Source organism: Notechis scutatus, chromosome Z, assembly GCF_049901735.1.
Source record: "Notechis scutatus isolate UNSWTSFEM ecotype Mainland chromosome Z, rNotScu1.2, whole genome shotgun sequence".
NCBI lineage: Eukaryota > Metazoa > Chordata > Lepidosauria > Squamata > Elapidae > Notechis > Notechis scutatus.
This window is the reverse complement of record NC_142025.1, coordinates 18,886,561-18,996,049: the sequence shown is the minus strand read 5'-3', so window position 1 is coordinate 18,996,049 and position 109,489 is coordinate 18,886,561. Positions and strand designations below refer to the sequence as shown.

The 109,489-nt window shown below is 38.8% G+C and overlaps 1 long non-coding RNA gene across 5 annotated transcripts; it reads right to left on the bottom strand.

Moving 5' to 3' along the window:
- Window positions 1–8,530: 8,530 nt before the first annotated feature.
- LOC148128774 (uncharacterized) lies at window positions 8,531–106,832 on the bottom strand. 5 transcript variants are annotated; one of them, XR_015746013.1, is made up of 5 exons: window positions 106,151–106,832; window positions 83,079–83,185; window positions 75,694–75,838; window positions 40,720–40,806; window positions 8,531–12,123 (listed from the first exon to the last, which is right to left on the bottom strand). It is a non-coding gene; the product is annotated as an uncharacterized LOC148128774 (long non-coding RNA). The 5 variants fall into 5 exon arrangements; XR_015746017.1 differs by having other exon boundaries at window positions 106,608–106,831; XR_015746016.1 differs by lacking the exon at window positions 106,151–106,832 and adding an exon at window positions 88,007–90,193.
- Window positions 106,833–109,489: the final 2,657 nt, after the last annotated feature.

Genomic DNA, 109,489 nt, shown 5'->3' with positions numbered 1-109,489 from the left:
CAACGAATTAAATCCAAATCCCAACAAGATATTTCAGATCAAAATCCTCCAAACTGTGCTCTTCAGTTCTTCTTGCAAATAGACACTTTGTTCCAGACAAAGTGCAAAGTCATATCTCTCCCTTTATAGAGTAACTAATTAGTCTAATTGCTGGTCTGCTCTCCTACTGTATCCTCGTTGGTTCCTCCTTGTCAGGAGGCGTCTTGTCCTGACATCTACCCAGCAATCATCCAAATTATCATCTTCTTCACCTGAAGATATCATTGGTTCCTCATTATCACCCGTTCCCGGCTGACCACCTAATTGAAGGGTGGAGGAGTTTGAAGGTTCAAGCCGATCTTGCAAATCAAATGCATTCATCTCCTCCTCATCGTTAGAACTTGCTGATTCATATAAGCCCTCCTCGCTGGAGCTGTCATTCAAAAAACCTGTAGCAGATGCCGGAATCACAACAATGACATATCACAACTTTTTTTTGCCTTTGCAGAGCTGGGGTGGATGTGGCCTGTGCATGATGCATCCAGCCCGCGGGCTGCCAGTTTTACACCCCTGAACTAGTTAGCAATAGCAATAGCACTCAGACTTATATACTGCTTCACGGTGCTTTACAGCCCTCTCTAAGCATTTTACGGAGTAAGCATGTTGCGTCCAACAATCTAGATCCTCATTTTACCTACCTCGGAAGGATGGAAGGCTGAGTCAGTCTTGAGCCTGGTGAGATTTGATCTGCCAAACTGCTAGCAGCTGGTGATCAGCAGAAATAGCCTGCAGTACTGCATTCTAACCACTGTGCCACTGTTGATGGCAAAGAGCAGCAAATTAACTCTTTCTGTTTCCCTCTAGTGTTCATATTGATTTTTTCAGGCCAGTTACGATAGCTCTCATAATGATATCATACCACTTAGAATTTAAGACACATTCTTCAGGCGCTAAGTATTGTTTATATGTATGTTTAAAGTGCTGCCATCATTCTTTCCCCATCTCTCTCCCTTGCTAAAAGTTCTCCAGCTTGGTTTTCCAGCTTTACTTTTGGAATGTCATACGAGATGAAATTGCACAGGAGATATGGATAGTGATGATAGGCAAAGGAGGTTGGAAGAGAAATTTATAACCTGATGAACAGTTAAAAAGTTAAAACTTAGGGGGAAATGTTTGGGACTTTGGGAAGTATTAGATTACTTCTTAGTGTATTAGAAACTTGTACAAACTCAAATTCCTTACCCAGAGGATCCCATGTTTTGGGTTTTTTTGTTATAACATACAATCAGAAGAGCCAGTTTGGCTAAAAATACTAGGCATGAAATCAGGAAATTAGGAGTTCTAGTCCTATCTTAAGCATAAAGCCAACTGGGTGATGTTGGACCAGTTCTTCTCTCTCAGCCGTAGGAAGGAGGCAACGGTAAATCACCCTAAAAATGTAATCTGCAGGGACTTATCATGGCAGTTATCAGGAGTTAGGATAACTCCTACACAAACACACACATATATACATACAAATAAAATAAAATAAAATAATCAAAGAAGTACAAGAAACAAAAGCAGGAGATGGGAAATAGTAGTTCTTATTTTAATGAAACTTAAGATTTAACTTGAGATCAGAGTTTGTGCTATAAACATCTTACAAAGATACCATCAAAAAGTTTTAATTTAGTGGGTTGTGCAAATTCAATCTCTGTGGTTTCACAACCTTGTTTTCTAACATGGATGGCCAACTCTGAGTGGCCAGGGGTTCTACCAAACATTTGGGTAGGGCTGTATAGGTAGTCCTGGAGTCATAACCATAATTGTGCCCAAAATTTCTGTTGCTAAGTAATAGTTGCTAAGTGAGTTTCACCCTATTTTATGACCTTTCTTGTCAAAATAGTTAAGTGACTCAAGGCAGATGTTAAGTTAGGTGTAAGGTGAATCTGGCTTCCCCATTGACTTCCCTTGTTAGACGACCCCGGGGAAAACGCAACCCTCATAAAGAAGAACTAGTTGCCAAGCATCCAAATTTTGACCACTTGTCCATGGGATGCTGCAATGACCATGAGGACGTAAGGATGAAAAGCAATCATAAGTCACTTTTTCCAGTGCTGTTGTAAGCTGAAATGGTCACTAAATGAAAGGTTGTAAGTTGAAAACTACCTGCACTGAATTCCAGTGCCCTACTGAAAGACAATCAACAATTCCTTAATAATCAGCTTAACTCTGTATATCCAAAATGCAAATATGAACAAACAGATGTTCAGTGCTGTCTGGAAGAGAGGTAAATTTGGAGCAATGTATACCTCAAATGGATCCCAGGTCCCATGAGATGAGACTGAATAGGTGGAGCTTGAAGCATGCTAACTTGGTTTGGATCTTTGCCACCATTTATGTGGTCATATGCTTTTATGCTTTTATGAGAAGCCAGGTGTCAGATCTTTCCTGTCACCCAACCCAAATGGCAATGGAAAGAAGTTGACACCTCTGACAATGTCAGAAATGCATGAAGCTTGCAGGGGAATATCCAGGATAAAAATGGTGCTGAGTAAAAGATGAAAACCAAAACTGGAACAGCTGAAGATTACATTCAGGCTCAGGATTAAACAAGGGCCGTGCCATGAGAGCATGGCACAAATAATAATGATAATAATAATAATAATAATAATAATAATAATAATAATAATAATAATAATAATAATAATAATAATAATAATAACAACAACAATAATTAATAATTAATAATTAATAATAATAATAATAATAATAATAATAATAATAATAATAATAATAATAATAATAATAATAATAATAATAATAATAATAATAATAATAATAATAATAATAATAATAATAATAATAATAATAATAAAAAATCACACAGTCAGCCAGATCTTCAGACTGGGTTTGGCATTTTTGTCTACCTATCGAGTCCTTACTAAGGACCTGGGACAGGCAAATCTGGATGTTTGATGGTGTTACAGATATCGCCGCAGGATGGAAGCTGTTCCAAGTAAAGCCACCTTCTGCAATTGGCTGATGGCAAATTAGTCAATGCCTATGTTGTTCAAGTGGTGCTCCAGTTGTTTTGGGACCACACCCAAGGCGCCTATTACTATTGGTATTATCCTTGCTTGCCTTTGCCATAATCTTTGTTGTTGTTGTTGTTGTTGTTGTTGTTATTTCCTGGCAATCTTTTGCCACAGTTTTCAGAAAGAAGGGCAAGGCCTGATAATGACATAAAGAGGATATTTTTTTTCAGAAAGGTGCACAACAGGTTCTATAGCAACATTTTTGTGACTTCAGGTTGATGTCGATTCCTGGAGAGTACTTGGAGTGGACACTGCCGTTGCCTTGACCAGATTTTTTGGAAGTGACTTGCCTTCACCTTCCTAGGTCCAAGGGAGAAGGCCATCCTGAGGGCTTTGGGCCTAAGATGGGCCTAAGATTGACTATGTCTAGCTTAGTGCCTTCACCACTACACCAAACTGGCTTTCTCGTCCTGTAGCAAAGAAAGTGCCAATTAACAGGTTCCGTACTGATATCCATTATATCGATTGGAGACATAAGTTTCCTTACCGCATATGGCCAATAACTGTATCACGAATGGCCGTTGTTTATTAAAATCAAGGTGATTTTTTTGTGTCTTCTATAGTTCATGTTTCCCAAATGAGGAGACTATGGTAAAAGCTAACTATCTCTCCCAGTAGAGTTTAACACACAGGGACACAATCATGTTATTTTCTGGGCCACAGTTGGGAAATGGCAGTTCCTACAGCTGCTCCTTTAAGGGGCTTCTTTTAGATTCTCAGACTAGTCAATCATTCAGGGATGTGTTGATACTCTCCCAACCAAGGACTATCTGATTCCAACTTTATTTAGTCTTTTTTTTAGATTAATCAGATCCATTGAGTATTATGACAAGCATGTATGCGCACGCGTGCACACACACACACACACACACACCAATCAAAACTACAATTTCACAGCTACTCGAAAAAGTAGACAATGTTGCCATTTCAGTGAAAATTTATTCTGGAATTATAGTAGCTTTTAAGACACCAGAAGTTGGTCTTTTGCTTAGTTACTGTACAAATAGTCCTTATAAATCCTTAACTTGCAATTATTTGTTTAGTGTGACCACCTGAAGTTACAACAGCACTGGAAAAAAAGCAGCTTACAACTGGTCCTCACACTTTATGGCTGTCATAAAGTCACCACGACAGATACGTGATTAAAATTTGGGCGCTTGGCAACTGGCGTGTATCTGCAATTAGAGTGCCATATGTGACTTTTCCAGCAGGCTTCTTAGTCAATGTGGAAAGACGGATTTGCTTAACAAATGCCATGATTTGCTTGATAACCACAGGCAAGGAAGATCATAAAAATCAGGCACATCTCAATTAAAAACCTCTTTGTTTTATAATGGAAATTCTTATGACCTGTTATGGTCATAAGTTGAGGACTGCCTATACTAGAGGTCTCCAAACTTGGCAACTTTAAGACTTGTGGACTTCAACTCCCGGAATTCTCCAGCCAGCATAGCAGTTGAAGTTCACAAGTCTTAAAGTTGCCAAGTTTGGAGACCTCTGGCCTATCTATACACAGTATTGTGCTTCTCTGTAGCCTGGGGGGAAAAAATTTAAAGTGGCCCTGAAATTCTCTCAAACTACCACTAGATGGCGGTTCAGTCCAGTTGAGGAGCTAGGTTAGTTTTTGGCATGAGACAGCTGTCCTTTTTTTTTTTTTTTTTTTAAATTGGGCTGTATTTGCTGTCACATCAGCAAGTCAGAGACTGATTTCCCACAATAGTTCATGTTTCCATGTCAGGAAAAAAAAATGTGCAACTGATTGGAGTGCTGCAAATAAAGTCCACGGCTCATTTAACACCCTGAAACGCAAGCTATTGAAAAGTGAACAACGTGGAATATGACTCGGCAGAGGACAAGGGCCGAGTTCCAGCCATTAGCATTTCCCCATAAGAAAGTATGGAACTCCCAGCATTGCAGGCTTATGATTCAACAGTCATGGGTGTGTTTCTCTCTCTCTCTCTCTCTCTCTCTCCCCCCCTCTCTCCCCCCCCTCCATGAGCACACATAGACACATATGCAATTAATTGTATAGGATCCATTTCTCTCCTTACTTGGCAGTAGAAGAACTACAAATGTTCTGTACTGTTTAAGTTGTGTGTTTGATCATGCACATTTTGTTGGACAGACAGCCCAGCTTTTTTTTTTTTTTAAAAGCCCTGGTTTCTAGGCTTAGTCCTTGCTTACTGACTATATTTGGGTGCGGCAACTCTGTTGCTAAGTAATGCAGTTGCAAGGTAGGAGGTGTCAAATGAGACCTCACCAGGCTACAACGGCAGTTTCCACAGCCCCAATTGCTGTCACTAAGCAACTCCCGCCCAATCTCAATATCCCTATCATCACATGACCACAATTTAAAACTGTCTGCTTCCTGTTGACTTTGCTTGCTGGGACCTGGCAGTGAAGGTCATGAAAGATGCTGTGACATTGTAATTGTGAGCCAGTTTCCTAGTGCCTGAATTGCGATAATATAGCCCTACACAATGGCCATAAACAGAAGGATCTATCATAAGTTAGATCATTTAGCACTGTCACAACTGAGCAATCCTTGAACGAGTGGATTTTAAATGAGGAATACTGGAATCTCTCTCTTCATTTCTGAACCCATTCACCCGCTCATCACCTGTTTCTGAGAAGTCACAAACGCTGAGGTAACAACGTCAAATCCGGTCTGAAGATGGCTGTTTCCCGCTATTTTCTAATAAGAAAGTAGAAATTTAAAAATACTCTCTTTTCAGCCATTTTGCAAGTAAAGATGGCACCCTTTTCAATTGTGCTAGCAAAGCACCAATGGGGAAATGTGCCTTAAATAGGGCCATATGAATGGATCCTAACCTCAACAATGGCTTTGTGGAAGCTGCAATTGCCTTCCTCCCAGTTGATGCTCTCAAAATCCATTGGGTTTGAATTCTCAGACAGTCCATCCTTGAGAGAGAACCCTAAGGACACAGATAAACCTCCAAGTGCTTCAAGAACCCTCTAAAAGGATGCAGATTACCAGCTGTCTGCAAGGAATATAAATCTTTCCGTTCCCCACCATTCTGTCAGAGCTGAAGAAGCTTCTTGGATAAGAAGCAAAACATCTTCAAAAGAAAAAACAAGAAAGTCCGGTTGCCTTCTGCAAAAGCACCTTTGGGACAACCATGACCTGGATGACCGAGAATCTCTACAGACTTGAGAGAGGAGTTAATCAGGTTCCTCAACCTCCAAAGTGTTTTATCCTAAGTCAGAGTTTTCCAATCTTGAGACCTGTGGACTCAACTTCCAGAATTCTCCAGCCAGCCATGGGGAATTCTGGAAGTTGAAGTCCACAGGTCTTAAAGTTGCCAAGGTTGAACACCCTTATCCTAATTATTTCAAAATTCGTACCTTTTCAGACTCCATCCTAATTATACTAATTATGCTCAGGGAGGTCTGCGGGAGTCTCAAAAATACCAAGATGGAAGCTGCAATTGTGCCAGCAAAGCCCCACCCTCTTTTGGTAATGAATATTTTTAATATTCTCCAGTTCAAAGAAATTAAAGGAGTAACAGAAATGGCTCCAGGAACATTCATGGACCTTAAAAGTGTTTGGTTTGGAAGCATGACCCCCTAGAAAAAAAAAATATTTTTCGTACTTAATTCCAAGCATTTCACTTCTGTTTCCTTACAGGAATGTAGCAAGATAAGTCTTTCTTTTGCCATCAGTCTACTCCAGATTGTGGACTAAGGCTGAGAATGGCTTGTTTCAGGCCCATACAAGGTACGTTCAAGGTGAACTCCATTTTCAGACTGAAAATCCCCCACTCACTCTTTCAGTTGACCTCATGAGATTGGAAGCTATATTCCATTTGCAGGAACTGGCTGGAACATAAAGAGGACAGATTTCTTGACAGCAAATTAAAGCAACAGCAGCTTAGTCGGGAGATAACTTTATGTGTGTTTTTTTTTCTGTGCCGCAAAATAACGAGCAGGAAATTATGTGGGACTGGGGACTTTTGCTATTCTCAGAAAGATGTTTTTATCACCCAGCTTACTGGTGAGCATACTGAGCTATTGAGGCGTTCATTAACATGCTTAGAGATAACTTAAGAAAGCAAGGCTAGAGCCAGTAGCATTTGGTCAGAGTTTCCTTTCCTTTTCATGACGCAGCATGACACAATTGGACAGGAACTAGGTGGAGGGGGGAATATTTCCCTTCGCTGAGGCCCAGCAGGGCAACAAGTCTTAAATAGTTCCTGACACCTCATCAGAGCTGGCAGATACAGGGCCCTGTAGGAGATTTTCCTGGAGAGGCACAAGAAATGTATCCCATAAAGCTTTAAGCACTTGTCCATTTGCAAGAACAGCAATTCTTAAAGTCTCGTCTGGGGACCTCTGGACCACAAAGTCAAATCAATTAATCCTTTAAAATCTGATTTCTAACAGTCAATATTGACAGATCTAACCCTGAAAATAAAAGCTCTGTGAGGTACTGAGACCAAAATGTTTGAGTTCATAAAACTGTGCCTTGAATGCAGAAGGCTATTGCTCTGGGTTTAATGAACAGCATCTTGTAGGGGTGAGAAAAACAGAAGTCTACAATTCCTGGAGTGACCCAGGGCCAGTCTGAGTGATATACAAGGCAGGGTTAAAACAGCTTCATGTGTTGCTAAGCTTGTTGTTATGTGGGTTCCTGTTCCTTTCACAGCAATGGAGTAAAAAGAAAAAAAAATCAACCCATAAAACATTTTTTGCTTAAATCTATCACAGGCTGGCTAAAGCAGGCAGTAGGCAACTTTACCAAAGAAAAAGCCAAAACATTTGGAAAGTCCCAAATTTATACACCTGAGCTAAAATCTACCAGACAGCCCATCTGGGAGTCCCACCATCTTGAAAGATGTTCCTAGGGAATTATAGCCAAATTTTTTCTGGAATTCCTTGATGGCATGTTAAGGATTCAAGGAGACATAGGAAAGACCGAAAGATTCATGTAAGGCTATTAACTAAATCTGTTTTGCATAGAAGTTCAGAACTTTAAAGAAAAATCATATTAAATTTAAAAGAAACAAAGACATGAGAATAATACATATTATTTCACCTTAAATGGAAAACCATAAATTGATGGATTGGATCCAGATTCTACTACATTCAGAGTACATTCACAGAAATTAATGGGGATTTCCATTGACCATTTCCATTCTAAATGGGTCTATTTTATGTGTCATCGAATTTGGCTTCAGCTCAGAAAGATATTCTTCCAAGAAAAAATATATATATTTAGGCATTTAGGTTATGATTCAGAAGGGAAGTGAGAACGTGGTGCTTAAAAAACTCAGGACAAGAAGGAAGACTGAGAGGAAGAAAACAGCTGGACTAAGACAGAAAGACAGCTCATATCAATATATATTACTGTTTTTGAATGTGTGTGATTGGGTGTGAGAGTGTATGTGTGTGTTTGTGTGTGCATTATGTACACACACACTTTTGCTCAGAAACCTTTCACCAAATTACTTGGAGCTCCATCTGTAAAAATGGCAATTCTCATCTGGAATGTATCATCCCAGAGTTCTGGCTCCCATCATAGTTGTGGAGGGAATGGCTACATATTTTAAAGTCTTTGGATGCCCTGAGACAGGTTTCCATCTGCCCATATCTGACACTAAATATAACAACCATCGCTGCATTCTTGCCAAATTCTCAGCCCTGCTCCTGTTCTCAGTCACCAGTGTAGACTTCAGTTTCCACTCAGCTAGGGGATATTTTCAGCCACAGAGGAACTGAAAGGAGGGGGTAGGAATAAAGAGAATTATTATTATTACCATGTTGGCTTCTAAAGAGGGAAGCACCTGTGTATCAAGCACCATCTGCCTCATTTACTCCCAGTTTTGCAGATGGATATGTAGGTGAAAATCCCCCGGCTAGTGCAAGGGGGCATCAGGTCCCTTTTTCTTCTAGTAATTTTGTTTCATTAAGACATCCTTCCTAGAATTTACATGGTGTCAAAAATCAGGTGGCTGGTTAAACAGAGCCTTCTCTGTGGCAGCACCACATTTTCCTCAAACATTATCTTAACTATAGAGTTCATGGCTTGTTATGATTGGCTTTATTTTATGAGTGAGCAGAAAAATACAAAGGCAGCAGGAAACATCCAAAATAGAGTGGGATTTCATACTGAGCAGAGGCCAAGCAGGAAGAACAGCTGTAGAAAAAATAAATATGTTGAACACAGGGGTGGTATACTTTACACATACATACCAATCCATAGAGCTATACTGGAAAACAGGATGAGTTTGAATCTAGGAACTCTTGTCATGACCAACTAAAACGATTACTCTTCTTTTGTTGATAATAATGGCCATATGACTAGAAGAACAGGAGTAGCAGTTGAACAAATCTGCAAGCCCAAGTTCAAAAGAGTCATGTAGCACCTTTTCCAATTAATAAATGTTATTAAAAGGTATATGTGTTAGTCAGAAAAGGTGCTGCAAGACTCTTTCTGATTTTTTTGACTATTATAGATAAACATAGGTCTCCTCCTACAGATTATCAAGTTAGTGAAAGTAGAAGAAACAAAGAATCATTTGAGTACAATTGTGGTCAAGTAGCCAAGCTAAATAAGTTTATCTATGCCTTTCTTTGGAGAAAATCCAAAATATGGAACATGGAAATCTTAACCGAACTTTCACTGCCTTTGGCCATAAATATGGAGAAATAAGAGATAAAGATATCAGGTTTGGATAGGCTTTGATTTTGGGTCCAACAGACCTGGCATGAAAAATTGGCTATATTTTTGGGTAGAAAGAAATGTTGAAATAAAAATGCAGAATTTGCATCATTTCTCCTTTACAGATGTTATTAGACAAAAGGAGTATTCAACTGTATAATCAGCAATGCTTATACTTACAAGAATGTATATGAGCCCAACCCTGTAGTTAATTAAACTCAAGGGGGAAAAGTCTTTCTGCCCCTCCCATCATATCTGGATGGAAAAGCAAAAAACAAAACATATTTTCCAATACACACCTGATATGCTTTCTTTTGTTCCCTAGGTTATTGCCTATGTTTTAGGGGTTGACATTCAAATCCTATTTCCAAGAAAAATGTTCTTGCCTAGATTTAGCCAAGGTTTTGATTTCAATTATTCACACAATTCTTTTACAGATTATTTTCCTTTGCAAGTGTCATCAATGAAAATCTAGAGATGTGTGAGGAGTATCAGCTCTCCCCAAATGGGTTATGCCTTTAAAAGTTTCCACAACATTTTTACATAAGGAAAAGTCACACTGAAACTGGCTTTTTGGTATATCCCAGGTTATTCAGGGAAAGAAAGTTTGGAAGAAGCAAGGGGAGCATTTGTGGGAAAATAGCAAGGAATAGTTTTCATTTTGACTGTACTCATATCATCAGTACATGAAATGAGTACTTCTCAGTAGAGTAATGTTTTAACGAAGACAGAAACAAAATCGGACACAAATTTTCTATGGGGATAAGTTTAGGACCTTCACCAAAATGAACTACTGTACACTTCGGTTTCCAGCTAGATATGGAATGCAAAGTCTGCTAAGAATCAGTACCCAAAATCCATTTGTATTTGGAACTGTTGTCTGGGGGGAAAAAAACCCACACACATTCCAGCAAGGGCAAGCCCAACCAGGTCATTATTTCAAGTTTGATGGTGTCCTGCATCTATTCAAAGTTTGAGTGCACTTCTTCGGAGAGCCTCCTGATGTCATTTAAAGAGATATCTATGCCTTCGTAGAAAACACTTTCACTGAGTTAGCCACCAAGTGAAAGTGTTCATCAAGCAGCTTGTGCAATTGAAGACAACGTGGGAAAGTCTTTCAGAGGATGGAGCTCTGACATAGGTCAGAAGGTTCAAAGGAAGTCTCTGCAAAGTGGCCTCTTCCCACAACCTTAGCAGTAAGGTTCTATGGAAATGAATTATTTTAAAAGCCTATATCAGGAAAGTTTACATCAGAAAGAATGACATCAGAGATGTTTGCATTAGAACACTACCTAAAAATGTACATCACAACTATATGCACTATGGGAAATTCCATACAAAAGTTTTGTATATGAGAGAAAGTTATGAATAAAACAGGTGTAGATTTTTTTAATCTACTAAAAACTAACATGGATTAGACTTAAATGAATCAACATCATAGCCCTTGCTTGAAAGTTTGCCAAAGGCTTCCTATAGAAATTTTTGTTTCTTGTTTGGTTCCAGAATATAGAGTTGTAAGTCTCTTGTGAGAAATTCTATAGCAGATCTATGTAATGACAAATATATTTATTATTTGCTTTGGTTTGATATGATTCATTCTGAAGTCTTATCTTCATTGCTTAGATGAAGATAAACAATTTGCTTTGAATTAACGGTTAGAAAATGTTTCTCATTAGACTTGAAATCCAACATCATAACGCTAAAAGCAAAAACAAAACTGGATATCAGAATTTATTTCCATTTCCATTTCTTCTTGCTTCTTTGCTTGTTTTTAATTTTGGTCTGTAAATGTTTCTTCTAAGATTTATGGGAGCTGTTTTCAGGTTCATTTCCAAGGGTCTCAGCCTCTGGTCACAAGTATCTGCCAGCAAGTCCTTGCTGGAACAGGAAAAATGGTTGGTTGAGATCCAAGATTTACATTTCCGGTCTATCTTTTGATCTGAGCTATTGGATCAACAAATATGATAGATGAACAGAAGTGTAGGGAGATCTTTCATAAGACTTATTGGTAGTGCAGAGGGATTATTCCCATGGAGTTGATTTCAGGGTTGGTGTCAGCAGTGATTGTATTTAAGCACTGTTTCTATCCCCACCCCCTTATACTGTAGTTCTGTGTCCATTTCTGGCTGAACAACAGCTGCTCAATGCAAGAAAGTCCACTCTAGTTTTGGATTTTTACCAAAACAGGCCCATAAGGCAATCCAACAAATAACAAACAAAAAAGTCAGCTTTGCATTCAGCTTGCAGCTGCCCCAGAAACCAGCTGCAGTCCAACCATCCTTGCAAGCTCTCCATGAAAACTCAAATGATCTACATTAGGTAGTACAAACAGGAAGGAGAGTTGTGTTTTTCTGATAGTAGTATCTGTCTCTGTTTTCTTTTTTCCTGGAAAAGAACACACAGCATTATGCATCTTTCTCTGAAAATTATTTTCTTTAATTAAAAAGAGAAAGTAATTGATATAAATTTTCCATAGACGTTGGCTTCTGGTGACTAAGGTAAAGGTAGAAGTTTTCCCTATACAATGGAATCCAACTCTAGAGAGATGTACTCATCTCTATTTCTTAATTAAGGGAGCCAGTGTTCTCCGAAGATGCTTCCGTGATCACATGGCCAGTGTGACTAGATGCATGGAACACTACTACCTTCCCACCGAAGGGATATCTATTAATCTATTCACATTTGCATGCTTTCAGACTGCTAGGTGGATAGGAGCTGTGGGAAATCATGGGAGCTCATCCCATCATGTGGCACTCGGGGCTCAAATCTGGGCTGGACTTGACAAGCTCAGCGTCTTTAACTGCTGAGCCATCGTGCCACTTTCCAATGACTCTTTAGTCATGCAGATTTGGAGGAACAATACAGAAATAGCTTATTATAGTCTTCTTCTTATTAGGTCATGTATACATGTATAAATCAGGAGAGGCGAAGGACACCAGATTTTCTTTAACAGATGACCAGCAATGAATCATATGGCAGTGAATAATGAAAGGTATTGTGCAACATATCTGGTTTAAATAACGTATGTTTGTGTAGGAAAACCAGCTTGGTGTAGTGGTTAAGGTGCTAGCCCACAAATCAGAATACGGGTAATTTGTAGTCCCATCTTATGCATGAAAGCAAGCTGTGTGACTCAGGGCCAGTCACTCTCTATCAGCCCAACCCACCTCGTGTTATAGGAAAAGGAGGAGAAGAAAAGAGTATTATGCATGTTTGTTATCTTGAGTTACTTGCAAAATAATGAAACTGGAATAAAAATCTAACAAACAAACAAAATATGAAAATCAATAACAGATACATTACTCAATGAGAAAAAAATCTTCCATCTTCTTTCAAAGGGTATCCTTATATAGATCAATTTAAATGGTACAAAAATACCATTTTTGGAAATTCTGAAATTCACCGGAATTCTCAGGAGAACGTTAAAGTTCAAAGTGGAAGGTTTGCAGGTTAAATTCTATGTCAAGATGTAGATTGTAAACAGACTGCATTAAATATTGGTAGCTGTTGCTTAACTATACATAGCACTCAAGCAAATAATTCCCTATTCTCCAGAATATACCTTCAGTTCCCTTTTAGAACTGAAACCTTCGTTTGCCGAAGAGTCTGGAAAGGTGTTGACACTGTGGTATTGGTCTGAATTTGCCCATTTGATGTATTCCTAGGAATCAGACCATCAAATTTCTTTGGTCCAGAAGTATCTATTCTGATACTTCTTTGATGAGCACAGATTTTTGCTTTGAAGAATTGAAGTTTTGTGAAATGTGTAAGTGTGTGAGAAAGACAGAAAGAAAAGAAGAGAGGGAGACACACAGATCAAACAGAGAATTCCTATCCTTGAACTATCATTTTCTATGATTATTTAAAGAAACAAAAATTGCATAACTCATAGAAGAATTTGAAACTGTAAGCACACATCTGCAGAATAAATAATTCTGAATGTAGATTTTATGAATGTAGATTTTATGGAAATGCTCTTCCACTATAAGACCAACCTTCCTCTCTCAAAACCCTTTCCCTTTATCATTTCCCTTTATTTATTTATTTTCTTTATCAGCCCCAGAAGTTAATTAAGCAATTATGTCATTTTCTGGAAAATCCTGATACGATATCACCTGCATCACATAGCCTGCACTACTGGGAAATTACTGGCTAATGGGAAACCCCTTTACCTTCCATCACATTAACCAAATCCTACAAACATTTGTGAAGCTACACAATCAAACAGGCTTTACCTGGAGCAAGAAATGGAAAATGTATGATGGTTTAACAGTTGATATGTGCTCATGTAGGAAAGCCCTATGCCAAGAAAAAGAAAGGTCCCAGTTTTGAGCTTCAGCCAATTGCAATTACAGGTCGCTCTCCCCTTGTCTCATTTCATAGATATTTTGTTTCTCAGTGAAGGCATTCCTGATGGCTATCAGTCCAAGCAACATTGGCGACATAGATCAACTGCAAATGAATAGATAAATCTTCTCTGGATAACAGTGGAAATTATTACATTGGCTGTTCAGTATAATTCTTGGGTCTATAAGAAGATTGAGATTTTTATTCCAGCTGTAGAAATAAACCAATAATTAATACCAAGGTTGCAGAGGTGGGTATTTAGCAGGTTCTGGCCAGTTCTGGAGAACCGATACTGGAAATTTTAAGCAGTTCGGAGATCTGGCAAATACCACCTCTTTGTCAGGTTTCCAAGTGATGAAATCCATTTTAAAAAGAAAAGCACAAAGTCCATCTTCCAAGACAATTTCCTTTATTTAGGAAAGCATCAAATTGGCAAAGTCCATGGTAATTTCACAACCCAGAATTACCCCACATATTAGAAACAACCCCCCAAAAGTCACATTCTCCAATAGAAGTAATTCAACATTGCTTGATGTCATAAATCTCCACCTCCAGTGCCAAGGCCCGGACATTCTTCCTCGGGTTCCCATGGAAAGAATGATCACCTAGCCTGAACAACTCTTTCTATCTCCACTCCTCCCCCGCTTAGGAATGTGACAAGCCTGAAACCCTTCCGCCATGACTGCCAAAGAGAAAGTAAGAAAAAATATATATTAAGCCTAACTAAAATGGCTACACATATGTCAATATCGGGCTTGACACTCTAACTGGCCCCACCCCCTCTATTCTCTGCCTCCCGAGTCCCAGCTGATTGGCTGGGTCTTCTTATGTTGCCCTGCACAGGAGAACGGAGCTGGAAAGCAGGTTATTGGGATGGGGAGGGAATGGGATTTTGCAGTATCCTTCCCCTTCCACACCCACCAAGCCACACCCACCAAGCCATGACATGCCCACAAGCCATGCCCACAGAACCAGTAGTAAAAAAAATTGAATCCCACCACTGCAAAGTTGGGACGTCTATTCTGTTAAAATCTTTTCTCTGATGTCTAAGAAAATGAAGGATGACCACATGGACTTCAAAAGATAATTACTTCCCAATTCAATGGCTTAAAACCATCAAAGTAAAATGACTGAGTCTCTATCCAAACATGGAAGATATACAGTAGGAAGGATACATTTCTCTCCCCCCCCACACACACACCTTTTTAGTAAGTTTTTAAGGCAGACAGTATGATTGTCATCCATTTGTAACATTTACTACAGTTAAAAAGTTATATTACAACCTTTTTTACAAGCTTAATGGAAGTTACAACAATTTAAATAAATCAAACAACTAGACTCTAAGAGAATTTTCCTCCCATACCACTCTGCTAAACACATAATTTCCAGAGCACTGTCTATGCCTAAGGATATCTATCCATATAGCAGGACTGTATTACTATTATCCTTTTTCATCTTTCCTATAATCTACTTATGAGTATCACTTTGTTGGTTATGATTTATGATTGTATCTTATGATTTATGATTTAATCACTTTGTTGTTTGTGTGTACACTGAGAGCTTATGCACTGGAAACAAATTGTGTGTCCAATCATACTTGGCCTATAAAAATATTCTATTCTGCTCTGCTCTGCTCTGCTCTGTTCTACTCTACTCTACTCTACTCTACTCTACTCTACTCTACTCTACTCTACTCTACTCTACTCTACTCCATTCCATTGCATTCTAGTCTAGTCTAATCTAGTCTAGTCCAGTCTAGTCGTCTAATTTGTTACATTCTGTTCTGTTTTGTAGTAATCACAAGGTAGACTGTATCAGCAAAAATAGAAAGCTTCTAAATCAAGTTTGCCAATCACTGATGCCTTCTGAAAATCTGATTTTCACATCTAGGGAAATGCAATATTGATGTAGACCAAAGCCTCTGAAGGTGGGCATTTCAAAGCACTACTATCCCTGGTATCTTCCCTCCAACATCAGTGATGAATAATATCTTACATCAGGTCCAAAAATCACTAAAGGTAACATTTAAGTAGGAAAAAATAATGTAGAACTCCTAAGGCTCTTGAATAAACTTGGAATCCAATGGCCACTACTAGCAGATTTAGCAGGTTTCTGGATGAAGAACATGTTCTACCATGCAGGCAATTGTATAGAATTGGTTTAGCTGATACTTACTGGCCACCCAAAGGGGAAAAAAATCTTCCTAGCTTTGATTGAGATTGGAGATTGACTCTTCTGCCTGCAGTCATTAGAAGCAGTCCACTGGAGACAATGACCTTCTATTACTAGAATTGGGGAATAATTATTTTTATGTATCTGAAGATTAGACATAATCTAAAAACAGCAGTTAATAGGACCATCACTCCATATTGGGAAATATGGTAAGCAGAACATCAAGTAGGTTACATGGGGTTTTCAAATAATTAACCAAGGATTTGGACTTCTTCTTTTCCCCCCCTATTTTATCCCTTAAACAGTTGATAAATCCCTGATAAAGAAACCTGGAGAAAGCCAACTCACCCTGCTGTGTTATTTTAGTTGATCCTAATACAAAAAATTACCTTGCTACGAATACATAGACCATCACTGTACTTGCTGCACAAGTGCCTCAATCCACACAATGTGCATGTATGATTGAATCATTATGCAACAAGAGCAAAGGATGAGTCAGCACAGACTTGTTGACATCTGGAACTGCACTGTCAATGACTCAGCTTGTGGATGAATCTAGAAACTGCTGTCCTGACACAGCTGGATGCCAAGATATTCTAAGCTAAGCCCATCAAGCAAATGTGAAAGCCACCCTTTGTTTTCTTGTCAATTCAGATATTACTTCTCAATTACAAAGCTAATGTTATATTTTCCTAGATTTATTTCATACCCTGTATCGAATCTGTGATGACACAATTCTTTGGATCTGTTTTCTAAAGCAATTTATGAAATCAACGCCATACAAAAATTCTATAACTTCATACTTCTTCCATGTACAATTTCCAGTTAGATTACGTCTTAATTAACACAACACGACTGACCGCATCAAAATATTGTTATTTTTATGTCATACCTATCTCATAAAATTGCCTTTAAATTGGTACCTAATGGCTGCCAGTAAATGTCAAAAATTGGTTTACTGATGGGCAATTGCAAGATATTGCAAGACATTGGAAGTTAAATACTTTGTTAAAATGTTGCAATTATCTTTTAAACAAAACTTCACAAAAGAGATTTACTGGCTGCTTTATTTAAGTCATTTTCAACATCACAGATGCTGCCAAATACATTGATTTAACTTTGATTTTTCTCTTGGTGAGTACCATTCTTCATAGGTAAATCTGATAGACTCTGTACTGTATGTCAGAAGTTAGATATTGTTTTGTTCTAATGAGATTAAAAATAGGAAACATTCAAAGGGTAGAGGAATGTTTCTCTAAAAGAAAGCAATAAAATCAGTACTTATTTAACTTTAATTTTTATTTAATTTTAATCAGACAAAAGGCGGTAAACTGGAAAAATACAGTACAGGAAGTTTTATAGATCAAGATCAAGAAAGTTTCTTTACTGGAACCCATTACTTCATAAATTAGCCAGGAGGGCTGCATGTCTTGGACCACTGTATTGATACTAAATAAATGCATAAATTGGTACATATGAGTAAGTGTACATATTTGTTTAAAGGATCCCGTTCATAAATAACTAGCTATCAACCCAGATTAAAAGACAAGTGAAATTTCCAGGTTCTTCCTTGTTGCAGTCATGTACTCTGCTACCTTTAAGAACCACATTTGGACAAATAAATGAAGCATAAACCCAAAGAGTAAAGAATGTCCAGGCTAAATGGTGGAAAAATTGTGGAATTTAAATTTTGTAGGACTTTGGCTTTCACTGATCCCAGTTATTATACAGCCAGTTTGATGTCGTGGATAAGGTGCTAGCTAGAAACCAGGGGAGTGTGAGTTCTGGTCTTCCCTTAGGCATGAAAGAAAGCTCATGGCATTCTGGGTTTGAGGAAAATAGGGTTACTAGTAATAGGAAGTATTAAGTATGTGGGTCACCTTGAGTTGGCAAAAAATAAAGGGATAAAAAATGCCACAAATAAATACATAAAATTATTCTGAAATGTCAAACATGAAGAATAGTTGAAGTATGCTGCTCTGGTCCACATAAGCCAGGTTTCTCTGTGCAATCATTTGAGTTTTCTTCCTCAATTCTTTAGGATCTTCTGTCCAAAAGGCATTTCCTAGCCCAGACACTAAAAAACCTGGGGACCCTTGAAGTCTAGTAGAAAACTGATAGAAGGGATTTATCTGATCAAGCTAAATTCATTGTAAGTTGACAACAGGCAAGCAGAGATAAATCAGCTGAAGAAATCCTCAGTAATATGGTTGAGGTGGATAATCTGACTAAAAAAACTATTCAAACTATTTGGTAGGAAGGTAACAGCATTCCATGGTGCCTCAGCTGACATGACCACAGAAATGTCTTTGGACAACACTGCTCTCTTTGGTCAAGAAACGGAGATGAGTGCTGCCCCCTATAGTTGAAATGATGGATAGGGAGAAACCTTTACGTTTACTTTTAATTACTGAGAAACATATATGAGTAAGAAAGGCAAAAAAAAAAAAAAGAGATTGAAATTAGGAACTGTTTCTAGTCTCTTGAGATAATAAGTAAGAGGCCCATTTTTCCAATATATACTATACTATCCTTATCTACACAGTAATGGGTTTTTTTTTTCATGCATAGAGTTGGTAGTAGTTAACATGGAAAGGTTGACTGAATTGAAGTATTTGGATGTTCAAAATGATGTTTCTTATTTAGGAAAACATAATCATGGTATTTCTGAATATATGCATTGGGTCTTACTAGTCCCAGGCTATTGCAAAAAATATTTAAGGTGATTGAATATTATCTAGATCAAACTTCCCTAATTTGAGTCTTTTGGGTGCTGAATTACAGTTCCCCAAACTGCTAAAACTTTCTGTGTGTGGAGCAGCAAGTTTGAGATTATCTATGTCCAAACTAAAATATTCATATTTTGAATACTTTGGTTTATATATTGAGCAAAGTAGTACTGCTTTGTCTCAACCCACAGAGTGAAAATAATTTGAAAAGACAAAAGTTAGAAAAAAGCAAGCCAGAGAGTTTTGGTGCAATGATGTATTAAGAACATAGTTGGAAGGGACGTTGGAAGGGAGGGAGGAAGGATGGAAGAATGGAAGAAAGGGAGGGAGAAAGGGAGGGAGGGAGGGGGAAGGAAGGAAGGAAGGAAGGAAGGAAGGAAGGAAGGAAGGAAGGAAGGAAGGAAGGAAGGAAGGAAGGAAGGAAGGAAGGAAGGAAGGAAAAGATGTTTGCAAGCAATGCATAGGCCATTCGGAGGAGGAGGAAATGTGGGGGGTGGATTTAAACATTAGTTTAGTACCTGTTCAGGTTTTGTTTCTGATATGTTTACTGAAACTTTTTTTTAGTTCAAAACTAAATACATTTTCCATCTTGTGCAAAACTCTTAACAATTAGCGGTGTTCCATACAGGACGGGGGAATTGGAGTCCAAAATATGGTGAGCACACTCGGTTGGAGAATGTTGGACCAAATAATTATAGTTATTATTTTCCTATGCTGAAATATTTTTCAGAATAAGTTGGGAAGAATTAAAATACACAAGAGAGTTCCTGGTTAATTACTTTCCAAGTAACTCTATAATTATCTTTGTATTTATCTCTCCTATATATTTATATCGTGCCTTTCTCCAAGAAAGCTAGTATGCAGAGCCATGATTCATTAATAATGTAATTGGCTACATGTGTACCACACACTGAACCATAGACCAAGCACACTATGTATCAGTCTTGGTAAAATACAGTTAATTTGAGTCTCAATGCATTTTGCAAAGTCGGGGTTTCTGAATGGTTTTTCATCTTGGTCAGTGGTGCATTTAAGTCTCGACTGATTTGTAAAATAGTCCTACAAGAGTACTTCTTTGAGATGGTATTGCATATTAATTCATTTATTTCCAAATGAGACAAGACAGGCTTGTGTTTAGCTACCTGCTATTCATTCTGCACTGCCCTGAAATCAGTTACCTGATTTGCTTTCAGCCTATGCAGTGACATGTTTCTTTTTCCCCTCTTCCCTCTTATCTTCAAATTTGAGACCTGAATGCAGTGCAATGGAGTGAGTTCTCATTATTTACCCCAGCTTCTGGCCACCTAACAGTTTGAAAGCATGCAAATGTGAGTAGATAAATAGGTAACTTTTTGTTGCCTGTTTGACAGGAATGCATCCTTAGGAAACTTCTCTCTCACCAGAATGTGTGCTTTGAGCTATTCTATGCCCAGTATTTCTGTCGTGCCTGGTTGTGTGTGGTTTATTAAATTGGGGTGTTGATGATCAGTTATTAAATTGTTGGCTGTTGCTTCCTTGTGTTGCCAACTCCTCAGTTCCTGGTAAGCTGATGGTAAATCAGCATTCCTGTTCCCCATGCTTCAATTATTTTCCTGGCTATTTTTGTACCTGCTTGGCCAACAATCTTAGTAGCCATGCAATTGAATGTATGTCCTTGTTCACTACGTTAGGCTACCAATGAGTTCAGGTCTCCTCATCTGACCATTTGCTTGTGTTCTTGTAATCTGGTGTTTAGCTTCTTCCCTATTTGTCCTACATAGTCACAGGGGCAATTCATGCAGGGGATCCATGCAGGATTCACAATAAAGCTGGAAATGACAGTCTTCCCTCATAAAATAGAAAATAGGCACCATATGTCATCTAACAAACTTCTGTATTCATATATATATATATGAACATGGGCTAATCGGCCTGCCAACATATTTTAAACCATCTGGATGAACATAGCTGATTTTGAAAAATTATGTTTACCGTGCAAACTTATTTATTGTCAATAATATTAAGTAACACAGTTGCTGCTAAAGAACAATCTTGGTGAGGGTGGGGCGTGGAGTGTATTTGTCAGTGTGTGTGGATGTGTGTGTAAATGCCCATTGCTTTCTTAGCACAGAACAAGCAGGCTTCTCTGCTTCCATTTAATTATAGCTGGAATAAATATAGAGTTACAATATCAGTGCGTTGAAAGACGTATCACAGGACGATAATACATTTGCCCAGATCAACAGGGCTCTAGCTGATGGGGAGAAAGTCTCGCAGATAAACAGTAAGGTGGCGTAAGGAGAGAAAAAAATGCCAGGTGAAGCTGGATTTCTGTGTTCAACCAAAAAGACAGGCATCAAAAGCAGAGGGCATGGAGAAATAGAGGAACCAACCATGAATGTTCAAGTTTATCGTTTGTCACCAGAGACTGCATCAACATCCAACAAGATCTATCTTTAATTTAACAAACTTCTTCAATTCTATTCACTGGATGCAATACTGTTGAAGACCATTACAGCATATTTTTACTTGAAGTCAAAAGAGTCATCAAACTATATGTTCCAACAACAACTCCCAAAACAAAACAAAAAAGCAGATTACCCATATCAATAAGGAAACTTCAATCCAAAAGAGATCACTCTGGCGGAAAAACAAATCTGGTCACGTTGCCAATTTCAAAAACCGATACAAAAATTTATGCCACCAGATAAAGACCGAATGCACCAATTATCACATTAAACAAAAGGAAAACCTTCTAAGCACCAATTCCACCCGTGCTTTTTACAATTTTGTAAACAACAAACTAAAAGACTCAAGGTCCATCCCTCCCTTGATAAGACCTGATGGTAAAGACTGCAACGACGACACCATTAAAGCCAACATCTTTAACACATTCTTCGGCTCAGTATTTGTAAACAGCAATGGATCATGCCCAGTATTTCCTAGCCGTACCACAGATAACAACAATGATCTAATACATATCGATTTCACAGAAGACAATGTTGAAAAATCACTACGCAATCTAAAACCATCTCTATCTATTGGACCGGATGGAATATGTGCCTACTTCTTAAGAAAGCTATCCACTGCCATAGCCAAACCTCTAAGCATAATCTTTGAAAAATCTTTCAGGACCAGCTCCTTGCCTAACCTATGGTCACAAGCCACAGTCATCCCCATCTTCAAAAAGGAGACCCAAGCCTAGTTGAAAATTACAGGCCAATCTCCTTATGCTGCGTCACCTGTAAAGTCATGGAATCAATTATTAACCAATCCATTATCCTCCACTTAGAGACAAACAACCTACTCTCCAATAAACAATTTGGTTTCAGAAAAAAACTATCCTGTAATCTGCAACTTTTACACTGCAAAAACATATGGACGACACAACTCGACCAGGGCAAAGCAATAGACGCAATCTACATAGACTTCTGTAAAGCCTTTGATTCAGTGGTACACGACAAACTACTCCTAAAAATAAAATCCTATGGTATCTCTGGACAACTGAATAACTGGATAGAAGCATTCCTGTCAAACAGACAACAAATGGTCAAAATCGGGAGCGTCCTATCAAATCCAGTACCTGTCAATAGTGGTGTCCCCCAAGGCAGTGTTCTAGGACCAACTCTCTTCATACTCTACATAAACGACCTCTGTGATCATATTAAGAGCAATTGCGTTCTCTTCGCTGATGATGTAAAGCTGTTCAATACCACAGACAATACTGCTACCCTACAAAAAGATCTTGACTATGTATCTGAATGGTCAAACAAATGGCAACTTCAAATCTCAACAAATAAATGCTCTGTCTTACATATTGGCAAAAAAATCAGAAAATAAAATACAAGCTGAATAATCAAGATCTTGTTGATGACCCATGCTCTGTAAAGGACCTTGGAATACTCACCTCTAATGATCTAAGTACTAGAGCCCACTGCAACTACATAGCCAAAAAGGCATTAAGAGTTGTTAACCTAATCCTACGTAGCTTTTTCTCTGGTAATATCACACTACTAACCAGAGCATACAAAACATTTGCTAGACCAATACTCGAATACAGTTCATCAGTCTGGAACCCTCATTACGTATCTGATATTAGCACAATTGAGAAAGTCCAGAAATATTTCACAAGAAGAGTTCTCCACTCTTCTACTCGTTGTAGAATACCTTATGCCACCAGACTTGAAATTCTAGAACTAGAAAACCTTGAATTACACCGTCTTCGGTCTGACTTAAGCATGGTATATAAAATCATACATTGCAATGTCCTACCTGTCAATGAATACTTCAGCTTCAACCATAACAACACAAGAGCACACAATAGATACAAACTCAAAGTAAACCGCACCAAACTTGATTGCAGGAAATACGACTTCAGCAATAGAGTGATCAATGTCTGGAATACTCTACCCAACTCTGTAGTCTCTTCCCCAAACCCCAAAAACTTTAACCTTAGACTGTCTACTATTGACCTCACCCCTTTCCTAAGAGGTCTGTAGGGGGCGTGCATAAGCGCACCAACGTGCCTACCATCCCTGTCCTATTGTTTCTCTTATTCTTTTATTTTTCTTATATGTACCCATTTCATGTATTCACAACTATGTATACACTTATACTTATTATCTTGTAAACAATTGGCAAATCAAATAAATAAATAAATAAAATAAATAAATTCTTGTCTAGCATCTAGATTTTGGAGCTCCACAATGATGCCTTCATTTACCTCCTTCAGTTCTGCTAAAATACTTAACTAACTTTATTGTTTAAAATTATTCTTTATGTTTTTAAAGGTTTCTATTTTATATGCTTGGTATCCTTTATCAGGGGTCTCCAACCTTGGCAACTTTAAGACTTGTGGACTTCAACTCCCAGAATTCCTCAGCCAGAACTCTGGGAGTTGAAGTACACAAGTCTTAAAGTTGCCAAGGTTGGAGACCCCTGCTCTATATAATTCAGAGACATTCCTGGGAAAAAATATAGAACAGGAATGTGTAGCTTATTAAACTGTACTGAGACATGAAATTGGCTGGGATGTTATTGTTATAGGGAGCCTCACTGTCTTTCCGACAATAGATGTGATTTTTGAGTGGGCCCATATCATACTCCAATAGTCAATTGGGCCAAACATTCCACTAGCCTTCCAGATGTTGTTCCTCTCCAATTCCCAGCATGGCCAATGGTAATAATACTGGGAGTTATAGTTCAGCAACATCTGGAGGACACTGAGTGAGTCTCTATTCCTAAATCCCTAATCAACTTGAGTATCTAAAATATATAAAACAAATGGTCAATGATGGCCTATCAGACATTGTTGAGAGAGGTAGCAAATAATTTTAATAAATAAATACATAAATAAACTTTTATTCCCAGAATTCCTGGGAAGATAGCAGCTATGAAAGATATCTCTGGAAGATACAAAGCATAGTATCAGAATATAGAGTTGGAAAGGACCTTGGATATCTTCTAATCCAACCCCTGCTCACATGGGAAACCTTACACCATGGGTGTCAAACTCAATCATGTCACATGACATCACATGATGTATCGCAACGTTTTTTGCCTTTGTGGAGCCAGAGTGGGCATGTGATGCATCTGGCCCATGGGCCGCCACTTTGACACCCCTGCCTTATACCATTTCTGGCAAATGATTGTCCAATCTCTTCTTAAAACCTTCCAGTGTTGGAACATCCACAATTTCTGGAAGCAAATCATTCTACTGATTACTTATTGTTTCAGGAAATTTCTCCTTAGTTCTAAGTTACTTCTCTCCTTGATTAGTTTCCATCCACTGCTTCTTGTCCTATCTTCAAGTGCTTTGGGCCCTCTTTTCTTTGTGGCAATGCCTTAAACTTTTATTCCTAGAATTCCTGGGAAGATAGCAGCTATGAAAAGTAATATGGAAGATACAAAGCATGGGATCAGAATGCAGAATAACAAAGTTGGAAGGCAGCTTGGAGGTCTTCTATTCCAACCACCTGCTCAAACAGGAGACCTTATACCATTTTAAACAAATGGTTGTCCAGTCTTCTTAAAAGACTCCAGTATTGGAGCACCCACAGGCAAGCTGTTCCACTGGTTGATTGTTCTTGCTGTCATTACACTCTAGCCTTGCAAAAACATTTATTGAATGTTTGCTTGCAAAGACCACTAAGGTTGAAGCATCAAAACAACTATTTAATGGAACCAATTTTGAGTACACTTCAGATTTCTTTTAACCTACCTGACTTTCTCTGAACTATGATTTAATAAGGATGTTTGGTGGTTGACATGCTGTGTTTGCAAATAAAGTAGGATGTGTTAAGGATTTTTAGAGAATAAGTAACAAAATGGCATGGGCCATTCTAGTTAAACAGAGTAACATATGTAATATTCATACCTACTGCTGATAACAATACATTGAAGGCAATAATTCATTGGTGGAAACTTTCATGGTCTTTGTTTCATTGATTTTTCTCTTTCCTGTCTAAAAACAGTGGAATATAGGAAGCGAACCACTGCAATTAACAGGCCTCTTCTGCAGTGTGGGGGAGGGGGCAGTGAAAGTAGCCAGCATTCTTGGCCAGGATATATATTTCAGGAACCAGAAGTCCAGTGCCATTTCAAAAGGACTAATTATCAGACAATGGATGCACACACATCTTACAGATCCAGCAGTCAGGATGTACTCAGCTGTCTTTTTCACCCTAACAAGGGTCATTTGTACATAACTGACAAGGAACTTGTAATTTCTGTGTCCGCAATGCTACTAACCTTTGTCAAGAATGCTAATGTCAGAGCAGAAAAGCCTCAGTTATGTTGAATTTCCTTTCTTTAGAAAAAGAAAAGAAAGCATCTTATTGTGTTTGCAGGGGTATCAATACGGTGTTGTATAGTGTGAGCTAAAAATGCCAAGCAAACATCTTTAGCAGTACTTGTTATCGGTGCCAAACATTTATTTTTCTGAAGCCTTTAGCCTTACAATTAGATTACTCCTTTTCTAATCAGGGAATATGGAATTATCCTCATGCATGGTCATTAAGATAGCCCATGTTTATAACTCAGTAAACAAAAATCAAGTCATGGCTGCATGCTGTCTCGTAAGTACAATATCCAATTTAACCATTCCTTAGCACAAAACAGACTATCTGCAAAAAGGATATTGGTTGATTTTTCATAGCCTGTTGTTCCCTATTGCCCAATAAGGATTTATTTCAGTGGTGAGATGTTAGATCTTGTCATATCACCTCCATTTAATAAATTTTCATATCTTTGTGGTAGTTAAAACCATATATTGCACATAGGAACTTACACATGTTCTTAGGAATGAAGAATCCCCAAACGTCCTCCAGATATTGTTGAATTACAGTGTTGCATGGTTTGAGGAGGGGAGCTCAATGGCTCAGCAGCTGAAGACGCAGAGGTTGTCAGCTGGAAAGCTGACAGCCAGGGTTCAAGATTGGAGTGCTGCACAATGGTGAGAGCTCCCATTCTTGCCCCAGCTCCCGCTCTCCTGGCAGTTTGAAAACATGCAAATGAAAGTAGATAAATAGGTACCAACCACTTCCGTGGGAAGATAACAACGTTCCATGAGCTTCACTGTATAGTCATGCTGGCCACATGACCACAGAAGTATCTTCAGAGGACATGGCTCCCTTAGCTAAGAAACAGAAATGAGCACTCCCTAACCCCAGATCAGGCATGACTGGACAGGGGAAATAATTACCTTTATAGTCTGGGGATAATAGGGGAAGCAAGGGGGGCAAGAAATTAGCAACATGTACAGGGTGACATTATGACTAATGGACTTATGTCAGATATTGCAATGCAAATAATTGCAATATTTTCATGATGGCATCATCATGCACATGTTCTCATGTCAATGTCATGACAGTTTATTCCTGATGCTTGTTTATAGGAGGGAAATAAAGATTCTTCAAAGAAGTACACACACACACACACACACACACACACAAACACACACATACACCCTATGCTAACAAAAATGTAGCATTCAAATGTGTATAATTTCCTCCAATGTTTTCTGTATACCAAGCCACTTTCTTGATAAGCAGGATGAATATAGCAAGGTATCTTAAGTTCACACTGCAGGACATCCAGACAGGAGCTGTGCTTTCAGCTAAATCCAATTATCATACACCAAACATCTGCTAGGAAGTTTGTTCAGCTGGACAAAGCAATATTCAGAAAATGAAGTTTTTTCAAACAGTGGGGTGTAAACCCAGCCTTTCATTTGCATGAACTATAAGATTACACCATGGACATGTCGATAAATTATGGAATAGAATGCATGCAGTATGGCAGTGGAGAAATAAAGTAAACAAACAAGAAACTGTGATTCTTCCAACTTGACATCACAGCTGTTTAAAAAAGAAGAAGAAAGAAAAATTTTGGATTTCCTTTTGTTATAATCTTTAATATTGGACTGGAAGTCATATTATAAGTTAATTGGAAGATAAAATAACCCATTTTGTCAATCAGATAAAGAATTTAGAAGGATGGGTAAAAAACAAGTAAGAAGCCTAACTCTGTTAATATTTATCTGTTTGTTTATTAAATATATATGCTGTATATTTCATTATGAAGTGATTATAAGCAACTTACACCATCATAAAGTAAGAATATAAAGCAATTATATCCATGAGGTGGCAGGCTGACTTTTATCTTTTAATGTCTTTAGGTTGGGAAAAAGCTAAAATGAAAGACAATGCAATGTTATTGGGGAGAGATTTTTTGCCAGAATCCAAGTGCACATGAGTCCAAACTATGTCTACCTTCACATACTAATTTTAATGATGATTTTAATAAACCATAACAGCCTAGCCACAATGTTTAAGCTGACTAGTATGTAAAACTATATCATTTATTTGAGCTCATCTTAGTGTGACTTCTGCAGTCTGTAGTTTCTAAACCAGTTCCTAAACCATATACAAATCAATAAATTATGGCACAATCTGGAAATCAAAGAATATACAAAATTACCTTGGTGCAATGGTAAACTCAGCCATGTTGAGAAGAATGGGTTTACTTTCCAACCTTGTTGGTAATTGGTATGACTCATTCTACAGCCCTCTTGATCTTTACTGGTCCAAAAATGTAACAAATAAAGTAAGAAACTCAACTGCCCTAACTTAAAGATATGTGTGTATTTCAGCAGTGATCAAACAAGTAAATGAGTAGGAAAATTTAGGGCCCATAATAAGTATTTTGTTACAGTATGCATTCCATAGCTTTGGTGCCCTCAGCTGTGGTGAAGGACATGAACTAAGATTGTTTTTAAAGAGGCTTAGTTACATGCCTAAAGGAACAAGCGATTTCCTTAAATACCAGCTACTGGAAGAAACAATGGAAGATTTATTGCTCATCTTTCCTTGCTTGTGAGCTTTGCAGATGCAGCTGGTTGGCCATTTCATAACTCAAAATGTCCAAGGAGTGGGCTTTGTGATCAACAAGCAGGGCTTTTTTAAAATGTAAGAGATTTCTTTGAAGCAGTGTTTAAAGCAACTTTAATATGGTGGACTTCAACTGCCAGAATTCAAGAGCCAGTATGTTGGAGCCCACCCAAAAATATTCACCCATGTGGATACTGCTGCCTTTTTTCTCCTTCCCTCTTGCAACTGGGATTAATATAAATGCTGTAAAAGGGAAAGAGCATTATACTGCATGTGTATACTGCATTATACACATAAAAGGATTATTAAGGGGTAGATATAAATCTAGCACCCTGGGTGTAACCAAAGATCACATTGTAGAGTACAGGTTTAGCACAGGAATAAAGTCACCTTCAGGACAGAATGTTACAAATTTATGGTTCAGGGAGAAAGAAATATTTTCTTGCAACTGGGACTGTTTTCCTAAACTTAAACCATGAGATAGTCTGCAAAAACATTCACTTCCAAATTACTGGAAATGCGATTCATTGAGGAAGAAAGAGCTTCAGAACAAACTCCCAGATGACATTTCTTGCAACATTTCAAGATGATAAATGTTTAGGGATGTTCACTTATGTACCTACAAAAAGGTGATAATCAACCAAAGATATCTGTAAAAAATCTGTTCCACTCAGGGTTCTTTATCACGATCATACTAACATGCCCATCTATAATCCATGCATTGGCAATTAGCTGTGCCAACATAAATTGTGATGCCCAATGGCCAAGTCCTATTCTGCCCCAGTAACAGGTGGTGACTAGTGTTGTCCTCACAATTTATGTGGTGGGATTATTGAAGGGCTGTGATTAATGGATCCCCCAGGTGCTTTTCTCCTCCCATTCAGCATCATCTACCAGCAAGAAAACAAGCACCAATCACTGACCTTAATCAGCTTCATACATTTAACACAATCTAATATCTCCAGTTTAGATAAATATTATTTGTAACACAGAACTATGTATATTAGGAGCTAAGACAAAGTATATCTGCAAGAGTGAAATATCTGATCTCTGTGCTTAGCTGGGATAGATGAAGGAAATGTCATGACCTTTGCAAATTATTAGTGGGACACCTTAATGCCATGGTTGACAAGGATGAGTGGAATTCCTAAGTGGAATTCATATAGCGCAGCTATTTAAGTTGATTGTTCATCTCTCTGTCATCCACTGTACCAGAACAAATGAGATCTCATCATGCAACAGTGTGAAACTACATACTGTATTTTGTGTCATGAGTCTCACAGCTGTTATAAACTACAAGTTCCTTCAGCAGAAAAATGGCGTATAAATACTGAAAGAGAATATGGCATAAATGTACTTATTTTATATTTTACTTTATATATTTTATAAGTTTTATAGGACATATCAGCTCACCAATCCTGGAGAACTCTGGGTGATTTCCCAAACCTTAAGTACTATTTTTGAAATCATTACATGCAGAAGGACACCAAAACCTATTAATATCCAAGAAGCCCATAATTTAGCTTCTATTACCTTCTGATCTTGAGCTCAACAAGCACTTATAAATTTCCCAGGCTGAGCTTCAGATTTCAGCTGTGTTGGGATTGACTCTGTTTTAAATGTTAAAATGAGAAAGAGTTTCTGAACTAAAGAAGATCCAAATATTTATTCCTTAAATGTAGGTTCAAGTTAGTTTAACCAATTGCAAAGCAAATTCTTTTCTCTGTTTCTTTCTGCTTTGGAGCTATGAATGATGTCTGGACAGATCTTCCCCATTAAAATCACATCTTTGCTATCATTTCGAATATGATCCACACCTTCCTTTCCTAAAGCCAATTTTTAGGAACAGTAAAAAATCAGATGATCATACATCAGTTAAGTCTTAAAAACAAAGAACTTTACTTGTTACAAATAATGCATGTTCTGCTCTGTTACCTTTCATTTTTCTTTAACCTACTGAAGTGTATGGTGCCCTCAAAGCTGGGAGGGATTGCTAACACCTCAGACGGCATGTTCAAGGGTCAACAGACTCTTGATTGACTTGAATAATGAGCCTTTTCCAAGAAAATGCAGTTCAGTGGTGAGAAATGCAGAGTTTTGCATTTAGTTAAGAAAAATCAGGGGCACAGGTATAAGATAGATGATAAGTTGCTCAACAGTAGTATTTCTCATAAAGATATGGGTAGCTGTAACCAGCTATAAGATTACATGATGATTCTGCTGTACACTGCATCAGTCAAACTGTATCAGGAATTCTGGGTCCAGGTTTAGTAAACATAAGAAAATTGCTGAGAAAAATGTCCAGAGAAGATTAACAAAGACAGTGAGAACCTTGGAGACTAAAATCTATATAGAATGGTTAAAATAAATGGATATGTTTAGCCTAAGGAAGAAAAAACTAAGGGGAGATGTGGTGGCTATCTTCCAATCATTAAAGGGCTGTCATGGGATAGAGTATGGATCTATTTTCCAGAGCACCCAAGAATAGGACAAGAACCAGGGGATGGAAGATCTATAGTGAGAACTCCAAATTTGAAATGAGGAGGAATTTCCTGACTATGAGAGTTAAGAACAAGCGGAACAATCTGCCTCCTGGATTCATGAGTACCAAAACTTTTTAAACTATAGTCAGGCACCCATTTGTCTAGGAGGACCTAAGGATTCTTGCCCTGGATAAGAAGTTGTATTAGAAAACTTCCCATGTCCTTTTTATGACATGTGTAGTTAAGGATATATACTCAGTTCCATTGTCAACTTCCTTGTATGGAAAAGAAGTGTCCCCCACAACTCCTCCAGAATATAAAGAAATGGCATGCCAATGGGAATGTATTAAGCTAGTACAATTCTGTTCAGAGTGTTTTGATAGATATTGGCAAAGAAATATCTATGAATTCTACATGAATCAATTTTTCTGTGTCATTTTGATTGTTAATAAAGCAAACCTTCAAAGAAGTATTTCACCTTTGATCAGAGTTTAGTCAATTGCCTCAAATCTCAATGTATTCATTTTTTCTTTGGAAGATTAAAGGAAATCTTATCTTCCCCACTTCCTGATTCTTTTCTCTTTTCTGACCTAAGTGCTTTTAAGTATTTACTAAATAAAAATCAAAGGAGATTGAGTATTGTATTACATTTATGAGACCCAGGGGAGTTAACCTGAATGACTCAGTAAGCCTTCTCCTAGCAAATTAAGATAGAAAAAATTCACAATACCATTACTGTTCTTTATATGCAATAATTCTGTGCAATATAAAAATAATGCAATAGAATAATGATATAGAAAACAAAGAGTTTAATTGCTGGGATACATATTGCAAGACTACCAAAAAGACTACCAGTATATTTTAAACAAATTATTCTATGCCCCTCTCTCGTGTATTTAGCACCTACATTTCTCTATTCTCAAAAGAAAATTGGCCAAGGAAATGTTATATTTGGATAAACTGATAGAATAGTAAAGCGTGCAGATATTCTTAAACATTAGGGGGCATAAAATAATCAAGGAGGAGATAAGGAGGAGGCAAAATCCTGGCTGACAAACAGTCATGGTTTCATTAACATAGTTTGTTGGAGAAATCATAATTGGCTGACATGAACAAACACATAGCTGGAACTTACTATCCCATAAGCCAAGATTTGCAAACAACAATAACTGGGTTCACAGGACTAAAGCAATCTATATTTAAATAAAGAAACATTATGTCTTAGTAGTATGTGAGAGCCCAAATTTTGTTTCATTGCATTTTTGAGAATTTCGGCCACCAAGGCTTTTTTTGTGGCAAATTTCAAGATTCAAACTTTTTAATTTTCTTTCAGTTGGAATTCAAGAGTGACAAAATCATGTTTATATACATAAAATTCACCGAAGTTGTTAAAAGAAATGTCATGGTGTGTTCTTGCAGATCTATAGAAAAACCATTTACATCTTTGTGTTGTGAGATAGCAAGTCCCTAGTTCAAACTGTCACTAACCTCAGCTAGATTTGAATTGTTGAAACATACGCTAGCTTGGGAGGAAAAAATTTCAATGTGATGTAGGTAAAATTCTTCCAAAGCACAAACTCAGCTGAGTTATAAGGGGGTGAAATGTTATTTTTAATTTTAAGGGTAGCAATCATGAACAAACAAAACTAGAGGTTTTTCTTCCATTCTAGATCTTGCTTTGGAAAGATCATTAGAAATAATACTAAATCACCTAATCCACTGCTAATAGCTTTTAATCTTTCGTACTAATGACCAAAAATGTTTGCATCGATTCCCTTGGGCATTGTGGTCTACATTGGCATTTATTAGCACTGAGTTTTTGCTGCTCACTTTTAAACAGATGGTAATGATTTTTGTAACTTCAAAAGTGGGGAGGGGAGGGTGGGGAGAGAGAATAAAAGAAATCATCCTGGAACAGTGCAAGTAAAATAGCACAATGGGAGCCTTTGGAAGGTTAGAGCTCTAACTACACAGGCCATGCTTGAGGGTGTGTCCCCATGTCGAGGCAGTTTCATAAACATCACTGATCAAAAGAAATTCCATTCAGCTGCTAAGATGCACTGGCAGAAACTTGTTCATATTTTCTAGAGGAGAGAGCCAATGGAAAATTGTGTTCCAAACCAATCAGAAGTGTGAGATGCGTTAGCATAGCTGATCATGAGACAGAGCCGAGAGACTTTGAATTCTAGCTGTATGCCTTCCTCTGGCTTTCAAAATTCTTATTTTCCTCTTTGCTATCCATCTGTCTGCCTATCACATTTGTATAACATCTCACTAAGGAGTTCAGACCTTTCTCTATACAGGGTTTCTCACTTTACTCTCCCACTAATTAATTCTATGGACAGAATGAGAGCAAGGAATGGAAGAGAGGTCTGGAGTGATACATCACACACACAAAAGGATTTTTTACTGATGAAATACTCTTTGCCCAACTACATTATGCATTAATACAGTATCTCCCACCTGAAGTTTCAGTATTGTTTTCTTTTCTCTTTCTTTTCTCAATTTATATGCCAATCATTACTCTGGTTTATTCACAAATTTGTGCAGTTCATTTTTATTTGCTTCTCTTACTGTTAATATGGATAGTTATTACTATAAAAACTTAATTTGTAGGAAGAAACTTAGCTTCTCTGGAACCTTGTTTAAATTCTTCTTTTCTTTTTCTCTTATCTCTTTTTTTAAAGTTCAAAGTTAAGTTGTATGAAATAACCTTTCAAAAGTTTTATTTGAATGCCAAACCATTCTCTTTATTTCTTGTACTCAACACAAAATATATTGGATCTAAAGCTGGATTGTGCTTAATTTCTATCTAATTTGGAATTTCCAGTGTGATGGTAGTATGGAATAATTAAATGTATGGTGTCTAATCTCATTAATTGTGTTCAGTTAATTCAACTAAATCAAATATTGGCCAGAATAAAAAGGAGAGTATCACCCTGAATTCACACACTTCCAGTTCAAGCTCAATCCTTGATTAATTTAAACCTCCCTGCATTCACTGATATTCCAGACTAATAAAAATATAACGCTGCATTTCCTTAATCATCCTTTTAAGATACTAATGTGCTTCTTGGAGCAAAATATCTTGTAACTGGAAGGAGACCAGATTGATTCTCAACTGTTTCCTTTTGCCAGTATGAATGAAAATGTTTACACAGGAAACTCTAATTTAGTGTAAGCAACTCTTTGGACCAGAGGTATATTGAAGCTTTGAAAGCTTCCATAGGTATTATTACAGCCTAGGAAATTAGGGAGTTTACAGAGCTAATGGCACAACAGTTGCATCACAGTCCTTGTTTTTAGCTTTTCTTCCCTTACTGTTATATAAAACAGGAAGTAGGAGGCAAGGAAGGAAATGGGTCCAAGCTAAAGATATAGGCTTCAGCATCCTGAGTCAGGAAAGTGCAAATACTCTACAGTGAAGAGCACTTAGCATTTAAAGGGACCAGAATTGAAAAATTAAAACAGAAACCAAAGTCTAATATCTTCCCAAAATTGTGAAGATTTCTTAATAAAAGGCATCATGATCACTGATACCTATTTGCTGCAAGGATAATTCCTTTACAGTAAAGAAAAGCCACGGGGATAGAATTCTTAAAAGTAGATGCTTTTTGCTGGGTTGTTAACATACAAGGATTATCATGAACTAGGGAGAAATTTTCTGACATGAAATGACTAGCCTCCGACACTGGAATTTTTAAAGAAGAGATTGGGCAATCATTTGTCCGGAATGGTATATTGTCTTCTGCATGACCAGGAGGTTGGATTAGAAGACCTGAAGGTCCCTTCCAACTCTGCTTTCTGTTATTAAAACTTTACTTTTAGAAAATTACAAATAGACTAAGGGTCTTGATAAATTTGGAATAATATTTTGGAATTAATTATTTAAAAAATCTTTCTGTGAGAAAATCTTTTGTTTTGAATTAAAAAAAAACTTTTTTAAAAATTGGACATTTATAGGAAATGTTGAGGTAATTCTCCGTTAGGAGAATGAGCACATACAGGGAGACGTATTGAGATAAGTGTTTGAATAATACACACACAGCACACAGATACACTGTACAGTAAATGTAGGTTTTTACTTCCAGAAAGTTTAAGCAAAGTTCAAAATAGGCAGTCCAAAGTAATTCACAGGTAAGATCAGTCAGTTTTCAGTCCAGGGATAATCCAATAACAAAGTCCAGTGTCAAAAACAGTTCAGTAACAGACTTACATCAAATCCAGGAATAGCAGTCAATTAGGAGGAATGGCAATAATCTCTAACAGAAGGAAACAGAGAGACTCATTGAGACTTCTTCTGAGACAAAGACTAAAACAACCCATGTTTCTGGCTCCATCTTATGGCCGTTTGAGAAACCATACCCAACTACAGTTTTTGCATTTTCTTAAAGATACAGTTGTAAAATGTCTATCCTGGTTTATATATTTCCAACCCAAATAGCTGTTAGGTGACTTAAATTCCTAACAGGAAATAAAAATTACAATTAAAGAGAAGAGCACACAAAGTTGACACAATTACAGAATGGAGCAAAATATTCTAATATTAGACATATTGAAAGGTATTTTTTGAAAAAAATGGATTCGGCTTATTAACAATATCACACATACACATCTGGTATATATGGAGAGTGTGTGTCTACAATAAGATATGAAAGAGGACGAGTTTTATCTGACAAGATTTAGTTACTTTACTTCATATTTTCTTTTCTATATATCTTCATATTTTTCCTTTTTAATCTTTCCTGCATCTTGTGCTCTGTCTGTTTTTCTATATTTCAGTTTGTATTAGTTTCTACTACTGTAATAATTTTTAATAATATTGTTGTTGTTGCTGCCACTGCTGCTACTAGAAAACATTATCAAACTAGGAAACATCATCAATAATAGCATGATGGAAATGAAATGTCTGCAAAAAAGCATCCAAGCTCAGAGCACACCAAGAAGCCCACAAAAATAAAACCTGAAGTTTAAAATTCTATATCCTACCAATCTTTTCAATTGGGAAGAAAATATCTCTCCAATACAATGTATACAAACCTCCATGGATTCTCCATCTCTACTTTGCAGTTCTAAAATGGTACAGAAGTCTCCAAAGGTTTAGGACATGCAGCTGATCAACTTATCTCCTCCACTCACCACATGAACTGCAGAAAGTGAAGCCAAGGAAAGACCTCAGCACTTTTCTCTTTATACATCAGTGCACCTTAACCACTTCCAGATGTTACTTTTACATTTACTGGTCTTGAGTCAGTAACCTCTAAAATTTATTTTGGAAGAGCTGAGGGAAGGCTCTTTCAATAAAATGGAGGATAAAAGAGTGTGAAAGAAGGTTACACGTTTGGAATCCAAATGTCAGTTGTAGTTAAGATGAACTGCTCCATATTAAGATCTAGCCAACTGACTTGTGCTTTGCTGGAAAATTCCAGAAAAGAGTATACGATTGAAAAGAATGCCGGACCGCTCAGGGGTTGAATGGGACAGATTTCTGGATGACTGACCTGCATCTTGATTGAACTCCTCACGTCAAAATATTATAAAACAGCAGCTTTATTCTTTAACAACAGAATATGTGATTTAGAAATAACCACTCTCAAAGCTTTTCCCATAATTTTCTCAGTAGGTTTTGTGATTTCTGTGTTTACCCTTTATGTATGGCTTACTTCTTTTCAAATTGCTTAAGTGGATGGCAAATTTTCCAGCTGATAAATTCAATCCAATCAGAATACAGCTGGTAGGGACTTTGGGGCAGTGGTGGGATTCAACCAGTTTGCATCCCTTCGGGAGAACTGGTTGTTAACATTCTGAGCAGTTTGGGAAACAGGTTGTTGGAAGAACTCATCAGGGCAGAGAACCAGTTGTTAAATTATTTGAATCCCACCACTGCTTTGGAGCAGGGGTGGGATTCTACCAGTTCACACCTATTCGCTAGAACCGGTTGTTAACATTCTAAGCAGTTCAGAGAACCAGTTGTTAGAAGAAATTACTGGCCTAATCCTGTAAGGCAGGCAGGAAGGAAACGTTCTGGTGTTGCTTACAGAAAATGCCTCTCCATTAACCCTTATTACATTCTTGGCAGGACTAGACTTTTTCTCTCTGGAACTTCTCTGGAGTTTTTTCCCCCCTCCTTTGCTGGTACTTTGCTCGTGTGGAGTGACCATTCAAAGTTACAAGGGCACTGAAAAAAGTGACTTACGACCATTTTTCACACTTATGACTGTTGCAGCATCCCCACAGTCATGAGAGGCCAGGCAAGGAGATGCGTGCCTCAGTGTGAGTGATATTGAGTTGGCCAGGCCCAGCCAATAACTAAGCCATGTCCACCCAGTCACATGACCACCAAGCCATGCCCACCACCTAAGCCACACCCACAGAACTGGTTGTTAAAAATTTGAATCCCACTCCTGCTTTGGAGGTCTTTTAGTCCAAGCCCCTGCTCAAGCAGGAGATCGTATACCATTCCAGATAAGGTGCCCAATCTCTTCTTTAAAAACTCAAGTGATAAAGCACCCAGAACTTCTGAAGGAAAGCTGTTCCACTTGTTAACTGTGCTCACTGTTAGAAAGTTTCTCCTTAATTCCAAGTTGCTTCTTTCCTTGATCAGTTTCCATCCATTGTTTCTTGTCTTGCCTTCTGGTGCTTTGGAAAATAAGTTGACCCCCCTCCTCTTTGTGGCAGCCCCTCAAATACTGGAATACCACTATCATGTCACTCCTAGTCCTTTTCTCTAGTCTGGCCATAGCCAATTCCTTTAACCATTCTTCATATATTTTAATCTTCAGGTCTTTAATCAGCTTGGTTGCTCTTCTTTGCACTTGTTCTTTTGTTAGCATCTTTTGTCATTATGCACCTTGTCAGAGTCCTTTTCTCCCTTTTATAAATAAATTACGCCTGGAGTTGGAAGACTTTTACATCCATATTATGTATTTATATGATGAACAAAGTCCCACCCCCATTTTCCCAATCTAGTGTTTTTCTAATTCAGAGCTACACTACTCAGAAATTTCTGTCACCATTGTTGAGAATACCAGGAGATGTAATCCCAACACTTTTGGAGAATATCAAGTTTGAAAAGACTTTTTCTGCGAATTGGCTTGATTACGCAATCAAGTTTATGTACTTTTTCTTATAATGAAGCTGCCATTCTACATTTTAGGGTTTTTCCCCATTTTGTTCCCGCTATCTGAAATTAACTTTTTTTGAATTACATTTGTATGTAAGATTTAAAAAGACTTTTAGAATGCATCTTTTTATGAGTATCAGCATAAAGCTAAAAAGTGAGCTTCATTTTTCTATTTATTAGTCTACTCCTTAATTGAAAAATTTCCAATCTGAGGTTCTTGAAGATATTGTCCTTCAACTGTTTTATAGATCTACAAATATTTGATTTACATTTGTTTGCAGATTGTTCACTTACAAGGCACAGAAAAAACTTATGACCATTTTTCACACCCACGGCAACATGCAGCATCCCCATGGTCACATGATCAAAATTCAGGCACTTGGCAACTGACTCATATTTATGACAGTTGTAGTGTCCTGGACTCACGTGATCACCTTTTGAGGTCTTCTGACAGGCAAATTCAATGGGGAAGCCAGATTCACTTAACAACCATGAAATTAACTTAACAATCTCAATTATTCACTTAATAATTGTGGCAAGAAAAGTCATAAAATGGGGCAAAACTCACTTAACAACTGTCTTGCTGAGCAATGGAAATTTTGGTCTCAATTTTGATTATTAAGTTAAGGACTACCTGTAGATGATACTTAATCAGGCAACTATTAAGATATTCATATAAGATACAACCATCAACAACAGAGCTACCACGTTACAAATATTTTCCTTAGCTCTGAAAGAGAGCTCTGAAATATCATAATTTTCAACACCAGATTAAGACATTTTAATTTGTTAAGGCATTGTTACAGATAGTCCTCAACTTTCATCCATTTGTTTAGCAATTGTTTGAGGTTACATCATCACTGAAAAAGAATGACTTACAATCAGTCCTACACTTACGACCATTGCAGTAATATCACAGTCACATAATAAAAGTCTGGGATCAGATGATCTCTATTGTGATCTTCCCAGCTGACTTCTGATAAGCAAAGTCAACGGGGAAAGCCAGATTTGCTAAATGACCATGTGATTCACTTAATAACTGCAGTGATTTACTTAACAACTGTGGTGCAAAACTTTGTAAAAACAGTCATGGTCCACTTAACAATTGCTTTGTTTAGCAATGGAAAGTCTAAGTCTAAGTCAAGGACTACAGTATCTGTAATTGGTTTCAATGCAGTTTGAGATATTATTTAATAATATGTTGTTTTTTTGGTGTTATTTTTTATATGATGGGTTCATACATATTTTATAATATAGCCTTGACCTTTTCATACACATTATTCTAGATAATGCATCTCATATGCATTGTTCAGATGAAATACACTATAAACATCTCTTTAAAATATAAAATAATTATTAAACTTTCAGGCTGCTGAAAAGTGGCTTTAAAGCCGGATTAGAGGCATTACTATAATGGAGAACTGGTTTTTTTCAACTGATATGAGCTATGGTAACTAAACTGAACTTCCTCATTCAAAGGCAATGTCTTATTAAATCTTTTTATTCAAATATTTAGGCATTGCAGATGGAAAAGGAAATACTGCTGCCTTCATGCCAAACTTAGGGATTTATTGAAGGCCTGTGTTTGGCTAAGGTAGAAACAAGATTCCAGACTACACTGACTTTAAATGAGTTCATCTTTTAAACTAAACAGTGGTTTGAAATCTGAATATTAAAAGATCAGTTTCAAGATATTTCATACCAGAAATGGGAAGTTATAGTGATACAGCTTTAAAAAAAACCACAAATCAATTAGCTAAATGACTGACAAATACCCACCTTTACACAGCACCTTGTACTGCACCTGACCTCTCAAATGGACCAGTTGTTATTTCCTATTTGTTTGTAACTGGACTATTTTAACTGTACAGTTTTTAAAATGAAAAATATCTCTATATCTGACTCCAATTTCATCTTCTCAGCTAATGACAAATTAGGTCTATTCCTCTTTAAAAATATATATATCTATAGTTAAATATTTAGTAACCCTGAAATTCCACTGCGATATTCCATTCCAGATGTAATTGTATTCAACAGCTGGGAGGGATATTAAGGGACTATTACATAATTCCTATCCCATTCTAGCCCAGAGAGAAATTAAAAGCTACAATTCAAGAACTGTGTCCCTGAATCACTCCTGGTATTTCTCCCTGGTCTGTTTCACCTGTCAGTTTATAGTTAAATAAAGACCCACATTTTCTTTTAATCTCTGGCCAAGACACTGATTCCCCTCTCCTTTCTATTTATTTTTTCAAGCATATCAGTTCTTTACCTTTAATTGCCTGTCACTTTTGTTGACCCAGAAAATGAAACAGTACAAATTCCAGTGTTTCATGACATCAAACTTACAAAAGTTTTCTTCAGTACTTAACTTTATTAGGAACATCCTCTTAACAGATCAATAGTTTGATAAGCAGGCTGAATTGTTAGTCTTGAAGTTCAGTTTATTCATCTGCAGTCCTTTTTGGAGGGCCAACTTAAATGGAAGAAGGGATGAGGTATGTAATTTATGACAAGAGAGACTTGGAAGAACTAACTTGGAGATTAGAAGTCCCACTATAATTGAATATATAACAGATGTCTGGCAAATGTTTCTCTTTGTGTTGTCACATGAAGCAAACCTAGGTCTAGAATTTGAATGAAACTCAGAGTAAAATTAAAATGCGGTGTAAGACTGTAATCCAGAACTATTTAGACTTGCTGCATATGTTACATGCATGTGAATGCTGCAAGGAACTCTTTGCAATAACTTTACCTACCTGTCAGAATTACCAACCAGAAGAACCAGACTAGATGGTAAACTAAGCCCATAATCTTCAAATGGCATTGCACTGAGGAAATGTAATCTGAAACACATCCATATCAATTTTCAATCAGTTGTTTTCCAGGTATGTTAGAAATAAATCCAACCACAACAAGACACTAATTGAGCCAAAGCTGATCTTCATGTTTTTGTGTTAGAATTATTTAATGTATGTAATAGTAATATATTACAACATTCCCATTACTCCAGCTGTCCTAGAAAAAAAAAATAGAGCTGTAAAAGAATGATGACTATTGCTATGTAGCATTTATGTGTCAAAGGCAAAGGCAAAGGGGTAAAGTACTTTGTGTGTGCATGTACAACTTGCAATTCCTCAAACCAAACATATATTCCCTCAGGATCATATTGCAACTTCAGAGGGTAACCACATAATTCCAGGGAAAGATAGTCACATTAAGGATTACAGAGAACACAAGCATTCCCAAGTAATACAACTGAATCCAAAGCGCTGACAAATCTCAACAATCACTATATCTATAATTCCAGATACTAGAAGTAAAGTGGGTTTTGTTATTATTCTTTGCTTGTTTCTGTTCATCATTGTGTACTATTTGCAATGTGGATGTCTTGTAGTAGATATATTCCCAATGAATATCATCAACCATCAAAAAAGATGGGCAGAGATGTATCAGTCCTTCCAGGTAGAGCAGACTAGGAATCCTATGCCATTAGGTCAATAATTTTATTATAAAAGCTATAGTAACAGAATTTTTCAAGTCTTACTATGCTTCCTTTCTTCCCTTTAGGGAGGGTCTTATCCAAGACATTTACTCAGATTTATTTTTTTCTTCAAACTCACCTTCCTCGTATTTGATTATTGTCTTGATAGCCACTATCAAGTCTTGGCTGAATATTGTTAATAATTGTTGAAGTTTGCAATAATGGCTAATATCTGTAACTCGGGTGTAGAATGAGGGTGAAGGTTCATTCTCAGAGCTTGTAGGGTGGTTTCTGAATATTTTGTTACCAGGCTAGGTAACTTCTTGAACAGAGTTTAGGGGATGTCAGTGTCAATGTTCAGAACATTGACAACACCTAAACTCCACTGAAGATGTTACCTAGCTTGGTAATGAAATATTTGGAAGCCAATCCACAAGATCAAAGAATAAACCTTCACCCTCATCCTCAATTGTGGAAGTACTTTTCTATAAATAAATAACAGTATTTTTTTTAAATTTAAAACTTCTTCATCTTGTACAAACTCTGTGAAGATTATACTATGACATCCAGAATTTCAGATCACCATTCTAGCTAGTGTCTTCATAATAAAGATTTTATCCATGCCGACTTTCTACCACCCTTCAAGTGGTTTTTGAGGTTTAGCTACTCTAATCTCCATATAAACCCAAGTTAAACTTACTATCACTTAAACCAGATCTACAGAGTCTTAGCAGTTCAACATCTATTCTCTAAAAGAAGCTATAATGGACTTAACCCGTAATTTCATATTCCCAATCATTCCATTGTTCTTTTTCAGTTGAATTATAGGTGGACAAGAGGAACCTTGTCTAACACTAGAGTTCAGAAATGACCCCTTTTCCCCATAACAATAAAAAAACCAATGTTTATCTGAATGAGAATAACTATAGCATATCTGACTTTCCAGGTTTCAGCAGCTTAATATCAAACCAGGGAAGGGAATGATTCTCATCATATGGACAACTTTATATTTAGTCAGAGATGTTGCCCTTGAGGTATGAGTGCTTAAATGCTAGGAAGGATTAGATAGATGAGCTTGGGACCCTGCTTCTGGACTGATAGCTTTTCCGGCTGGCAAGATCTCTTCTTGAGCTATTAAACCTTGTAGTGGAGAACATCATTCATTTTTTCCCAAGTAATTCTGGGCCTAAGTCATATGAGTGGCTACATTATAGACATTATTTTTGCTTCTGAGAAGACGGTTGGTTAGCTGGAGATGAGTGCCATCATCCTATTAGCTTGGGCAAATCATGCCTAGATTATAATTAAGAACTACACTGAATTGTTTATGGGTTAGGAAGAGGAATAATTCTACTTCTTCCTCAGCACATGTTCTCAAACGGTGATGAATGAAAGATTGGTCCAATGGCCTCTGTTTAATGTGGGGAGCCAAAAACCCCTCTCCTTTGCTGGTTAACAATTATATATTGCTCGGTCAGGCCATCCAATGGTTTTGTGTGCAAACTTTTCAATACACTGATTTTACCCCACTTTATATTACCATTCTGGGACATAGCAAAGAGGCTGTTGGTGTATTTTCCTGATGCTTGGAGACTATAAGACATGATTGAACAGATTGATGTTGAACTGAAGTAAGACATAGTTACTATGTGTACATTGAGGTTCCTGTCTACAGCGGTGATGTCTCTTATAGGCAGACACTACTTGTGAAAGAGCAGGTTCACAATTTCGGTTCCTTCTAGTTTCACTGCTAGAAACTAAAGGGGCATTTGCCAAGTTCCAGTTGATATATTAATTGTGACCTTACCTGGTAGATGAATACCTAGCTATATTAACTCAGGTCTTCATTATCCTCAGGCTAGACTCCAACAATGTTTTTTTACAAAAGGCTGTTTGGAAACTGCAATTGGTACAGAATGTGGTGATCTATATACTTATTAGCTCTAAGGAATAGGAGCATATAAACATAAATTTTGCAATGCCTGCATTAGAGTCTGGGTAACTTAAGGAGCTCACTTATAAAATATTTTGTAATTTGGCACCTACCCACCTTTAGGACCGCTAACTCTGACCACTAAATAGTGTAGGAAGTACTGGGTATGGCCTTCTGGGTGGTGATGGGACCAAGGATAGAAGCACTTCTTTTATGTAGGGGTGCTCGTGCTTTGGGAATGGCCTTCCTATAGAGATCAAACTCATTCCCTTCATGCTAGCTTTCAGGACAATCATTTCAAAGAAGAATTTTAATTTCATGTATTACATCACCATTTTTTTCTGCACGTTGATCTCTGCTTTTGATAGAGTTGTATGTAGGTTCTATTGTAAGCAGCTGAGCAATTGCAGTAATGCACAAGTTTAATAATAAACAAATAAAAACATTGAACATTTTCAAAGAAAGGAAGGAAGCCAAGGTAATGTTTTATCCTCTTAATGATACATTACTGTCCAGGTTCACTTCCTCTCTAACGAACACGAAAATCATGCTTAAATCAAATCTTAATCTTTAAAACAGAAAAATTCCAGTTTATGAGGTGGTTTAAAGGTTTATCAGGAATATTTTTGATTCCTTATTCCTGGTTTTACTTTTTTTAATTAATCAAATATTACTACTGTCTTTCATTGTAAACTTCTCTGGGGAAAAATCCATTTAAAAAAGAAATGCATGACTAATTAAACAAAATAGCATAAAAATAAACCCTGAACTAAACAAGCAATGAACTGTTGGAACAAAATTTGAGAAGGAAGAAAACAGGCTATCACTTCAGATGTTCCATGAAGAATTCTCTCTTTTTCCTCCTTCATTTTAATAAATATACAAGGTGCTTTAAAAACGTAACAGAAAATATTTACCACTTTGGCAGATGTTTGCAACATATTGGAGAGTTCCCATAGATAAAATAGTTAATTGATTGGGACTTCCGGTTTGCGAGGCTTCGGCAGCGGCAGGGATTTGCGATCCAGCGCGATCCCTGCCGAGCTCACTGCCAAGGTTCCCCGATCCGTTTGGATCTGGGGGATATAGCTGCCCTGCAGGGGCAGCTGAAGACAGGGGGGGATCTGGAAAGGGGGTAGGGGGTGTCGCAGGCCCCCTCCCCAGCCAGAAAAAACCCCTTTTCCCGAGGCGGAGGAGCAGTGGTCAGCAATGGCCGCCATGAAGAAACCTGCAAACAGATAAGATTGTGCAGGAGGAAGAAAATCGGGGAAATCGTGAGAGTTGTTTCTGGACCGGGATAAAGTTGCCAAGGGATAAGAAAGTTTCCTGGGGCTTGAAAATTGCTACGGAGAAGTTGCTACATTGTTTCCAGAGAGAGTTACAAGCGGCGCACAGAATTCTAAAAGGGAAAGTTTTTTTTTTCCTTCACTCTCCTTCCTAACGTGACAGCGGATGGAACAACAAGAGAAATCTGAAAATCTAGGTAATTAAATACTGAAGAGATAAGGATTTCTGAATGGTTTTTTGTTTTTTTAAAAAAGACTTTAAAAAAATTTTTTTTTGCTGTGAGTGGGAAGGGAGAGGGAAAAATTGGATTAGAATTTGAAAATAAGGAGAAGACTGCCTGGATTTTTAAAGAGCTATAAATACTAATAAGGCTTCTGAGAGATATATATTAAACGGAACTGTGATCAAACTCCAATCCCAGAAAGAGAAAATAAAGGAGAAAGTGCTTAAAAGGATTAACCTACTTGGATTGCTTGGTGATTTTACCACTTTTGAGAATTATCTCTGATTAAAAGCACTTGGGTGGTTGCTTGGGAAAACTTTTTCTCTTTATAATGGCATTACTTGTGGACAGATTGAAACTTTTATATCAAAAATATGAAAAAGAAAAGCAAGAAGGGAAGGACGTTTTTGATACTCTTTTTCAGTATTTAGAAATGGCGGTCTACACTTATGTAAAATTGAATGGACAACAGGACGACTGGGATAAAGAAGAAGCCATTTTTGATGAACAAGTGACTTTGGCTGGGGAAGGAAAGGAGAAAGAGAAAAAGGAAAAAGAGACTTTAAGACCTATAAAAGCAATCAAAAAGAGAAAAACAAGATGAAAAAGAGATATTATGTTAGAAGACAATAGAAAGGAGGAAAGCAGAGAAAAAGGGAGGTGGAGAGGCAAAGGGGTAAAGAGGACAGAGAGAAGAATAAGCAAGGGAGAAAGGGGACGAGAAGCCTCAATAGTAGAGAGCAAGATGTAAAGAAACAAGAGTTTTTTAGAGATAATGGGTAAACTTTATTGATAAAGGGATTCTAAAGGTACATAAGATTGTTTTTTAAATTTGTATTTAGAAATAATTTTAGAAAGTTGGAAATAATGTGTAATTTAAAGTGTGATAAAATGTTTAATATAACTTAGTGTGAAATTTGTCTTAAGAAAAGGGGAACATTTCATGAAATAAGGATTTGAGATATGATGGGGGGGAATAATTGTGGAAAATATAAGTATTCCCAAAAGGCATGTTATTTAATTGAAATGGATAAAATGGTTAAGATATAAAGGAGTTGGAGAGAAAGATACAAATGAATGTCAATATTAATTAGATTGTGTTATTTCAGTGGAAATTTTTTTTTTTTTGAAAGGAGAGATTTGAAGTAGGAGAAGCAGGAATACCTTAATGAAATAATGATTTAAAATATGTGATGTGGGGGGAATAATTATGGAAAGTAGGTGCTCCCACAAAAGTATGTTAATTAATTGAAAAGTAATGTGCTAAGTGTTTATGATATAAAAGAATATGAATATTAATGAATAGATTAGTATTGGTATTGATAATATTGTATAAATTTAGAATGTACCAAATAGAATCCCAATGTAAGTTAGGTATTTTATATTAAGTATTATAAATGTAGGGGAAAGAGGTAAAGGCGTCATACTTCAATTAGTGTACAGGAGAAGCTTTTTTTTTTTAAAGAAGAAAGATAAAAGCGATAGCTGGAAATAAACAGACAAAGAATAATAAATATTATGATTTGAATTGAGATGAGATAAATAAAATAAAATTAAGAGAATCTAAGAGAGAGAAGAAGCTATATAAAAAATTGAAAATGGTAATAAGATATGGAATGGCATATAAAATGAATATGAATTTGAGTTGGTGTCTGTACAAAGAGTTTTGACCCGGGATTAAGCAACTTTCAGAAAATATGTTTTTTTTTTATGTTTATATGTTTTGTGTTCTTATGTGTTTATGTTTGAATGAGCTAATAAAACCTTGGAGAAAGGTTAGAAAAGGACAATGGAGAGAAAGATAGAAGAAAATAAAGCAAGTTAGAAAGGGAAAATATGTGATTGTAAGGAAATGTGTTAATGTTGTAAAACTTTCAAATAATTTTTAGAAATTTTTAGAAAAAAGGTTTTATGTTTATCTTGTATGTTTTGTATGCTTTTAAAAATTAATAAATTTTTTATTAATAGTTAATTGATTGATAGCATTTATATAGATATACTTTAACATGAGTCACCTGAAAAAAAACAACAGATCTAAGATTGCTTCAGAATCCCATGCTAACTGCCTTTCATCATGGAAGGAAGGCAGGTTTTAAAGATAATAAGTAAATTCCCCAATTCTTTTTCCTCCCCTTTTGGTAATAAATAGCTTCCTCTCAATCAAATCCAACCCATCTGTTCAAAAATAAAGAATATTTTTTAACACAGCTGCTTGCGTCTTGATTATTTTTACAGCTGTACCTTTTTATTGCTTGGATGGAGTGATTAGACTTGACCTTTATAGACTGAATAATTTTCTCCATGTTATTGTTAATGGTACTGTTATGGGGATTTTGTAATACAGGTAGTCCTCGACTTATGACCAGTGAGTTCGAAGTGACCAGTGAAATGCTACGGACATAATTTACTTGGACTTCAATAAGGCATTTGACAAAGTAGATCACATCCTACTTCTTGTAAGATAGAAAAATGGGGGAGAGACAGCATCATCTCCAAATAACCCACTGACCACCTGCACTGAATGTGTATTTCTTAAAGGAACTACATCTACGTGGAAGGAAGAATGCAGTGGGGGTTCTGTTATTAGGCCCAGTTTTCTTCAACATCTTCAAAAGCAATTTAGATCAGGGGATAGAAGTGGAAATCATCGAATTTGCAGAGAAAAACCAAGCTCGGAGGAATAACCAACACTTTAGATGATAGGCTTATGATCCAGAAGGGCCCTATCTATACTGGGCCTTATCCAACAAAATGTAATTCAATGGTGAGCAAAATATGGTTTTATACTTAAGCAAAAAAAACCAAACACACAGGTCTTAAATAGATGGAACCTTCCTCAACAGCAGTAACCATGAGAGGGATTTAGAAATCCTAGTGGATAATCTCTTAAATATGAGTGTGCTGCAGCTGCCAAAAAACCCAAAACAGTCCTTTGGAATACTATGTGAAGTATTAATACTATTTTATACTGCACTGGTAAGACCACACTTGAGGAAAATGTATAGTTTTGGTTACCATGACGCAAACAAGATGCTGAGAGTCTAGAAAAGATGCAGAGAAGAGCAACAAAGATTATCAGGAAACTGGATGCTAAAATGTATGAATGATTGCAGAAACTGCGAATGTCTTGTCTAATGAAGAAAATGACTAAGGGTGACGTAATAGCAGTCTTCCAATATTTAAGAAGCTATCTCAAAAAAGAGGGGGTAAATGTATTCTCCAAAGCACCTGAAGTAATGGATGGACATTTGTCAAGATGTGATCTAACCTAGAACTAAGGAGAAATGTCATAACAGTGAGAAAATTAATTAGTAGAATGGCTTGCCTTCAGAAGTTGTGGATACTCCCTGACTGAAGGTTTTTAAGAAGAGATTGGACATCCATTTGTCTGGAATGGTCTGGGTCTCCTGCTTGAGCAGGGAGTTGGACTAGAAGACACCCAAGGTTGACCTATTCTGAAGTTATGATGGTGTACCTATGACCTTTGTTCACTTATGGCCTTGGTCTATTTAACTCAATGTAATTTATTCCACTTGGTTCCACTTGATATTCCACTTGATATTTATTCCACTTGATATTCCACATCCTTGAATATCATCAATACACTTAATACCCACATTTCTATTTCTACTCCATTGATAGCTCAATTTTACCTTGAAATTTGAAGCAGGATAAAGTGCTTCATAACACCTAAAAACACTAGATTAATTTGGGGATGAAGGAGTGGTTGTGTAGCACACCTCGTTCTGATGGAAGGTCTGATAGAATGAAAGGAACATTTGGAGAGCTATTACTACTGATACAAAACTTCTGCTATTGAAACAATTGTCTTCCTGCCCTTTCCTTTACCCTACTATCATCCCAGTGCCAAAGAAGCCCTCCATCAAGGAACTGAATGACAACAGACTGGTTGCTCTAACATCTGTAGTTATGAAAATCTTTGAAAGGGCTAGTGCTGTCCCACCTGAAAACCATCATGTATCCGCTGTTAGATCCCATGCAGTTTGCATACTGAGCAAATAGATCGACAGATGATGCTGTTAATATGGCTCTGCATTACATCCTACAACACCTTGAATCTCCGAATACCTACGCAAGGGTCCTCTTTGTAGACTTCAGTTCCGCATTCAATACCATCATTTCAGATATTCTTCTAACTAAATTAAACCAACTAACGGTACCTGAACACACTTATAAGTTGATCATAAGCTTCTTAACAGACAGGAAGCATCAGGTGAAGCTAGGCAGAATCATATCTGATACCTGTACAATTAGCACAGGGGGCCCCCAAGGCTGTGTGCTTTCTCCACTTCTCTTCTCCCTATATATCAATCACTGCATCTCAAATGATCCATCTGTTAAAATACTGAAGTTTTCGGATGACACAACAGTGATTGGTCTCATTCGAGACAACGACGAATCTGCATACAGACAGGAGGTTGTATAACTTGCCTCATGATGTAACCGCAACAATCTGGAACTGAATGCATTCAAAATCATAGAAATGGTGGTAGACTTTAGAAGAAAGCTCCCATACTACCATCTCTTACAATACTAGACAACATAGTATCAGTAGAGACCTTCAAATTTCTAGGTTCTATCATATCACAAGGCCTAAAATGGACACCTAACATCAAAAACATCATAAAAAAAGCACAACAAAGAATGTTCTTTCTGTGCCAACTCAGAAAGCTCAAACTGCCCAAGGAGCTGCTGATTCAGTTCTACAGAGGAATTATTGAGTCTGTCATCTGCACCTCTATAACTGTCTGGTTGGTTCTGCAACCCAACAGGACAGTCACAGACTCCAGAGAGTAATTAGGACTGCAGAAAAAACAATTACTATCAACCTGCCTTCAATCGAGGACCTGTATACTGCATGAGTCAAAAAGAGGGCGGTGAAAATATTTACAGACCCCTCACATCCTGGACATAAACTGTTTCAACTCCTTCCCTCAAAACGATGCTATAGAGCAGTGATCCCCAACCTTTTTGACGCCGCGGCCCGGTACCGGCATCAGCTGGGCGCCGCGGCCCGGTACCAGCATCAGCTGGGCGCCGCCATCTTTTTTTGATGAAAAAGTGCTTCCGGACTTCCGGTTTGTCGGCTTCGCTAGCGGCAGGGATTTGCGAAGCTGCGCGATCCCTGCCGCGCTTAGTCGCTTTCTGGGGCTCCGACCCAGACGGGCACGACGAGCTAGGCTGCCCTGCAGAGGCAGCTGAAGGTTGGGGGATCCGGAGAAGGGTGTGGGGGTGTTGCAGACCCCCCCGGCCGGCAGAACCCCTTTTCCCAGGACGGTGCAGCGGCGGTCCGTAATAGCCGCCACAAAGAAGCTGGCAGCCGGGTAAGAATGCGCAGGAGGAAGTGGAGAAAGTGCTTGAGAGGAGAAAGTTTTTCTTGGCTCCTAGGACTCTAAGACATATTTAATAAAATTCCTGAAAAGTATGACTTTCTGAATAATACCTGCCAGAAGAGGAAAAAAGCGGCTGTTTGATGGTGCTGAAAGGATAGCTTTCCCTCTTTTCCTACGGAATAAATAACTGGATATTAAGAAACCTATTTTTTTTAGGTGAAAATTGGTTTTAAGCGATGAGTGGGAAGAGAGAGGATTAAAAAGAAAATATTTGTATGTTAAGACTTTGTTGGAGCAGATGCCTTAAGGATTTGAAGACTAGAAGATATTGCAATAAGACTTTTAAACAGATTTGGACTTTCTTTCTTTTTGATTGATATTACCCCAGAAGGAGAAAGTGAGAACTCTGCCTTGGTTTGGACTGACTGATAACTTTGGGACTGTTTTATTTTTTTATTTTCTTTTGAATATTCTGGTTGTTGTAAGAAGAAAGAAGGGGAAAAGAAAAGAAAAGATTTATAATGGCTCTTTCTGTTGAGGAACTAAGAAAAGAATATGAACAAGCAAAAAAAAATGGTAAAGATGGTGTGGAAGAAGCTTTCCTTTTTAGAAATGGCGCTACTAATTATCAACAAACATTACAACAGATGAAGACAGCAGAGGAACAAGAAAGAAAGGAAGGAGCCATCTTTAATGAATCTCAGAATTTGATCAAGAAAGAAGGAAGAGAGAAAAGAAGAAAACTAAAGGACTTAAGATCTAAAAAAACATTTAAGAAAGGGAAAAATAAAGTGCAAAACCAATATGATGATAGTAAACAAAAGGGAAAAGGAATACGACAGAGAAGGGAAGCCGGTAAGGCAGAGGTTAGAAGAAGGGGGTAGAAAGGTTTGTTGGGAGAAGAAAGAAAGGGAAAAGGTGGAGAAAAGCTACAATGTTTTGAAATTAAATGGAAAAAAGAAATTTTTTATGGACAATGGATAAAGTATAATTTTTTTTTAAAAAAAAAAGATTTTGCAAGGTACATAAGATGAGATGGTAGTATTGTAATGGTTTAAGAGTTGATAAGAGATTAAAATGTTAAAATGTTTAAAAATGATTGGCTTTAAAATTTAATAATAGGGGAGGTTTAGAATACGGTTTTAATTAAAGAGTTTAATAAGATTATGGTATTGATGTTATTATAAAATTTTTATTATAGTATCTTTTTTAATATTTGGATTTATTGTCTAATTATGTACTTAATTATTTTGGATGTATTAGTTAGATAGAATGTACCAAGCAAAATCGGATTGGGTATTGGATATTATTTTAAAGATTAATTTGACTAACTTAGGGGGAGATAGAAAGGCATCATACTCTGATTAATGATTTCAGGAGAAACTTATTTTCTTCTTTTTTATGAGGAATGAGACAAAGGGATGATAAAAATGGACAAAAGATACAAATATAATGATTCAAACTAAGATGATTAATTAAGATAGAATTAAGAAGGGTGAAATATGTGGAGAAGTTAATATAGAAGGCTTAGAATGGTAAATAAAATAAGTAATGATATGTAAGATGAGCATGAATATAATTGAAGTCCATGAAGAGAGAGACACCTGGGTCCAAGTTACTTTCCAAAAAGATTTTTTTTTATGTTTTGTGTGTTGTGTGTATATGTTTTTTCTGGGGGGGAGAATTAGTAAAAACTTGTAGAAATATAGAATGAGAATAATGGTAATTAGGTCAGAAAGAAATAGATGAAATAATAACAATGATATTGAATAAGAGTAAAGAGAAGTAAAGAGAAATTGAATAAGAGGTTTTGGTATGTTATATGGAAACGGTTTAAAACAGAATCATAATTTATCTGACTTGTTAAATTTACAATGAAAAAAGGTTTAAACATGTAATGAATAATGATAATTTGTGTGTTTTTAAAAATTAATAAAACTTGTTTAAAAAAAAAAAAAAGAAAAAGAAAAAGTGCTTCCGGTGACCTCCGGAGCACGCTTTCATCAAAAAGATGGCGGCGCCAGCGCTTCGGTGAGCTTTTCCGGGTGAAATGGCTTTCACCCGGAAAAGCTCACCGAGCACCGCCATCTTTTTGATAAAGCATGCTTCGGTGAGCTTTCTACCCGGAAAAGCTCACCGGAAGCACTTTTTCATGAAAAAAGATGGCGGCGCCCAGCAAGCCGCGGCCTGGTAGGAGTTGTTCCGCGGACCGGGACCGGTCCGCGGACCGGTGGTTGGGGACCCCTGCTATAGAGCACTGCACACCAGAACAACCAGACACAAGAACAGTTTTTTCCCGAACGCCATCACTCTGCTTAACAAATAATTTCCTCATCACTGTCCAACTATTTACAAAGTCTGCACTACTATTACTATTAATCTTCTCATCACTCCTTATCATCCATGCCCTCCCACTTGTGACTATATGACTGTAACTTGTCGCTTGTATCCTTAAAATTTATATTGACTGTTTCCTAGTATGATTTGATTGTTTATTGTACCCTATGACTATTATTAAGTGTTGTTCCTTATGATTCTTGACTCTTGACGAATGTATCTTTTCTTTTATGTGCACTGAGACCATTTGCACCAAGACAAATTCCTTGTGTGTCCAATCACACTTGGCCAATAAAGAATTCTATTCTATTCTATTCTATTCTATTCTATTCTATTCTATTCTATTCTAATTTCCTTTCTTCCCCTTTCCTCCTTTTTCCTTTCCTTTCCTTTCCTTTCCTTTGTGCAAGCCCAGACAGCAATTCTTCAAGGTCTTGGACAAACATCTTTTCCTTGCCTTGCCCTTTTAAAAATTAAAGTTATGAAGGGCTTTATATATAAATGATTCTTTATTTAAAGATAGAAGCCTTTCTTATTTACTAAATTGGATTCTTATGCAAGTATTGCTGTAGAATCTACTTTATTTATGTTATTTTATTTGGTTTGTCAATTGCTTACAAGATGATAAGTACAAGTAAAAACATAGTTATGAACACATGGATACATATAAGAAAAATAAAAGAAACAATAGGACAGGGATGGTAAGCACGTTGGTGCGCTTATGCACACTCCCTACTCTTTACACTGCTCTGACTTATCTAGAACAGCGGGGGGGCTATGTGAGGATGCTTTTTGTGGATATTAGTTCTGCGTTTAACACAATTCTTCCATATAGACTGGTGTCTAAACTCCTGGACCTTGGGCTTTCTAATTCAAACTGCTTTTGGATTATGGATTTCCTGTCTGGCCACTCACAGAGTCAGATTAGATCTAGACTATGTATCTGAATGGTCTAACATATGGCAACTCCAAATCTCAACAAATAAATGCTCTGTCTTACATATTGGTAAAAAAAATCAGAAAATAAAATACAAGCTGAATAGTCAAGATCTTGTTGATGACCCAAGCTCTGTAAAGGACCTGGGAATACTCACTTCTAATGATCTAAGTGCTAGAGCTCACTGCAACTACATAGCCAAAAAGGCATTAAGAGTTGTTAACCTAATCCTACGTTGCTTTTTCTCTGGTAATATCTCACTACTAACCAGAGCATACAAAACATTTGCTAGACCAATACTCGAATACAGTTCATCAGTCTGGAATCCTTATCACGTATGTGATATTAACACAATTGAGAAAGTCCAGAAGTATTTCACAAGAAGAGTTCTCCACTCTTCTACCCGTTATAGAATACCTTACGCCACCAGACTCGAAATTCTAAAACTAGAAAACCTCGAATTACGCCGTCTTCGGTCCGACTTAAGCATGGTATATAAAATCATACATTGCAATGTCCTACCTGTCAATGAATACTTCAGCTTTAACCATAACAACACAAGAGCACACAACAGATACAAACTCAAAGTAAACCGCACCAAACTTGATTGCAGGAAATACGACTTCAGCAATAGAGTGGTCAATGTCTGGAATACTCTACCCGACTCTGTAGTCTCTTCCCCAAACCCCAAAAACTTTAACCTTAGACTGTCTACTATTGACCTCACCCTTTCCTAAGAGGTCTGTAGGGGGCGTGCATAAGCGCACCAACGTGCCTACCGTCCCTGTCCTATTGTTTCTCTTATTCTTTTATTTTTCTTATATGTACCCATTTCATATATTCACAACTATGTATACACTTGTACTTATTATCTTGTAAACAATTGACAAATAAATAAATAAATAAATAAATAAATCATACCTCTTCAGCCCTTATTCTTAACACTGGTACACCACAGGGTTGCGTGTTGAATCCCTTACTCTATACTCTTTTGTGCATGACTGCATTCCCACTCACGCTAGTAATACTATAGTAAGAATCGAAATGTGATATTTAAGGACAGTTCACAGACGATGGTCTCAGGAAGAGCAAGCTCTTGGGTAACTTAGATGCTTTTTAGATGTAAGGACTTTTTATAGAAGATAGCATCACCACCTCCTCTATGGATTTCATGATCGGATTGGTAAACATGATAGTCTCTTACTGTGGTAATGGAGTCAGGGAGAGATGCATTGAGCCATGTTTCACAGACAAATATGATGTCAAATTTAGCCATATTTAGTAAGAGGAGAAATTCAGGTATTTTATTCACAAGGCTTCTTGCATTGAGTAGCTTGCATTTAAGGCCAGTTGTAGTTGGAATTGAGGTAGTTAGGGGCGTACGTGCCTAGTTTTGAGTGATGGTGGTTTGGATGAAGTAGGATAATAATTCAGCACTATAATATTGGAGCTGTAAAAATCAATTTTTAATGCCAATGAATCAAGATTTCTGGGACCTATGATTTTGATGCTGAATTGTTAAATTCGTTTGTTGAGGGTTTTTTTGTGTGTGTGTTACTGCCGTAGCTTTAAATATATGCTTTGATACATAATGTATGAAAAATTGAGAAAGAACCATGAGTACTTGTTGAAATGTGTCCTAACTACCAGAAACTACAATGTATTATATTTATTTGTTTGCCACCTATCTTACCACAAGATGTACAAACAAACATAACTATCAAACTGCTTTTTTAAAAAACAAAGAACATTATTTATAAAATAATTATCCATGTCATGGATTCCTTGTCTGAGGATTCCTAATGAAATGCTGTTTTTCCTGGTATCATAGCTCAGACTCTATGGTCTGCCATTCATCTCTTGTATTAAATTTGCTAGTGCACATGAAATGAGAGTGTGGGAGACTCTGCATATTCTTCAGGCAGCAAATTATCTTGAATTAGCTATGACACTTGAAGTATCTTGAAATTCATATCACCCAAAACTTTTTCTTCAGGCTATCCTGGCATACTTATTTCTTACCTTCCATTTATCATGTTAGACAGAAAATACAGTTGATCAGCCCTGAAATCCTACAGATATGCTGTTCATTTTTTTAATATGCCAAACAGCAACAGCTTTCTGTACCTTGTCTATATTTTAAAGCATCCCTTCTTCTACACTGATTAGTTTGGCAGAACACATAGAAGGTGACAATATGACTTAAAGGTATGAAAGCAGATTTACTGGCAACGACTTCTGATTTGCACTTAGGAACAAAATATGTTGCCAGATAGCAAAAAGTGGTTGGATGAAATTCAGGATTCAACCAAATCCTGATTGGCTGAGGAGTACATCAAGATTTATTTGAACAGTACATTATGACAGATTGGAAAGCAACTGCTAGTAGCACCCAGTAGAAGTCGTTGGCAGTTCAGGTCATAACTACTCACTAAAGATAAATTCCACTTATCCTTTAACACTGTGATTTGTCACTTTTGTCAATATTGAAGAATTACTGCTTCTTTGAATAAAGAGATCTTCAGTCATTCAATGATACAGTGCATCAAATTCAGCAAAGACTGTTCATAAAATATTTAAGAAACCAGAATTGGACTTAGGTCTTTGGTCAAACTGAACTTTAACTAAAGCTTAAAAGAACCTTCCAAGAATCAGCAACTCCTGGTCTGAGTCAACCTTGTAATCAAATATGGAAATGGCCTTGGGAGACCTGGCAAAGAGAATCTGCCTATAGGAAATGGTCAGATGACAGAATGCATAGTCCGGAGCTGCATAGTGGATGGAACAAGTGGCTCAGGAGGGGACTTTCCTAAGTTATTGGGCTGTTAAAATGATGTATGAGAAACATTCTTGCAGATCTGTTAATGTAGCTTTACAATTAAGAACAATGGGCTTATAAGGCTATGCTTCCTTTCTAGTTTACCTGGAAAGGCTAATAAATGTAATGATCCACTTTTTATAAATGCTATTGTTTATCTGAAGCTGTCTAAGATACTTACTTTATGAAACTGATTACATAACCAGTGTTTTAATACAATTAGACTTACTTGCTATTATAGTACTTGTTTGTTTATTCGGGTCAGAAGCATCACAATTAAAATAGGGCATACTACATGACATAAAATTTAAATTATAAAATACAAGGTTAAAATATGTACAAATTAAACAGATCTTGTCCAGAAACTAGCAACATTGTATTCTGTCATACTGCCACAAGCTCCTTAAGTGTACACTAATCAAGATACAATGTTTAGTGTTATTTCATCCACTGACCTTAAGTTTAATGTTGGTAGAGTGCTGCTTATATATTAGGGCTCTATCTAAAGTGACCTCTAAATATTTAGGGCTATGACAATGCTCCAATAACATCCCTTTTCATATAACATGCAGCTTCCTAGCAACCTGCTTATTGTGAAGAGGGAAGGCACATACCTGTGCTTTTACTGGATTTGGTCTAAACTAGAAGAACTATTTTTAACTTTTGGGATGATCTGGGAGAGATATGATGTTATGATAAACTTTCTATGAGTGGATTACAATAACAGTTTGTTAACAAAGTTTTGAAACTTTAATATATTTTTTTAGTATTATTATTATTATTCCTATTTATGACAACTATTTTGTCATATATAGAAGACAGGTCAATAACTTGCAAATAGATGTATCAGTTTAAAATTTTTGGGGAGGTGCTTGTTTCACAAGTGGTGGGAATCAATGAAATAGTAATGCATTAATCAGTATTCATTGGGGGGATATTATGTGTTATGTGTTTATGTATCTTTTCTTTTTTAATGTCTTGATTGTTTTGTTCTTTTTTGTTCTGTTTTGGATTTTTTGAAGTTTTATGTCTTAACTTTGTCTTCAGTAAAATAAAAAACAGATGCAAAGAAAAAATAAATAACAACACAAACATGTCCTAATTCCAAATACCTGCAGAATCTCTCTATGCTACTTACAAATTGGGTCCTCTACTTGCTTAAGGATGCATAATGCATGTTATTAACAACACACCCTGATTTTATAATTTTAGATTTATGATAAATTTTTACTCTTTTATTGTCTTTTTGTATATCAAAACAATCATTTTTAAATGCCATGAATCATGTCTTTAAATTCTTCCATTTGACCTACTTTCTTCATTCCTTTTTCAGCTTGATTGGCCATGATGGGTTGTAATATTGTCTAAAATTAGGAAAATGTTTGCTGCATCTACTTTCTTACACCTTATATAACTTTATATATTTCCTTTATTCTCATATTATCTTTTTAAAAGACAAATTTTTAAAAAGTTAAAAATCACAACTTTATAATTTTTTGTCATCCAAGAATCCCAATGGCATGAAGTCTTTTGATAATGTTGATGGTCCTCTTCTGCACTTTTTAAAAATCTCCAATCTTCCTTTTGTCATAGGGCAAACAGAATTACTATATGCATAAAATTCCATATATGATCATTCAATATATGTTCATAAAGACATTAAATCAACTTTTTTCTTGTGTTACTTAAATTTATGGTGCCTGACTAATTATGCTACAAATCATAACAAGATATTATATGCTGAAAGATGAAAGAGGAATATATACTCACAATAGAAGAATAGACTTTGAAATTAATGGAGCTTGCTGAAATGGCAAAATCGACTGCTTTGCTTAAAGACACTAACTTGATTAAATTTTATGTGCTCTGGGGGCCATTGATAGATTTGTTACAACATAAAAAGAATCATCATCTTCTGACGTTGGGTTTTGAAGATTAGATTGCATTTGGTTAGAAGAATATCGTAGCTTTCTAAATATAAAGTTATTTACATTTGATAACTTACTACCTTTTAGATGAAACTGATCAGAACATTTCATGAATACTGATTTTATTAAGTTGACTATTAGTACTTTAAGATATTTTATCGGTTGGTACTCTTTCTTTAGAGACAGGTGGTTGTTTCATTAATATCTCTATACTAAAATAAATGTGAAGGTCACTTTTGTTACATTTATTTGATATTTTTTCTTTTTGAAACTTTTAATGTATTTTCTTTTTGTGTTAGTTTATATTTTAATGTCAAAATCTATTAAAGATATTATTTTAAAAATTGTAACAGAATAAATCAGTTGAAAAACAACTGATGTCAGTATCAGTGAACACTTTATCAGCATGTTAAGTGTGCTACTAGAGGAGCAAACATATTGGACAAAGTATATACCAACATCAAACATGGCTGTAAGGTTATACAATTACCACATTTGGGACAATCAGACCGTATGTCACTGCTTTTAGCACCAGCATGCATCCCTCTTAGGAGATGGGCTCTGCCTATAATAAAGACAGTGAAATCTTGGCCAGAAGTTGCTTCCTGAGAGGGAACTTCAGGATTGTTTTGAGAACACAAATTGGGGCCTCTTTTACCTCTTTGACCTATAGGAGCACACTGCAACTGTTCTGTGCTATATCAAACACTGCACAGATACTATCACTGTGGATAAACATATTAGGATTTATCCCAATCAGAAACCTGGATGACCAAGGAAGTCTAGCGCCTCTTGTGTGACAGGACCAAGGCCTTTAGGTCCGGTGATGGGGCAAGATACAGTGTTCCCAGAGCTAATCTGAAGAAAGATATTTGGAAAGCCAAGACTGATTATAAGAGGAAGATTGAGGACAATTTTTATAGCAATAACATGAGGCAGGTGTGGCAAGGGATTCAAAAAAATTTTTTTTTATGTTTACATTTACATTTTATTTGATTTTTCAATCGCTTACAAGATACAGGTATAATTAAGAATAAATATATTTTTGAATACATGAGATAGATACTTATAAGAAAAATAAAAAACAATAGGACAGGGATGGTAGGCACGATTGGTGCGCTTATGCACGCCCCCTACAGGCTTCTTAGGAAGGGGGTGAGGTCAATAGTAAACAGTCTAAGGTTAAAGTTTTGGGGGTTTGGGGAAGAAATCGCAGAATCAGGTAGAGTATTCCAAACATTGACCATTCTGTTGCTGAAGTCGTATATTTTGCTGTCAAGTTTGGTGCAGTTAACCTTGAGTTTGTATCTATTGTGTGCTCTTGTATTGTTATGATTGAAGCTGAAGTATTCATTTGCAGGTAGGACATTGCAATATATGATTTTATATACTATATTTAGATTAAGGAGGCGGCGTAATTCTAGGTTTTCAAGTCTGGTGGCATAAGGTATTCTGCAATGAGTAGAGGAGTGGAGAACTCTTATTGTGAAATATTTCTGGACTTTTTCAATTGTGTTAATATCAGATACATGATATGGATTCCAGACTGATGAGCTGTATTCAAGTATAGGTCTAGCAAATGTTTTGTATGGTCTAGTTGGTAGTGTGATATTACCAGAGAAGAAGCTACGTAGGTTTAGATTAACAATTCTTAATGCCTTTTTGGCTATGTAGTTACAGTAGGCTCTAGCACTTAGATCATTTGAGATGAGTACTCCAAGATCCTTGACAGAGTTTGGATCATCAACGAGGTCTTGACTATTCAGCCTGTATTTTATTTTCTGATTATTATTTTTTTGCCAATATGTAAGACAGAGCATTTATTTGTTGAGATTTGAGTTGCCATTTGTTTGACCATTCTGATACATAGTCAAGGTCTTTTTGAAGGGTAGCAGTATTGTCTGTGGTATTGAACAGATTTACATCATCAGCGAAGAGAACGCAATTGCTCTTAATATGATCATAGAGCTCATTTATGTAGAGTATGAAGAGAGTTGGTCCTAAAACACTGCCTTGGGGGACACCACTGTTGACAGATACAGAATTTGATAGGACGCTGCCAATTTTGACCATTTGTTGTCTGTTTGACAGGAATGCTTCTATCCAGTTATGTAGGTGTCCAGAGATACCATAAGATTTTAGTTTTAGGAGTAGTTTGTCGTGTACCACTGAATCAAAGGCTTTATAGAAGTCTATGTAGATTGCGTCTATTGTTTTGCCCTGATCAAGTTGTGTAGTCCATATGTTTTTGCAGTGTAAGAGTTGCAGATTACAGGATAGGTTTTTTTTCTGAAACCAAATTGTTTATTAGAGAGTAGGTTGTTTGTCTCTAAGTGGAGGATAATGGATTGGGTAATAATTGATTTACAGGTGATGCAGCATAAGGAGATTGGTCTGTAATTTTCAACTAGGCTAGGGTCTCCCTTTTTGAAGATGGGGATAACCGTGGCTTGTGACCATAGTTTTGCAAAGGAGCTGGTCCTGAAAGATTTTTCAAAGATTATGCTTAGAGGTTTGGCTATGGCAGTGAATAGCTTTTTAAAGAAGTAGGCACATATTCTGTCCGGTCCAACAGATAGGAATGGTTTTAGATTGTGCAGTGCTTTTTCAACAATGTCTTCTGTAAAATTGATATGTATTAGATCATTGTAGTTGTCTGTGGTTTAACTAGGAAGTACTGGGCTTGATCCATTGCTGTTTACAAATACTGAGCCAAAGAATGTGTTAAAGAGGTTTGCTTTGATGGTGTTGTCATTGCAGTCTTTGCCATTAGGTCCTTTCATGGATGGGATGGACCTTGAGTCTTTTAGTTTGTTGTTTACAAAATTGTAGAAAGCACCGATGGAATTTGTGCATAGAAGGTTTTCCTCTTGTTTAATGTGATAATTGGTGCATTTAGTCTTTATCTGGTGGCATAGATTTTTGTAACGGCTTTTGAAGTTGGCAATGTGCCCAAATTTGTTTTTTCACCAAAGTGATCTTTTTTTGGATTGAAAGCTTCCTTATTGTTATAGGTAATCTGTTTTTCCTGGTTTTGGGAGTTGTTATTGGTACATATAGTTTGATGTCTCTTTTGATTTCTAGTAAGAATATGTTGTAATGGTCTTCAACAGTATTGCATCCAGTGAATAGAAATTGCCAATCAAGGGAAGAGAGATAGTTGATTATAAGATCATAGTTGCCTTTTTTGAAGTTATAATTGGGGATTTTGTCATTGTGATGATTTTTGTGTGGACGAATGTTGAGACAAAAGTCAATCATGTTGTGGTCACTGTTGGAAAAGGGTTCTTTAATATGTATTCCGTAAATTGAATTCAAACTATTGCAGAAAATGAGATTGAGGCAGTTGTTAAGCCTAGTATTGTTGGTTACTAGTTGTTCCAATCCCAGGTTTGTTACAGCACTGTAGAAGGTTGCATGTATGGGTTCAGTTTTACATTCGTTTAGGGTCCAGTTAATATGAGGTAAATTGAAGTCACCAAGAAAGATAAAAGTGTGTGGGCAGGATGATGCCCATGTTAGTAGTGTATTTAGCTTGTTTACATGTTCGATGTCATAATCAGGGGCTCTGTAACATAGTAAGAATCAAAATGTGATATTTAAGGTCAGTTCACAGATAATGCTCTCAGGAAGAGCAAACTCTTGGGTAACTTGGATGTTTTTTTAGATGTAAGGACTTTTTATAGAAGATAGCAACACCAGCTCCTCTACAGATTTCACGATCGGATTGGTAAACATGATAGTCTCTTACTGAAGTAATGGAGTCAGGGAGAGATGCATTGAGCCATGTTTCACAGACAAATATGATGTCGAATTTAGCCATATTTAGTAAGATGAGAAATTCAGGTATTTTATTCACAAGTGCATTGAGTAGCTTGCATTTAAGGCTAGTTGTAGTTTGAATTGAGGTAGTTGGGGCATGCGTGCCTAGTCTTGGGTAATGGTGGATTGGTTGAAGAAGGTTTGGATGCTGAGTTATGGGTTGTGTGACTTTCTTTTGATACAGTCTGCAGGGTAATCAATGTACAGGTCCTTCTTTCCATTGTCTAGATGATTTTTTAGTTCTGTGCATAGTATACAGGAGCGGGCACATTACTGTAAGGTTAGGTCAGGACGAGATCATAGGTTTTTATGGTTGGTGTTGTTTTTGCCCAGTGAATTTATAGTATAAATGAATTTATATTTGCTTAATTCATTTTTGCAAATGACTCTGCAGAAGTGTGGGGCCACAGAGCCATCTCTGTTTTTGAGCTCTCGGCCAATTCGAGAAATGTCAAGTATTTCATCAGAGGAGATGGTTGATGCTTGATAGTCACTGATGTTGTTGCGGATAATTGTGATATCATCGTTATTGATGTCTTCTAGACCAAATAAAATGGTGTTAGGACGCCTTTCGTTCGCGCTCGAAAGCTTCTCTGACAAGGATTGGGATATCATTATTTGTTGGATTTATGTTTTTTTGTGGATTAGGTTGCAGTTGTTGGTTTGTAGCTATTGGATTAGGTTGCAGTTGGTTTGTAGCTATTGGATGTTCACGTTTTTGTGTTGTGTCTTCTTTTTTTTTTTCAAGGTTAGTTAATCTTTCATTTAAAGTGTCCAGGGATGCTACTATGGTGTCAAGGGATGATATTCGCATTTCTATAGAATCAACTCTTTCAAACAGGGCTATATGTTTGTCCAGTTTGGGTTTGCATGGTGGGCAGAAAAATGGAAATGCATAATTGGATGTTTCTAGGAATTGAGTCATTTGCTTGGGTAATTCCAGCCAGTCATGATGAGTGTATTTTTCACATAGAGAACATTTGATGGAATTTTCATTAACCTTTAGAGTTACAGAGCATATAAAACATGTCCAGGAGTCTTGTGGTTCATTGGTGGAAAGTTTTTTTTTTTTTAGGTTGTGGCTTGGTATTGGATTTTTTTACTGGCATGGTGGGTTTGTTGAGATAGTATGTTGATTAAATTGCTTAATAAAACAATTTTGGGGAATCAATAAAGCCAATATCACACCAATTAATCAATTACAATTATCTCTCTAGTCAAGTAATTATGCTAAGCAACAATCAGCCTAATTAATTACACTAATTGTTAAATACACTGTTCAATTAAATTCACTGAATCACTAATTTTACTAATCAATTAAATTACATTAAGCCTGATTTTTTATATTAATCAGTAATTACATTGTTTGCATTAAACACTCTAATCACACTGATCAATTAAAACAATAAATCAATTAAACAATTGATAAATTAATTATTTTTAGAAATTGATTATCTAATCATTGATATAGGTATTGAGGTAGAATTAGAAAATGCTTTCTTTAAATCGCTGGTTGAATGTTGAAAATCTCTCTTTAGGGGGGGAAAAAACACAACCCGTTTCTATGGAGATGGCTGATTTAAAGTGTTTGCTGGTTTTGCATTTTGTTATCAACAAGGGGTGGATCACAGCTCATTTCTTCCTCTCAAGAAAAGATTAATGACTTTGGAGCTAGCAGGCAGATTGTTTCAAAAAAAAAAAAATTGCAAACCATCAACTGACCAATGTCATCCCTGCTGAGGGGATGCTTCATTGGCAGAGGAACTGAATCATTTCTTTGCTCGCTTTGCAGTGGAGACATCAGAAACAGATAAAATACAACCACCAGCCAATTGTAGCCCCCACCTCATTGTGGAGGAACAGGTGAGGAGTATTCTGAGGACTGTGGACCCTAGAAAGGCTAGGTCCTGATGCCGGTCCTGATGGCATTTCTGGCCGAGTGCTTAAAGACTGTGTTGATCAGTTGGCTGGAGTCTTTACCAGGATCTTCAATCGGTCTTTATCCCAGGCTACTATTTCATCTTGTTTGAAGGCTTCCACCATTGTTCCACTGCCAAAAAAGTTCCCTATCAATAACCTCAGCAATTACAGACCAGTGGCACTCACGCCTATCATCATGAAGTGCTTTGAGAAATTGGTCTGCTGGCACATCATTTCTGGTCTTCCGCATACAAAAACACCAGTTTGCATACAGAAAAAAATAGAACTACAGAGGATGCTATAGCCATCACTCTTCACACTGTTCTGACTCATCTAGAACAGTGGGGGGGGGGGCTATGTGAGGATGCTTTTTGTAGATTTTAGTTCTGTGTTTAACACAATTCTTCCATATAGACTAGTGCCTAAACTTCAGGACCTTGGGCTTTATAATTCAATCTGCTTTTGGACTATGGATTTCCTGTCTAGCCACTCACAGAGGGTCAGATTAGGTAATCATACCTCTTCAGCCCTTATTCTTAACACTGGTACACTACAGGGTTGCGTGTTGAGTCCCTTACTCTATACTCTTTTGTGCATGACTGCATTCCCACTCAGGCTAGTAATACTATTGTTAAATTTGCAGATGATACAACAGTGGTGGAACTTATCTCCGGGGGGGATGAGTCTGCCTACCAAGATGAGGTGGACTGGTTGCTTTTGTGGTATGGAGACAATAACTTGGTCCTCAACACCAATAAGACCAAGGAGTTTATAGTGGATTATAGAAGGAATAGATCAGACATCCAGCCCTTGCTTATCAATGGAGACCGAGTGGAGCAAACGGCCAGTTTTAAGTTTCTGGGTGTTACCCTAAAAGAGGACCTGACCTGGGGTGCCCACATTGCAGCCCTGGTCAAAAGGGCCCAGCAGAGATTATACTACCTGAGACTTCTCAGAAAACAACAACTGAATGAAAAACTGCTGGTGACCTTCTACCACTGCACCATAGAGAGCATTTTAACATACTGCATCTCTGTATGGTTTGCCAATTGCACAGGGGCAGATAGGAAAGCACTCCAGAGGGTTAATGTCATTGCCCTCTGCCCTCTTTGGAAGAGCTTTATAGCTCCCACTGCCTTAAGAAAGTTCAAAACATTCTCAAAGATCCATCTCATCCTGGGAACCCTTTTTTTGAACTATTACTATCTGGCAGACGGTACAGGATAATAAAAGCAAGGACAAATAGGCTGAAAAACAGCTTCTATCCCAGGGCAGTAACTCTTTTGAATACTGCTGTATAGTGCAGTGTTGGTGTGGTGTCGGGGATTTTCGGTTCAATATGTGAAGAGTGAAGGATGTGTGTTTGTGTTTATTTTCATGGTCATGGTCATGATCTGCACTGAAGATGGTGTTTGATTTCATTGTACGAGATGCAATGACAATAAAAGTAAAAGTAAAAAAGTAAAAGTAAACTTTAGATTCCTTTGACTCATAAAAAAAACCCACTTCAGGAACAGTGAAGAAAACTGACGTGCAGGTCCTATAGCATTGTACAATGCTGTGCTTTTGTGCATGCTTTAAAATGAAATATCATTAGGTGAATACTTCTCCACATTGTCATTTCCCATACTAAACAACAGTTTCCTCAAGACAAGCTCAACTTTTAGGACCTAGACCCTTATCAACATCGCTGTGTGGTTTTCTCCACTGCAGAATGAAAGTGGTTTCCTATTGCTTTCTTCCAGAATGCTTTTTCAGGTTCCCAATCTGGTTAAACAGTCCTGATATTCCTAAAATGGATCCTTCCATTCGAAAACTAACCTTAGACTGCTTCGCTATCAGGCTAGACATCATTGCCCAGGTATTACCACTTGTTCTGTTAGGTTTATGACTGACATCATGAACTACATTTCAGTCAAGGAACATCAGATAAAATAAAAATTTAATGAGATGTGATAGACAGCTTTGTTGAAATAAAACAGCTGAAGTCTGAAGTCTACAAAATAAATGGAATTATCACTGATAGCAATGTTGTTCTGCTGGCTACAAGAAGACATTGCTTTGCTTCAAAAAGTCAAGGAAAAATTCTTTCAGGCAGAGAAGCTCATCCAAGGTCAGATTATTTATTGAGAAATTATTTTCCATATGGAGAAGGGAAAGCAAAATGGGTGGAGAGGGAAGAGGAAAGGAAAAGAAAAGAAGAGTACAAATAAAACCAAGCTCTGGTGGTCCTTATTGCTGCAAGCTTTTAAAAAAAAAAACCAGTTAAAAAACTTGGATCTACTGTAAGAGAAAATATTGTATGGAAAGGATGCTACTTAATTTTTCTTCCACTTCAGAAAGAGGCTTATGGCTACAGCTGCTGCATCCCTTGAAAATAAATGTATTTTTTTCCATTAATATGTGCATTATTTGGCTCTTCAGCTCAAATCCAAATCAGGATGACTAAAAGGAGGTTAAATAACTGAGGTTCAGTTTGTAACTAAAATCCAATTTTGGATTTGTCCTATTTGGATTGGACAAATGAACAGCCTTCTCAAGAGAGAGAAATTGTGAACAGAGATGCAAAGCAGAGCTGAGAGAAGTTTAATTCTTTCTCTATTGTTTCTCAAGTGTAAAATACTCTTGTGCGTATTATCTGCCAAGGAGGTTTCAAAGCAGATTTTTCCCAACAAGAATGCTTATGAAATTTAAATATACATGCAAAGAATATTGCAGATTTACAGCTGAAGTCCAGAGCAGGCTTACATGCCCTGTTCTTCAATGTGACATCTCTGCTCTTAAAACAAAAATGAAACAGTGGGTATATAAACTTTCCATATATATCCATATACTTAATATGTATTTTACCTTTAACAGTGTTTAAATTAATGGAAATTAAAAGGATTGCTGTACAAACAATATGCCATCACTGATATGGTTGGCTATGTAAAATTCTATCTACAAATTTAGCCTCTGAAAAATATTAATCAACCCTAAGGCCAATAGAAGTGCTTCCATAAAATATTAACTTTCTAAGGGGAAATGAAAAAAATAAATCTGTTGTGCTGGCAATCGATATATTGCAGCTCATGCCAAAAAAGCAGCAAATTAAAACAAATCAAGAAAAAAAATTAAACTAAGTACTTGCTTGGCTTGACTTTCTGAAACAAATGTAAGCAGTACATTGTGATTGTCTCTGACTTTTAACAAGTCTTATCAGAAGCTATGAAAGTTATTATTTAACCTAAAGATAATTTATACTTTGATTTTGTCTTTTTGACATATTACTGTAGTAGACTCATAAATATGTAAGATAAATGTATATTGTTGAGTGAGTCTTATGCTTGTTCTTCTAAAATGTTTAAATTTAGGGCAAGCAATAAGAGTTTTCTGGGACAGGTTGAAACTTTATGAATAATATAGCCAGATTTAACCAGCTAAAGCATGCTTCCCTAACTTAAGGTGCATTACAGATGCATGAGCTATATGTAAAAAAATTGCCAACCATCTTAGCCATTTAGTTTTCTTCAAGTTCATGCATTAGAAGGGTACCCAGATTGAGGAACATAAATTCATAGGGCTGGAAGGGATCTCAGAGATCTTCTAGCCAAACCCTGCTCAAGGTAGGAAACCTTATACCATTCTGAACAAACGGTTGTCCAGTCTATTTTTGAAACCCTCCAATGATGAAGCACCGACAACAGAGGGAGGCAAACTATTCCACTAATTAATTGTTCTATCAGAAAATTTCTTCTTACTTCTAGGTCAGTGGTGGCAAACCTTTTTCGACTTCCATGCCGATAATTGCGCACATGCTTGTGCGCTCACATGCCAGCATCCAGAAGGCAATGCGTGCTGCCCCCCCGTGCATACACGCACAATCCCCCACTGCATGCCATGCATCTCTGAGCATGCACATGTGGTCCCCTTGCCACATGCCGCACACCTGCACCTGAGCATGCGATTCCGTGTGCCATGCATCTGTGCATACGTGCGTGATCACCCCCATGCCATCCAACTGTGCATGCACATGACCCCCAGTGCACGCTGCGTGTCTCTCCCGTGCATCCCCCAGCCCCTCCACGCATGTGCATCAGGTACCCAACAATCAGCTGTCAGGTAGCGGTGGCACATGCACATGCGCAGTGAGGCTCTTCTGAGCGAGCTCTCGTGTGCCGGGGGAAATGGTTCTGCCTGCCACTTCTGGCACACATGCCATAGGTTTGTCATCATGATTCTAGGTTGTATCTCTCTTTAACCAGCTTCCACAAATTACTTCTTTTCCTATCCTCTAGTGCTTTGGAGAATAAGTCAATCCTCTCTTCTCTGTGATAACCCCACAAGTACTGAAAGACTATTACCATGTCCTCCCTAATCCTAGTCTAGACATGTCTAGTTCCTCAATCATTTACCATATGGTTTAGCCTACAGAGCCATTACCACATTTGTTGCTTTCTTCTGCATTCTTTCTAGGGTCTCAGCATCTTTTTTTGTATCATGGGGACCAGAGCTTGATGCAGTATTCCAAGTGTGGCTTATTAGTGCAGTATAAAATGGCATTATCACTTCTTGTGATTTTGATATACTTCTGTTGATGTAGCGCAAGACTGCATTGGCTTTTTTTGGCAGCTGCAACAGTGCTGGTTCATACTTAAGTAGTGGTCCACTAAGACACTTAGATTTCTCTCTCAGTTACTACTGTTGAGCCACATACCTCCTATTTTGTATCTACATATTTGTTTTTTCCTGCCTAAGTGAAGAATCTTATTTTTCTCACCACTGAACTGCATCTTATTGGATAGGGCCCAATGATTGCTCTAAAACTGAAATCTCCACCCTCATGTCACAGACTGGCACTGATCCATGGCCTGATAGGAACAGAGTCATAAATGAGTGAAGTCCCATTGACGGATATGCAAGATTTAGGCAGCACATTAAATTCTTTGGGAAGCAAAGGAGGGCAATTAAAGCAGGAGAATTGATTGAGGCAATTGCAGAGTGATGCCAAGATTTCCTACTGAATTTTAAAGCCCTTTTTTTTAATCTTCTGGCTGCTGCTAACAAATCTAAAGATTTAGAGATGCAGATACATTCATAAAAAAGGTACAGAAAATGTATGGTGTAGTCAGTAAGTTGTAAGATAGTCAGTAAGCTGTAAGATAGTCAGTAAGTTGTAAGATATATTTCGCAATTAAAGGATAAAGCTTAATCCTTATAAGGAGGCAAATTCATCTGAGGTTCAGTTTGTAACTAAACAAAGAGAGCAATTATTTAAAGGTTGTTAGGATAAGGGTTTTCAATAAAAGGGTTTTCAAATGAAACATGTTTCTTCTATAGATCTGTAGTGATGTGCAAAATATTCCATACAGTATGTAGTATATGACCCAGAGGCATTAAATGATGTGAGTCATGACTAAAACATGAATATTTAGTCTAGAGTAGACCTGGAAACCACGTGTATTCTGGTAGAGCTGTTCCAAGGTAGAACATGGTGGGAGAAATGCAAGACAACTGAACAACAGATGAGGTTAAAAAAAAAAAAACCACCTGAAAAAATCCATGGAAGTGAGAGAACAAAAATCATTGCTCAACTCAGATGCAAGAATTCAATAGAAAAAGAGGGTCCTGGGAAAATCAGAAGAGATATGGGAATATTGGTTGGATATATCATGTTTGAACAAGTGTTGCAGTGGTGGCAAGAAGACAGGACACTGAGGTGACAGTCTGAAACAAAGGCCACACAGCCAGCGTGTGTGTGAAAGAAAGAGGGGGTCGGGCACTAGTTTTATTAGCCCAACAAGAATTCTATGAACTAAGATCTGTTCTGATTTTCAGCTTAGCTGGACTATGACTTGCATGGAAGGGGCTGGTCAATTTCTGAGTTACATCAGGTTTGTTTCATGCATGAAATAAAACATATTTTTCCATCAATGTAGACTCCTTGGAGAAATGATTTTTGATAAGGAGAATCAATTCAAACATGAGTTATATAAAAGAGAGATTGAAACAAATGAATATGTTTGATGGAAAAGGAAAACATTTCCAAGGAATTGTAACAATAGAGATGTAGAACTTCCAAACCAAATATTTAAAATAACTAAGCTGAAGGTGCCTGTTTCACAAGCAAAGGAGCCAAGGAACACTAAAATACTGAAATGGTCTGTGAGTAGTTTTCATGTAGGCAGTGAATTATATCATTTTTATTTTATTATTTTTTATTTATTTATTTTTGTCAATTGCTTACAAGATAATAGGTATAAGTAAAAACATAGTTTTGAATACATGGATACATATAAGAAAAATTAAAAAGAAATAAAAGAAATAGGACAGGGACGGTAGGCACGTTGGTGTGCTTATGCACGCCCCCTACAGACCTCTAAGGAAAGGGGTGAGGTCAATAGTAGACAGTCTAAGGTTAAAGTTTTTGGGGTTTGGGGGAAAAAAACTATAGAGTCAGGTAGAGTATTCCAGACATTGACCACTCTGTTGCTGAAGTCGTATTTCCTGCAATCAAGTTTGGTGTAATTAACCTTGAGTTTGTATCTATTGTTTGCTCTCGTGTTGTTATGGTTGTAGCTGAAGTATTCATTTGCAGGTAGGACATTGCAATGTATGATTTTATATACTATACTTAGATCAGACCGAAGGCGGCGTAGTTATCATGACAGCAACTGAACTTTAGCTGTTATTTGTCCTAGGCACAGGCATGATATTCCCCTCAGAAAAAAAAATCGGGGCCGGCCAAAGAAATCGCCCGCCCGCCCGCCGCGCGCTCCCGCCCGCCCCTCGCACCGACCGCCGCGCGCGCCCGCCGCTCGGCCGCCCCTCGCACCGACCGCCGCTCGCACCGACCGCCCGCTCGCCGTCGCGCCGCCCACCCGCCACTGCACCGACCGCCGCCGCTTTCGCACCGACCGCCCAGCGCGCGCTCCGCCAACCTCCTCGCTCGCACCGCCCGCCGCCGCCCGCTCGCCCGCCCGCCGTCGCTCGGGCGATTCGAAAATCGAATTCGATTTTAATCGGAAAAATATCATGCCTGTAGGCATTATGGACAACAGGAAGGAATGTAACCTAAAACATCTGGAAGGCAGCCAATTGTTTAGCTCTGAAAGCTTACTAATATGGTAAATTTGCTTGCTGTTTTGTTCAGAACTCTTTTTCATTTGCTATTTATTCTTACTCCGTCCTGAATTAGTCTCCAGGTAAATCCATTCAATTAAAAGCACAAAATAAACAGGATGTCACAACTCTACACAGTTATATTACAAAGCTTACAGATAATTGATGCCATTATTTCAATCTTGAACATAATTTAACCAATGCGAATTTTCTATCTAACATGGACAAAAGAATAGAATAGAATACTTTATTGGCCAAGTGTGATTGGACACACAAGGAGCTTGTCTTGGTGTAAATACTCTCAGTATACATAAAGAAAAGGTACATTAATTAAGAATCAAGAATCATAACGTACAACACTTAATGATAGTCATAGGTACAATCAACAATCAAATCATACTAGGAAACAGTCAAGTGGGAGGGGATGGGTGCTAAAACCAGGAAGTTTCTGAGCTTATCATGTTTCAAACTCTTGTTAAAATTTCATTACATTAAAAATTTACCCAAATAACAAATAGCACTGTGTTGGTAAGGCAACTCTTTTGTAGTTTTCCCCTTTCACCACAGAACAACATATATTATCTACTTAGCCCTACATTTCTCAGAATTCCTTCATTCCTCAGTTGCTGCTTATCTCCCAGTTTTCTCAGATCTTTGCTCCCCACCACTGGCATTCTTGATGTCCATATGTGGCATATTCCAATTTAGTCCATTTTTTTCAAATTTACCTAAACCAAAGTGCATTAAATAAACTAAAGGGAGATTATACCTGCTGTTTCTTACTTCTATTACACAGGAAGCAAAATTTGAGTGTCTAGATCCAGACCACTTCTCTTCTTAAATCACAAGTTACAAATGCTGTTTGTTTATTTGTGTCAGAAGCATCACAATTAAAACTAGATATACTACATGGCATAAAATGTAAAATATAAAATACAAGATTAAAATATCTACAGATTAAACAGATCTTGCTCAGAAACTAGCAACTTTAATTACATTCTGTCATGCTGCCATGAGGTCAACTGTACATTGATCAGGACACAAAGAGCATGTTAGTGTCTGTTTGTTTGTAGGACACAAAGAGTATGTTGTGGTCTGCATGTCATCACAATTGCAAAGGTAGAAGCTACCAGATAGCCCCATTTGTTCAGAGTGACTTTAGGAAGCTTTTCCTGGATTTTAATGCTTTGCCACAATAATACATTTCTGGGGATGATGAGTCTGCATATCGGGATGAGGTATTACAGCTATCCCGCTGGTGCAAAAATAATAATCTTCTATTTAATATTAAGAAGACTAAGGAGGTTATAGTGGACTATAGAAAAAAAAGAGCAGACATTCAGCCACTGTATATAGAGGGAGTTCGTGTGGAACAGGTGGTTGAATGTAAGTTTCTCGGGACCATCATTACAAATGACCTGACCTGGAGTGCAAACACCGCTGCTTTAATTAAGAAGGCACAACAATGGTTGTATTTACTAAGGATTCTATTGACTACCTTCTATCGGAGTTCAACTGAGAGTATATTATCCTACTGTCTCTGTGTATGGTTCTCGAGCTGCACAGTGGCAGAGAAAAAGGCAATTCAGAGGGTGATCAAGACGGCCCAAAACATCATTGGCTGCTCATTCCCCTCTTTGGAAGAACTGTATAGGAATAGATGTAGGAGGAAGATACTTAACATATTGAATGACTCCTCTCATCCGGGACATCAGCTCTTTGAACTATTACCATCGAGAAGGAGATTTAGGGTATTAAGAACAAGGACGACCAGATTTAAGAACAGTTTTTATCCAAGTGCAGTTTTGAGTTTGAATGCGGGGTCATAAGATTTTTGTGGAGTTTAATGGCTGAGAGTAGTGGGGTATTTACATTTTTAAATTGTATAGAGATTATTGTATGGTTGGTTGTGTTTAATTTAATTTTTTTTCTTTTTCTTTTTTAGTGGTGTTTGTCCAGTTTTACTTGTGGAAGAGCACCTCATTTCGTTGCACCCGCTTGCGAGTGTAATGACAAATAAATTCTTATGTCTTATACCAATTTATCTGAGCTTTTCATTTCTTGGCAATCTATTCTGGATGTTTTTGCATTGCCTGCTGAGGAAACCCTGACTGATGGAAACAGAAGAGTTGTATTATAGGCTGAGTATGCTAGCTACTCATCTAAGTCTGCTCATAGGCATAGCAGCTGAATAATATTCCTACTATCTCCCTTTTAAAACAAAACACACCCACAAATATTGAACTGTAAGACCTTCAAAGGGGGGAGGGGAGAGAGGGAGGGAAAGGGAGAGAGCATTCTTCTTTCAAAAGTTATCCATTTGCATTTTTGTTATTGTGGCATGGCAGGAGAGGAAAATATTTCTAGATATCCTTAATGGTTTTGCTTTGTTCATACTATACATCAGTGGTGGCTAAACTTTTTGGGCTCCTTTGCCATAAATTATGCGCGTGCTTGCACTCGTGCTTGTGTGCCAGCACCCAGAAGAAAATGCGTGCCCCTCCCCACACATCTCTGCCACCCCCTTACCTGCACTGCGCCCCACAGCTGATTTTCAGCCGGTTTGAGGCCTTTTTTGGCCTCCCAAAGGCTTGAGGAAGGCTTTGTAGGCCGAAAACTAGCCCCGTTTCATCACATCTGGTATTTTCGGAAAAACAGAAGTGACAAAACAGGGCTAGTTTTCGGCCTGCAAAGCCTGCAGAAGCCTTCCTCAAGCCTTTGGGAGGCTGAAAAATGCCTTAAACCCGCCGAAAATCAGTTGAGAGGCACATGCACAGTGGGGTAAGTTTGCCTGCAGCTCCTGTGCTGGCAGAAATGGCTTTGTGTGCCACCTGTGGCACGCGTGCCATAGGTTCGCCATCATGGCTATATACTGTGTGCAGTATGTTTACTTAGCTGTAAGTTCTACTAACTTACTTCTACTACTAAGTACAGACCTCAATGAATTAATCAGGTACAGCAGCTAGTTCTCAACTTAAAATCATTCATTTAGTGACCATCCGAAGTTAACAATGGCACTGAAAAAGGGACATGCAACCAGTCCTCGCACTTACAACCATTGCAGGATTCCCATTCATATGATCAAAATACAGGTGCTTGGTAACCAGCATTTATTTACAACAGTTACAGCATTTATTTACAACAGTTACAGGTCATGTAATTTCCATTTGTGACATTCCCAGTTAGCATCCCCAAATCAATGGGGAAAGCTGAATTTGCTTAATGACCACATGAATGACTTAACAACTATGGTGGCTCACTTAACAACAAAAAATGTCATAAAATCAGAGGTGACTCACTTCACAAGTGCCTTCATTGGCAACAAAAATTCTTATCTCAATTGTGGTTCCAAGTTAAGGATTATGTGTTCTCTACATGAATTTCCAAATGTTTACATGCATTTTGAGCTGTAAACTACATCACAATCTTGATGCGTATCATGAAGTAAATCAGAATGGAATTGGAAAATTTATGCAGTATTATACTGAGCCACTGCAGTTGTTAAGTCATTCATGTGGTCGTTACATGAATTCAGCTTTCCCCGTTGATATAAAACCTTCCCAAATACATTTTAAAAGCTGTATTTTGTTTTCTTGTTTGGATTATCCATATATTTTTGTGTGAATAAGTCTCTTCATTATGGATTCATCAGAGTTAAAGGCCATCACTGAGAAGACTATGCTGAGAAGATTCTTTTAGCTTTTAAACTCGCCAAGTAGAATGAAATTTAAGTAGACTTCTGTCTATTGCTCTTCAAAAAACTGGAAATCTTGGAAAAGAAAATATTTTTGTTGCAGTATGATATAAAGAATATGAAGGCATTTGATTCACTCTCTATTATGAAGCAATTGTAAAACAATGTTGGTTCAAATTGCACTATATTGCAGAGGGAGATGTTTATTGCCATTCACAGCAGGTTATTTTTGTAAACTAGATGTAAATGTCCTCTTTGAATTAACATGAATACTTTGACACTATTAAAAGAGCTGATAATACGCAATATAAAATGATAATGAGCACCCTCTTTCCACCGCACTGGAAAAATTATGCTGACTATATCTTGGAGGAGAATGAAATATTAAGGCAGAATTTTAAAAGGATAACATTTTCTTTAAAGATCAAATTGACATATCTCATGAATATGAAATAGGAAACCTGCTTTGCTTAAAAAGTTTTACATAAACTCAGGAATATATTTGCAACTGCAAGTAACTTGCTTAAAGCAAATGATATTAAACCAGTACTTGACTGAACTGAATTGAATTGAATTGAACTGAGCTGAGCTGAACTTTATTGGCCAAGTGTGATTAAACACACAATGAATTTGTCTCTGGTATAGAAGCATTCAGTGTACAGTGCAAAGCAACAGAATCATCATCACCATCCCAATAAAATGGTAGAAAAAAGAAAAAAAATAAGATAAATAATACTATAGCCAAACTACATTGGTAAATGTACATAGATATTAGAGAGCACTGTAATGCAAAACCAATGCTTACACTGTACACTCAGTCTTTGACCACAGTAATTCAGCTTAAAAGATCCAGCACACATATACAACCCTTTAAATATTTGAGGGATTTACTTACCATTTGAAGGATTTCTCTATGAACATAAAGATGTCATTATACACAATCAGATCATTGGTTCACTTAACCACAAGTCCATCTTAATAGGAATTCTCCAGTGGTCTTTCCTTCCACATTAATCTACCATTTAGATTCACAAGAAGCTCTGTCAAGAAAAATAAATAACAAAGTAACACTATACATGAACTTTTAAAAACAAATATTAAAAAGCCATTTTATTTATCAGCACATTTCTGCTAGAACAAATACAGATTTTAACAAATCATAAAAAAACTGTTATCCCCTTAGCAGAAAAATTTACAATGTAGTTCTCATGACTGACTACCTATATCTTCTATTCAAGGTATAGAATAGTCTCAAGCACAATAAGAAAGAGTATTTCAATATGTATGATTTCTGTTTTTATGTGGATATGCTTTGTATTGACCATTGACCAGCTTGCTTCAATAATCTATTCCATTCCAGAAAATATATATATATATAAAAAGCCAGAGGTGCTTGGGGCTACTCCTGGAGGATGACGTATGGAACAGTTTTTAATGAGCATGCAGTGCTTGCATTGCTTATTTACCTGCTCTCTACATTGAAGGATAGATTACTGTCTACTTGTCCCATTCTTGCCCTATTTAATGGTAAAATCCAGAGTTATTAATATGAATTTAGCTCAAATATTTTTTTCTTAGCTATATCTGCAATATTTAAATCTATTAACCCATCAAGAAATGTGGGTCTTTCAGAATGGCACCTGGTTTAAAGAATACAATACTGCATGGAAAAATTTGTAACAAATTTGCAGCAATTGTTTGTTAACAATTTTTGTCAGTAATGAGAAATTTTTAGCAATATAGACAATTTGAAATAAGTTTTCTGTTATAATCTTACAGGAGTTCCTTTCTTTTATTTTAATTTTTTTTTGTTAGATTCCCAATATTCTTGCATATGTGTACACTTTTTCTTTTTAGTTTTCTATAATAAAATAAGTTTAAGATATTCTCCACACTGATTTAAATCAGAGTTGTATACAGAGCTTCAGGGTTCTACATTCCCACCAAGTTTTGTATGGCCTTCAGAAAGTCTCAAAAAGTTGTTACCAAACTGTTTTTAAATCAAAATAATTGTATTTAAATTTCCTTTAATTCTATTTTAAATTCACCTTACTATAGTAAGGTGCTATCTGCTTCTGGTTGTATCCACTTGTTGAAATGTGGTTGCTGGCATATTATTGAAAAGTAACAGTGATCAATCACCTTAAAAAGCCATTTTGTATCCCTCCATTAGATTTATTACAACAGCCATGTGGAATGCCAGTTTTAAAATCCACCATCCATATGCAGAGAGGCTAAACTTCAGTTCACTGTGAAACTGCTTGCTAGAGTTCTAAGATAAATTGCTGGCAAATGCAATTTTCAAGGAGACATGAAATGCCTTTGGCCAATTTAAGAACATAAATGTACCAGCTAAGATGCTATTTCATATGTGATCTTAAAGCATGTCTCCCCAAAACCATCAACAATTACAAAATTGTAGTTTTAATGTGATAGGAACATAACATTATATACATTAGTGGAAAATGTTTTTTTAATTTCAATTATGTTTAAATGTAAATGAAATCAACTTTAGTTCTGTTATTGCTCCAAACAATACATTTTGTACTATGGCAGATGCCTTGAAAAATCTGTGTGTTAATATCCAAGACAGATACTTCTAGGTAAGTTGTACTAAACACTGAAGATATGAATGAATGGTCTGATCATTCTATAAAGTACCTTTCTACAGTACTATATCATGGCAAGGCCAAATGTATCTGCTATTCATAATTGTAAATAGCAATCTTTTTAATACTTCCCTAAACTATGACTGAAATTTTAAACTAAATTTGCATCTTTTTATTTATAGTGCCCCCAAAAGGTTACGTCTAAGTCATTGTCTCTGGTTAGCTGGTGTACTACTGAAGGTATTTTGATTTATATTCTTTTAAATTATATACCTGCAAATAAAATAGATTCTTCACGTTTTGGTTGTTTTGGTTTGCTTAACACACAGGAAGCCTTTATCAATTTTTCCTGCTTTTATTTTCACTCATCACACAAAACATCTGCATAAATAAAGATCTAAACATCTGCTCCATTGAAATGGTCTCTGGGGCAGATGTTTCTTTCCTTATGCTCATGTCACTAAGCATGGATACATTATTTGAACAGATGCAAGTAATACAAAAGTGTTGCATCCCACAGTGAAATGCCTCTAACTGCTTCCTATCAACATACATAAATGCTATTTGCAACTGCATTTATGTTAATAACAAGAAAGGCAGCAGGGGTTTCCACTAGTGTGAGTTGATGCTATGAAATACACTCATTTGGTTAGCTGAAGTTGAACCTCTGTCTCCTAAAGCCTGCAACATACAAATATGATTTTAAAAATCTATATGACTTGCTTTTTTGAAAAACTAATAAAAACAAATTGTAACATTGTATCCAGCAATCAAAAGACCCCCAGATGGTTTCAAATTTTATTTCTAAAAATCTATATTAATATTATTATCCCAACATCCAGGGAGGGCAGGGAGAATCAGTTTAGAAAAACATTAGCAGCAATTTGAGGTTCCTGTATGTATTTCATAGAATATATTGGTGTTCTGAATTAACTTACCTTCAATTAACCATCTTATTTATTTATTATATATGGTGATCAGCCCAGAAGTGGGATGCTACCGGTTCGGCCCAGTTCTATAGAACCGGTAGCTCTGAAGAGCAGCAGACACCGAACTGGTTTGGTGTCTGCTGCTCTCTTTGGCCTACCCGCCCTCCCAGGCTCTTGCCTGTCCTTTATTTCCTGCTTTTTCAACCTCAGCTGCTTTGCACGGCACAGCTGAGGTTGAAAAGCAGGAAAGAAAAGGAGTTTGAAACGTTGTGCACCCTTGCGTAGCACTTGTAAGCTGTCCGAGCGACACAGCTGAGTTTTTTGGAAATGGTCTACACACACGCGCAAAATGCACTCTCTCCAGGGGTGGGATTCTACCTGCTGGAGAACCGGCAAATCGCACCACTGGCTGGCCCCGCCCACTCCTTACCTGGCATGCGCGCCACCAAACTTGCGTGCTAAGTTGCTATGGTTGGAAATGGTTAGATTTCTTGCTTTCTAACTAATCTAAAAGCAGAGCTAAACCTGAAACTTCTATTATTCAGTGCAGACTCAGGTAGCAGATGGCAGAAACACAGATCTCTAAGTGAATCTGTGATTCTGTGAGCAACTCAATCTGCCTGCCTGCTTTGTCTGATTTTGGGTAAAAGTTGCTTTTTTAATAAAAAAAATCAATATTTACATAAATATTTATAATATTTACATACAAGCCATGTCCAGCCAGTCACATGACCATCAAGCCATACCCACAAATTAGGCCATACCCACAGAACCGGTTGTAAAGAAATTTGAATCCCACCCCTGGATCGGCCCCTAGCCATTTAGAATACTGTAGGCTAGATTGCAGGACACTGTGCAAATTAGAAAGATTTTTTTAAACACACATGTCCAGTAACTGTAAAATGTACTTGCATGATAAGTTATATATTAAAATATTGTTAATATTGTTTGCAATATTTACTAAAGGGCAACATCTTATCTAGGATTTTTGTTTGTTTTTTCTTTAGTTTTAGATTGTTTTGATTAAAACTTAAATGCATATTTTACTATTATGAGAAACAGATTTCATAAATCATACCTCCCTCTCAATGTTGGGTGAATTAATCTCTAGAAAATTTTGAGGGGGCACTTAATGACTGATGGCATCTACCCTTTCTTTTGTCTATTAACTTAGTAGATCTATTGAAGAGACTTTTTACTAGCATTATTGCAAATTTCCAAAGGCCTATCAACTGTAGAGGATACAACCTCAAAAAATTATTTATCCACATTTGCTTAGTTTTAAGCCATATAACTGCAGTATACCATACTTTTTCATGTTTAATTATGTGAATTGGATTACTTTTTTCATAATAAAATATCAATTGGAAAACTAAAGAAAGCTGTCAATGCAAATGGTTTTATAGCAGACTTTTTCACTCAAAATCATGATTAGCAACAGTATCTACAAATACAATGTGAACATTATGAGGCCATTTTTTTCCTACATAACATCAGGGCAAATACATAACTCGACCAGGGCAAAGCAATAGATGCAATTTACATAGACTTCTGTAAAGCCTTTGATTCAGTGGTACACGACAAACTACTCCTAAAACTAAAATCTTATGGTATCTCTGGACACCTCCATAACTGGATAGAAGCATTCCTGTCAAACAGACAACAAATGGTCAAAATTGGGAGTGTCCTATCATATTCTGTATCTGTCAACAATGGTGTCCCCCAAGGCAGTGTTCTAGGACCAACTCTCTTCATACTCTACATAAATGACCTCTGTGATCATATTAAGAGCAACTGCGTTCTCTTCGCTGATTATGTAAAGCTATTCAACACCACAGACAATATTGCTACCCTTCAAAAAGACCTTGACTATGTATCAGAATGGTCAAACAAATGGCAACTTCAAATCTCAACAAATAAATGCTCTGTCCTACATATTGGCAAAAAATAATAATCAGAAAATAAAATACAAGCTGAATAATCTGAGTTTATTAGAGATAGGTATTACACAATTATAAGGTTACCAAAGAAAACAAAGAAACCCAAAAAATAAATGACCAGAAACAAACATAACTAAGAGAGCCTTTGCACAGCTTTGGTTGATGTATCAGGAGCAATCTTTCCTGGATCTGGAATCCCTGCATTCAGTCATTCAAGTCCTAGTTATCTCTTGCCTGGATTATTTGCAATACTCTCTCTGGAACATCATTCCCCCAGAGATTAGAATAGCTCCCACTCTAATACTCTTCTGGAAGGCGCTGAAGACCTGGTTCTGCCAGTGGGCCTGGGGAAACCAGAGTGGGATGGAACTCATTAAATGGCTCATGTGATCTGCCATTGCTGGGGCAGGGGGTGAGAGTTGGGGGGGGTGATTTTGTTATATTGTACTATACTAATTTATTTGATTCTTTTTGTTGATTTTTATTGTTTTAAATGTGGTTTTATATTCTGTCAGCCACCTTGAGTCGCCATGGACTATATAAATATAAATTCAAATCATCATCATCATCATCATTATCATCATCATCATCATCTCTATGTGTGGCTACTAGTATCTGGTATAAAGTACAGTAGCAAGTTTTTGGGGCCTCTAGAATGACCCATATTACAGCCCTCCTCTGCAAATAACACTGGTTGCCAATCTGCAAAATGTTGGTTATGACCTTTAAAATCTTTAAGAGCATGGATCAGACTACCCAATGAACCATTTCCTCCTGCTAGGTCAGACCTGTCCCACTCGTGTTGGCAAGGAGAGCCTACTGCAGATCTTGTCAGTCAAAGAACTTCAGCTCTCAGGATCCAGAAAAAGAGGCCTAGCACCCACGCTTTGGAAAATCCTATCCCCCACAGTGAAATCTGCTCCTACCCTCCTGTCCTTCCACAATAGCCTGAAGACCTGGCTCCGTCAATTGACCTGGGGTTATTGGGAGTTTCACACTGGCAGTGCCTACTAGATTGATAGCAAACCATTTCCCCCTTCCCACCCATCTTTTAATTGCATATTATTGTATCTTCGTTGTTCAGTTTTCTACTAGTGTTACGTTTACACTTTTCATTTGTCTATTTGTACTGTTTTAAATTGCTTAGAGAAGCTAATGGTGAGAGAGACAAATAAATGTAACAAATAACTAAATAAATAGCATAATTTTGGAAGGTTTTTAAATCTTTCAGCAGCAAATATTGTTAACTATTGTTTAATTAAATTAAATTCAAGTGTTATTTAATTAATTCTTTACCAATAAGATACCAAATAATGTAAAGCATAGAAAGGTCTTAGTAAATATCTATACTGTATCTTAACCAAAGTTTTATAACATAATAGGGCCATTCATCTACCTGAAAAAGTATCAGAAATCTAAAAAAATAAAAGACTTGAATTGCCTCAAGAATTTTGAAAGACAGCATAATTTGATAAAAATTTCTGATTTTTATTTTAAATAATCCTGCTTAAACTATTCTAAATGATCCAATTTTGATCCTTTTAAATGGGTCCCCAACTTTTTCTATATCCCACACCCCTAGAATGCTTCTGATATATTCTCACACCCCTTAAAAATAAATATATGCATATAATTATACATATACACTATAATTTTGAAACTTCTAAACCCAAGTTTTCAAACCCCCTGGAATATTGTCTTGCACCCCCAGGGGGTGCAAGCACTCCCGGTTGGGAACCCCTGCTTTAAGAGATAATCTATAAAAAATCTATATATAATACAGAAAAACAAATAATCCTTATTTTTTTCTTCTATACTGAATAAAAATGAAGCACTGTAAAGGTGGCCTATAACTGTTGAGGGATTGTATCATATAGAATTTTGCTTTGTTTGATACATCTAATATGGAGTTCAGAAGAAGGTCCACCCCCAGCACTGATAATAACTGCTTTATTTGATGGCCCTACCTTTCAATGAAACATAAATATGCAAATACAAATTTGAAATGCTAAAGTTATCCATATATATTTCATTTGGAATTGAAGTGCTTTCTACACACACACACACACACACACACCCACACCAATAACAGCTAATACTGGGGCTAAGAAAAAGTGACTTCATATCACAAATATGGATATTTTCTCAATTACACACTGTTACATAAAGAAGCATGATCAATATAAATCATTTCCAGCATTCCAAACTTGCAGTTTTAATCAGCTGGTATTTCTATTTATTTTAATTTTTATTTCTGAATTTGACTTGAAAAGGCTATTTTTTTACATTATTGTTTTTACAAAGGATTTCTTCTGGGACTGCAAAGGAAAGCTATCTTAAAACGGAAAGAGATTTCCTTTTCTATAAAACCAAGTATATCGCCCACATGTTCACCTGGGACAAACTTGGCCAGAGCAAATAGTCTAGAAGGTTACAGGAGCCTGGGAATGTTTAACCTCAAGAAAATAATTGCAGCTGAACAAGATCAGAAGAAATTGCACAGGAAATATGGAGTGTAACCCTTTAATGTTCCCCCAAACGCTCAAGACTGAATTGTTCTGCTAAATTACAGAGTTAACAACTGAGGAACAAAGAACAGAGAAAGTCATACATAAAATATAAACTGATTATGATTTTAGAAAGTATCTAGAATAGATGCTTTTTCCTTTCACAGTACGTAGAACATTAAGGTTTTTTTTATTAAGATCACAGATCTCATTTCAACAGTTGTATGGTTTGGAAGAGAGGTCAATAGTTTCTATAGTTATTTTATAGAAAGTATGTAATGATTTTTAAAATTACCTTAATCAAGCATTAACAACTTTTTGACCACATTTCTTTTCTCTTATTTGTGTTTGGAAACTTGCAATTTTAAGGCTTCTGAAGTCTGACTCCCAGAAATAAATGTCCTAAATTCAGGAAGAAAGGAAAGGAAAAGAAAATGAGAAGGAACAGTTAGATAATTACAATTCAAAACTATATTATAATTAAAATACTAAAAACATTTTAAAACAATAGAAACAATTAAAAACAATGGAAACATCCAAATGAAATATACCCAGACACAGATAAACACAGACAGACAGACAGACAGACAGACAGACATGCCCATTCTGCTTAATCTGGTTGGATGGGTAGACTCTCATGGAAAAAGGGAATCCCTTAGATTTTGCTACCTTTTCTTCCTGGAAAGAGTTGCCAAGAAATTTCAGGATTCATGAAGGCAATTTGTATTCCGTATCATTTGTTTTGCAGAAGCTACAACCATAACTCTGCCTTAACAGAAGTTACGTGCATAAAGAACATCTCCAATTCTAACTATTCTACTAAAACAATATTATTTGCTTCAAGAAAGACAAGGGGAATAAGAATAAATGAAATAAAGATCCTGCTGAAATTGGTTGTGCCATTTCAAAATTATAGTAGAAGGAACTAAGCAGTATTGCTCAGTATAGGGGGCGTGCATAAGCGCACCAACGTGCCTACCGTCCCTGTCCTATTGTTTCTCTTATTCTTCTTTTATTTTTCTTATATGTACCCATTTCATGTATTCACAACTATGTATACACTTATACTTATTATCTTGTAAACAATTGGCAAATCAAATAAATAAATAAAATAAATAAATAAATAAATTGTTATCTCCATATTGTTTCCATTCAGTTTTTCGCTGTGGGAATTGACATCTTTCCATTTTTGAGTATATAAAATTCTTACTGCATTCAACATAACAAAGCTCCATATTTTTTCAAGCTTTTTCAAACTATTTTCCAATAGTTGTAACAGAAAATTTGCTGATTTCATTTCTGATTTAATTTACTGATCAACCTTCAATATATTAAGTATATTCTCTTTTTAAAAAAAAATTCAACAAAAAACTATCAATTTAACATTAAGATATAAAAGCAATAGAATTTGAAATGTTTCCTATTTATTTAACTATATTGTTGGCTTTTAGCCTGACAAATAAAAAAATATTTCAATTGAAATTAGCACACTGCCAATATAACTTATTTTAATTATAAATGGAATTTCAAAGCAAAGTAGCAGAGTCGGAGCCTGCAAAATCTAGGCATACAGACTAGAGCAGGGCTGTCAAACTCCCGGTCCTTAGGCCAGATGCATCACATGCTGGCTATGCACATGCCCAGTTTAGCAAAGGGGGGAAAAGTCATACTATGTCAAGTGACACCACTGTGATGCTGTGAATTTGACACCCTGGACTAGAGCAAGACATTGAAATAACCTCAAAGAAGGCAATTATAAATAGCTATAAAAATTTTATGGATTGACTTTAAAAAAAGACAGATATTATAAAACTGTTCTTTGCAAATTTAATTTTTTCGGAATTATTTTTTTATTTCACAGATCTTCCACAAATCTGATGTAACATTATTATTCTCTTTGGAGAATAAGGAAATCTGATTGCTCAGATAAACACTGAAATAATGTAAAATATTGACAGTTGCGTACCTTTAAAGCTGCCACTTCAGATTAATTGAAGGCCCTGGGTATGAATGGGAGCTTTAGATAATTTTTAAATTAGTTTTAGCATAATATCTCAAGTCCTAATCAATGACCTAAGAGCTGTTATGGTGGCATCTTAGTATATAGGCAATGGGTGTCAAACTCGTGTCACATTGCCGTCACAGGATATATCACTTTTTTTCCCTTCATGGAGCTGGAGTGGGTGCGGCTTGCACATGACTCATATGGCCCATGGGTTGCCAGTTTGACATCCCCGATATAGGCAGTTTCAAGTAGAGTGGGGTTTTTTTTGCAGTCAGGGTATTCAAGTCTAGTAAGTTCAAATTTTTCATGTATCTAGGCAGCCATTTGGATATTGCTTCAAGTGCTCTATTACTATTGATTTCTATTGATTACAACCATTGATTACTATTGATTACAACCATTTATTTCTTCCTCCACAATTGCTCAATTTGCAAATTACTGTATTTCATCATTTTTTCTATTTTTCTTCAATTTCTGCATTACTGGTATTGCAGTATCAATGAACCAGACTTGTTTCTTTTCCATAATAATCATGTCAAGTATGTTGTGGGCCAGATGTCTGTTGGTTTGGATCAAACTTATTTGACTTACTCGCTTTCAAGAACTTTGTCAATTTGGTGTTCAGTAATATTTGCTGCATTCGAACCCAAATTTCTGGCAAAGCTTCCAATGTAGGATTTTAGCAACTTGATTATGTTGTTGTATATAATCGGTCTGAGATTTTGCTTCAGCCACTGATAAGGCAGAGATGGTATTCAGCCAGTTTTCACCTACGCAGGAGAACTGGTAGCGATAATTTGGCGTGGATCGCCGAACAGGTGGCGACTTCTGGCTGGCCCCCAAACCAGTTCCCAGTCGCAGCTTGCTCACTTACCCCGCCCGACGCTCGCCCCGCCCAGTCACTCCTCACTCCACACTGGGTCCTCGTGGCTTAACCTGCCTTCCTACATGGTGCTTAGCCCTATGCCCCAACTGAGCAGCTCTGATCTTCCTGCTGAAAGGTAAGCCTGCGAGTCACGCTAGCCTCCCTCCAGCATCCCCAGAGCTTGCCTTCTCTTCCCCCACCATCCCAAGTTTACCAAGGCCCCCCACCATTCCCGGGCTCACTTGGCTTGCTTCGTTGCTGGCGCAGCCTAGCTAGCTGTTCCCCCCCATCCCCGGGCTCATCTGGCGGGACCTGGAGGGCGGATGTCCCGGGCTGCACACGTTGTGCGTAATTTGCTGTAGCCGCGCGTTTCTTCATTCCCCTCCCCAGGAGGAGGACACGGGCAATGGAGGCTGGAGCCACAGCGCCACTTGTTTTTTCCTCCTCCCAGGAGATGTGCCGCTTCCAGCCTGGCCTGGCCAGCAGGTGGGTGGGCAGCCCTTGAGGGGCATCTCTACTGCACTGGGGCTGAGAGGGGTGGAGGAGGTGCCCACATGCAGCAGCCCAGGTACTTCTGCCCATCCCACCCTCCCAGAATACCATCGCTGTGGATGTTCACTTATTTCCTTTCGTCCACCCATGTCCTCATTCTCCCCAGGGGAAAGGAAGAAAAACACGGGTGCAGCATGCTCAAGCCTCCATTGCCCTTTTCCTCCTTCTCCCTGGGGGGAAAGGAAGAAAGGCACAGGCGCAGCTGCCAGGCTCTGGACAAAATGCAGATTATTTTGTTGTTCAAACAGTTTGCGCTCCGGACCCTCCCCAATGAGTGGCAAAGGTGTGGGGCAGCACGGGGCAAGGACTTCAAGGGAGGTGGAGGAGGCGGTCTGTTGCTGGTCTTGGCTGGTGCAGCTGCCCCGTTGGGGCAAGGCAAGAGGCCAGCAGGGAGGCGCAGCTGCAGGATGAGCGTTGGGAGCTGCCTGGGGAGCTGCAAGGGGTTCATGAGGAGGTGCAGTGTTTGTTGCTAAGGGCAGTGTTTTGGATGTGAGTGTGGACTGCGGAGCGAATAGCAGCAGTGCCCCGAAAGGGAGGGCGGGAACTCCCAGGGTAGGCCCGCCGCCCACCGGAGCACCTCCGCAAGCTTTCTTTGTTCTCCTGCTGATCTGGAGCTTGCTGAATCAGTTCGTTCCAGACAGAGTTGGGGGAGGGGTGTTTGTTTCAGGTGGGCACTTGGAAGTGTGTGTGTGTGTGTGTGTGTGTGTGTGTGTGTGTGTTTGTTTGTTTCAGGTGGGTCTCCTCTCCTAGTTTTAGAAGGAGAGGGAAGGGAAGGGATAGAAAGAGAGCGAAAGAGAGAGAGGGTAACAGAAAGAAAGAGGGGAAAGAGAGGGAGAGAGAAAGGGGGAAAGAAAGAGAGGGAGAGAGAGGGGGAAAGAGAGAGGGAAATATTCTAATCAAAGGGTCTTCAAATTTGGCAAGTTTAAGACTTGTGGACTTCAACTCCAAGAATTCCTGAGCTAATATGACTGGAGGAGGAATTCTGGGAGTTGAAGTCCACAAGTCAGGTTTGAAGATCCCTGTTCTAGTCCAACCCCCTGCTCCAGCAGGAGAACCTTACAGAATCATAGAATAGCAGAGTTAGAAGGAACCTTGGAGGCTATCTAGTCCAACCCCCTGCTCCAGCAGGAGACTTTATATCACCTGGAATCTGAATTATTTTGGTGCCTTTAACAGAGAGGAAAATTGGCAGAGGAGTTTACTAGGACAAGGCTGCCATGCAGAGGAAGGCAGAGATAGTCCTTCACTTATGACCACAATTGAGCCCAAAATTTTGGTTGCTAAGCAAGAGCGTTGTTAAGTGACATTTTACTCAATCCATACCTCCTGGGTCTAACGGTCATGTTCAGGCTAGGGAAGTAAATCTGAAGGTTTGTGCAATGTTCTAATGTACAGACGTTATAGTTAAATGTGTGGCAGAAAGTGGACTATAGGTGTGTTTTTCCAAATGTAGTGAGGTTGAATGTATATAGTTTTAGAAGAGCTGTGTGTGTGTGTGTGTATACATACACATACAGTATATATAGTAGATAATGTATCTTTTTGTGTGCCTTTACACACACTATACTATGTAATATGTATGTACACATATGGCATATATACATAGGATTAAATCGTGTATTTTGATTGTTCAATAATAGTAAATAAATAGAGGGAAATTGTACCTCCTTGAGGCCAGGCAAGACACCCCTTGACATGAATGATATCAACTTGACCATGCCTACCCAGTCACATGACCGCAAGCCACGCCCACCAATAAACCACAACCAAAGAACCGGTAGTAAAAAAAAATTAATCTCACCACTGTGATAAGGTGATCCATTGTTTCATCTTTCTCATTGCATAAGCGACATTTGTTATTGTTACCGATACGTTGAATTTTTCCTTTCATGGAATTGCTCTGCAGGACTTGTTCTTGGGCCAAAAGAGGCGTTGGTCCTACCTGAACGCTTCTTCTCGGGGAGTCAAAGGGAGAATCCAGGATGGGGTAGTCTCTGGTCTCCTAGCTCTGCAGACTGAGTTGAAAAACTGAGGACACAACCCTGGTAACGGTCCCCAGTTCTGAACGACGTTGAAGCAAATTCAGCTGCTCCTTGTCTTCAAACAGATAGTTCATTGATACTGCGAAAAAAGGGACATTTCCTCCCTATTCTGACCAGACAGAATACAGGGTGGGACTAGATTCTCCCTTCGGCTCCCTGAGAAGAAGTGTTCAGGTAGGACCAACGCCCCTTCTCCACTGAGCCGAAGGGAGAATCCAGGATGGGACATACCAAAGCTGGCTGATGGCTGTCCTATGGGTGGGAGCTGGATTAGTCGGAGGTCCCACCTCTACATGCACACCCTGCAGGACTTGTCTTCCAAAGGACGCCTCCGCTGAGGCAAAGGAGTCAATTTTGTAATGTCTTATGAATGGGGTCACCGATGACCAGGTTGCAGCTCTACAAATGTCCAGAATCGATGCCTGCATTGCCCAGGCTGCGTGGTCGCTGCACTTCTGGTTGAGTGCGCTGTGATCCTCCTGGGCACAGGAAGGCTCTGTAACTCATAGGCCTTTGTAATGCAGGCTCTGAGCCAGCGACCTACTGTGGAAGGTGTCACCCTGTGACCTAAAGTTGACGGCTGAAAGGAAACAAACAAGGCTTCCATCCTCCTAAGAGAAGAAGTTCTTTTAATGTAAATACGGAGGGCCCTCCTAACGTCCAAGGTGTGCCATTTTTTCTCTAGTGCATGGGCAGGCTCAGGACAGAAAATAGGCAAAATCAACTCCTGTGAACGATGGAATAAGGAGTTCATCTTGGGCAGAAAGGTAGGGTCCAACTGCAGAACCACCCTGTCTGCATGGAATACGCACAGATCCTTCCTGATGGATAAGGCCAACAACTCCGAAATACGCCTGGCTGAGGTAATGACCATCAAGAATTAACCTTGCACATGAGAAGGCGAAGGCAGACTTCACGTTCAAATGGGGGAGAAGTTAGTGCCTGCAGGACCTTAGGTAAATCCCAGGTAGGGTAGTGGTGGACCACCGGTGGCCTCAGATTCGTGGCTCCCCTAAGGAAGGCTTTCACCCTAGGGTGTTGGGCCAGAGTAGAACCCTTGACTGAAATCACCGAGGCCAAGGCAGCCCCTGTCTCTTCAAGGTATTGGGGGCGAGACCTTTATCCAACTCATCCTGCAGGAACTCTAATACCTTTGCAACAGAACCCCCAGTGGGTTCCAATTGGGGACAAGTGCACCAAATGCAGAAAATCTTCCATGTTGCGTTATATATCCTCGTCGTGGAAGGTCTTCTGGCCGCCTGGATGGTCTGAATGACCTTTGTGGAAAACTTCTCCCATTTCAGGATCCCCCGCTCAAGCGCCAGATGGTCAGACGAAACTGGATCTGGGTGCTCGATCGGGCCCTGGCTGAGGGAGATCTTGTGCAGGGGAATTCTCCAGGGTCTGGTGACTGACAGGCCCATCAGGTTGGCGAACCAAGGACACCTGGGCCAGTAAGGGGCTACAAACAGAACTTCTGCCCTTTCTATCAATACTTTCCTGATTGCCCCCGAAATCAGGGGAAGGGGGGGAAGGCATATAATAGTCCCTGGGGCCACCTGCACTGGAGAGCGATGACCCCTTCTGCTCCTCGGGCAGGGAATCGAGCAAAGAACCTCAGGAGGTGCGTGTTCTCTGGTGATGCAAAGAGATCCAGAATCGGGTGGCCGAAGCATTCCGTCATCTCCTGGAAAAGACTAGGATGCAGTCACCATTCTGACTGGTTGACTGTGGCCCTGCTCAACCAGTCGGCTTGCATGTTGGATACTCCCGAAATAGGGACAACAGGTTTCTTTCTGCCCACCTGCACAATTGAGTTGCTTCCTGCATTAGAAATCTGGAGCGTGTGCCCCCCCTGCCGGTTTATATGGGCCTTGGTAGCCACATTGTCCATGAGGAGAAACACATGTCTCCTCACCACCTCTTGCCTTAGATATTTGAGCGCTAAGCGGGCAGCCCTGAGCTCTAGCCAATTTATGTTGTGGGCAAGTTCCTCTCATGACCACCTTTCCTGGGTGACCTGGGCTCCCAAGTGGCCCCCCCAACCATAGAGACTGGCGTCGGTGGTGATGGTAATCCTCTGGGGTTCCCTGTACAAGCATCCCTGATCCATGGCTCGGGATTGCCACCAATGGAGGGAACAAAGAACTGGCAAGGGGCGAACCCTCCTTGGAGAGTCGCCCCTGCTTGCCCTCTGGTAAGGGAGCAGGAACCACTGAAGGGTTTGGGCGTGGAAGCGGGCCCATGGGACAATCCCGATGCATGATATCATTTTGCCGAGAAGTTGAGACAGCAAGATGATAAGCGCCTCTCTGGAAGACAGGATCAGCGACATGACTTCCCTGATACTGTCTCGACGCTCCTGTGAGAGAAAAACCTGTCCAGCCAAGGTGTCTATAATGGCCCCCAAATGCAAGATCTGAGTCGATGGTACTAGGTGGCATTTGTCCAGGTTTATCGAGAACCCATGCTCTCAAAGAATCCTGATTGTTGACATCAGATCCTCCTCCGCCTGGGGTCTGGAAGAAGATGCTATCAGGATGTCGTGCAAATAGCATTGGATCCTTTTGGGCAAGGCTCTGAGGTGTGCCGTTATCGCTGCCAAGAGCTTGGTAAAAGTCCGAGGGGCTGATGACAGGCCGAACAGGAGAGCCCTGTATTGAAAATGGCGGCTGCCATAGCAAAACCTCAGGAACTTGGGGTTGGGGTGTATGGGCACATGGAGGTAGGCCTCCATCAAGTCTACCGAGGCCAAAAAATCTCCCTCCCGCAGTCCCTCTAGAATGGAGTGGAGGGAGTACATCTTGAACCTTTCGGTAGATTAGATTTCTGTTGAGCCCTTTCAGGTTGAAGATTGCTCGCCACCCCCCTCCCCGAGGCCTTTGGAATCACAAACAACATTGAATAGAAACCCTGTCTCTCCTGGTCCACCGGAACCAGCTGGATGGCCCGAATGTCCAGCAGATGGTGGATCGCTGATTCCATGAGATCCCTCTTTGAGGGGTCTCTGGAGACGGGGCAGCACATAAGGATCTTGGGGGGGAGGAGATAAACTCTAGAGAGAGACCCGACTGTAAGGTTGACAGGATCCAAACGTCCGTTGTGGTCTGTTCCCACCTCTGCCAGAACAGTCCCAGATGGCCCCCTATGGGGGATGTGGCTCCGGCATCACTTGTTGCACCTGAAGGGTCTGTTGAAACCCTAAAGGACCTTCTGCCCTCTTGCCTCTGATGCCCTCTGGCAGCAAAGGCCTGTCTATCAGCCTGAGAGAAGGATCTCTGAAAAAAGGGCCTACTTTGATGGGGAAAGCCTGCCCCAGCTTCCCCATTTAAAGGAGGGCTTCCTGTAGTAGGGATGAGACCTGTAATTAAAGCACCTCCCCTGGGAGGACAGGATCTTTCGCTTGTCCCTGGTTTCCATCAGAAAGGGATCCAAGGCTTCCCCAAAAAGCCTCTCTCCATTAAAGGGAGCTGAAGCCAGCTTCCATTTGGTTCTGACATCCATCTGCCAATTTCTTAGCCAGAGAAGCCTGGGTGCTGTTATGGAAGAGGCCATGGCTCTGGAAGAAAATCTGGCTGAGGTGAGAGTGGCATCAGCAGTCAATTGAGCCACAGCTATAATCTTATCCAGGTCCTGATGCACCTTGAGATCCTCAGGTGGGATTCTGTCCTGTAGCTGCCTCAGCCACCGCAAAGAGGCCCCAGTAAAAAAAGATGCAGTCGCCGATGTTCTGATGGCCCAGGAGTCGGCTTGATGAGCTCTCCGGAGCGCCATCTCCTCCTTCCGGTCCTCTGTCTTTAGAACATCCTCCGCATCAGGTGGGATGACAGATGAGGAAGCTAGGGCTACCATTGGGCCATCTACCCTTGGCACTTCCATAATGTCCAAAAGGTCTTTGTCCACATTAAATAAGGTAGACTCAGACCCACTGGGGCTAGTGTACATCCCAGGGGACTCCCACTGCTTTTTGATCAGGTTCAGAAACATCTGGGGCACAGGTACAGCGTCCACCACAGATGCTTTCTCATGGAACAGGAAATCCTCCTGATCTCCCTCAGTGGGAAGGTCCTGAGTGACTGTGTCCTTTTTGAGATTAGCCGTGCTCTTGGCCTTAACCAGCAGTCTTGAAAAGAGCCGGCTGGAAAAGGTCCTTAAAGGAGGGGGGACCTGCTACCTTCGACTCCTCATCCGAAAAATCCCTTTCTGGAAGGAGGTCCCTCTTGGAGCCATAAATTTGGCTGCTTTCTGAAGGGGACGCCGAGCGCTATCTGAAGTGGACTGGCTGTTCAGCAGAAGCCTGCCCCTGCAGGACTCCTCTGTTAGGTTCCAAATAAGACAGCTGGCGCAGCTGGTTGACCTCTGCCTGCAATTCCTGTCTTGTTGTCTAGAAGATCCAGGCTCTCATGAAGGATGGCATTTCTTGCATCTGGCTCTCCTCCGGTCGTAAGCCAGCTGCTGTAGGTGTAAAGGTGGCTGCAGGCACAGGTCTGGCTCCACTGGAGACTTGGTCTGCAGGTGCCGCCATCAAGATCCCCTGGGGGGGCTCAGAAAAATTGTGAGATGTCTCAGCCCTGATTTGGAGGTTATCCTGCAAATTGGGGGTACTTGAGCCCCCAGGAGACCAGGCCATCATATACCATCTGCCAGTTGGTCTGGCTGCCTGTCATCTTGAGGAGGCAAAGTTTGAGGGGTGGCTCTGTATTCAGCCATCCTGGAATCTCTCACTGTCCTGTCAAACTGTTTGTCTATGGCTTTTTGTCTACGCCTGGCCTGTCTATCCTCAGCCCTAGAGGATCTCGTAGGGACTAGAGCCCTGGCTCTAATCCTAGCTGCTGCCTCTAGACCCAGCAGACCTGGGCTTAGGAGATCCCTTTACAGCCTTCTCTCTACCCTGCTGAGGAACTGACAATTCTTGATCAGTTTCCTTGGTGGCCATCTTTGAGCCCGCCAAAAATAACTGTCACTTGACAGGGGTAGAGAAAGAGAGAAAGAAGTAAAAATAAAATAAAATAAAAATATTCAGCCTAAGCTGTCAGCTACAGCCACAGTAACTGTCCACCACTTCAGGAGGCTAGTACGACCCAAAGTGGTGAGCTCAGCCCAGCTCCACAATTCAAAAGCCAAGTCAAGGAAAAAAAGTTGAAAAAAAGTTGAAAAAATGGCTGCCTCTTTGAATTGCAGCAAGTCCTGACAGGTCAGAGGCTTGCGAGCCTGGCGCTGGCTGCACCACAATTATCAGGCAGACTCAAGCATCTCGCAGCTGCCACGGTGCTCTGGGGACTGGATGGGGAGTCAGGATTTAATCCCGATGGCCAGAACCCCCCCCCCCTCAAGGGACAATCCTGGAGACGAACTGCAAGATTGTCCCCAGATGAAATAAATGGCCGCTGCCGCCGAAAAGGGACAGAAGCGCTTAGTGGCAGCTGCGGTTCGTCCCAGGCAAGGGAAAGTGGATCGGGAGGAGGCGATAAGATGCTGACTCCCACCCCAGCCTGGGCCATACGGGCTCTCAGGGTCACCTCCACTCAAGTTTTGGCAGAAATCATAACAAAAACCAGTTCACCAGCAAGGAAAGTCAAAAAATTAAAACAACAAGCAAAAAAACCCGAACCAGAAAAAAGGCGCGAAAAAATGAAAGTGCTAAACCAGCAAGCCGGCTAGCTGTCAAACCTGATCTAAGCCTCTCTGCGAAAAAAAAGCTTAATCCAAGGGGTGAATATTCTTCTACAATCCTAACTATTCAGAGCCCTTAAAGGGGGGTCTGAACACGCTGAGACCGAGTGAAGAACTGGGGATCGTTACCAGGGGGTGTGTCCTCAGTTTTTCAACTCAGTCTGCAGAGCTAGGAGACTAGAGACTACCCCATCCTGGATTCTCCCTTCAGCTCAGTAGAGAATGAAGCTTTTCCTTTCTTTCTTCAGAACCTCTTATCTCAACCACTTCCATGTTAGCTTTGTATCTATCTTTCCTTCAATATCCTTCAACTATTGACTGAAGATTGATGCTCAATTGTTTAAATATTCTGCTTTCAGTTGCATTGACTTCAAGAGAATACATCATTACTATTATTATTGCTATACCATAAAAAGCATGGCTACTGATTGAAAATTCTGAGCTGTTTGTAAAGCTAGGAAAGTTAAACTACACTAATGCCACTGCTGAGGCTGAAAACTAAAATTGTGTTTGTGGAAGATGTATTATATATCTGGAACCAAACGTAGTCCCTCAACTTACAACCACAATTGAGCCCAAAATTTACATTGTTGAGTGAGACATTTGTTAAGTGAATTTTGCCCTATTTTACGATGCTTCCTGTTACAGTTGAATCATTTAGTTGTTAATAACACTGTTAAGTGTTATTGAAAGATTAGATTGTTTCACCCTTGATTTTGCTTGTGAGGTCACGTGACCATAGGGATGCTGCAAGTTGTATGAAAAACAGTCATTTCACTTTTTTTATACTACTATAACTTTGAACGCTTAAGTGAACACTTGTAAATCAAATTGGTGACAAGTATTGAGGCGAATGCCTAACTGCATCGCTGGAGACGGGGGGTGGGGTCTGGGGCCAACGGAGCCACGATCTACCTCAACCGGGACTGTCGAAAGGTTTTGGAAGGTTCTGAGAACTGAGAACTTGCTGGCAATCCCGAGAGTGAGCAGAGAGTGAGCCAGGACATCATCCCAAGCGGAGAGCCTAGGACTCCATTCTGTAGGAGGCCATTCTGAATAGGTGATACCTGAAAGAACTGGGACTGGTGGATAATAAATAGAGCGTGCAGAGAGCAAAGAGCGGATAGTGATAAGAGCTGACACAAGCTGTGAATAAATGAGAACGGAGAGTGGATAGCGGAGAGCGGATACAGATAGGAGCCGGGCCGAGCTATGTTTAGATTGGGCGTTGGTATAAGTTACCCTGAATGCCCTTTCTATCTATGCTGCGAGAGAGCCCAGGATGGGTTGACTCCTTCCTATGACGTCATTTAGCTGAGTCTGTACTAAGAAATAAAAGCCAGCCCCCGGAAGATACCCCAGCTTTGGCGAAGATACTTGACAGACGGAAAGGTGTCTCTGAAAGCACAAATGAATACAGAAATATGACTTACCCTCTCCGGACGAATCAAGGGAGGGACTGGGCTCTCTCGCAGCATAGATAGAAAGGGCATTCAGGGTAACTTCTACCAACGCCCATTCTCCTCCATGCTGCATCGAGAGCCCAGGATGGGACATACCAAAGTTTGCATGTCCACGGGCGGGTCCTCGTCCGGCTCATCACACTGACTGTTGAACCACTCGTTGAAGCACCCGTCTGCCGAAGGCTGAAGTTGCTGAGGCAAAGGCATCCAGAGGGTAGTATCTGATGAAAGGAGATGGAGATGTCCGCATGGCCATATGACAGATCTCCTCCAAGGGTGCTTGGGTCGCCCAGACAGCCAAAGTGGTCGCGTTTCTGGTAGAGTGCGCCGTCAGACCTCGAGGAACTGGAAGGGCCGCAGCTTTGTAGGCCTGCTCAATGCAAGATCTGACCCACCTGCTAATAGTAGAAGAGATCTTGTGCCCCAAGTGAGAAGGGAAAAGGAAACAAACATGGCTTCCAACTTCCTGAAGGAGGAAATGCGCTTAATGTATATTCTAAGAGTCCTTCCTACGTCTAGCGTGTGCCACTGCTGCTCTAAGTCATGGTGCGGGAGGGGGCAGAAGCCAGGCAACATAATGTCCTGGGACCTGTGGAACAGGTGTTAACCTTTGGAATAAATGAGGGGTCCAGACGAAGAACAACCCTATCATCGTGAAAGGAACAAGGTCCTGTCTGATGGAAAGAGCAGCGAGCTCGGATACTCGCCTGGCTGAAGTGATGGAAACGGAGAATACTACCTTCAGAGCCAGGAAACGGAGAAACAATTTTCTAAGGGGTTCAAAGTGGGGCTAAGAACTTGCATTAAGGGCAAGGCATTAAGGACCTCATGAAGATCCCAGGAAGGATACCCGTGAACCACCGGGTGTGCAGGTTGGAAGTCCCCTTTCAAAAAAACTTCCTGACTGAAGTGTGATGGGATAAGGAAGGAAGTGAACCCCATGAAAGAACCGAGGAGAGGGCCTCAACCTACCTGCGTAAGGTGTTGGGGGCCAAACCTTTCTACAGATCATGCTGAAGGAATCTAAGAACCTCTGCCAACTGGGCTGAAGCAGGAGAGAGACCCTCCCTAAGGCACCCTCGGGAAGGGCCTTCCAGGTGGCATCATAGATGCGCCTTGTAGAAGGTTTGCGAGATGCCAGGATAGTGATGATGACCCTTTCAGGAAGATCAGCCACCCCTAGCCGCTGCCGCTCAAGTGCCACATGGTCAGCTTGAGCCACAGGGGCTCTGGGTGGAGCAGAATCCCCTGATGAAGGGAGATTAGATGGGCAGGGATCCTCCAAGGAGAAGCCACCGATAGGTTGACCAGGTCCGCAAACCAGGGCCTCCTTGGCCAATAGGGTGCCAGGAGGAGGAGTTCCGCACGTTCCTCTAACATCTTCCAAATTACTGGCGGAATGATGGGAAGCGGGGGAAAGGCATAGAGGAGACCCTTGGGCCATCTGCACCGAAGAGCATTGGTCCCCTCCGTTCCCTGGCAAGGAAACCTGGTGAAGAATCTGGTGACCTGGGCGATTTGAGGAGTGGAGAAGAGATCCACCTCCAGCATTCCGAATCTGAGGGAAAGGTCCCTGAATAGAGACAGAGGAATGGACCATTCTGCCTGGTCGACTAGGCTTCTGCTGAGCCAGTCGGCCTGGGAGTTGTCAATCCCGGAGACGTGGTCCACCAAGATTGACATATCTCTGCCCATAACACCAACCGTAGCACCTCTCCCATGAGGGCTCTGGACCTCGACCCCCCTTGCCGGTTGACATGAGCTATGGTGGCCATGTTGTCCATAAGGACTAGAACATGAGAGCCGGTCACTGAGTGCCTGAAATGCTTGAGAGCTAAAAAAAAAATGGCTCTGAGCTTTAGCCAATTTATGGGAAGGGCCAGCTCTGACCTGGACCAAGGTCCTGAGCTATCTGGCCCTGCATATGGAAATCCCAATCCAGGAGGCTGGCATTGGTGATGATCACTAGCCTGTCTGGGACCCTGAAACGTTGTCCCTTCCAGATTAACGGGGAACGCCACAATTGAGAGATCTCCGGATTTGTGGCGGGAGTGGGACCTTGATGGATGAGAGGCTGGTTCCTGTTCATTGCTAGGGAAGCAGGAACCATTGGAGTGGACGGGAGTGGAAAAATCCGTGGCTCTGGAGATATGACAGGGTAATTTGCAGATCCCGATGGGCTGCATGGATGGAGGACAGAATCAAAATGTCATCCAAGTAGCATTGGATCCTCACTGGAACAGAACGCAGAGATGCCATCAATGCTGCCAGAACCTTCGTGAAGACCCTTGAAGCCGATGAGAGGCCGAAGGGAAGTGCTCGATACTGGTAATGGGTATTCTGATAACAGAAACGGAGAAACTGGCGATGATGAGGCCAAAAGGGGATGTGGAAGAAGCCTCCATTAAATCAATGGAAGAGAGATCGCCCTCCCGAACGCTCTCTAAAATAGAATGCAGAGTTGAATTTTTCTGAATTTTGTCTGTATTTTACCAATTGGTTGACAATTTTTAGATCCAGGATGGTTCGCCACCCCGAGACTTTGGGAACGATGAAATGGCGAGAGGAAAGCCCACGTCCCCGTTGAGAAGGGGGAACAGGTTGAATAGCTCGGATTTCAGGAAGGTGTTGAATGGCCTGTTTCATGAGGTCTTGCCTTGAAATGTCCCGAGAGACAGGCCAGCTCAAAAAAAAATTTTTTTTTTTCCTTTTGGGGGCGGCATTAGGAAGTCCAATTGTAACCCTGACCTAATAGTGCTGAGCATGCAGGCATCTGTCGTTGACTCCTCCCATTTGGAGGCAAAGAAGGCTGGGTGGGGAGAACGAGGGATTACTTAGAGCGACGGAAGGAACAACCCCCACCCCCCGAAAGGGCTGTTTACCAGTAGAAGGTTGTTGCCTGCCAGATGCTTCCGCACGTTGGTCTTGGCATTGGGAGTATGGCCTCTGACATGGGGGGAAGCGGAATGAGGTCTCCGCTCAAAAGGCAGGAGGGCGATAAGGAGCTGGGCGATAGTCAGCTCTCTTCCCAGAGAAAGAGAGGATTTTACATTTATCTTTGGTTTCGATAAGGTTCCAGAGCATCACCAAAAAGCTTATCGCCCGTGAATGGAACTGAAGCCAGCTTCCATTTATGGTGTGACTCCGCCTGCCAATTTTTGAGCCATAACAGTCTTCTTGCTACTACTGAAGATGCCATGGCCCTAGATGCAAATTTGGCGAAATTGAGAGTGGCATCTGCAGTGAATTCCGCCCTGCCATAATCTTATTAAGGTCTTGGTGAGACCGAAGGTCAGATGTAGACAATCTAATCTGGAGTTGGTGCAGCCACCGTGATTGCACTTGAGGGCCTGTTCGGAACATTTATCATCCGGTTTCAGGTATCTTCTGGCTCCGGGGGAGTACCAGAAGAGGAGAACAAGGCCGGAACCGGAATGTCAACAGAAGGCACTGCCAGGGCATTGTCCAGAGCTGCGCTGACGTTGTAGAAATGCTTATCCAGAGAAGACGGGCGAAGACCTGCCGAAGGGGAAGCGCACTGTTCCTTGACCATGTCCAGGAGCAAAGTGGGAGAAGGCAAAACCCCTGCATGCACTACAGGCTTGGAGAAGAGTGAGTCTCCCTGGCTAGAGGGATTTCCTTGTGGCTCGGGAGCCATCTCCTCTGGCGACAGCTTGGCAGTGACCAAGGCTGAGTAATGGCCTGAAGAGAGGAGGATTGAAGACCAATGCAGAGGATGTCTGCTCTGGGCGAGAGTCCTCTTCCTCTGAAAGATTTTGGTCAAAGGTCTCGCCCTAAATCAGGGTGATGAGGCAGGGAACTTATAGATTGAGAAGGGAGAAGGACCTGAGCCCTTTCCAGAGGTCAAATAATTTTCTTGAAGCCTTCAGCCAATCCCTGCCTAATGGTCAATGGGACAACATCTTGGATATTCCCTGGTCTATACTCAAAGGTAGAGGCAGAAGGCCGAAGGCCCGCTGCTGTGGGAGTGAAGGTGGCTTCAGGCCTAGATTGAGGAGGTTAGAGGTCTGGAGGGAGGGGGAGGAGCATAGGGCCCAGAAGCCTGTTGGAAATAAGGCCCAGATCTGCTTAGATCCTGAGGATCATATTGTACTGCCAAAGCTTCAGGAGACCAGGATGGAGAATGGAAAGGCTCAAGATAACTTCTCCTCCCCTGGGAGGGCTTGGCTGGGGCCCACGGCTATCACCTGAAACCTACTGTTATTGCACTCCCTTCTGTTGAATAGCTTTGTTGAACTGCCTCTCTAGGGCTGCATGTCTGCGCTTTTCTGCCCTCAACTCAGCCTGAGTTGCCTTCTTAAGGGCTAGAGCCTTAGCTCTGATTTTAGCAGCCACCTCCCTCTGGACTGATTGGGTGCGTTGCCTATGTCTTTTTCTCTTATTGGGCTTAAGAGACTGCTCCACTGGCGGGGGAAGCTCTGCCTGACCCTTATCTTGCTCCATTGTAGAATAAAAGGCTCTTGCGATGGAAAGAAACTGTTTGTAATTGTTTTGTATTAAGCCCCTTAGGGTATAAATTGCCGGGCTTACAAAATGGCTGCTCACCTTGTGGTGGAAGGCTTCAATCCAAGATGGCCGCTGACTATGGGAAACAGGCTCCAAGATTGAAGAATCGCTCCTTAGGTTATAAAGAGCCCCGAGCGAAGTCAGCAAAGGAAAGGGCAGCCTCTGGCCACACGATCAGCTGGCTGATGCTGTTATCGGTTTGCCGATCGCTTTTTATGACCGCTCAAACCGCAGGCATGGGGGAGGTCTACAGACGCTGGCCAACTTGCCTGAACAGTGCTCTGGCAACGCTGCTCCCAACATTGCAGGAGAGAGAGAGAGAGAGAGCCCTGCTCTCCTGGAAGAGCAGCTGTCCAGATCTTGGAAGCTGCTGAAGCGAGGAAAAAAGGCACTGAAGATCGCTGGTGAGTGCTATCTACAGAACCTCAGCTGGCTGACGCTGTTATTGGTTTGCCGATCGCTTTTTATGACCGCTCAAACCGCAGGCGTTGGGGAGGTCTACAGACGCTGCCCAACTTGCCTGAACAGCGCTCTTTGGCAACGCTGCTCCCAACGTTGCAGGGGAGAGAGCCCTGCTCTCCTGGAAGAGCAGCTGCCCTGGGAGCTGCTTGAAGCGAAGAAAAAAAGGTACTGAAGATCGCTGGTGAGTGCTAACTAACAGAACGCTTTCAGAGACACAGCTACTGACTAAAAGGAGCTGAGTCAAAAGCTGGGGTGTCTTCCGGGGGCTGGCTTTTATATCTTACTACAGACTCAGCTAAATGACGTCATAGGAAGGAGTGAACCCATCCTGGGCTCTCGATGCAGCATGGAGGAGAAGAGAGTTTGATTCAGACACTTACAGAGAGACTGATTCTGGGAGTGAAGATTGACTGGTGTAGAGTGTGAATCTGAACTGCAGAGAAAGAGATGAAACTGACAGAAGGTAATCCTAAACATCCGAAAGGAAGTTGGGACTGGAGGATAGCAAGAGACTAATTCTAAATGGCCGCTAATTGGGGAGAACAAAGGAGACTCACAGATAATTGATAGTCTCCATACAAATCACCCAGCTCCATTTAAATCACCCAGCTGATTGAATTTAAATTCCCATTCAGCTGATTGGACAACCTCCACTAAACTCCCAGCCAAATCTCATCCATTTCAAACTATAAAGTAGATGATTGGTGAGCTCATTCAAATCTTCTCCATTCAAATCTATCAAACAGCAACGCTTCCTCGTTAAAACAAAAACCAAAAAATGTGGCTTTAAGGAAAAACAAAGAAACTTTACACAACAAACCTCCAATACTTCACTACCTCCACTATTTCAGTACCTCAAGACCAAATATTGATAGATAATGCTTTGTCTATAATAACTGATTTATCATATAATAGTATAATTAATTGTTAAATGACCAATTATTTACTGATTCATTGAACTGATAGATTTAACACTGTATCAATGATTATCTAGTTGATTAATTCTTAGTAATAAGTTGATTGATTTTTAGTAACAAGTAACCTTACTTTTGATTTGTTCTCTAACTTATCAATTAACATTTATTAATTACCAACATTCATTAAGTAACTGTCTACCTATCACATTAATTAGCTATTGTAATTGTTTAGTGTACTATTGTCATTGACCATGCCAGCCAGAAACTCCACAAACTCCAAATCCTCCACTACCAAACAACAACAAAAAATATCTCTACCAATGACCTCCCAGACTCCTGTACATGCTTCAGATGTCTTAAAACTATCAATGAAAGCGAAAATAACATCAAGCCCACCTTGCCTGCTTAAACTTAAACAAAGATATGGCTGATCTCCTAAAAGCATCAGATACATTCCTTAGTCTATGTCCATCATGTTTTCCTAAGCTAAACAAACCAAGTACCCTGTCTGACAGAGTTGATAGCATAGAATCACAGGCACTCAGTAGAAAAATGATTAGCAAAACGTTTTGAAACAATTATACAAGAAAGCTTAATTTCTCTTGAAAAAAAAAATACAGCACTGATAAGTGACTATCAGCTCAAAATCAAATCCCAACTCAACAACCATTACCACAACTACTACCTCAACTACAATCACAACTATAACCAAATATAACCCCAAACCACAACCACAAATAATCACTATCCCATCAAATAATTCCACAAATGATATCCCCTTACTCATCAGAGACATCATGGAACCTGATCAGAAACATCCAAATGCCATCTTATTTGGTCTTGAAGACACCAACGAATCAGACGACATCACCAAAGTTCGCAATATCATAAGCAACTCAAATACAACAAACATCTCTCCTGAAGATATCATTGAAATAACTAGAGATGGCCCTGAGTTCATATACAATGATGGCTCGGTGACCCCAAAATTTTGTAGAGTTGTATGCAAAAATGAGTCCAGCAAACGCATATTCATTCATACAATAAACACCATTGCAAAAACCAATCCCAACCACAAAAAACTTCATTCAAGACCAGACTTATCCATACTGCAAAGAATCCACTCCTGTGAACTCCACAATGAACTCAAAAGACGTCTAGACAATGGAGATGACCTGTACATTGACTACTGCGCTGATTTTATCAAAAGTAAGTCACACAACCTACAACTCCACATCCAACCCTACCTCATCCAACCCACCTTCACTCAAAACTAGGCACGCATGCCCCTAACTACCTCAATTCAAACTACAACTAGCCTTAAATGCAAGCTACTCAATGCAAGAAGCCTTGTGAATAAAATACCTGAATTTCTCCTCTTACTAAATATGGCTAAATTCAACATCATATTTGTCTGTGAAACATGGCTCAATGCATCTCTCCCTGACTCCATTACCACAGTAAGAGACTATCATATTTACCGATCAGATCGTGAAATCCGTAGAGGAGATGGTGTTGCTATCTTCTATAAAAGGTCCTTACATCTAAAAAACATCCAAGTTACCCAGGAGCTTGCTCTTCCTGAGACCATCGTCTGTGAACTGACCTTAAATATCACATTTTGATTCTTACTATGTTACAGAGCCCCTGATTATGACATTGAACATGTAAACAAACTAAATTCACCACTAACATGGGCATCATCCTGCCCACACACTTTTATCTTTTTTGGTGACTTCAATTTACCTCACATTAACTGGATCCTAAACGAATGTAAAACTGAACCCATACATGCAACCTTCTACAATGCTGTAACAAATCTGGGACTGGAACAACTAGTAACCAATAATACTAGACTTAACTGCCTCGATCTCATCTTCTGCAATAGTTTGAATTCAATTTACATAATACAAATTAAAGAACCCTTTTCCAACAGTGACCACAGCATGATTGACTTTTGTCTCAACATACGTCCACACAAAAATCAACACAACGATGTGATCCCCAATTATAACTTCAAAAAAGGCAACTATGATCTTATAGACAATGATCTCTTATCCCTTGTTTGGCAATTTCTATTCACTGGATGCAATACTGTTGAAGACCATTACAACATATTTTTACTTGAAGTCAAAAGAGTCATCAAACTATATGTACCAATAACAACTCCCAAAACCAGAAAAACAGATTACTCATAACAACAAGGAAGCTTCAATCCAAAAAGAAATCTGGTCACGTTGCCAACTTCAAAAGCCGATACAAAAATTTATGCCACCAGATAAAGACTGAATGCACTAATTAGCACATTAAACAAGAGGAAAACCTTCTATGCACCAATTCCACCCACACTTTCTACAATTTTGTAAACAACAAACTAAAAGACTCAAGGTGCATCCCACCCCTGAAAGGACCTAATGGTTAAGACTGCAATGACGACACCATTAAAGCCAACCTCTTTAATACATTCTTTGGCTCAGTATTTGTAAACAGCAATGGATCAAGCCCAGTACTTCCTAGTCAAACCACAGACAACTACAATGATCTAATACATATTGATTTTACAGAAGACAATGTTAAAAAAGCACTACGCAATCTAAAACCCTCTCTATCTATTGGACCAGACGGAATATGTGCCTACTTCTTTAAAAAGCTATCCACTGCCATAGCCAAACCTATAAGCATTATCTTTGAAAAATCTTTCAGGACCAGCTCCTTGCCAAAACTATTATCACAAGTCATGGTCATCCCCATCTTCAAAAACTCCCCAGCCTAGTTGAAAATTACAGACCAATCTCTTTATGCTGCGTCACCTGTAAAGTCATGGAATCAATTATTAACCAATCCATTATCCTCCACTTAGAGACAAACAACCTACTCTCTAATAAACAATTTGGTTTCAGAAAAAAACCTATCCTGTAATCTGTAACTCTTACACTGCAAAAACATATGGATTACACAACTCGATCAGGGCAAAGAAATAGACACAATCTACATAGACTTCTGTAAAGCCTTTGATTCAGTGGTACACGACAAACTACTCCTAAAACTAAAATCTTATGGTATTTCTGGATAGAAGCATTCCTGTCAAACAGACAACAAATGGTCAAAATTGGCAGCGTCCTATCAAATTCTGTACCTGTCAACAGTGGTGTCCCCCAAGGCAGTGTTTTAGGACCAACTCTCTTCATAGTCTACATAAATGACCTCTATGATCATATTAAGAGCAACTGCATTCTCTTCGCTGATGATGTAAAGCTATTCAACACCACAAAAAATACTGCTACCCTTCAAAAAGACTTCGACTATGTATCAGAATGGTCAAACAAATGGCAACTTCAAATCTCAACAAATAAATGCTCTGTCTTACATATTAGCAAAAATAAAAATAAAAAAATCAGAAAATAAAATACAGGCTGAAAAGTCAAGACCTTGTTGATGATCCAAACTCTGTCAAGGATCTTGGAGTACTCATCTCTAATGATCTAAGTGCTAGAGCCTACTGTAACTACATAGCCAAAAAGGCATTAAGAGTTCTTAACCTAATCCTACGTAGCTTTTTCTCTGGTAATATTACACTACTAACTAAAGCATAAAAAAGATTTGCTAGACCAATACTCGAATACAGCTCATCAGTCTGGAACCCACATTACGTATCTGATATTAGCACAGTTGAGAAAGTCCAGAAATATTTCACAAGAAGAGTTCTCCACTCCTCTACTCGTTGCAGAATACCTTATGCCACCAGACTTGAAATTCTAGACCTAGAAAACCTAGAACTACGCCACCTTCGATCTGATCTTAGTATAGTATATACTATGTCCTACCTGTCAATGAATACTTACGCTTCAATCATAACAATACAAGAGCACACAACAGATACAAAGGTTAACCGCACCAAACTTGATTGCAGGAAATACAACTTCAGCAACAGAGTGGTCAATGTCTGGAATACTCTACCTGACTCTGTGGTTTCTTCTCCAAACCCCAAAAACTTTAACCTTAGACTACTATTGACCTCACGCCTTTCCTAAGAAGTCTCTAGGGGGCATGCATAAGCACACCAATATGCCTACCGTCCCTGTCCTATTGTTTCTTTATTTTTCTTATATGTATCCATTTCATGTATTCATAACTATGTTTATACTTATACCCATTATCTTGTAAGCGATAGACAAATCATGTCAATAAATAAAATAAATAAGACTCCCTATATGTACAAGGATTAATGGTTTCAATGCACTGCTGAAAACCTCCTCTCTGGAAAGTTGTGTTAGTTCACCATTAACTAATCCATTATAGTGCTATAGCATTTTCACTTTTTATAGAATGCAAGTAGCATTTTACGGTACACAATAGGTTAAAAAATAGATTCCACAGCCTTTGTTTTGCAATTCTTTTGATTCTAGATTTACCTTGGTTAACACCCGCTTCATCAGGTTGAATTTTGAACAAGACAAAATTTTAAAATGGGTGTATTTTTTTTCCTGCCTTCATAAATATGCTTATACAGAAAATTTTCTGTATATGTGAAAACAGTGAGGAACAGCTTAAAACTATTTATTTCATTTTACAACTCCAGCAAATAAAATGAATTTAATCTACCTATTTCTGCTGAGCTGAGACAGGCATATTAACTTGAGCCAATGATTTCATTTTATTTAATATACGATTTATGAAGCAAGAGAAGCATTTCAAAAATAAACCTTACAGGCCTCTGATTTAATCATAAATTGACTAGATTTGGTGCCTAGATTCTTTGTATCTACTGAATATTCTAATAGTTATAAGACATTTACCTTTTTCTCACTAATCTAATCTAAATAATTATTTTCCCAAATTGCTACACCTCCATGAGTTTTACCGTACAAATCCCAGAATTTTCAGCCAGAACCCCAGTACTTGACCATGTGTGAAATGAAAGCTTGCCATGTAAATAGGGAATATTATTTTGGAGGTGACAGCTTTCCAGACTAATTTATAGCCTGCACAATTTTGGCACAAATTTTGGAAAATAATCTCTCTTTAGAGCAATGGATTCTACTTCGGGTATATACGTAGGATTTGACGTTCCTTAAAAATTAGATTTGTGAGTTAAATAAACAAAGCAATAATCCAGGCGAGAGAAAGATGAAGTCCTCTTCTTTGGGTGGTAGGATATAAACTGAATTTAGAAGCCACCCCTCCGAGACATTTCAAATAGGCGAGCTCCAGGATTCTTGAACTGTCTATCTGAAGAACAAGACAAAGAGCACAAAATGCCCGCCAAGCCTCGCTCCAAGACCTTTCCCCCACTCCCCTAGCGAGCGACGAACCGCCACCTGGGGATGAGGTACGTTGCGGAGGCAGCACAGGCCAGCCTAAGCCTTAAAGCTACCAATCCACGCTTTGGAAGCCCGGCTGACGGAGGTTGGGGAAGGAGGGGAATGGAAAAACCGTTAGGTTTCCAAATTAGTATTCCGTGCGTGCCTGCATGCGACCAATCAGGAGGAGCTAGTAGGGTTGACGTAGATTTAAAGGCGCCGAAAGAAAAGGAAAAGAGAGGATTCCTCCCAAACTTCTGCATCGCTGCGTCACTCCTGGAGGACGTCACAGGCATCACGCGGTTCTAAACCAAAACTGCCCCTGCGCGAGAGACTGGCTGATGTCACGTTCGGAACTGAGGGCGGGGTTGACTCGTTGTCCTTTCTCTCGCAGCGCTCCTTCGGGGAAGGCGTGGCTTGTTGTTGCGGCCCATGAAAGTGGGGGCTGGTGGAGCAGGTGGCGGGATGAGGTCGGAATTAGTTTAGCCCCTCCCCTTCTCCCCAGACCCACCCCGGCATATTGAACACTTTAATTCCCATGATGCTGTGCTGGGCAGGAATTATGGTTGCTTGAACTCTAAATCATCCGAAGAGACAGGCGGGAGATGGCAGATCTATCACATAATTTTAGAAAAGAGGGAAAAATCGAAGGTAGTTCTCAGGGTTCACTTAGAAGTCAGCTAATGGGATTTATTGCCAGGTAAGTACGGATAAAATTGTATGCTAGGACGGTTGTTCTGGAAATGGGATTGAAAGCCTTGTAAAAAAAACAGGGGATTGAACAGGGGATTGAAAACCTTGTAAAAAATAAAATAAAGATGTTTAAGTAACTATTAGTCTGTCCCTTGATTTGTTTTGCTTTTTCTTTAATCGTTTGCCTAATAGCAACCTAATGTTGCTATAGACCAAAGAATGGTAGGGCGTTTGCTTGGTTCAAAGAGATGCATCTAATGGTTTCTATTCTTGGCTATTTTTTCTTCTTTTTACCTTTATGTCTGCCTACCCTTATTCTCAAAATTCTCAGGAACTATGAAATTCAGAAGCCACATCGCATGGAAGAATGTTTCCTGAGTTGGAAGAGCAAGGAAAAGAGATGGTCTTCATTACTCCCTTTCAGGGATAATGGCTAGGGTTTCTTAAAGGCATTTGGTTGCTTTTGGGTCTTGTCCCAGTTCAGCAAAATTCGTTTTATATCTTGCTAACTGTACAATACTGATAAAAGATAAAAGATATTCTCAACATGCTCAAAGCCACACTTGTCTAGGGTGGAAAAGAATCACAAATCTGGTAGCATCTTTTCTGACTATAGAATTTATTTAAAACAACTTACATTTTTTTCAATCAAATTAATCAGTTATATAGAAAAAGTGCTACCAGATTTTTATGGAACATGTTCTAAGTATTATTTGCATGTTCTGTGCCACTCTATTCAAATGTTGTAGGGAATGAAGCCTTGCATAATGTAAATTATAACTACCCTTTATATTGTATTTTCTGTAAATCTGAATGTTACACAAAATGACATCTCTGGAATAGTGTTTGTAAGTTAAAAGGTGCCTAGTTCTGAGAACAGAATAGGTTAAAATTACTCTGGAGTCCTCTGATGTATATGAACTTTCCAGATAAACTGGAATAGAATCAACCTCAACAAAGAAACAACACTTTTGCTAGCAGGATGTGGAATTTTTGTGGGCATCTCTGTTATTTCTATTAGTAGATAGCAGACCCTGGACTGTTCTCAAAAGAATATTTCCAAATGTTTCAGATGGAGAAATCAAAAATGGCCTTGTCAGTGTGTACAGCTGTTAAAAATAGTCAAAAGCAATAATATAATAAGTGTATTATTCCCCATGAATTAACATTTCTGTATGCTCTGTTCTGGTATCTTATGACTTTTCAATGAGTGTGTATTTTTGGGGAATAAGTCAGCAGCCTTCTGACAAAGAGCCGTTTTTAGAGTCTCAAGCTGTCTGGACTATGATTTAATAATAAGGGCACATATGAATAGTTTGAGAATTCTTTCCTTGATTATTTTGAGTAAAAATAATTCCCAAATTCAGCTCTAAAAAGATTGCATTGGACTCTTTAGTACTAAAAATAAAACTTAGAAAATAAGAACAAAATTGTCCTTTGAAAGTAGAATCTTAGCACTTGGAAAAATAGTTTACTTCTATTACAACAGCATCTGACACATCTATATTTCAGTGGAGTTGAATGGAGCTTACTTCTGAATGTGCATGTTTCATGTGTTAAAACTGCATGTGTTAAAACTGCAGGTAGCCCTCTTCAATATTAAATTCCTTCTTGGTTACACATTTCAGAGAAAATAAGGGTATCTCATTGGACAGGAGAAATTGACCCACTCTAACTATCTATACTCTTTAAAAAATGTAAATTAAGGAGAATTGTTTATTCTCCTTAGAGAATAAAATCAGTGTACAACTATGTAATTCCACAATGATTACCCCAATATTTAGGGAATAACTCTTTAGAGATCCAGCACCCTGCTTTGGGGTAAGTCCTCTTCACAAATTACATACAGCATTTTTCCTGCTTTTAAAAATTATATGTTTAATATTACATATCAGGTTTATTACAGTATGCATATTTGGCAAAGATAAACAGGAAATGGACTTAGAAATAGATCTAGAACTACTTTTCATTACCTAGCCATTAATTGTAATAGTATTTGCAATATTACTCTAACAATTAATTACTTTAAAAGTACAAGAAATGCTCATATCCCAAATTATCTCCTCCACTTATAGACACTTTCTTTGGGAGTATTAGTTTCTCCAGGGGACTCTATGGTTCCATTTAAGTATGTTTAGATTCAGGTTGCAGTATGTACTTATTAATATTTTAAATAATGTATCAAATCCCAGTATTGTTGGATGACA